This window comes from Saccostrea echinata, unplaced genomic scaffold (genome assembly GCF_033153115.1).
Source record: "Saccostrea echinata isolate AGI-Se365-2 ecotype Australia unplaced genomic scaffold, CSIRO_AGI_Sech_v1 ptg000002l, whole genome shotgun sequence".
Classification (NCBI taxonomy): domain Eukaryota; kingdom Metazoa; phylum Mollusca; class Bivalvia; order Ostreida; family Ostreidae; genus Saccostrea; species Saccostrea echinata.
Window position 1 is genome coordinate 17,968,616 of NW_026889751.1, and position 136,385 is coordinate 18,105,000.

At 33.0% G+C, this 136,385-nt stretch overlaps 9 protein-coding genes and 1 long non-coding RNA gene across 10 annotated transcripts; 4 read left to right on the top strand and 6 right to left on the bottom strand.

Annotated features, from left to right (window-relative positions):
- Positions 1–3,075: 3,075 nt before the first annotated feature.
- Positions 3,076–6,725, bottom strand: LOC133200888 (heme-binding protein 2-like). The gene is made up of 4 exons (XM_061336708.1): positions 6,573–6,725; positions 4,187–4,322; positions 3,816–3,996; positions 3,076–3,353 (listed from the first exon to the last, which is right to left on the bottom strand). The coding sequence occupies exons 1-4, from the start codon at positions 6,723–6,725 to the stop codon at positions 3,182–3,184; spliced, it is 642 nt and encodes a 213-aa protein (XP_061192692.1). The 3' UTR covers positions 3,076–3,181.
- Positions 6,726–9,224: 2,499 nt separating this feature from the next.
- LOC133173812 (heme-binding protein 2-like) lies at positions 9,225–11,016 on the top strand. The gene is made up of 4 exons (XM_061308862.1): positions 9,225–9,341; positions 9,773–9,905; positions 9,987–10,164; positions 10,845–11,016. The coding sequence occupies exons 1-4, from the start codon at positions 9,225–9,227 to the stop codon at positions 11,014–11,016; spliced, it is 600 nt and encodes a 199-aa protein (XP_061164846.1).
- Positions 11,017–12,940: 1,924 nt separating this feature from the next.
- On the bottom strand, positions 12,941–17,947 carry LOC133200900 (methylmalonyl-CoA epimerase, mitochondrial-like). The gene is made up of 6 exons (XM_061336717.1): positions 17,879–17,947; positions 17,556–17,609; positions 15,073–15,180; positions 14,267–14,326; positions 14,096–14,182; positions 12,941–13,679 (listed from the first exon to the last, which is right to left on the bottom strand). The coding sequence occupies exons 1-6, from the start codon at positions 17,924–17,926 to the stop codon at positions 13,527–13,529; spliced, it is 510 nt and encodes a 169-aa protein (XP_061192701.1). The 5' UTR covers positions 17,927–17,947; the 3' UTR covers positions 12,941–13,526.
- Positions 17,948–18,151: 204 nt separating this feature from the next.
- Positions 18,152–25,164, top strand: LOC133200910 (mitochondrial import inner membrane translocase subunit TIM44-like). Its single transcript, XM_061336727.1, has 15 exons — positions 18,152–18,210; positions 18,428–18,544; positions 19,277–19,372; positions 20,092–20,169; positions 20,452–20,532; positions 20,744–20,893; positions 21,230–21,299; positions 21,424–21,490; positions 21,605–21,690; positions 22,240–22,332; positions 22,615–22,739; positions 23,061–23,111; positions 23,402–23,491; positions 23,762–23,872; positions 24,561–25,164. Exons 1-15 carry the CDS (start codon positions 18,154–18,156, stop codon positions 24,678–24,680), a joined length of 1,392 nt encoding a protein of 463 aa, XP_061192711.1. The 5' UTR covers positions 18,152–18,153; the 3' UTR covers positions 24,681–25,164.
- Positions 25,165–28,345: 3,181 nt separating this feature from the next.
- Positions 28,346–35,892, bottom strand: LOC133200920 (uncharacterized). The gene is made up of 4 exons (XM_061336738.1): positions 35,419–35,892; positions 35,200–35,296; positions 34,566–34,709; positions 28,346–28,794 (listed from the first exon to the last, which is right to left on the bottom strand). The coding sequence occupies exons 1-4, from the start codon at positions 35,797–35,799 to the stop codon at positions 28,571–28,573; spliced, it is 846 nt and encodes a 281-aa protein (XP_061192722.1). The 5' UTR covers positions 35,800–35,892; the 3' UTR covers positions 28,346–28,570.
- A 4,109-nt stretch (positions 35,893–40,001) lies between these two features.
- LOC133200931 (protein shisa-5-like) lies at positions 40,002–45,333 on the top strand. Its single transcript, XM_061336749.1, has 7 exons — positions 40,002–40,053; positions 41,020–41,128; positions 41,743–41,897; positions 41,997–42,068; positions 42,177–42,242; positions 42,333–42,389; positions 45,150–45,333. Exons 1-7 carry the CDS (start codon positions 40,002–40,004, stop codon positions 45,215–45,217), a joined length of 579 nt encoding a protein of 192 aa, XP_061192733.1. The 3' UTR covers positions 45,218–45,333.
- Positions 45,334–50,240: 4,907 nt separating this feature from the next.
- Positions 50,241–96,681, bottom strand: LOC133200949 (uncharacterized). Its single transcript, XM_061336766.1, has 6 exons — positions 96,607–96,681; positions 95,126–95,207; positions 90,578–90,732; positions 90,355–90,426; positions 50,960–51,019; positions 50,241–50,864 (listed from the first exon to the last, which is right to left on the bottom strand). The coding sequence occupies exons 1-6, from the start codon at positions 96,650–96,652 to the stop codon at positions 50,713–50,715; spliced, it is 567 nt and encodes a 188-aa protein (XP_061192750.1). The 5' UTR covers positions 96,653–96,681; the 3' UTR covers positions 50,241–50,712.
- LOC133200941 (uncharacterized) lies at positions 63,525–72,851 on the bottom strand. The gene is made up of 6 exons (XR_009723016.1): positions 72,541–72,851; positions 71,618–71,749; positions 70,715–70,842; positions 68,899–69,008; positions 65,723–65,833; positions 63,525–64,090 (listed from the first exon to the last, which is right to left on the bottom strand). It is a non-coding gene; the product is annotated as an uncharacterized LOC133200941 (long non-coding RNA).
- Positions 96,682–104,489: 7,808 nt separating the features above from the next.
- Positions 104,490–110,207, bottom strand: LOC133200961 (uncharacterized protein C9orf85 homolog). The gene is made up of 4 exons (XM_061336776.1): positions 109,946–110,207; positions 107,931–108,044; positions 105,228–105,313; positions 104,490–104,778 (listed from the first exon to the last, which is right to left on the bottom strand). Exons 1-4 carry the CDS (start codon positions 110,155–110,157, stop codon positions 104,573–104,575), a joined length of 618 nt encoding a protein of 205 aa, XP_061192760.1. The 5' UTR covers positions 110,158–110,207; the 3' UTR covers positions 104,490–104,572.
- Positions 110,208–110,643: 436 nt separating this feature from the next.
- LOC133173789 (alpha/beta hydrolase domain-containing protein 17B-like) lies at positions 110,644–117,679 on the top strand. The gene is made up of 2 exons (XM_061308834.1): positions 110,644–111,476; positions 114,708–117,679. The coding sequence occupies exons 1-2, from the start codon at positions 110,830–110,832 to the stop codon at positions 114,925–114,927; spliced, it is 867 nt and encodes a 288-aa protein (XP_061164818.1). The 5' UTR covers positions 110,644–110,829; the 3' UTR covers positions 114,928–117,679.
- Positions 117,680–136,385: the final 18,706 nt, after the last annotated feature.

Consider the following 136,385-nt stretch of genomic DNA (forward strand, 5'->3'; position numbering starts at 1 on the left):
AAACAAAATAATTTTGCAGAAGACCATTAACAAGGTTTATAAATTTACGAGTTCCATTTTTATTGAAAAAGCAGTTGTTCATGATGTCAAAAAGTCTTGGACTTCAATTTAACGTGGGGCGCTGCAATCTCCTACGGGAGGAAATAAAGATAGAATGAATGAATGAAGTTATTCCTTCACTGTTGTTAATATTCTGGTGAAGAGTAAAGAAAGAGGCTTGGTAGAGCATTTACTAGGACCCTCTATGTATCTTTGTTTGCAAGGATTAAGTTTTGAAATCCAGTATAGATATGGTAATTCAAATTCAATTTGATTGTTGTGAGTACTAAAATATTTAAACTAACACATGATTTTTAGATTTTCTTTACGCTACGAGTTTAAGTTGGGTTACCACTTGCAGAAATAAATCCAAGTTCCATTAAAATACAGTTCCTAATCACAGGCGCTTGGGTCCAGGATAATGTATATTTCTATATATAAATGTATTGTCGAGGAAATTCGAACTAAATTCGTAACATTTTTTTAAAGCGCACAGCGATTATTTTTAGTTTTTTTGTAAATCTTTCTGCTTGATATACACTAAACTGCCACAGAAAATGGATATTATGCACGTTTTAAGAATGAAAAATCCCAACTGTATACTAAAAAGAAAGTTTCTTTTCCCAGGTTGTATTCTAGTATCGAAGAATCCAAATCAGGCCCGTAGGAAGCAATTTCAGTTTGGGGGGGCACAGCCAAACATTTTTCAGTTGACAGTTGAGGGGGCACTACCAAAAATTTTCTGACAAGCAAAAAAAAAAAAAAAAAAAAAAAAAAAAAGGTCATCAGGCGGTTTTATTGAGGGGGCACATGCTTATAGTATCTATGTTTACTATAGTAATCTATATATCGGCAAAATTATTGGGGGGGGGCACGGCCCCTCCGTGCCCCCCGGTTCCTACGGCCATGCAAATATGGACTATCCTTGGCCTTTTCAAATAGATCATTTAAAACTTTCAAAGGGACAGAGTAAAGTTTAGTGCAGATGTGATGAAGATCTAATTGTCTAAGAGATACATGTAGTAATGAATCAAAGGAAACATTTCCTATTATATAGGTTTATTGCAAGACCGATGTCCATGGCTAGGCTAACGTCTCTGTGTATTGTTAAAAATCCAGCTTCACTGTGGACTTGAAAGGTTCTCAACACTGTCGACATTGTCACTGCAACCATATGGAGAAGCGGTGCCTAGTTTCCAGTCCAGTAGTCTTTGTACTCAATGATGTTCTTTTAGTATGATGGTAAATCTTTTCTAGAATTCTAACTTTCGTTGACAAAATAGAATGACCAGGTAAATTAAGAGCTATTCTCTGTAACCACTAAAATAAAACTTTTTTTGCCCCGCATGGTCACCACATATATCAAATAAAATTTGGTTGCTAAGTGTCTTGATTGCCATGGTAACAGCCGGATAAGCTTTTAAAAATGAGATTTTCAGCTAATCTATATTGAACCTTAATAAAGACTTCGAAAAACGAACAAACAATTCTCACAAAAACATGACACCTTGTTAACACTTATGCTACAAAGAAACTGTTTACAATACTCAAAGTAGGTGGTAACCATGGGTACATCTAGATTACATTTTACATGGTACAGGTGTTTTCATAACTGAAAGTCAGGGTTAGTTGTTCATAAATATCAACAATAAAAAAAATTGGAATCGACATATAAGGGCACGTATCAAAGGAAACAAAATATTTTTCAGCTTTTTATCATATTTTTTCAGATATGATTTCCATAGCAACGCTCTATTCAAAGAATTTAATTTGAATTTCTTGAAAATTGGAAAATAAGGACCACACCAATGCTCTTAAATATCCAGAGCATAATAATAAGAATAATACTGGACTGTGCGGAAATTCCTATCCAAAAACCTTCAGCGCTAAAAACTCAGCGAGAAACATAGAGTTCATACAAACATCGGAACACTTACAAGGCATTGGTTGGAATTACTCCTGATGGAACCGTGTCCTAAGTGTCAACTTTGTATGGAGGAGCCGCATCAGATAAATTCATTGTTCAAAACTCTGGCATACTTGACCTTATAGAACTGGGTGACAATGTCATGGCCGATAGAGGTTTTGACATTGATGCAGAATTAAATAGAAGAGGTGCTAGTTTAAACATTCCACCATTTCGCAATGGGAATTTTCAGTTGTCAAGCGAACAGGTAGACACAACGCGCCGCATTGCTGAGGTCAGAATCCACATTGCATGAGAGAGCAATTCAGAGAATCAAAACTTTTCATATACAGAGTAACCTATGTAATACACTGTAGTTTATTTCTTACATATTTTTGTCATGCGTTTAAGACATCAGTCCTTCAACTTTTGGAAACAGTTTTTGCTTCTTGTTTGCATTGCTGCAAACGTTCATTAGGGGACTCTGAATATGATTAAAAATGCCATTTTTCAAACTTTAGGGCACGTTGTCATGGTAACTATTTTTTGCCTGATTTGAGTTTACGGTAACAAAGAGTCGCCCGCGTGGCGCAGTGGTTAGAGCATTCGCTCTAGAGTCGCGGGGTAAGGAGATGACCCTTACGTCGCGAGTTCGAATCCCGCTGTGGGACGTGGAGACCGGTCCTTTGGATGAAACCGTATAAACCAAGTTATTCTGGAGTTTCAAAACCTTTTGTCTTCACCTGATAAAAAGATCCATTTACATTATATCTTAATAAATCAGATTGTTTTAAGTTTTGCATGCCCACAAAAGATCCACTAAAATTAACTTTAATAAATATTATAGCTTGTCGCATTTTTTTAAATTCCAATATGCTTTATGTTGTTGAAATAGGACTTTATTTTTGGTTTAATGAAACAAGGCAATAAGAGAGAATGTTTTCTTTTTTTGAATGTTGGTTTGTTTGTTTTGTTCGTTTTGTTTTTATTCTTTGTTTGTTTGTTTTGTTTTTTTTTGCCTAATGGTTGACTTTTTGGGTTCAGTACCATGTCAATCTCGATATCTTCCATGCCATGATGCACTGAACTAAAAATAATTGTTAGTGCATGACGAATCAACTATAAAAAAATGAAGAAAAATATTTATTAATAAACGTGTATAAAACAATAAAAACACCAGGTATATTTGACAAATATTATGACAACTAAAATTGTTCTGTCAGCTCAATTGACGTCTCAAAGTTTCTTTAGCCAAACTTCGTTATGTCGGTCGGTCACTTTGTATGGGCTATCGTATCCGGAGAAAAAGTAGAATGCGTTCTCGAATCTAGCACTGTTACCGATTTGATCAGCCAAAGTCTGAAGTTCGTTCATGTAGTCTTCTGCTTTTGGTCTACCTCCAAATGATCTACAACGTTTAGATTAAAAATACATATGAATATGTATATATAAAATAGATGATTTAAATTTATATATCCATTTATTAATTTATGCTACATGTACATTGGTTTCATTAAAATTCATAAAGTTCATTAATTTCAATTAAAATTTTGACAAATGGAACACTAATATATAATAGCTTGTAGCAGTTTACAAATGAAGGTGCCTTACAAATGGTTGCCGAATTGGAAGATTATATCAATATTTCATGAAATAACCAGGGTTGTACAATGGCCAAATTTTCTTTTTGGGAGGTGCATATTTTCTTTTTACAAAAAATATTATTCACAATCGTATTAAATCTGTAAAAATTCGGGCTAGTAGTTAACCCCCCCCCCCCCCCAAAAAAAAAAAAAACTTTCAGTTGCATTCATAAATTTCGATCTTGTAAGCTTGATGGATTCCAGTAAGAACTCTTATTTGGACTTACCTCACAAAAACCTGCATGGCGGGTAAGTCCCTGAGATACACGCGCGGATCTGTGGGGGTGGGCGTGTTCGCTTGTAAGGAGAAAGGGATCATAAAATGGGTCATGAACGTGCTCTCACAGGCGGGCCCAGGTCCGTGGAGCACTTCACGTAATACTGGGGCGGTCATGGGGATTTTTGAATCTGGAAAAAATATGATATATCTTATTTTTTTAAATTCTGCATGTAAACATGTATAATAGTATCCACTATCCAAATCAAACTCTTAAAGAAGATTCTGTGGTGAATAATAATAACGACTGCGTGATGAAAAAAAAAAAAAAAAAAAAAAAAAAAAAGATCTATTTTAAACGATTTTAGTACATATACTTACGAGCAGAATTATTTCCAGATATATAATAGAAAAGTTTATCAAACATTGTTTTGTCATCGTCATCTGTGAATATCATGGCGGTTAGATTTGTCATCACCCATTTTGATGGTTCGTACTGACGGAGCTCATATCCCTCCTTCAAAAATAATAATAATCTATACTTATAAATTAACAAATTTCGCAAATAAACTCCGAAACAGGTGTACCAGAGTTCTTACTAACTCCTCTAAGAATACACTAGATACAAGTTGATGTCCGTAAACTATATTCAGATTTCACTCCCATAGTAAGTATTGTACATTAAATTAAAAGTCTACTTTCATTTTCTATAAACAGCCATGAAATAGCAAAAACATGAGTACGGTGGCGTTTCCGGTTGGCGGATCTATGTTACTGGCAATTTTTAATGAAACTGACAACAAGCAATCCTTTATTTGTTTCATAAAACGTCATCACTGAATTATTCAATCAAAACTTTATTTAAATGATGTAAAAAAAAAAAAATAAGTTGTGATAACCGATTAAAAAAGGAAATGTGCAAACTATTTTCGTCATTCACCGATCTTAATATTGACGGAAGCTTCTAGAACATCCTAAAGCATCAAGCCCGATGTTAAAAAGGAAAAAAAAAAACGAAAAAAAAAACCAAAAAACGAGGCGATTATAGCTGCATGAAAAGTTTTGTGTGAATGGTCATTGAAATAATGGTAAATCATTGATAACACTATAAGTTCTGAATATATTTATTATTAATTTCAGTTAAGTGTGCCGTTTTGCATTACGTCACAACCTATGACGACAGCTGTGATCAAGGTATATAATACACGCCTCCTAACCGCAAACTTTATGACTGGTAGTTTCTTCTTATCCTTGATTGGTTGCTCGTGCAACAGACTATCTCCGTGTCAATGTTGATAAAATGAGTTGACCAATCAGACAGCGGCGTTGTGAATTGTTTACGCTGGGCGCATCTATCGAAAAAGATCGTGACGTAATGCGAAACGGCACACTTCACTGGAATTGATAATATACATCGAAAGACTATTACATATATGTTGTAGGTTTTCCTAATAAATTTATCGGTAAAATTTGTATATATATTCCTTACTGAGAGGCATCGTGGCAACAAACGCGAAGTACAATTTGTATTTCGTAATAAACTTGCTTACATGAAAAGAGAAAATTAATGAATAAGGTAGTGTTCAAATAAAATTAAAGGTATAAAATTTTGTGCTTTAATCAACACATTTCATTTTTTTTTCTCTGCTATTTCATTGGGCGTTAAAAGCTAATTTTTAAACAGGAACTTGGTTCTTGGTTTATAAATATGTTTGGACCTTAATACTGTTATGTAAAGAAAAGTAAAGTACATATTTTACATATCAATAAGGTACATACATATTTATAAATCAAGACCCAAGTACCTGTGAATCCCCCCCCCCCCCCCAATGAATTTATCAGTAAAATGTGCATATTCGCTACTTTTATCCTTGACGGAAATGGAATAAGAACATCTGAAGTACAATATCCATAACATAGTATACATGTTACAGGTTTCACAATAAACGTCAAATAATGGAATTGTTATTTTTTCAGGCTTTTACAAAAAGGGGTGGGGGGACGTATATCTACTTAGATAATATATAATATTGATATTATCTCTAATATATATATATCTCTAATATATCTCTAATATATATATATATTATATAGAGGGGACGTATATCTGAACAAAGTATTTCTTCCTGCTATACGCCTGTAGGCTGTCAGTAGAAACTACAATATATTTTCTGACTGTAGTGGTATAAATTCAATTCCCCGCGCTTGCGCGGGATTTCATCTAGTAATACATAAATAAGCCATAAGAAAGAAAAGAAAAAAGAAAAAGAAAAGTAATACTAATGAATAAATAAATAACAAGAACACAAGTAAAACATACAATACTTTTTATCACAATTACAGGTAAAGTGTGGATTTATTTTTAGTAGGAAGTGTCGTATCGATACTCTCGTCCATCATTATCAGTGAATTCTGCGGAGTTTTTCTCATTAGAGCCAGTGTGTCACGGGCACTTGTTTCGTATATGGGGTCACCCCCTTCTTTTTCTTTCCAGAAAAAGAAGGGGGTGACCCCATATACGAAACAAGTGCCTGTGCAGATCAGAACAAATCTGGTAGATTTCACAGAATGAAGTCAGTGAAAATAGTTTTTTTTATCAATATGTTAAGCTGGTTTCTTTTCCAGCAACACTTGGAACTCCAAACTCTCGGTATTTAAAAAAAATGTCCCTCTGTGCTTTTATTATTTTAGAATACGAATTCTACAATTTAAATGGCATTTTCTGACATCCCCTGTTCTGATATTATCTAAGAAAATGGTTAATTACTTTGAATGTCTGAAGGACGGAGAATCTTGGACAGTCCAAATGATTGCAGAATGCCGGAAGTGGGGGAGCATCGTGTACATGTGTGTGTGGGTCGTGAAGAACTAACCCGACGGCTAGTGGGAGGAAACAGGAAATAAGGACCTCACGATTCATTCTGAAAATCAAATATAGAAATTTAAATTTATGATAAGATCAAAAGAGTATTTGTATATGAATAAAAAATAGAAACATTATATAGATATTGTCGAACAGAATTTTCTCAAAATTTACAGGGTAATCGTAAAGGTTGCAGGCCTTATGTGCTTAAGGCACGAAGAGGACTAAGTAAGTGCAACCATTAAGGTTCATTGATTCTTTGATTAGAAAGACAATTTTGAATGGGGTGAATTTCTATTATTCCTTTATAAAATTGCCAAGTTTAAAAAATGTCTTTATTGTCCACTTTTGCCCCGCATGCTATGTTAATATGGTTTGTATTTTACTTAAAAATAAATTTCTTTTGGGAAATCATAATTATACGTACATGTAAAGCAACATTTTATATGAGTGAACAGAGGCATAGGTACCTTAAAATAGTCCACCTACCTTAAATTACTGCTTCTTTTTAATTGAATCAAACTGATCACTTGTGTGTTCTATTACTTTATGATGCTCCCAATCAGATTCTTTTTATATTTGAACGAAAATGAGTTATGTCACCGTGTACATACTCACATGACGCACGTGTAAAGCCACGAGGGATGATCCCCCAGAGGAAGATAACCAAGTTAAAACCATATTTATTCAGACATTATGTTGTGTAACCGGCCTTCCTTAGAAAATAGCCGGTTGAAGAACAAATAACTGTTATCTTTCTACAAATACCATTTTGATATCAAAGTTTAGTGGACGAGTCCTGATACACAAAGGTCATAGGAATGACTTGGTCATTTTATAACCGAACACTACCAACAGTTATTTGTAAATGATTCTTTGGGTGAGGTGGGGGCTGGGGGTGACAAATTCTTACCTCGGACTGAAGCAGACAAGAGGATAAATTACAATTTCATGAAGGGTACATTTGCAACACGATGAATACAATATATGCTCTTCATGGTAAAACATGTGAACTCCAAGTACTTCATCTTAATAATTATACATATACCTGCAATGAATTTGATTATAATTTCATTTCGTCGTATGAAAATGCAATTAACATGTATCACAATGCATGATTTTCATATAAAGATGACGTCGTATATATGTAAAAATTTTCAGATAGTATATCTGGTATTTAAAAAAAATAAATAAGTAAAATGGTCATGAAATAACCACAGCAAAACATAATAAAGCACCACCTTCACATGAAATAACCACAGCAAAACATAATAAAGCAACACCTTCACATGAAATAACCACAGCATAACATAATAAAGCACCATCTTCACATGAAATAACCACAGCATAACATAATAAAGCACCATCTTCTCATAAAATAACCACATAAGGCAGCTATGGCATTCCATACCTATCAGTAATTAACTCAGACACGCTGAATTCTTTTCCATATTTTCAAATAATAAAAAGTATAGAAAAAATAAGCATAATTCTTAGTGTTACATAAATTTATAGAACTAATTAAGTAGTTTAACACATTAAGTCAATGCTTTTCCTGAAATAAGATAAATTTCCTTTATATATAACAGTAACATGGATGCATGTAAAGAAGACCTAGAGCTGTGCATCTAAAAACAATACACCTTTAGTACTGAAAAAAATATCAGGTTTTTAAAAATAGTTTTGGTAACACAGGCACTTAACATTTTATTACAGAAACATGTGCCTGTGTTTGGTACAAGTAAGTATTAATAATCATGACACATTTCAAACATACTTCCTTATATCTAGCAGATATAGAAATTGATTCTATGAATCTACTTCTCGAGCTCCATTTTTTTTCTTAGTGTCTTTTTTTTTTTCATTTCTCCCAAGTCATAATCTGCATGCCATAAATGGGACTATAGATAATCTTTCTAAAAGGAGTCAATAATACGGCCTCACACGTGTTGGGCACGTTTGTACGTTATCAAACAAAATTTTCAGGCCCTCGTCAGTCTATAAATACGGAGGTTCAAAAACACCGAAATTATTCAGAATTATACGAGTTGAAAGGTGAATAAATCTGTTGGCATCCAAGGTAAGAAATGGATATACAACTTAAGCAAAATACATCTGTTTCATGTTGTTTTGTCCGAAAAAAACCCCGGTGCAGTTGAGTTTTAATGAGCTTATTACAATTATCTATTTTTAAAAAAAAATATATTTATCTGTTTGTTTCTTCTTCTTTGTTTTTGTTCTGTATTTAATTCTTAAAAATATATAGCTGTTTAAAAAAATCTTAATGCAAGATTATCAATTCTGAAAAAAAGAAGAGATTAACGTTAAAAGCATAAAACTGTTGGTGTGCATGACTTACATGTAATAATCAATAATAAATTAAGGTGAAAAGCAATATAGGCCTATAGGTAATCTAAAACTTGTATATTAACTACAACATTTTCAAAGTCAGTGAAAATTGTACAATGTACTGGATATATTAGAATATTTTTTTGGCTTCTAGAATTCTCCAACAAACAGTATTTTTTGTTTCAGTTGTAGATAGTAGCTGGGATAATGATTCGACTTGCTGTTTTCACATGTATCCTTGCTCTTGCTCTTGCTGTCCCCAATCAACCATGGTTCTGTCACGACTTAGACTGTCCAAAGTATACTGTGCTAAAAAACTTCACAGTAAGTTTTGGGTAGTTTAAATGTGAAGGAATTTTTAGTTCATTTTCTTTTTATAAGTCGTTGTGCTTTTCCAACAACACATCATTCACAAAGTTTATTAACATTACACTGTGAATTCGTGTCTGACCTATTAACAATAATTAGTTCCACTGTACATAGATAAAACCCTCTAGTGCAAAAAATTAACAAATTCGGATTTTACTCAACTCCTTGATTTTCTTGACACTTAAAAGTTGTAAAGGTTTCAATTTAACATATTCGATCATGAATACGTATATTTGAACCTACATGTACATGCATATTCAAATAATACAGTAATTTTGTTTATCTAAACAAATTGAACATTTCATTATATAAATGTGTATCCCGTTTCCAGCATCACCAATTAGACACATTTACACGTTTTTGTTATTCTTTTGTGTACTTTACAGGGCTATGAGTTAAGGAGATATGAAGTTTCACAATGGGTAGCAACAAGAGATATGGTTACAAATTACGATACCCACAAAAATTCACAAATGTTCTTCAAGCTTTTCTACTACATTTCCGGAAATAATACTGCAGGTACTTAATAATAACATTCATGAGATTTTCATTTGTAATATAAAGTAGAAAGAATTTGCATCTTGTAATAACTTTTTCAAGGTATGAAGATTCCCATGACTGCCCCCGTGGTGAATATCTTTACCCCTGGGGTGGGGATGCAGCAAACCGTGTCGGAGATGCACTTTATGATTCCCCATAATATGCAGCCCTACCCTCCCCAGCCAACTGACCCTACCGTGTATATCACAATGCTTCCAACGCTGGACGTCTATGTCAAGTAAGAACGTTAACTCAAAGCTAATTACAAAACTAATCAAAGTAAAGGTTACTTAATTTAATGTACATGTATATCGTTATTGTTCTAAAGTTAACAATATGTCTTTGATCTGGGGCTCAGTCTACAATAATATAAAAATATTGCATGTAGTTGAGTGTAACATTGAAAATTTTCACCCCAAGAAAACCACTGTCAACCGAGGCGCACCCGAGGTTGACAATGGTTTTCGAGGGGTGAAAATTTTCAATGTTACACTCAACTACATGCAATATTTATTATATTATACTGAATGTTTTATACAAATACATTTAACAGTGAACCTTGCGCACATAAATTCTGCGCAGTCAATATTTTTTTGAATATCACCCGTCGTCAAGCAATGTTGACTGTTGCTACGCTGGAGGGCGTGGCTTCATTGTTCAGCGGGTAATAGTGTTTTTAACAAATGATTCTCGACGAATCAGATTCAACTAATTTACATGAAAGTATAATAAAACAAAATAATAGTTAGGTTACAGAAGCGAACTTTCAATAACGGCCAAATTATTCAGTTAAGATTTCATTTATATTTAAAAAGAACATTTCATTGCAAGGTACAAAGTTTGACCGCTCCCTTATAGAGTATACGTGAGTTCGCTGTAAACATTTTTTACTGTATTTATTTATCTACTTTCTTCCAGATCTTTTAGCGGATTTGCGAATCACATGATGAACATTGTAAAAGTAACAGAACTGAAAAATGAAATTAACAACACTAGCCTGCATTATGACGATCATTTCTATACCGCTGGTTATGACGGACCTTACTCAGTCAACAGGCATAATGAAGTTTGGCTCGCTGCCAAAAATTAATTACTGTGATACTTACAATGAATATGTACATATGTAACATACTGGTCATTGTCATCTCATATATAATATGAACAGAATATCTCACATCATATGCAACTTCCATCTGTATAAAGAAAAATCATCATCACTATGTAAATATAATTATTTTGAACTTTGTAAATATTTTTTAAAGAGGTAAATAAATATATTTTAACAACATTCGATATTTTTTTTATATCAGAATTGGAAAAATTCTGAAATATACCTTTTTATGCCCCGTAATCGGAAATTCGAGGGCATATTTAATATTTGGACTGTCCGTCAGTTTGTCCGCAAAAATGTTAACCTTGACCATATAACTTTTGAAGGGTTGGTGCAAGGGCTTTCATATTTCACGTGTATTCCTTGTGGCAAGATCTTATATTGGGTTCTAACATTTTTTATCCCTGACCTTGTTAGTGGGGTACAACAGCTATTTTTGACCCCATGACCTTGACCCTGCAGTTTGACTTACTTTGGAAAATCTTTAACCTTGGTCATAACCTTTGAACGATTGGTGCTACATGACTGCCTAGGGCTTTCATATTTCACATATTTATTCCTCGTGACAAGGCCTTTCTTTTGGGTATACCGACATTTTTTTTACCCCATGGCCTTGACCACAGAGTTTAACCTACTTTTTGAAAAACTTTATTTAATCTTGGCCATGAACCTCGTGAGCATCAATGTTTCACAAACACATCTTGTAATTTTTGGGAATATACATTACAGAGCTATTGGGGTACAAGCAGTTCATCTTCACTACGTCAGAGGTGTTAAGTCCTCTTGGTGATATCAGGACCCCTAACGTCGCGAGGATGCTGGCTTTTACATAAGGCCATTCCAAGTTTTTTTTCTCTGTTTAGCGTCCACCCATCCTTCAAAAAACCTACCTACCTATTCGCAAAAAACAATAAAAATTATTCACAGTTACGAAGTTACAAACGGTAATTAAACAAAAACAATTAATATTTGTTGTCTCATTGCGTTTGATGTGGTAATAAGATCGCAATCTAGGCAAAACACGTTTGTTTCATACTGTTTCCCCAACAAATAATTATTCTCTCTCTCTTTCTCTTTTGTTTGGTTTTGGAGATAAAGTTAAAAGCACACAAATGTCAGTATGCAAGAAAATCACCATCGAATTTAAAGATGAAAAGCAATAATTGTTAAACAGTCTGAAACTTGTATTTATACGCATACTGAAAGGTGTTTAAAAATGTAAACTGTACAAAAAGTTGAGAACTTCAATATCTCGAATACCAGCCGAGGGATATGTCAAAATGATTTGCCAGTCCCAGCCACTTTTTCTTTTTTTTTTTTTTAAACCATGTTACCTCGAATCCTCGGATATCTCGATCTTTTCTCGGTTCCGTCGAGTTTGAAAAAAACTAAGTTTGACTATATTTTCTTATCAGAGGTAGGTGAAGTGGCATAGTCTTCATCAACTGTTCTAAAAAAATAATACTTATGGTTTTGGTATTCAAAATCGTTGATTAAGTTGAAGAAAAAAGGGATAAGAATATTGGCCAATTTTAGTTCACCTGAGTATAATCAGGGCACTCATTGCTACTAATCTCGGCTGAGATTTGACTTGGTTGGATATTTGGACTAGCCTGTTTTGTCCTTTGATAGTTTTATGAAAGTTTTGAACATTTTATCAAAACTGGTCGACTACAGAGATCAGAATATAGATTTTTAGTTCAACTGTTCTTTTCTTACGATTGTTTTTAAGGGTAAAGCTGCATATTATTACAAGTCTTTCTCTATAAAATAATACATGTACATGATTTCCAGCTGAAATTTTATAACTGAAATTAAGTAATATGGCAAGTTTACTAATGGAAAAACATTGCATTTGTTAATAAACCAAGACTTATTCATAAAAAAGACTATAAAACAAAAATTCAAAATAGCACTATTTATTTGTGAATTAAGGGATAAATCATATATAAAACAAACCTAGTCAGCTCTTGATTATTCTGAAAATTTACATAAATACATGTAGTGAAATGTAACAATTTTCACTAATACTTAGAGTATCAGTGACACAACATACCGTAATCTAATCTCAAATACCTAAACTGATATTTAACATGTACATATATAATAAAAAATTCTTTAAATATAAATTGTTCCAAATGTATTCCCTTTTGGAGAATTTTTATTAAGCAAAGTAGTAGTTAAAATTGCAGTTTGTTGCATACATGCATTATTGTCTTTTTTGCAATGCCCACTACATTGTATATTTAAATCTACATGTGCATGTTCATAGTTATATTATATTTAATACTGCATGTGCATGTACTTCGTTATACATAAATATGAAAAATTTTCTGGCCAAAGGATTATAGTGCAAATAATTATACTCATGTACCAAAGCCACAGCACTAAAACATTTATCAAGAAGCAAACATTATGTCTCAAATATATCCGCTGTTCTGTCAACTCAAATCATTAAAACTAAATATCTCATTAATAGCACAATCTCTTCAAACTTGCTCCAGCTCCACTAACACACCATTGCAGTCTTTAGGGTGCAGAAATACCACAGGTTTACCATGGGCTCCTATCTTGGCTTCTTCACTTAAAAGTCGAATACCCTTAGATTTTAGATCCTTCATCGCTTCATTTATATTATCAACCTGCAAAAAATACTAATACATATATTTGCAAGGCTGGTCAAGTATATAGAGTCACTGACAGCAGCTGTGTAGCTAGGGTTTATTTGATAAGGATACAATGTTGAGGCATGGGCCACCTTAAGCCCTAATCACCATAGAGGTCCAGGACAAAGACACTGGGGTGAAGGGAGGGGGGGGTCAAAGCCCACAGAAATTACAAAATATCAAAAACCTAAGCTGTGAATTGCATGTCTAAAATGTAAATATTAAAAATATTTAGGTTTTCGTTGACTGTACCTAAAATGAAGACCATTCCATACAAAAGTTCAGTATAGAAAAGAGAAAATTTAACTCAATAAGTATTTACTTTGTCATAAGTTATCCTTAGTAACTTAGTAAAATGTTTTAAACTGTAGTTGAAATCATTGTACATGTACCTCAATGCAAATATGGTGCATACCACCACTTTTGTTTTTGTCCAGAAAATTCTGAATTGGACTTTTATTTCCCAGTGGGTTTAAGAGCTGCAATTAGAAAAAAATAATATAGTGTAAAAGTGCACTATGGGTTGCTTAACTTTTATTTTCTGATAAAATTTATTTTCCCACCTCTATCTTTGTTTCCCCTAGCTCAACAAATACTGTATATACTCCATGATCTGGTTGAGGCTGAAAAAAAAAATGAGTAGATATCAAGTGAATGAGAGTACATGTACATGTACTAAAGAGGAAAAATCCTTTCTAGGAGAGATACTGTACGTGTACATAAATTGGCGTATTCAAAATTTAGTGCAATCGCTGAGTATTGAGTTGTTAGCGTATTCATGAATTAGCACTACACAAACGTGCCATATATTGTATTTATAAATGATTTATTAATGGTATTCATGAATAAGCGCATCGTTATCTGTGCCAAAGCCGCTAAAATATGAAGCCCGCTATTTTAAGTACACATACAGTAACTCCAACATTTATGCCAATATGTTTCTACATAAAATGTGATTTTTCTAAAATTTTGAAGCTAATCGTATAGACGACTTTCACATTTACAAAAGTAATTTCCCTTTGTGGGGTCAATCTGGAGTCACTCGGTGTAACCCACTGTTTTCCCTCAGTAGTATTACTAACTTTATGAGGCAGAGTCTTACAAAAATCTATATATTATATAAATGTTCATTATGTTGTCTGTGTTGCCCATACCATGGGAATACAGGAATGGTAGAAAATAGTCCTAAACTGTTTGAAGGTTTAAAATATTTCCAGGTAAGAGAGGTGTGCATGTGAGAAAATGAGCATTATGCTGACAAAGAGAGATAACTCTTAAAAATGTGAAAGTCATCTATTCTAAATTTATATTGCATTTTATTTGTATCTTCATTTTCTGTCAAAACACAAGGTGCAGTAATGTAACTTACATGCTTTTCACTGACTTTGGCTCCTAGAACATCTCTAAACATTGAAGCTGCTTTTTCAATATCTGGAGTTGCTATTGCAACATGATTGATCTTGCCAATGTTCCATTTCTGAAACAAAAATTGTAACAAGCAAATTCATGCCTTGTCACAGGTAATGCACATGTTGAATAACAACACCCAATCTCCTCTCATTAAAAAGTTATCACAATTGCTAAATTTTTTTGAAAATTAGGTCAAACTTCAAGGTCAAGTTTACATAGTCAAAAACCATTCCATGTTTGCATACCTATTGTCACAGGTAATGCACATGTCAAATCTTCTCTCATTCAAAAGTATATCACCAATGTTAACAATTTTGAGACTTTGGTCAAACTTCAAGGTCAAATCTCAGGGCTAAAAAAATCATAGTATATTTGGAAAGGTCTTGTCACAGGTAATGTACAAGTGAAATATGAAAGCCCTTATTGTTCTCATTCAAAAGTTATTACCAAGCAAGTTAAAGTAATGTTTAAATTTTTGAATAGTATGTAAAAATTTAAGATCAAGATGATGGGGTCAAAAATCATAGTTTATTTGAAAAGATCTTGTTACAGGTAATGTACAGAGTATATATTTGAAATATGAAAGCTGACATCTTTTCTTAAAAGTCATGATAAAGGATAATTTTTTTGTGACAGACAAATGAGATTAAATGTCCCCTCAAATTCGCAAAAGTGGGGGACAAAAATAGTGAGCCCCCCTCCCCAACATACTACGGGGACATTCTGAACCTTTCTCTTTATTGATTAAAATATCCCCATAATATAAGGAGAAAAATATTCGGGAAGTTTCTAGTATGCCGGTCCCCAGAATCACGCGATTGCGCATGAGCAGTTATTTCCCTTGCCGTTGCTATGCAGAATGTAAACAAACCGCCATTTTCCCCTCGCTTCAACAAAACGCATTCGATCGAGTGATTAGGGTTAGGGTATATTGTTTTAAGATTGGAACTGTTTTATAAATCCACTCTTAAATCTTCCTGACTTTGGGCTAATTCGTGTAATTTTTGCTTACAAAAGGCACTGCCAAGTGCCTTTTGTGACCAAATACTTGCATGAATCAACCTAATGTTGAACAGTGTCGATATACCATCTTATAGGAGTAAAGCATGAAACATGCAAAACTTAAACAGACCGTTAATTAAATATGGCATTGTATGCGATCTACGAATTAGGGTTAGTGTATATATAGCTCGGATATTGTAACTGTTTTATATTCACCCATGCTCGCATCTATACCACTTTGGGCTTATTCATGCAATTTTTGCTTACAAAGAACAGGAAAGTTTTGCGAAACTTGGATGAATTAGCCTTGGTCTAATGTTGAAACATGCCCGATATTGTGCGCTAAGTTTTGGCAAGTAATTGGTAAAAGCGACTTACCGTTTACTTAAGCTCGATATCCTAACCTCCTAATGTCCATATTCAGAATATTTTTTTCTTTCAAATCAATGGTGATGTACAATTCAATCAACCAATTACTAGTAATTAGTTATCACTTGTTAAATCCCTGCATTTCTCACAAAAATCTCGCAATTTTAGTAGCATTTCACTTTGAGTCCTATCAGCTACTTCTTCATCAGTCTTCATTACGTCAAAACACAAGTGACGCATGTCATGAATATTTATGAGATTACGTCAAAAACTGATCATGTGACCACATTCCTAAACAACGCAAAATGGAGTTTTATCTACTAAACAAGTACGTTATTTTACGAAACCTTTTAATTCTCATTTAAAAAACTGTGTTTAAAAACCAGTTTTTTAAACCCAATTTTTCACAAGGAACACGATTTTTGGCTCAATTTTGCGATTTGTGGCCTTTTTTTATCGATTTTGCCGATCGCTCACGCGATCGTATTATATTGTACACCGCCTTCGGCGGCACCTATTTTAGCGCCATATTTATAGGGACCGGTATACTAGAAGTGTTCCAAATATTCTCTTATGCATACTCCCTTTCCTGACCTTTTATGCATACTTCTTAAAGTTAGTTATTTCAGAAGATGGTCCAAAAATAGCTATGTACGTTCGCCAGAATCTTCTGATGATATCGAAGTGAAATCTTTCATGTTACGTGTGGGTGGTCGAGGCCCGGGGGCGGGATTGTGAAAGTACAAGGAGAAAAGCAATAAGCAAAACTCTATCTAGAGAGCAGAAAGGGCAGTGATTGAAGTACTTATTTTATTGAAAATACTAGACATAAAAATATAAAATTACTGCTGTTCCCTTTCTGATATAGCCCACTTTCATCAAGGTCATACTACATATAGAATTATACCATAACCATGATAACCAAACATTGAATTTCACTCAAAATCAAGTTTTAAGTTATAAACAATCAAGTTAAGTAATTAACGATCATGCTTTCTTTGCCTGGACTAATTTTGATTTCCTGCCAAAAATTTTGCATCCGTAAATAACATAAATAGTACATATACTTACTCCAGCTGACAAATTCTGGTGGGTGTGAAACGCTTTGAACGCCGACCCTCGTGTCTGAAAAATTGAATGCAAAGCATGTTTTCCTGTACAAAAAAGTATATTACAGTGTTTTTGCTTCGTGTTTTTACATTTGAATTCCAAAGGCAAAGTTTCCGAAATAAAGTCATTCATCATGTTGACTGAAAACCGAAACATTTCAATTTACTCTCATTTCATACAAGTATCAAAATTGTGTCATTATCACAATTGTGTTATGACACATATTTGAATATTTTTAGAACTATATGCACAGTCAATAATGTTATTAAAGCTTTATAAATTACCACAATTTTTGAAAATTGTTGTAAAGTTCGGGATGACAGATGAGCCATTTTTCTACTTTCTCTTTTCGTTTTGGGAAAGATCGATCCCGATCTATAAAGGAAATATGTATATGCCTGATATACAAATGTATTTCTTGCCCAGAGGTATCTCCAAAATTCATTTATTGAACATGGATATTATAATAAAAGTATCATGTATTCTAAAATAAAGTTTTTATTTAAAGAGGTGAATTACATCGGGATCGAGATAATAAAAATATTATCACCAAACCAACATGTCGACCTTGGGCCACGCTGCTGGTGTTGTTTGTCGTAAAAACTGTGTTTTACAGGTAAATTTTGTTCAAAGTGTGCTGGAATATATGTTAACATTCTAAATATCACATTATGTTTGCTAGTTCATTGCTTTTCTTGATTATATAGTGAAACAATGGCCATTTACATCTATTTTAGCTTACGCAATAAACCAGGGACAACTACGTCTCTGTTTGATATATTTTGTAGGAATATTTTGGTCTTTCAATGTTTTTTTCCATCACTCTATTCAAGCTTATTAAATGTCAGAGATGTTTAATACCACGTCGTCAGAACCATGTTTGGGGAAACGTCAATAACAGAGGATCGAATGTACTAGTGCAAAACTCCACGCAGGCACAATTTAAGCAGGTAATTTGTAAATAAAAGTAATGGAATTGACCTCTAGCACTAGGGCTGTCACGGCTACCCGAAATAACCGAGAACCGCGGTCCAAGTTGTTCGGTTCGGTTTTGGTTCCATTTTACCGGATTTCGGTTCTGGTCTGGTTTATATATTAGAGTCTGTTCAATACAAAAAATGGCATCGAAATCAAAGGAATGATGATGATAACAGTGATAAATAAACATCACAACTGAAGTCTACTTCATTCCATGACAAAACACTTGTCACGGAAGTATTAGATAATTATCAAAACGAGCAGGAATGGTCAGGTTGTGGCTAATAGTAGGCCAAGTAGTTCTACACACCGATGTCTAGACGTTCGCTTGGTTAAGACTTGTTTTCAATGTAAATTTAATGTAACAAATAGATTTTTCAAGTTAAATTCATGAAATTAAGGTTTAAAATAGGTGTAAATAACCAAACTGAAAAACCCGAAACCGAACCGAAAATGTACAGAACCGACCCGACCTGTAAAATTTTGGAACTGTGACAGCCCTATCTAGCACACAGAGTAGATCTGTGATTTATGATTATAAAAAATAATATGTTTTATGGTACAACTGTTTAGGTCAACATAGTTGTATTTACATATATTATATTTCTCTGCGGTTTATGGTTTCAAAGGAGTAGTGATAACAAGGTTATGCGCTGCTTGCTGCAATCGCTATTAAGAAGTTTCTTAACAATTTTTTTTTCCAGGTCAGATTTTACTCGGAAAACCAACAGCCAAGAAATTTCTTTCAAAAACTAATTAGCCAAGTTCAAGAAGATCTGAAAAAGAACAAAGAAATCAAGGTAACTTATAAGAAAATCATACATGTACCAGATCTAGATGTATACAATATGTCACGTATTAGTTTTTAACCCCATTAACTGGATCACGATGGGGCACAAGAATCCACAGGAGAAAAGAATTTGTCCTGTGTTTTGAGTGATGATTCTGTTCAATATTTAGCAGAATTCCACTAATTTGAATCCAAGAATCTGCTATTTACAAGTGCTTTCCAATATTTTGGTACTTTCTATTTTTGCAGCTATTTGTTTTTGTCCTGGTAAAAAATTCACATTGTTTTGTCTGTGTTTTGTTATAGTCTGCATCATTGATACGTTTGCTTTTATCTCCCAAGTAAGGTTATCACAAAAGGAGGGATGATTCAGACTTCCTTGCAATGGTGTGGCACTTAATTCAGCCAGATTAGGATGTAAAAGTTGTTTAACTGTCACACTTCAATTTTTGTAAACCTATTTTTGGCTTGCTATAAAGCCCATATTTTGTCAGCCCCTAAGCCCCCAACCTATTTCAGATATTTTGGCCAATTCACAGAATCATCACAGTGAATTTTTTACCAGAAAATTCTCAGCTCTTTGGACGCTGGAAATTGTGTTTGACTCGAGACTTAACTGTGCTATGATAATGGATAAAGTAAACAAAACAGTGAATTTAATACATTTCTATAAAAAATTAAACCAAGGAAGAAAATTCATTGTCATACATGTGTACTTTATTTTTACAGGAAAATTTAAAGAAATTTCGAGAAGAAAGAAAAAGTCTAGAGGAGTCAGAAGCATTGTTAAAAGCAAGAGAGAAGTTTGTAAGTTAATCTCTTTATCAATGTCTTCTAATTTTTATTTGATATATTGCATTGTTATACCCTAAGAGAAACAATAACATGAAATAATGAAGTGTCAGATCATTACAACCTGACTAGAATTGGCATGCGTTAAATTTGATTAGTCTTTTGTCAACTGTAGAATGTAAAAGACAATTAATTTTGACTGATTTATGTGCATTATATCAAGAACCCCCCCCCCCCCCCCCCCAAAATGAATAAACTTATTAAAATTATAAATCATGATTGTATTTCATTTTTCAGAAAAAGGTACAAGAAGAAACCAAGAAAAGTTCCACTGTCTTTCAGAAAACGTTTGAGGATGTTAAAGAAAAAGTTTCAGAGGTAACTAATCATGTTTTTTTTTCTAGTATTGTATCTTGTGGAAAGATTGTATTTGTCTAAAATGCTCTCTCTCTCTTCATTATGTAAAACCTTAGGAACATAATGACTTCAGTTCACATGCATTTGCTATGTTTACATTTAATTTAAAGATATCAGTTCATAAGATTTAATTAAATAGATATTAAAATTAAAAAAAAACAACCCTTTGTAGACAGTTGATGAAGTCAGTAAATCAGAGTTTGGGAAAAAAAGTAAGGAATTCACAGAAGAACTGGGGAAAACAGCTGGTAAAGCTGCGGAAACAATTTCCAGTGCAGGAGAACAGCTCGCAAAGACCCAGCCGATCAAGAAAGTTGCACAGGTATACCATAATTACAATTGGAGATTTCGAAGCATGAAGCTGTACCGGTATTGAAAGCTCAAGTAATTACATACATTAACTATTTGGCCAACATGACTTTTCTGCAATTTATTAGAATTTGGTTCTAAGGGCAGATCACTCCATCTGCAGAAAAATATCAGAGAATCAGAACTCTTTAGTATGCAGTGTAGAGAGGATTTCTAACATCATGATTTGCTGAGAGTTTTTGAGGAGGGGAGTGGATAAGAAGCATGTGGCTAACAAAGACGTCCCCTTTCCTGAGGTTAAGATAGGTTAAAACCAGTTTTTATGATGGAGTTGTTTTCTTGTTCACAGGGTGTAAAAACAGTATCTGAGGAATTAGATGAACTTGCCTTCTCCAGAAACAGAATTTATAAAGCTCCTGGTCAGTATATGCTAGAAATTAATAAAAGAACATCAAATTGAAAGAAAATGAGTTCATGTGAATTTAGTTTTGCTGCACATGAAGACTATATTGCCCTATTTAATAGCTGTATTTATTCATGCAGAGAAACCACTGAAGAGATCAGAATTCAGGACAATAAAGAAGGAGGAGAAGGAAATCAAAGTGGATGAGTAAGAATTCTGTGTGGTCTTATCAAGTAAACATTTATATAAAAATAATCCTTAATTGTTCATAATTTCTTCAGAGTGATGCCCTTATTTATGGACAATCTGTTTATTTTGTAGTGAAACCACAGGTGTAACATTGCATAAAGACTCCAAGTTCTACCAGAGCTGGCAGAACTTCAAGGAGAATAATGCCTACTTAAATAGTAAGTAAAAAAGTAAGATACATTGTACAAGTAACTGCCTCTGTATTATGAAGGTTAAGACATTATATAATCACAGTGTTTGTTTTAAATAAGTTTAATTCCTGGTGATTTGTATGAAACTGGTAAATGTGAATAGCTTGTAATCTTTATTTATTGAATTTTATTAAAAATGTCTTCTGAATTGTCACAAAGGAATTCTAGTAGTGTTTTGAAATAGGAGGAGGTTGGCCTGATATACTAAACTGCCATGCATAAGATGATTCTTAGATGCTTATTGAAAGGCTTATACTAATGAACTCAAATGTAACTATATGAACCCAATCATAACTGTATGATTAGTTGGTATGAGACTTTGCCTTACTTATTTCAATTAACATTTGTTGAAGATGGCTTCGTAATCTTTGATTACCTAATTTTGTTTATCAAATGGACACCTCATGTGTGATGTTAGGTTGATCCTTATTCTTTATACAAATAAACTGTTCACTTTGTGTTTTGTATTCTTTAGAAAATCTGAGTAAGGTTTTTGAATTAATTTTTTTTTTACAGAAATGTTTGAATTAAAGATGAGATATGATGAAAGTGACAATCCAGCCATTAGAGTAACCAGGGCTGTAACAGATCTGATAGGCAGGGCTCTAGGTAACTGTTGATATTACTTCGTAAGAGACACTCTAATAACTGCATACAATAGTTCTCTTTCTGTTTTGTTTGCATCATCAATATTTGCTTTTAATCACAGATAATGATGTATTTAAATCGTAAACTTCTTTAAACTTAGGAACATGAAATCAACATACATGTACATGTGCATGTATCTTCCCTTCATGCTTTCTGTTAAATGTTGAGTTACTGTTGAAATATGCTATGTAAGCAATTGACATCCAACTAGGTGTCACATTTGTAAACATTTTGTTGTTTTAGGTAGTGTAATGACACCTTCAACTCTAAGTGAGGCGTTGACAGAAATCAACAAATACGACCCATCATTCACTCCAGAAAGTTTTGCATCGTATTGTGAGACTATTGTTGTCCCTCACATCTTAGAGGTACATGTAATATACCAGGTCTTGAGAGCTAAAAATTATAGAACTGATTATTGATGAGATCAGGGGAAAACACTGTCAATTATCATGTTGATAAAATTACAGAAAAAGAAAGAAAGTGGTTTAGGATTTTAAAGATAATTGTATACAAAATATTTAATGTTTATACTGTTGACAACCTATATTTTTCTCTAATTTTGTCCAGACATTCAATTAAAATGTATTATAAGCATACTGTATGAATGCTAACCTTCTACAAAAGTTAAGCACACACATTTAAAAAACTACTAATTTATTCTAACTTTGTCATTTTTTAACTTAAAGGCCATGATTAGAGCTGATTTAGAAGTATTAAGAGATTGGTTACATGAATCCGTAAGTACTACTAAATTTGAATACTTCTTTTGTTGTTGAAAGGTTTTATCCCTTGCATTTTTGGTTACATACAGTGTAGATGATCGTCATTCAGATTTAATGCATTTCATACTTAATTTTGTCCCTTTTGCTCAACAACTTATACATCTGACATTTTTCTGACATTAATACCAGTTTTAACAAACTACATGTGGTATGGGACATCTTTGGATTCAGGGGAGCAAAATTTAGGCACTTACTATCCTGCAGTGGTTTACTTTTTCTATATATAAAATTGTGTCTTTTTCCAGGCATACAATGTTACATCAGCAATACTAAAGCCTTACATAGAAAATAGATACAAACCATGTTCACAGATCATTGATATTGGGCGAGTGGATGTAAGTATTAAAATCTACACAAGATTGAAGTCTGCAATTATCCTATTTCGTCCATGTCAAGAATGATAAATACGCTTTTATTTAGTCTTATTAAGTAGAATTTTATCATTATGTATGAATGAAAAACAGTCATGTTTTTTAAGGAAAAATAAAGAAATAAACCCTGGGAAACATTTTTTTTTGCTTGCTACCATTGAACTGTAAATAATAATATTATTTCGAATGTGGTATATTTATTTATCACTGTGATGTTTCTGTCTTAATTATTAGGTTCTTGGAGGTCAAGTTATGGAGCAGGGTCCAGTTTTACTTATTCAGTTCCACGCTCATCAGATTGAATGTTGGCGAGATTTTAAAAATGAAGTGGTTGTTGGTAGTCCAGTGAGTACAATTGATACAAGCATATAGATCAGTGATATATAATGATCATAATAACAAAGATTTTTACATCTGGCCAACTAGACCTGCTTGTTTACATTTTATGAAAAGGTTTGCAAATTTATTGAGAAACGGAAAGTTATAATTTTAGATTTTATCATATTTTTTTATGCTTGTGTTGTCCAACTTTTAAGTCACTGTATGAAGTAAAATGCATGTACACATCAGTAAAAGAGCAGTGACTTGGCATGGGAAATAAACATGATAAACAAACCCTCTCTCAATAAAATACCGGTATGAAATTATCTTGTCATATAATTACTGTGTTAATGCCTACACCTAGCATTTTGATTTTAATGGATAACTAATTATAATTGAACAAAAGAAGGGAAGTGAAGAAGAATTACAGATTTAAATTTCTTTTTCTGAGGAACTAAGTATTAATTTTGGCATTCCAAAATCATAGTATCCAATTATCTGCGCACTTGTTGGCAAATCTCTTGAATGTGCTATTGAAAGACACTTGTGGAAAAGTATATAAAAACAAACATAATAATTTTTTTGCGCAGTAAAAGAAAGCCAGCTAACAGTCTTTTTTTAGTTGTTTCATTTAAAAAAAAATTCTGTTGCAACATGTATCTGTACCTATGAAAGTAGTATACAATTGTCAATTTTATATTTTTTTTTTCAGGATGATATTTTTAAAATGACCTACACTTGGGCTCTCTGCAGAGATCAAGATGAATTAGACCCAAAGGCTGCTTGGAAACTGTTAGAATTTAGTGCCACAAAAACGAACGTAGTTATATAAACACTTATCAAAAACACTAGGCTTTTAACGTTATATGAATGGTGCCAAAAAACATGAAGGTGGTTCCTTCATGAAATCCTTGTCGTCAGTGTGAAACGTGTGAAGTAATGAAAACATGTGAAGTTATGAAAATGTGAAGGTGTTCCTTTCATTTAATGACATGTACTGTGAAGTGATGACAGAAAAAATTCACACCTGTTTAACATAGGTATCCATGTGAAGACTATCATTCCATGAGTACATTTGTATGTGATGTGGAATTTATGCGGTTACAAAGGTGCATCACATTTTATAAACCATTCATACGCCCATGCTCTTCGATCTGTGTATGATAACTCAAACTTATTTTATGTGAGTTCAATACCATGCTTCAGATGCAGTTCTTATATATTTGATAGGTGTTTGTTACTAATGACATGACTGATAATAGCTACATGTACAATATCAATCAGATTGAACAATAATTTATTTAAATGATTAATAATTTGAACATTGTTTGAATTGAATTATCTGAATCAAATATTTAAATTAGAATGTATAAAGGTCAACTCGACCTTTTCCAATAAAAAAGGAAAGATAAACATCAATCTATTAAATTGTTTTATATTATTAATCAGTTTAATAAGATCTTGTATCCGCTGTCGGATACCCACGAATGATCTCGTCTTTTACTCATCACCCGTGGGCAAACTCGCCTAAATATAATTGTAAATATGCTAATTTGTTGATTATAGAATTGGAACTCTTCAATTTTGCAAATACATACGTAACATAAACTTTAATTTTTTGATTTGCCATTGCGACTCTATAGTCTTAGAGCAGCCAATCAAATGACCCACGCATATTAATTACATACGACGATTTTTCGACCAGTTTGCCCACGGGTGATGAATAAAGACGACATCAGGGTTTTCCGCACTTTTTTTCTAAACGCTTGCAGATATTGAGCTGATTTTTGGTATGTGACTTTACCTTGATGTGTTATAGATCAAGTATGCATTTCATTCCGCTTCATTGATTTTTAGCTCACCTCAATGAAGTTGGGGGAGCTTATGTGATACCTATATTTTCCGGATGAGTGACCAGGTTAAGGTTTTTGGAGCAGATCTCATTTCCAAGTAACTAAAAGCCCTATATTGACCAAACTTGCATGGATGATACATATAAGAATGTACACTAGTGGACTTGCTTCAGATGCTGGATCTGACCTACATTTTCTGGATGAGTAACCAGGTTAAAGTTTTTGGAGCAGATCTCATTTCCAAGTAACTATAAGCCCTATATTGACTAAACTTGCATGGATGATACATCTAAGGATGCACACTACTGGACTTGCTTCGGATGCTGGATCTGACCTATATTTTCTGGATGAGTGATCAGGTTAAAGTTTTTGAAGCAGATGTCATATCCAAGTAACTATAAACCCTATATTGACCAAACTTGCATGGATGATACATCTAAGGATTCACACTACTGGACTTGCTTCGGATGCTGGATCTGACCTACATTTTCCGGATGAGTGACCAGATTAAAGTTTTTGGAGCAGATCTCATTTCCAAGTAACTATAAGGCCTATCTGAACCAAACTTGCACGGATGATGCATCAAGGGACGAACAATCTCAAAACTTGCTTCGGATGCTGGATTTGACTTACATTTTCTGAATGAGTGACTAGTTTTAAGTTTTCAGATAAGTCTATTCCCAAGTAACTGCAAGCCCTATTAGACCAAAATTGCATAAATGTTGCATCTAGGGATGCACACTCCTAGATTATTAGTTTAGTGTGGGACTTTGCCTTACTTAAAGACAACATTCGTTGAGGTGAGCTTTGTAATCTCTGATTACCTATGTTTGACTTAATTATGGCATTTTCAATTTTTAACGGGAACCAGATTACACTTGCCGGTAGGGGACTAGTATTGCTAATGCAATACTCTCAGAATGCTTGTTAATCTATCAAATTAAAATATATAGTTACATGTAATTGCCAGATTTTTTTATTTTCAAAATTAAAGTAATCAAGACTATTTCGATATAATTGTTTATTATGATATTTTTATTTTATTTGTATATATACATGTATATCTGAGCAAGCAAATTGCAGAGTGTCATGTCTCACAGAGGATATATATAGTTGCGGTTGTTTTTTTTTTTAACCCTATAAATAAAACCATAATTATAATTATTTATTGAGTAATTTGATGTGTTATTAGACTGCAGCTTAGTTCATCATTCATTAAAATGATGCAACGAGCAATTTAATTTTCACTCTCAATGTTTGAACAAATTGTGAACATCTCTTAGATCTATAAAATACTTTAATTGACTAGGTACCTTTCCTGAAAAACCCATTTTTAATTTATGTTAATAGTTACTTTCCCAGGAAAATTATGCCTCAAAACATTTTTTTAATGTAATGGTAAACAAAGACCTCATATTTCTTGTAATGAATAGACCTTGAATGAATGCATATAACACCCGAGACAAATAGGTGAAACCTATTACAAAGTAATTTTAAACTACCGGTATGCATTTGTGTCCCATTAAACCTGTTTCAAGTTAGATAATCATTATTAATTTATTTTTGTAAATAGTGTTTTCTTTGCTCATATATTGCTTTGGGAATGAAACCGTACTTAACGAGATTCCCAAACACATAATTTCAATTTCTTTTGAGGCATCTGGCTTCGTGGCCATTAAACTTAGACGAGCTCACTTTTGATCTAATTCTCACTTTTACAAAAGGAATATACTGTACTACAGTATGATGAAACCAGAAGTCTCTGATGAGACTGTAGCTCTACTGGTCTGTACGTATAACAAAGAAAAAGTAGCACTTGGATTTGAAACTTTGCAACATGCAACAACAAATAGAATTATGTATCTTAATGCAGTCTACTTCTGTGCCAAGTTATATTGAAATCAAACGAAAACTGTAGGAGGAGTAGCATTTTGAAAGTATTTCACAGAAATTTCTATTTTTAGTAACCATGACAACACCATTCACTGAAATCAAAAACCGAAATGCATATTATGTATCGTAATGTATTCTAATTGTGTGCCAAATTAGATTGAAATCAGACCAAAACTGTAGGAGGAGTAGAGTTTTAAAGGAATTTCACAGGAATTTCTATTTTTAGTAACCATGGCACCACCTTTCATCGAAATCAAAAACCGATTCATTAAATTATGTTTCTTAGTATAGTCTTCTTGTATGCAAAATTATATTAAAAGCAGACTAAAACTGTAGCATAGCATGAGTAGCGTTTTAAAGTAATTTCACAGAAATTTATATTTTTAGTAACCATGGCAACACCGTTCATTGAAATCAAAAACCAATGCATTAAATTATGTTTCTTAGTGTAGTCTACTTATGTGCCAAGTTATATTGAAATCAGACCAAAACTGTAGGAGAAGTAGCGTTTTGAAAATTTGTTTACATACAGACGGACGGACACCTTACTATCGCATAAGCTCTTCTGGTCTCTGTCAAGTAGAGCTAAAAATGAGACTGGGGTAAAAAATGAGCTTTACTGTTTAGCACAAAAATATTTTGGGAAAAATAATTGAATGAAAAGAAAGCTTGATCAAACGTATAATCTTTAGCATTTAAAAATATTGTATCTCATAAATGCAAGTCCAATGCATAAATATCTAAGATCAACTTCAAGAACATATTCTGCTTTATTATTTTCAAAGGAAAGAAAATGAGTCACGATATGAAATTTTAATACAAAATATGTACTGAATATTTATAACATTTTGAGGATGAGAAGAGAGGCATTGATCGTTTTAAAACATCATGCAATACATTTAAAAAAAGACAATTCATAAATGTTTATGTTCACCATGAAATTCATAACCAAATACAATACATTAATGATAAAATCTCAAAAAATATGAGCATGTGCAAAGACCTCAAGTTTACTGATATGAAAGTGACATCTAGTATTATTATAAGCAGTCATCTGTAGTTGTACGAATTGTCCCACCAGACACCGAGGACAAACAATTATTACGTTTTTGATCTGACTGCCGAAATTACAGTACACCATCTCGGAAACGTTTGTTGTTAAACCAATTCTGACGTCAAAGTTAACACATGGGACTGAATCTGTTCAAAAGAAGAAAATATACATGGATTACTGATCCAAAAATTAGATAATTGATCTGTTGTTGAAAAGTTGATTGGCATTGATACAGCATACATTAAAATTTAGAGAATAGCAATATTCAACAAGGTAGTATTTTGGCCCTATTAAATTATCAAGGAGGTTCGAATTCGACAGTAAGCTTTTGAGCAGATTTTTGTCTGGACCTATAGACTAAAAATTTTGCATCATATATCTTGTTTCCAACAATAAATTTGGATTCTACAGTGTCAATTAAACTATATTCAATCAAAACCTCACATTTAAATTCCATTAAAAATTATTTATGAACTATATTTTGTGTTGGAAGGTGTTCTAAACGAAATATGTTCAATTTTCTATTTTAAAGGATTGACTCCCAGATTTCCGCGCAGACTAAACTTAGAGTTACATATATTTTGAGCAGCGAGATAATGTTGGTTGATCCTGAATTACATAATATATTAACACGCATTCTCTATAAGCCCCAAAAGATCTTGGAAACGACGTTTTGGATTTTGATGAAATTTGTACCACAGTTGTCTCTTGGTACAAAATTATATATCTATTTTCATATATTGGGACATGTAAATTTTAAGGTGTTTGATTCTATAAATAGAAATGGGAACCCCCTTCAAATACAATTAAGGCCTTACAGTAAATGGTTTCTAAAACTTGTCAGTTCCTGTTGTTAAAATATTGTAGATAGCAAATTGTTTGTAAATATTTTAACGAAGCTCTCAGTATGTGGAAAATTTTTATTTTACCTTATTTTACCTACTAAAACCTATCTAAGTTTTTTGTGTGTGTGTGTGTGTGTGCTAAAAATAGAAATGGGAATCCCCTTGAAACATTGTGCATTTCAGTCATTGGTTTCTATATATAGTACTTGTCAGTCACATAATGTTTATAATAGAGAATATTCAAATTTTTAATCCATAATGTCTAAAATAGTGCAAGAATCTCTATTTTCTAAATAACTCACTGCATTTATTTTTAGACAACTATTGCTATAAAAAGAAAAGAGAGTCCATCTTCAATATTGTGTCAATTACTAATTGCCCAAATATTTTTGTTCATGACATATTGTAGACAGCAGTATATTTTGTAAATGTTTTTTCAATGAAGCTTACAACTGGTGGGAAATTGTCATTTTTCCTCATATGCTGAGATGTTTCTATTTATGGGTGTTTGTGCTATAAATAGAAAAGGGAACCCCCTTCAGATAGTGTAAATTTCTGTAAATGGTTTCTAGTACTTGTCAGTCAAACTAGGTTTATAACAGTTAGTCTGCATTTTTTCCATCCAACATTGCCTGAAAAAGTGCAAGAATCTACATTTTCTCGATAATTCGAGGAATATATTTTTAGACCATTGTTGCTATAAAAAGAAACAAGAGTTGATCCTCAATATTGTATCAATTATTGTACAATCACATGTTCTTTTCGAAGGCATATTGTAGAAAGCTTAATATTTGTTAAGACTTTTTCTATGAAGCTTCCAATTAGCATAAAACTGTCATTTTTCCTAATATTCAGAGACATTTCTATATTTAGGTGCTTGATACTATAAATAGAAATGGGAATCCCCTTCGACCATTGTCCACTCCAGCTAGTGGTGTCTAGCTACTACCATTAACATCTTTATATTTACAATATACTTCCTAATTATCCAGCATTGACATCTAAAACTTTGCTATAATTTGAATTTTTACATTTTTCTAAAATATATCTGTTTATAGATACATGTTACTAAAAATAGGAGTAAAAGGCCACCGATATTTTTTTTCATGAGATGACACTACTAATTCTCAAGTATAAAAACTCACATAAGATTTGGAAATTTTCCACGGACAATTTTTCTTATTTAGCCTTGAAGATCTCAAAAAATGCTAAATTCAATTTTTCAAATTTTCAGAAACCATGTCAATTTGCATGACCTTTTTCTTAGATTGGGAATATTTCTAGAATAAATGATTATGTGCCCTGTGTACCTTAAAAGTTCAAATTATCATATGATCCAATGATTTTAGTTTGAGTGTAGTAGATACCGATAAATATCCTTTTACATTTGCTCAATTTTCATGTTTTCATTTGGTCAAAAGGGCCAAAAATGGCCAAATTCAATGGATCCGTCTCCATGGCACTCAAGTGCACGTGTGGAACTTTCGACACCACATTTGCTAGTTTTGTACCAAGACACATCTGTGGTGCAAATTTCATCGAAAGCCGAGACATGTCGTTTCCAAGCCCTATAGTAAATTTGTTGGTGCTTACAGAGAATGCGTGTTAAATATTTCGAAGTCCATAGACATATTGTGAAGAGAAAATTTACATATTGTATTGTGAAGGTCGAGAAAAAACAAGATGTGTTTGTGAAACACTGATGCCCCCGTATGGCAACTTATAGCAAAGGTTAAACTTCCTCAAATGCAAATCAAATATGTTGGTACCCAAAGTAAGGTCTTGTCTCAAGGAATAAAACTGTGAAATATGAAAGCCCTAACAGCATCCATTGAATAGATATGGAAAAGGTTAAAAGTTTTTTTTTTTCAAAAGTGTGTCAAACATCAAGGTCAAGGTCAAATGGTCAAAATAAATTGTCCCTAAGGAAAGGCCTTTTCCCAAGAAATACACAGATGAAATATTAAAGCGGAAGCACCAATTGTTCAAAAGTTATGACCAAGGTTAAAATTTTTCAAAAGTAGGTCAAACTCCAAGGTCAAGGTCAAAGGGTCAAGGTTGTTGCTATCCAAAGAAAGGTCTTGTCACAGGGATTACACATGTGAAGTATGAAAGCCCTAGCACCAACTGTTCAAAAGTTATGGCCAAGGTTAAAGTTTGGTAAAATTTTGCAAAAGTGGGTCAAACTCCAAGGTCAAGGTCAAAAGGTCAAATTTGGTGGTACTCAAAGATAGGTCTTGTCACAAGAAATACACATGTGAAATATGAAAGCCATAGCTCCAACCAATCAAAAGTTATGGGCAAGGTTAAAGTTTTTCCGGACAAACAGACAGACAGAGGGACGGACAGGGTAAAACTATATACCCCTGAATCTTCGATACGGGGGCATAAAAAATAGCCCAAATTTTAGGTTACATTTAACTTTTTGCACTATTTATTGACTTCAATTACATCACAATGGTAATATTCTTACTCATCGCACGGTAGTTCATGGGAACATTTTTCTGATTTGCTAAGAATCGTAAGAAAAAATATTTGGAAATGTAGTAAATATTTGAAAATTAACACGAAAAGAAATTTTTAAAATGTCTTATGAATTTTCTGAATCTACGGCAGACTCAAAGGAGTTTTCAAAAGTAGGTCAAACTCCTAGGTCAAGGTCAAAGGGTCAAAGTGGTTGGTATCAAAAGCAAGGTCTTGTTACAAGGAATAGACAAAGTGTAAACTTTAAAAAAAAAAAGAGATCGTTGAATGACAAATCATCAGAAAAATAATATAAGATATGAATTTAATTTTTGATAATTCATGAAGCACATACATGAACTACAACGCTTCACGCCTGCATATTTATCATGAAGCGCTAATTAACACACTTCCTGAAATATGCAGGCGTGGAGCGTCGAAGGTCTTGTCCTCATGAATTCTCAAAAATTAAATTCATCTCTTAATTAACACAAGAAAAGTTACATTCTCTGTGAGTGCAAAAAGTTCACATGAATGGTTATGCGAAGTAATTTGAAACTCTTTCTTTGTCACAGTTTTCAATATGTTCACTCAACACAAAATAAAACTGTACGAAAAAGTTGAAGATAACAAACAGTGATCTATTTAAAAAAAAAACAAAAACAAAATCTACAATCTATACAAATCTGTGAACAGGGCACATAGTCCGGATCCCCGGAAATTCTAGAGGTGGGATCAGGTGCCTAGGAGCAGTAAGCATCCCCTGTCGACTGGTCACACCCGACATAAGCCCTATGTATTGATCAGATAGACGAACTATTCAGTAGTCAAATTTAATATAAAAACAAAGGCCTAACAACTGGTATGAAATATGTCATTTATAATACGACCCACAGGTTATATTTGCTAACAAGGTATTTGGTTCCATAATTTATTCGAATAAAATTATTACATTTAAACTCAAAAAAGATGTATGTGCAAGGTTTAATTTCAGTGAAGAAATTATTCATTGCACCATAGAATCAAAAAGAAAGCAGATCCCCCCCGGCCGCGCCCCCAGTTAATATTTTTATGCCCCCGGATCGAAAGATCCCGGGGGTATATTGTTTTTGTCCTGTCTGTCTGTTTGTCTGTTTATCTGTTTGTCTGTTTATCTGTTTGTCTCTCTGTCTGTTGTCAACTTTAACCTTGCCCATAACTTTTGATTGGTTGGAGCTATGACTTTCATATTTCACATGTGTATTCCTTGTGACAAGACCTTTCTTTGGGTACCATCATATTGGACCTTTTGACCTTGACCTTGGAGTTTGACCCACTTTTGCAAAATTTTATGAGACTTTAACCTTGGCCATAACTTTTGAACAGTTGGTGCTTGGGGTTTCAAACTTCACATGTGCATTTTTTGTGACAAGGCCTTCCTTTGGATATCAACAACTTTGACCTTTTGACCTTGACCTTGGAGTTTGACCCACTTTTGAAAAACTTTAACTTTGGCCATAACTTTTGAACAGTTGGTGCTTGGGGTTTCAAACTTCACATGTGTATTCTTTGTGATAAGACCTTCCTCTGGATATCAACCTCTTTGACCCTTTGACCTTGACCTAGGAGTTTGACCTACTTTTGAAAAACTTTAAGCTTGGCCATGACTTTTGAACGGTTAGAGCTAGGGCTTTCATACTTCACATATGTAATCCTTGTGACAAGACCTTCCTTTGGATACCAACCACTTTGACCTTCTGACCTTGACCTAGGAGTTTGACCTGCTTTTGAAAAACTTTAACCTTGCCCATAACTTTTGAATGGTTGGTGCTAGGGCTTTCATACTTTACATATGTAATCCTTGTGACAAGACCTTCCTTTGGATACTAACAACTTTGACCTTGACCTTGATGTTTTACTTACTTTTAAAAAACTTTAACCTTCGCCATAACTTTTGAACAGTTGCAGCTAGGGCTTTCAAATTTAATATTTTTTATCTTTTGGCCTGGATTTTGACTTGCATTTGAGAAACTTTAACCTTCGCCATAAGATGCCATACGGGGGCATCAGTGTTTCACAAACACATCTTGTTCGTTTTGATTTTTAATTACATAAGACTTTTGATTACAGGATCCAACCTCCTTCTTCGCAACACACACACACACACCCACACACACACACACACACACATATATATATATATATATATATATATATATATATATATATATATATATATATATATATATATATATATATATATATATATATATATATATATATATATATATATATAATTGTTTTGGTAGTCTAGGTTTTATGATGTCATAAATTGCTTTATTATTCCTATTTACAGATAATTTCTTCTAAATTGGTCAAAATCCAAGGTGTTTTTCAAAATATCAAATAAAGCATAACCAACAATCAAAAAAGTATAAGTATATAATTATAGAAGTGTAACTTCAGTTAATTATTTTTTTGATTGAGTGTATTACTATATATCTTCACTGGTGTAGATAATTTAAGGTTTTAATGACAAAATACAAATACTCAAAACAATGATTAAAATTTTTGATGATGATTATAGCATATAAAATTAAAACATTTTAACTTTAATTCGTAAGCTTTACCGTGAACTTTGTACGTCTTAATTTCATTTATCTCGTAGACCTGTCCTAAGTCTAATAGAAACCATGGTCTGGTATAGGATGTTGCAAGGCCAGCTCCCGTGGATGAATACACAATCTTTCCGAGAGCAACATTCACAGAACTGACTGAAGGAGAATGACGTCATTTGTCATCATACAATCATGCACGAACTTCAACGAAAATGTGTACTGATTCTTAATAATTTTATTAATCGTTTTCAATGTTGTCCTTTTGTATTATCTTTTTTTTAAATTAAGAAGAAATTTCTAATTTAGATTGGAGCGATAACATACATACATGTATGTACTCCATTGTCAATACCCCCCCCCCCCCAATTACTGTTTTGCTGTATGATAACTTACATTTGGGTAGTTTACATCCTAAATCTGATTTCTGTAAATTTTTACTTTATTTACGTTCATGATAGGATTAAACCCAAACCTGAAAAAACTTTACAAAATCAAGAATGTCTCCCAAATTTTAATTGGCATTTCTGATCATCAAGCTTCCTATTCTCCTCCACATTTATTTTATTCAAGACACATTCAGTATATGCAAGGATTAATTACAGGGTCAATGTTAAGTCTAATATGCAAGACTGTACATGTATATTACCTTCTTTGAAATCGTGAAAGGGAAGGCAAATTCTTGCTCCCGAGTGTGTTGTAAAGCATTCCTGGTATTTATTCAGGCATTGTGGTGTCTGAGACATCTATATCGAAAAAGAAATTATAAAAAAAAATAAGAAATACAAAAAATTGTAAATCAAGCCTTTTTGTGGTACATGAGAGAGAGAGAGAGAGAGAAAGAGGGAGCATTTGACTATATACTTACAGATTTTGAAGTAGTGTTCGCCATGTCAATAAGATAATATTGAAAATCGCTGTCCGACTTCAGCATCGATGGATAACCGTCGGCGTCCACAAAATTCAGCTCACATACCAAGAGTTTGCGGCAATAATTTACCGATCTGCATGCTGTGTTGCGGACACAATGTGATATACATGTGTTTTTTCCATATTTGTTTGCGGTGTGAAAAGTTGCGTTGAGTCTTTTTCCTTCCTCTGTTTTCAGAATAAATTGTTTGTAGTTACCACAGTCAGACAAAATTAAATCAGGATACAATAGAACGTTCAATACCAAATATATAATTTTCATGACTGTTTTCATGGCACAATAATTTCGTTCAAGATTTTCATATACAACGTATTTCATAAATCCCGTATTTAGGTATTTCACATCATTGGAGTATGAAACTAAACGGTGTCCCTGTCCTCCGAGAAAATCAACATGCTCTTTGACAGTAAATATTTAATATACATCTCTCGGAGATATGAACAAAGAGAACAGCTAGATTCTCCACCTTTATAAATTAACTTGTGTAACAACTAACCAACCAATCATTTCTTTAGTGAACAACAATAATGTATAGTGATTTTATGTAATTTTTAAAAACTTTTTCTGATTGAGCAATCGATTCAATCTATTGAGTTAATCGAACAGACAAGACTTGTTTATAATTTTAGTATGAATTTTTTCAATCTATTTCTTATAAAAAAAAAGAAAAGAAAAGCAAGCTAAATATTGACAATCAGAATTTTTTACTTTCTAACAAAAGCAGTAAAAAATAAACATGAACGTTTATTTTGCTATATTTATTGCTATCGGAGTTATCCCATATTTTCACTGATATTCACATATTTGTTCCATTGAACCCGCACTTTCTAAAGAAAGTTCGAGTATATTGTTGTCATTGGTCCGTCCATCCGTTGTCAAACTTCCTCTTACAATTTAAGCAGAAACCAATTCTTCTTTGGAGTATGATGGGTGTTGTCCTGTAGTTGTGCAATAAAATTTTGGAATTTTTGTTTTTACACTGGGGGTAAACTTCGGCTCGAAAAATGACTTTTAACAAAAAGAACTCTGATACATTTTGTACAGTAGTAATCATATTCTGCAAGGTGATTAGGGGTTTTCTGTAGGTGGGCAATAGGGTTAAGGAATTTCAATTTTCATTCTTGGGGCCAAATAGGGGTCGAAAACGACGTTTTTACATTGTACAAAAACCTGGCCCCCAAAACTTCGCTTATACATTTTGTATTTGGTACTATTGGTATTATTGTAATATGCATTGAGCCCTCTACCAAAATTATGAAATTCACGGCCCAAGGGTTATGGGTTCTGGATTTAGGGTAGAGATCTAATGATAGTATAGTGAAAATGCATAAATTCTTTTAAAAAAATTCTTCTTTCTCCCTGTATATAAAGCAAATAAACTAGTGCAGGGTAATGATGAGGAAGGATGCGTATTCCAAAATTATGAAACTTGTGACCCTAGGGTCAGGGGTTCAGGTGGATGTGGGTGGGTTTGTTAAACATATACTGAAAATGCAGTATTTCTTTGAAAATCTTATTTTCTGTCCCTGTGTATTTAGCAGACAAACTATAGGCATGGTTATGATGAGCAAGTGAGCCTCTTCCGAAATTGTGAATTTCATGACCTCTTGGTCAGGTGTTCTGATGTTAGGGTGGGGCTATTTTCAATCTACAGTGAAAATTCATTATTTCTCCAAAAATCTGCCCCTGGTCATCTGAATACAAAGTTGTAATAAGCAAGGGTATATTTATAAGATTTTTGAAAGTGTGCATCAGTAAGTCAATTTATTAATTTGTATTCTACTGAAAGAAGTTATTCCTCTTTGCTAAACCGGTGCTAGCCTAGTGGTAGGGTGTTCGCTTATTGATCGGGAAGCCCGGGATCGGTTCTCGTTCGCAGCATCAAACCTAAGACGTGAACATAGGTAGTGACTTCCCTTGCCAAGCTGGCGTTAGAAGTGAAAGTCACGGGTCTTTCGGATGAGACCTCAAAAACTGAGGTCCCTTATCACGGTAGGCATTGGCACGATTAAGAACCCTCACTGCTCAACTGGCGCTGAGTGCCGAGTATAGGTCTAAATTTAAAGCCCTACACCGGCATATGGTGACGTCTCTATATAAGTGAAAAATTCTTAAATGGGACGTCAAACAACATACAATCAAACAATCAATCCTCTTTAATATTCACCAATGATAACAAGCATTCTGAGAGTATTGCATTAACAATACTAGTCCCCTACCGGCAAGTGTAATCTGGTTCCCGTTAAGAATTGAAAATGCCATAATTCTGTCAAAAATTAATGAAGCAGGACGAAATGCAAACTTGATCTATAACTAATCAAGGTAAAGCCACATACCAAAAATCAGCTCAATATCTACAAGCGTTTAGAAGAAAATTGCGGAAAACCCGTAAAAATTGAAAAGGCCGTAATTCCGTCAAAAATCAATGAAGCTGAACGAAATGCAAACTTGATCTGTAACTCATCAAGATACACTCACATACCAAAAATCAGCTCAATATCTGCAAGCGTTTAGGAAAAAGGTGCGGAAAACCAAGTGGGACAGACTGACAGACAGACAGAGGGACAGACAGACAGACGGACGGACGGACAGACAGACGGACGGACAGACTCAGAGGAAACCTATAGTCCCCTCCGGTTTCACCGGTAGGGGACTAATTAACAGTCACTATAAGAAATGTAACTGAAAGGTCAATTGAATTAAAGAATTATACTAGAATTTTAGAAATATTTAATTCAAAAAGTACAATCATAGTTTTTAATGGTCAGGTAGACTTGTAAATAATAAATAAATAAAAAATGGGACCAAAATACAGTCTCTTATATATTAAATGTTCATTAATGACCAATAGAGGCTAATGTCAAAGGGAATGAGATGGGTTTACTAATAGCGCTTAAGAACTATTTTTTTTGTCCGCATGAGGATAGTGACAATTGAAGGGGGTGAGTACAGGCAAGTAAATAGATCAACTTTAAGATTTGTTACTGAGTAGTTAATTAATTTGCTGATCCCTGATCATCTTATTTCTTTTGCTTTTGGGCAACATTACTTCGTTCATCAACTTATTTCGTTTTACATTGTATTTTATACTTCGATCTATGGATCCTTTTCAGTGTTACATTATACTCAGGTTGACGTTAAGACCCTAAATTTGGTCCTGTTTCAAACAGAAAGTGGGTCACTGTGACCTATGTGGCAACGCACTTTGAAAAAATTACGCACTTTGAAATTTTTTTCAAAGTCGTTAAATTTGAGACAAAATCAACGCACTTTGAAAAAATATTTAAAAAAAAAAAATCATGACTTAGATTTTAATACTATAAAGAATCATTTTGCTATATTTCTTTAAAAAAAAACAACAGAGGAATTGATCTACCCTCATCGAGAACCAGGAGAAAACAGGAAGACGGTCCCTCAGCACAACTCTTTATCTTTCCTACCCAAACATATGTATTTACGTGACTGGTATGACATTGATATACTTTCTCTAAATAAATTTGACTTAATGTACAATAGATGAAAAAATTGAGATAAGCTTTTCTGGAAAAAAGAACCCTATTATATTATTATATTAAAGAAGAGAGGCTCAGGGGCCATATCACTTATCTACATGTAAGCAACAACATCCAAATGACTATACTTTCGCCAAAGTAGCTTTTACAAAATCAAATACAATAGAAATAAAGAAAAGGTCATCATACTGTGCGGGAATAAACATTTTTTTCATACTTCTAAATACTTATCAAATAACTTAAAAGACTATCATATTGTGCGGGAAAATTATTTTTAATGGAAAATTCATAATCGCCCCTTTTTCCCTAAGAAAAATGCGACGCTTTAAGTCATTTATCGATTCTTATATCTATACCGAACTTATTACAGACTGGATAAAAAAAGGAAACGAAATTGTGCTATTAAACAATCATTCCACCATTATTTCTAAAAGACCTATTTCCCTTCTATAAAATTTACGAGAACCTTTGGTAACAAGACAGCCACTAAAAATCTAATTCAAGATCGTTAATGACGCGGGCGATTGAAAAAAACTAAAAATACTTATAAATTCCCGGCAACACTAGCGACGAAAATGAAGAACAGAAATGTGGCAGTTGATGCAAATTTAAATATTTCCAAAGTATCTCTATAGAAAACTACATATAAATAATGTGTTCAATTACTTTATCTTGGTCTAATATAATATTAAGAATAATTTAATCTATTTGTATTAAATTGCTTTTTCAGTACATTTCCGTTTGTTCCATTTTACATCAAAGGACAGATCACTGTAACTGCATAAAATGAGCATGGAATTTGAATTTTATAATTATATAAAGTCCACAGTTGTTGGGCATATCCTTATATATGCCAATTTAATATAAAATCCGGTCACATTCTATTTCGTATGGAATGAACTTAATAACTTTCTTTATGCGCATTAACTAACCTTGTAAATTCCTACATTTAACTAAACCAAGCATGACATACAAACAAACATTGAGAAAGAGGAAGTTGATTCCTGTATGACAATGAGGGATCTTCGTAATATTTTGAATTTCTTTTGTTTCCTCGTGGGTACGTTATATTTTAATGGCACCAATTAAGTGTCAATATCATTTTCCTTAACATAGGCTTTCTTTTTATTAACAGTATAAATCCATTTTAGTAAAGTAAAAAAAATGCAAAAAAGGAAGTGATTTTTTTGTGCTTAGGACGATGTGTTTTTCTGTTCGTTTCAAGAGGTGAATGTCTTAAGAACCTTAACTCCATCCCATTTGTACAATTTCTGTACAATAAATATATATTTGTTCAAACTAAGTAAAGAATCCAAACATGTATGTAATCATTTAAATATGATGAAATACAGTATATCCATCAGGAAATTTTTAGGTCGAAATGAATACGACTAACAAATCAAAAACTGAAGCACTACATGTATATTATGCCCTAGAGCTCCTACTGTTTCTAATGTAAAGAAATTTATCATTTCTTCATTCACCACTAAGACGGAAAGTACCCATACAAAATCCCTGTCCTCTTTCGAAGAAAAAAATGAAACGAAAGTATACTAGGCTAAATTTTGGGGTTAAACAGTAACCTTGAGTTACATTTGTAGCAGTTATTGCCCATGTGTAGATGCCAGTAAAGAGAAAAGAAAGATAGGTAAAGAATAAACAATGGTCAACATTTTTACATTTTGGTTTTTACACTTTATAAATTATATCACTCTCTCGGTACCAAAAAACCTGGTCTTTTTCACTCCAAAAGAAAAAAAACCCAAATGATCATTATGCCATTTAAGCTTGTGGAGATGGAAATCTTTACCAAATTTATTTGATAATATTTAATAACACGTATCATGCATTTTTTCCTAATCGTCGTACAATACAGACTGACAATTTTATTTGAAATACGTAACAATATACAAAGGCATACATCAGTGATCAAGAATTATCGATTTATTATTGAGTATTATTAATAATTAAACACGTGTATGATATAGATAACTTACCACTTACATTGTATCTTGATTTGTTGCAGGAATTTTCACCGTAGAAGCACAGGGATATTACAGTAACTATTACTACTCCTACTACAAGTATACTTCTAACTCCACATCTACTAGCTATAGTGCTCAAAATTATAATACGTGAGTAAATAAAAGTAATTATGTATATATGTACTTAAATCTAACAAATTCTACATGTACTTGAACTTTCATGACAAATTTGAGAGAACATGAATGCAATTGTGAAAGAATAAGCACCCTTACAAAAATGTTTTGCAAAAGAATGAAAAGAAGAAAAAAAACTTTTTCCATCATAAAAGATATCTCTTTCCATTTGTGAAAAAGATATATCTCAGGAAAAAATGCCATTCTTTCAATTTTAAAGTGTTTCTCAACAATTATGGAGGAACACGGTATACATTATTTTTGAAAGGTTGGTGGTAGGGCACATGTATTTCTTGAAACTCATTCTTAAAGTTCATTGATACTCTGATAAGAGAGATAACTTTTAATGACATAAATATCTATTATTCCTTTACAAATTTGACAAGTTGAAATGGATTTTTTGTTTAATTTTGCCCTGCAAGCTATGATATACTAGTTAGTATTTTACTTATAAAATACATTTCTTTCGGAAAATCATAAAAGTTAAGGCAACATTTTATCTGAGTGAGTAGAGGGTTTATGAACCTTAAATGGGATTTCATATGGTTGGGACTTACTAAAATGTTTTATTCCTTTCCCACACGATATAGACTAATTTACATCGGAGCTATCATTGGAGGTTTGGTTTGCATTGTTGCCATAGTAATTATTGTTGTTGCCTGCATATGTTGTCGAAGAAAACAAGGAGCAGCGGGCACTGTTATCCACTCAACATCAAATCCTACCAATGTCGTATTTAACACCTGTAAGTTCTCTCTCTCTCTTTCTCGATGATGATGATGATGATGGAGAAGTAATTAAAAATGTCCTTTTCGATTATAATTATTCTTTTTTATCATAACAGCACAATCTGAGCAGCATTTTCATGGATCACATCCACATCAGCCTACGTTCCAGGGACATCAACAGAATACTTGTAGGTGAAAATATTTTATCAAGGGTGTGTTTTCTAGCATTCCTGAATATTCTCTCTTTCTCTCTGGCATTACATGTAATAAGAAACAAACTTATATTTTTCTTTTAGCACAGTTACAGTCCCAGCCTCTTTCCCAAGGATTTCATTCCCAACAGCCACTTCAACTGAGTGCAGGTATGTTAATACAATTCGTTATTTGGTATTTTGAAGCACAAACTCTCAGCGTAATTCATCTTTATTATCTATATGTTATATTTTGGAAAGGAAATATTTCACCATCACCATCCCCCAACGATTCCTTTCCTCCGCCATACTCAAAAGGTGAGTCAAAATAAATCATAACTAATATTGAAATGCACAGGGAGTTTTTTAAAAAATATTTTATAGTATTGTTCAATCTCCTCTCTCTAACTCTCTCTCTCTTCCCAACAGACATTTTGATCAAATATACAGTCCCTGAAACGTTCTACTTTCCCACTTGAACGGTGAGCGAACGCTGAACGAACGGTGAACGAACGCTGAACGAACGCAGAGCGAACGGTGAGTGAACGATGTGTGAACGCTGAACGCAACTTGGTGAACGATGTGTGAACGCTGAACGGTGAGCGAACGCAGAACGCGAACGGAGCGCAAACGCGAGCGCAAAGTGAACGGTGAACGAACGGTGAACGCAAGATAAACGATTTATTCGGAATGCCTCTGATCTTTTCCTTGCATTGAAACTATTCTATTGTATTCTAATGCCTGGTGCTAAAAAAAAATAGATAAATAATAAACAAACCAGTGAAAATTGTCCTAAGAAAGACGATACATGCACATTAAGTAAAATTATTAGTTTAAGTTTCTTACAATATTTTCTGCACATATGTACGATGTTTAAATTCAACTTTTTGATAATACGATTTTTATCGCTGTAAAACATTGTGATTGTTACCGAACGCTGTGTTATAACAGATGAAATTAATCTAGTTGTAAAATAAATATGTTTATTCTTATTTTATATATAAAACCATTACAAATAATGTGGATTTTAGAAGAGAAAACTACGGACTACGAATGAATTACAAAGGTTGTAACAACCATACAAGGCAATTCCGTGTAAAATAATAAGAAAAGAAATATTTTCAAGGTATGTGGACGTATAACGTATTGCATAAATACACTCGTATTTTAAAATTTTAATGCAATAATATATTTATGTGTCAGTTTTATTTTCTATGATGATTTATTAAGCAGACTTCTACATGTATATGTAGACATTTCCTGGCCGTGATTATACTCGGACAAGATGAGACAAAGAGGCAATCATATTATTTGTTATATATTAAATTTTCACAACTTGATATTTAAGTAATATGCTGTCATAGTTTTTATTAAACAGACGAGAGAGAGAGAGAGAGAGTTTTAGCCCCCTTTCCTCAAATGTTTGTACCTATATCAAACAAAAATTCTAATTTTTTTCTAAATATATCAGGCAGTGAAAGTAATCATTTTTTAATCAACAAATCCATTTGTTTTTCAGTCATAATCGGTTTTTATTTTCCTGCTTCAAGTTCACACGAAGTCCACGTGCATGACCTGTCAATCAAAATCATTCGACACTGTGCAGGTGTGAAAGTCTCGTCACACTGAAGGCAAAGTGTTAGTATTTCCAAAAAGTTTTAACATTTTTTCTTATCATTTTAAGATCTGATTCCAACATTTCTAAAAATAAATAAATAAATAAATGAATAAAATACATTGGGAATAAATACATGGAATAATTAAGCCGCTTGAATTTGAAACATACTCCCTGCCAATTTAAAATATCACCGACGGCACATGTATATTTTGAACTAGTTGTTTAATGACTTTGTTTAGATGCATGTTTGTTTGCTACAAAACACATTAACTTCTTTTTAAATGTTAATTAAAATGTACTGGAAATACTAACTAAGTAACCGATTTAGGGGAAGGGGGGGGGGGGAGGGCTCTTAATAATATCGAATGACAAACATTTAAAGTTACGATGAAAAATATAATTACTGGAGAATCACTTTGGTTATATAAATGATAATCATGTTATAAAGGCATCTCTCTCTCTCTCTCTCTCTAATTAAAGACTTTATATATGTAAAGTTGAAAAAAAAACTCTTTAATGTATTGCATTTTAAACAAATATTTTTTTTTAAACCACACTATCAATTTAATTCGCTCTAAAGATATTTAATTAACTGGATATCCGCAGCACTGTTTATCATTCTCAGAAAAAGTTCTAACATGTATTTCTGTATTATTTTTAAAAAATGTGACACAAATAAATATTTTCGTATTTTTTGCTGCAGTTGGTAAATTATTTTCTATCTATTAACGATTTGTCGTCCTTAACAACAGAATGTTGCAGTGCTTGAAGTATCAGTATTTTGCCCGTATTTAAATTTAATTTTTCAGCATCGTTCTACATATGTACATACATGTACTTATAGCAACATTTATTTTCCAGAAAAATTTTATAAATAACCTAACAGCTAAGTTAGAATAATAAAAATTAATTTTGTAGATAATTTTTTTTCCATGAAATAATGATTCTTTAAACACGGTATGTTATTTATTATATTCAAAACCTGTAAATCCTTACTTAAAAAAAGATAAGTCCTTTCACTTCGGAGTTCCGAATGACACTGAAGACTGAACGATAAGTGAACGCAGAACGCAAGGTGAACGCAAAGTGAACGAACGAAGAGCGAACGATGAACGCTTTGTGAACGGTGAACGCGAGCGCACGGTGAACGCTGAACGCAAAACTGTGAACGGAGAGCGAACGGTGAACGCACGGTGAACGAACGGTGAACGCACGCTGAACGAACGGTGAACGAACGGTGAGCGAACGGAAAAATGGGAAAGTAGAACGTTTCAGGGACTGTAATTATGTTAAAGGCAATGTCTAGTCAGAATTTTAATTTATGTATATATAAAACCTTACCTCTCATATAAATTGAAAAACAGCATCTTTAATTATAACATCGTGTTGCTGATGACAGCAGTTAAATTTGATACTGACAAGTTGGAACAGCTAATTATTTACTGAGATGTTTTGTACAGATCCTCCACCACAGATGTTAAACAGGGCCACTCCATCTGCTCCATCTTTACAAGATTTGGACAAGTAGAAGAGAGAGATTTTACAGGATTCTTACTTCCAGACTGCGTGGCAGGATTGGTTATCTCGTTGTTTAGATGCCAAAAGCGCCAAAATATTGTATTCTAAATATGCAATTAAATGAAATAAAAGCAATTACTAAAAAAAATTCACAGTCTATTCCTTTGCAAGACATTTTATTTAAAAAAAAAAAGGTCATAAGATCCATGGATAAAGAAAGCTTTATACAATGCTCTCTGAAAAGTTTCAAGTTCAACTTTCAAGCTTTATTTAAGACAAAGACCCCAACTAGGGAATATGAATAAAAATGAACATAACAGTATAACATAAGCATGAATGAGTGGCACTAATGTTTATTGCTATAATACTTGGGTTTTATATATATATATATATATATATATATATATATATATATATATATATATATATATATATATATATATATATATATATACATTCACATATATATATTAGGGATGTCAATTTTGTCAATAATTCATATTCGAATATTCATTGAAAGTATTCGAATATATTCGAATATTCGATAAAATTAATAAAATATGTTTTATTTTAAGTATGCATGATCCTACCCTCATGAAAGGTTTAATATTGGAAGTAAAATTGTATGAAGACTTTTGTAGATGTACAATAAGAAATTCCAATTGATATTTGTCAATGTTTAAAGTAAATAATTGATTTAAATGTAGAAAAGTATAATTCTAACAAATGAAACATGTGTATTTATAGTAGCTCCAACTGAGGAACCAGTCATCTTACAAAAGGCAGGGTAGTCGTAACGGTATACTGTTCAGATTTCAATATGTGTAATAAATTACAATTATCTGCCTAATAAGAGATGTGATTATCATCTTTGATAAAATGTTTTTAAAATATAAACAAATATTTCCATAGACAATATTCCTAAGTTAAAGTAATTAACTAATTTCCCGATAATGAGTATAAAATTCAGGAGTATGTACAACCCGAGATAATCAAGTAATTTACACATTGATTCTGAAATTAAGCCCTTTACAATATTAATTAGACTGATTCTATCGGACATTCATTCAATGATCAATTAAATTTATTTTGATAAGTATACTCACGCCTATTAGACAATCTAAGATTTCATTTTGTTGTCCTCAAATTCTAGATCCGATCGTATCTAACCAATAAAAACTATGAAAGTACGTTTTGTATTATACATAAAGCATTATTGTACAATTCTTTAACACCTTACTCAAAACAAAATACATGTAATTTAGTAGATCTATAAGATAAGAAAGTAGTGAAAGAAATCAGGCGATCGAAATTGATCGCTAGTAATTTAAACAGGAATAATTTCAGCACTGTTCTAATCAAAATTTATTAATCACAGTACTTCTTTTTGTGAAATCTGAAAAAACGGCGAATATTCGAATCTTAAATTCATATTCGAATATCAACTCATCGAATGAATATTCGAATGTATATATATATCGTAATAGTATCATTAATTTTTTACTCACAATGAAATTTTGCAAAATTTGGCAAGTCCAAAAACGACTTAAGTGTTATTTCAATTCAGTAGGTCATGAAATTTGATAACATTAGGGTTCACATAAAAAAAAAAGAATACTTGGAAGAATTTTTTAAAATTTTTTTTATTTATTTATTTATTATTTCTTTTGTTCTCTTTTGAAAAAAGCACATTCTAAAAGGTAATGAAATTCATACCCTAAATTGCTAGAGGAACAAAGATCACAAATTCTATCATCTCTGTCAACTCCCCCAAAACTGTCTTTCTCAATTGGAAATCATTGATTCATACATCTAAACTTACATAATGCCTTTTTCAAATCCTTTAATATTCCTGTAATATTTTTCAAAATATTTTTCAAAACAATAGTCTAATTTAAATAACCTATAATTGAGGGTTTTAGCACATAAAAAATACTGGTATACTAGATCAATCGATCTAGTTTTTACCAATTTTGACACCAATATTTGTTATGAGAAATACTGTTGCAACCATAACTCCGGGATTCCACAATCATTTAGTGTGTTTTCAAAGTTGATCCATTTAGACTGCATTCATTCATGTTCTCTTTAGAAGCTTTAATAACAATTTTGTCTTGTTAACCACATATAAGTCTATGCCCAACAACTGTGGACTTTATATAATTATAAAGTTCAAATTCCATGCTTGTTTTATGTAGTTACAGTGATCTGTCCTTTGATGTAAAATGGAATAAACGGAAATCTACTGAAAAAGCAATTTAATACAAATAGCTAGATTAAATTATTCTTAATATTATATTTAGACCACATTATTTATATGTAGTTTTCTATAGATATACTTTGGAAATATTTAAATTTGCATCAACTACCACATTTCTGTTCTTCATTTTCGTCGCTAGTGTTGCCGGGAATTCATAAGTATTTTTAGGTTTTTTTCAAACGTCCGCGTCATAAACGATCTTGAATCAGATTTTTGTGGCTGTCTTAATTGTTACCAAAGGTTCTCGTAAATGTTATAGAAGGGAAATAGGTCTTTTAGAAATAATGGTGGAATGATTGTTTAATAGCACAATTTCGTTTTCTTTTTTTATCCAGTCTGTAATAAGTTCGGTATAGATATAGGAATCAATAAATGACTGAAAGCGTCGCATTTTTCCTAGGGAAAAAGGGGCGATTATGAATTTTCCATTAAAAATAATTTTCCCGCACATTATGTTGGTCATTTTGAAATTATTTGATAAGTATTTAGAAGTATGAAAAAAATGTTTATTCTCGTACAATATGATGAACTTTCCTTTATTTGTATTGTATTTGATTTTGTAAAGCTACTTTGGCCAAAGTATAGTCAGTTGGATATTGTTGCTTAGACAAGTGATATGGCCCCTGAGCCTCTCTTCTTTAATATAATAATATAATAAGGTTCTTTTTTCCAGAAAAGCTTATCTCAATTTTTTCATCTATTGTACGTTAACTCAAATTTATTTAGAGAAAGTATATCAATGTCATACCAGTCATGTAAATACATATGTTTGGGTAGGAAAGATAAAGAGTTGTGCTGAGGGACCGTCTTCCTGTTTTCTCCTGGTTCTCGATGAGGGTAGATCAATTCCTCTGTTATTTGAAAGAAATATAACAAAATGATTCTTTTTAGTATTAAAATCTAAGTCAAGATTTTTATTTTTATTTTTTAAAATATTTTTTTTCAAAGTGCGTTGATTTTGTCCCAAATTTAACGCACTTTGAAAAAAATTTCAAAATGCGTATTTTTTTTCAAAGTGCGTTGCCACATAGGTCACAGTGACCCTCTTTTTGTTTGAAACAGGACCAAATTAAGGGGCTTACAATGTAACGACCACCTAAGTATAATGTAACACTGAAAAGGATCCAAAGATCGAAGTATAAAATACAATATAAAACGAAATAAGTTGCTAAACGAAGTAATGTTGCCCAAAAGCAAAAGAAATAAGATGATCAGTGATCAGCAAATTAATCAAGTAACTACTCAGTAACAAGTAACAAATCTTAAAGTTGATTTATTTACTTGCCTGTACTCACCCCCCTCAATTGTCACTATCCTCATGCGGACTAAAAAAAATAGTTCTTGAGCAATATTAGTAAACCCATCTCATACCCTCTGACATTAGCCTCTATTGGTCATTAATGGACATTTAATATATATAAGAGACTGTATTTTTATCCCATTTTTAATTTTAGGTTTTTTTGTTGCTAATCAAATTTATCTCAAAGTTAATTTTTGCTTATCAATTGTATTTTCTGGCTGGCAACCAAATAGTACATGTATTATCCAATGTGTCTCCCGAAATCCGGAAAGGCACCTACAAAGTAGCTAAAAGCACACAGATGAAACAGTAGTTTTTTAACTCGGAAAGATTCGATTGATCAATATGGCTGTTTTAAATGACTTTTTGAGCTTAATTGGTCATTAATGATTTTTAAAATGCCTTCTTGTACATCTGAAATTATTTTAAAAATCACTTTATTGACAGGATCTCTGATTAACATATAGACTTTTTTCATGACTGATGTCTTTATGTTGGGTTGTATCAGGGAGACCAATTGGGGGCCGAATAACGGATTTTTTCTATAAAAATTTAACATTTTAACCAGGTACAGTACCAAGAAGAGAACATACATGTACGTGCGGATATTACTGTTTATGGAAGCATCTAGTATCATTCTGTAGCAATAGGCAGTTTTTAGGAATAATTAAGAATTAATAAATAAATTTATAAATAGAAGTTCTTTTGAATTACAATTTTAGGTAGACGTTTAAAAAAGTCATTACAACTGATACTTATCAAATATTCTCTCTGAACGGAAGATATTAATCTGAGATATTGAATTATTTATGTGTGGAACATTAAGAAATGAACGGACAATTAATTCCTGAATATTAATTGCTGTATCAGTTGATGAATGGGGAGGATCCTCAATTTTATGTTTCATTTTTTTTTCTCTCGAACTATCGATATAATTTATTTTACTAATTAGTAAAATAAATAAATAATGACAGTTAAAGGATGAGAGCATAAAATGCATACCATAGAGACTTGCATGTCCGTTTTCATACTTTTTTATTGGCTCACATGAACTTTATTAAAATGATAATTTGGATGATTTCAATTACTCTACCATCAGCTTAAATGTACCTTTATACATGTATAGCATATTCTATCGCCTGCATAGGAGCATGATCTGAATACAATCAATTAACCGGCTAACAAATAAGAAGCAAATTGGTTACCTCGATGTACAAAATTTATACATATGTTTTAAATTACAATTTATTGGAACATTAATTATCAAAATTGCGTCATTTAAACCAGTTTTTCAGTAATTTTGATACAGTAATGCTGTTTAACAAAAATGGATTTTTTAATACCAACAGATCCTTCTGTTTATCTTAATGACTGAAAAATGGCTAATTACAAATTACAACCTATTTATTGTATTGATAAAATGTACATGTACATATTTGTAGTTCATTACAAAGTTGTAAATGGACCTAAAGCAATCAGATTTAAGTATTTAACATAAGAGTAATACAATATAAAAATAATAAACGAACAATTTACACTGTAATGACTTTTGCGTATATATTATGTTACTATTTAGGGTTTATATACTTTATACAACATAATTATGTATTGAATTGCTGAAATGGTAAGATACATGTATAATTTTGTGCACGAATACTGTCATATAAAATAACGTGAACAAACATAATTAAAAGCTTGTGTCATTCATATGTTATTTGTCAAGTGTTAGCCTTAAATACCTCATATGAGACTAAGAATATTAATTTTGCCGTCACAAGGGTATAAACATGTACAGGCATCGCTTTGCTGTGCTCTTGTTTTGACCATGCTTTCATTTGAACATGTAATTCATGATCAATCACTGTGTCCCTTTTTTTTGAAAAAAAAATTAAATGACTTGCTGACGAATAGATTAAGAAATGTTAAGAAAAATTTGTTTGTCTCATTAAAATACATCTTCACAGCTAGACATCAAGCTATCCATTCCTGTGACTGAGTCTTGAAGTAAGGAGCCAAAGTCTTGTAAGGTACCCAAGTCTTGTAAAGATGGAGCAGACGAAATTGCCCTGTTTAACATGCGCAATGGACGAAGATTTCCTTTCCAAAATAGTACACGATATTAAAAAGATAATTCAAAAAATTAAAGAAATGTACTTTCATATAACATTATAAGTGTCTTAAGATACATGTACCTGTATTTTGTTGGAATGGCTGGTGGGGGTGCAATCCTTGGGAAAGAAGTTGTAATTGTGCTAAAGAGAAAATATAAATAGAGTATATCTATTTAAACATTACACCCTCCCCCCCCCCCCCACACCCTCTCTCTCTCTCTCTCACACACACACACACACACACCCTTACGTGTATGGACTCCGATCTGGGGACTCTGTCATAAAAACTTAAAATGGGGACTAAGCGATTTCATGACATACTTGGTATTGTTTAACTCATTTTACTTCGTAGGTATCCTGGTTTAAGTAGATGGAGTGAGTCTTTGAGATTGAATGATATTTCCATTAATTTAGAAAATGGGGACCCGGAAGTGCCAATCTGAGGACTCTGTGTAAAATTAGGGGACCCATCTTCTCATAAGCAAACAGAATTGGGGACCTAAACTCAGTCCCTAATACACAAACAGAGAAAAATGGGGACCCTAATTTATAAATCAAAATTTGGGTTGGGTAGACTTATGAAACGCACAGTGTTTATTTATTTGGTGTCTGTTTCCGTTCCATATATGGCCATAGATATACATGTTTTTGTTATACACTGAATTTCTGTAATTTGGTTGACTTGTACATACAGGCCTTTTATAACTCCAAATTCGCATCTTGTGGCATAGCTTGGGGTCGATCAATGTGGAAGCATAAAATGGCGGGGGGGGGGGGGGGGAGCATAAGGCCCCGATGGGACCAAGCCGAAGTCCAGGGGACCCTGGGTACGAAGCCCCTGAAAGCTGGTGCATTTTAGATAAGTGACGATAGACTTAAAAAGATTTATAACATTTTAAACCATAAAATGTTAAATGCTAATCAATACTTTTTTTTTTCTAAATACCTTTTGTAGTTATTATTAATGATATATATTGTCATAAGTGCGTTTTCAGCGAGAAAAAAAATCTTGGTTCTCCCTGATGTCCTTATTATTATACTGCATGTTATAGGCCTATATGCATTTTACATGTATTCAATATTATACAGTTTACACTAAGTATGTATTATCCTTTATATACATGTAATGCTTTTGAAATTTCAATCATACATGCATGTTTTCATGAACTCGAGTCTTATAAATTATATATAGAAATGATATTCATAAATTAATATAAATTGAAAAATTAAAACATTAAACAAATAATGCAAAATTGCAATTTCAAACTGAAGGTCGTGGTCACAAAGTAGTAAATATACCTTAAACTTATTAATTTATATATATAAGGATGAGGGCGCATTTGATTGATATTTGGCAGGAATCTGGGCGTATTTGAAAGTCAAAATTTCAGCATTCTTTTTATGTACTAGTATTGAGTTCTTCTGAAAAAGGAAAAGGAAATATTTTCCAAATATTGTTCTGATTTGCTGAAGAAAAACTTGAAAATTGGCTAAATGAGTCATGTGGTTCAAAATGTTACCTTTTAAACTGATTTATGAAAGTTCTAAAATACATGTAGATAAATATGTATAAGTTCAGTAGCACTGAGAGCGAAACCAATTTGAAACTTTGATATACATGCACATGTAGATGAAAATACATTTGACTATACCCTATTATCTTACTGGTGTTATTATGTATTTGCAGTGTTACTATGTTATCGTAATTATTAAGATAAGCGAACATAAATGATAAACTGAAGAGGTATTTTAATGAAAATGCAACTTTTTCCTTATCGTCTCGAGCAACGGTCCGGAGTCGTAGAATTACTGGCCTGGAAGGATTTTCTACGGTCGAAAAATGACCCTTCTTGTCGTAGAATATTGACCTGGGTCATTTTTCTACGTAGAAAAATGACACCCTGGTCAATACTCTACGGGGGTCACTTTTCGTTGTTACACCGGAGTCCGCATTTTGCTCTCTTCTGAAAATGGGAGAGGATTGTAAATTTTGGCTGTGCATTGTTTGCGCCAATGCTTTTTCCTATGTGTGTAACTCTGTAAAGCCTGTCCAGGTGTGGTCAGCCGACCAAATTATGGATATTTTGATTAATTATTTAAATGTTTCATAAACACGATTCCTGTGCATCACATGTCAAATACGCCCATATATAGCACTGTGACGACGAATATTGACCTCTGAGGAAAGATAACTGGGTGTCAATTTCACCAATCGATATTTCTTGCCTTCTCATAAATGTTTCAAAAGAGCTATATGTCCGTGTGATATAATGAGATCACATACTATGGGCTGTGAATCCGTAGTTTTGGTATAAAAAGATATGTTGTTGAACTAAAAAGAGAGAATGTTGACAGTGAAATGTCCAAAGTAACGAGGAATGTGGTTTTCGAATTTATTAACAAGTCCCAGCGATGGCAATGATTAACATGAAACAACAAGTAACCAGTCGGATGCGGCCATTGTCTACAAATTGTTCAGTAGAAATGGTAAGAGCGTAAAGGGGAACGAGGGACAGTAAAATGCTACATGGCTACTACATATTTAAGAAGAACTGAACAGATTTAAAAATGGCATATGGTAATACTGAGTAAAAGTGTTACAGGTAAAGTTATAAAATGTTTTGATGGCATGGACATAAAAAACACAGAAAAATAATGATACTTTTTGGGGGAAAAGTTCTTTAAAAAAGCACTCTCTTTGGACATTACCACTCTGCTCCTTTGTTGTCCGACCAGTGCCACTCAGGAATTAAATGAGGAATAAGTGATTTAACATGAGAAGATTTTCAATACGGAATAATTTCTGAATATTGAATTTCAAATTAAAACAAAAAATAAATAAATAGATAAATAAACACGGCATTTAAACCTCTGAACGAATTAAAAGTGAATCAGTCAATTTCTTGCGGTGATATATCTGTCAAATCTCTCTTAAACACATTCCTTGTTGTACCGGTATGCCCCCCCTCCCCCCTCCCAACCCCCAACCCCCCCCCCCCCCCAAAAAAAAAACAAACAAAGGGGAGGTGGGTTAGATGGGGCATATATGTAGTTTTTTTTTTTAAATTATAAATTTTACAACTTCACTACCAAAACAGGTAAAAAAAAATAGATCAAAAATAAGTTTTGGATATTTTTCTATGTCATATTAAAGCAAATACTCATCTTGATCAACAATATTAATTACAAACTGATATGAATGAAATTTAAAAAAAAATTCTGAGCTCACTAAAACAATGTTCTGAGTCCAAAAAAGTTATATTGATAAATCCAGACGGCAAAAGTGTATTCAAATCCTTCCTGTTAAGGAGCGTTTGACACGGATTATCTTATCTTTATCTATCGGTGTTTGTAAAAACGAGGGCGCTTTTGATTGGCATTCGGCAGGAACATGGGCGCACTTGAAAATTGAAAATTTCCTTGACCTGTCACATGAAATTTTAGCATTGTTTTGATGTATCAAGTTCCTGTAAAATAGGAAAAGGAAATATTTACCCGATAAACTAACTTGAAAATTGACTAGAAGAGTCATTTGGTACAAAATGTTACAGTTTTAAACACGGTTTTCTAAAAATTTTCTATCTCTGGGTCATCGATCTCTCCATGACTTTGAAAAGATATTTGTGTGCATTTTAATTCAATGTAACTAATCCTTCAAAGTCGTAGAAAGATTGTAACTAATTAGTAATGCAGTCGCCTTAATTAGTACTTAAATCGTTCAAACGTCGTATTTTGTGGAATAGACATCGTAGACATGGCGTTCTTGCAGGCCAAAAAAAAAAAAAAATAAAAAATAAAAAAAATCGTGAGTTAAAGTAGAATTAATCGTTAAAGTATGGCCTATATGTAAAGGCAAAGACTCGCATCAAGTGAATTTTCTGAATTTCTGATATATATAGCTCTATATATATCAGTATATCTAGTGTGCATATACCAACATATAGCGAGGAAGTTTGGTACGAGTGATTTGTATTTCTTAGGAATAAACCCGCTAAAAACTTTGACAATTTCAATCGCCTAGAAAATGTACGTCAGATCATCCTTGTAGGTCAGAAGTTGCATCCGAAGAATGTCTGGTGGTGTGCAACCCGTTTCTTCTCATAGCTAGGATACATTCCAATAATTTTTCTATCATGGCCAATTACAACACCAGTAACTGTCATGTGATCAATGTTTATAAAGTCACCCCATTGCAAAATCAATATTCCAATCTATGTATTACTGTATAGTATATAATTATTTCATAATGGGCCAAAGCTTTTTTTAAGTCCACAAATAAAATTGTAAATGTATTGTACAAAATGCTTAAACTGTATAGTGATGAAAAAATTATTAAACCCGTGGTTAGAATTGCATATTTTACAGAAAATCTGTAAATGTGTGTGCTGTCAGACACGTAGTATCGTTTCTGAAAGTTGAGCCTGAAAGGGGTGGGGGTGGGATGACAACCTACCTGAAAAAAATAATGTGACAAGAAAAAAAAACATAAATTGTCCACACTCTAAAATCCTATGTCGTTGGAAAGGGGGGTCACAGTCAAACGTTATCAATACATTACCCATGATTTAAATATACTGGAACAAAAGTGGCGTAACAATCTTTTCTAGGAACATTTTCAACAGTAAAAAGTTAAGTTTGGAAAAAATTGAGGGGCCAACCGTTGTTCAGTGATAACTCCTGAAAAACAAGTTTATAGACTCTTTAAGCAAAGCATGGGATCTGAAAATTACATTGGTAACTTTTCTTTCATTTAGAAAAATACTTTTAAAATTTCATAAATAAAATCGTCGTCTACCAGTAGAAGCCAGACGATAGCATGATATACCACATAGGGAAAAAAAACCCTGTACAGCCTGTAATATTGCCCAAGTTGCTGATGAGTATCACTATATTCTTGAATGTAAAGCTTTTAATATAAGAAACCAGAAGTCTCTGATGAGACTGTAGCTCTACTGGTCTGTTTGTATAACAAAAGAAAAGTAGCACTTGGATTTGAAACATTGCAACATGCAACAATAAATAGAATTATGTATCTTAATGTAGTCTACTTTTGTGACAAGTTATATTGAAATCAAATGAAAACTAGGATTAGTAGCGTTTTGAAAGTATTTCACGGAAATTCCTATTTTTAGTACCGGTAACCATGACAACATTACTCACCCAAATAAAAAAAAACAGAAATACATATTATGTATCGTAGTGTATTCTTACTGTGTGCCAAATTAGATTGAAATCAGACCAAAATTGTAGGAGGAGTAACGTTTTAAAGGAATTTCACAGAAATTTCTATTTTAAGTAACCATGGCAACACTGTTCATCGAATTCAAAAACCAATGCAATAATTATGTATCTTAGTATAGTCTTCTTGTATGCCTAATTATATTAGAAGCAGACTAAAACTGTAGCAGGAGTAGTGTTTTAAAGGAATTTCACAGAAATTTCTATTTTTAGTAACCATGGCAACACCGTCCATCGAAATCAAAAACAGATGCACTAAATTATGTATCTTAGTGTAGTCTACTTGTGTGCCAAGTTATACTGAAATCGGACCAAAACTGTAGGAGGAGTAGCATTTTAAAGGAATTTCACAGAAATTTCTATTTTTAGTAACCATGACAACACCGTCCATCGAAATTAAAAACCGATGCACTAAATTATGTATCTTAGTGTAGTCTACTTGTGTGCCAAGTTATATTGAAATCGGACCAAAACTGTAGGAGGAGTAGCGTTTTTAAGGGATTTCACAGAAATTTCTATTTTTAGTAACCATGGCAACACCGTCCATCGAAATCAAAAACCGATGCACTAAATTATGTATCTTAGTGTAGTCTACTTGTGTGCTAAGTTATATTGAAATCGGACCAAAACTGTAGGAGGAGTAGCGTTTTAAAGGAATTTCACAGAAATTTCTATTTTTAGTAACCATGGCAACACCGTCCATCGAAATCAAAAACCGATGCACTAAATTATGTATTTTAGTGTAGTCTACTTGTGTGCCAAGTTATATTGAAATCGGACTAAAACTGTAGGAGGAGTAGTGTTTTAAAGGAATTTCACAGAAATTTCTATTTTTAGTAACCATGACAACACCGTCCATCGAAATCAAAAACCGATGCACTAAATTATGTATCTTAGTGTAGTCTACTTGTGTGCTAAGTTATATTGAAATCGGACCAAAACTGTAGGAGGAGTAGCGTTTTTAAGGGATTTCACAGAAATTTCTATTTTTAGTAACCATGGCAACACCGTCCATCGAAATCAAAAACCGATGCACTAAATTATGTATCTTAGTGTAGTCTACTTGTGTGCCAAGTTATATTGAAATCGGACCAAAACTGTAGGAGGAGTAGCGTTTTAAAGGAATTTCACAGAAATTTCTATTTTTAGTAACTATGGCAACACCGTCCATCGAAATCAAAAACCGATGCACTAAATTATGTATCTTAGTGTAGTCTACTTGTGTGCCAAGTTATATTGAAATCGGACCAAAACTGTAGGAGGAGTAGCGTTTTGAAAAATTGTTTACAGACAGACGGACAGACAGACAGACAGACAGACAGACAGACAGACAGACAGACGGACGGACGACGGACACCTTACTATTGCATAAGCTCTTCTGGTCTCTGACCAGTAGAGCTAAAAATACATGAATAATATTTATTATTAAATTTATTTTAAAAAGTAGTGTCGAATATAGATGTACATCCAGCCGGAATTCGCGTTGGAGTAAGGAGCAAAAGTGGCGAGGTTACATATCGAGGTCACAGGCACTTGTTTCTGTAATAAATTTTTAACCCATATTATAATAATCATTATGCAAAGGGTTAAAAATTTATTGAAGAAACAAGTGCATGTGCTACATTGTCTCTTTCATTAGTCAGCGGCTTATGTACGTACAGGTTGATTAAAAGTACAAAATAATGCATATACATGCATTAGCTGCAGAACTGAAGCTCTCCGAAAAAAAAATATTGACAGACCGGAGAGCTACAGTGCCACCCATTGAAAAAAGTGGATATTTATTGCGCACAAAAAAGTGCGCTGTTTCTCGATTTATTTTTCCGTGTTTTTCAAACCGCCGTTTCAAAATATTACTAACTGTGTGTTCCTAACATTTTCCTGTACTATTTCCACAGCAATACATTCCTTATAACCCTTGTAAACACAGGCGCCTGAAGTGTGGATCGATACCCCCCCCTCCCTTATTAATTAAAAAAAATGTAAGAGCGTATATCTCAAAAATACATAATTTTTCAGTCCATCACATCTATATGTCGTTCTATGCAAGCAGATTGCACTTTTTCTCACGTTTAGAGAAAGGACGTATACGGTATAATAGTGTATTTTTCTAAAAATGAGTGCAACTTTTTGTGCGCAATAAATATACAGTTTTTTTTCTTAGGGTGGCGCTGTAGCTTTCTGGTCATCCCATTTTTTTCAGACCAGCGAGCTACATATCTGCAGCTTATACATGCATAAGACTAGCTGCAGATCTGTAGCTCGCTGGTCAGAAAAAATTGGGATGGATGACCAGAGACCTACAGTGTCAGGCAAAAAACAAGAAATATTTAAGGCATTTCAGACCTGTTTGCGTTTGAATTTAATAACACATGGACAATTAGTCTTGGTGATTTCTTTTAAAATAAATCACAATGTATTTTGATCATGAACAACCGTCTTCTTTCGATGTATCAGGCTGAGGACCTTAAGGACCTTATACACACGGTTAAAGTTTGGGAACTTACACATAGACACTGAGGACCTCTTACACATGGTAAAAGTTTGGGGACTTACACAAGATAAGGGTATTTATAGAAACTGAGGACATTATACACACAGTAAAAGTTTGGGGACTTACACAAGACAAAGGGTATTTAAAGAAACTGAGGACCTTATACACATTGTAAAAGTTTGGGGACTTACACAAGATAAGGGTATTTATAGAAACTGAGGACCTGATACACATGGTAAAAGTTTGGGGACTTACACAAGATAAGGGTATTTATAGAAACTGAGGACCTTATACACATGGTAAAAGTTTTGGGAATTACACAAGATAAGGGTATGTATAGAAACTGAGGACCTTATACACATGGTAAAAGTTTGGGGGCTTACACAAGACAAAGGACGTTGCGCACGGTGTTGGTACTATAAAATCTGACTCTTTAGATATCGTAAAGAAACTGGCGCTTTCAAGATGATAAAGTTACTAGAAATTAAAAATAAAATTAATTATTTTATCCAAGGTAATAAATTATTCTAAAAATTCTCTTTTTAATAATATAAAAATATCTTAGCTATGATATTGCTTTATTCATTATTGGTTATTGCGACGAAATTCCCGTGTCCAACGTTACATGAATTATTAATCGCGCAACTACAAGATATAAAAAGATCCACTTCCAATCCTCTAAATTAAATAAAATTTAGGAAATACAATAATATGTATGCATTCTTTGTGATATTGCTGAATTTTTAGCATCATTTTCTCAATTTCACGAGTTTGGGCTGTATCTACAGTGCGTAAGTAATATGTCCAACAGGAAAAAATCGTTTCCTAAAGTTGACATTAGCCCGCATGGCGATGTGTACGAGACATAAATGCCACACAAAGATAAATTTTGATGAATAATCTTTAAGTACATATGTTTCTAAAATTAATTATGTTGATACATGTTATATAACTGCTGATACGTTAATATTAGTAAGGCTTTGTTAAGTGTAGCCATTTTGTTATGCACGTACTAGTCGCTGTACTATTACTTAATATGTCTCAGTTACATATCAAATATACATAAATTAATGTCATATATATACCAATCATTACTGTATCTTGAAAGAACATTTCATACTGTATTAGATAATAACATAATTTTTACGGTTATCATCTACATGAAATAAACGCAAGCATTAATATAGATGTAGCCATTTTGTCACAGGTACGAAAAACGTCATTTTACACACTACATATATACGAATGACGTCGGGAGCGTCAAATTGTATCGCCGTGTTCTTTTTTTTTTTTTCAATTTTCTGTAGGTCCGGAGTACCAAGTAGGGTAAAAGGTCCTTCTCCAATTATTTTAGAACAATCTTTTGTTTTAAATATTCTGAAAATTTTCATTCAAAGGCCGATACTCCCTTTTTATTTTGCTGCAGCAATATCTAAACATATCGCGTTATTGTTCTCTCTCTCTCTCTTTGCTAAATGAGAATGAGAGCCCCCCCCCCCCTCCACGAAAAAGTAAAAGGGTTTCTGAATTTTATTTTTTCTGTCTAGTTTTTTTTTTTCAATTTAGTAGGGTTTTTAATAGCGAAACGTCCCCATGCACATGCATCCCTTCTTTTTTGCATGTCAGTAACCCCCCCCCCCCGATTTTTAAAGAGAGCTTAACTACTTGGGCTGAAGAAAAAAGAAAAGAAAAGTTTAATTCAGTATAAGGCCATTTAATTTTTTTTCCAGTTTAGCGATATGTATGCCTGTGACAATTTCATAATAAAAATCTGACAATTTATTAAATATTTATAAGATTATAGGATTTTTAGTGTACATCTTAATATTTTCAACGAAGATTCAAAAATTGAAAAGTTTGTGCTCTGTTATTTTATTTAGATTTAAAAAAATAAATAAATAGAATTCACATTAAACAACTAAAATATGCAATTGACGTTTAAAACGTTGTAACAACGTTATGACATTAATAACGTTATTTTGACGTAACGTCAATGTGTACCAACACCGTGCGCAACGTCAAGGGTATTTATAGAAACTGAGGACTTTATACACATGCAAAGTTTTGGGACTTGCACAAGATAGGGGTATTTATAGAAACTGAGGACTTTATACACATGGTAAAAGTTTGGGGACTTACACAAGACAAAGGGTATTTAAAGAAACTGAGGACCTTATACACATGGTAAAAGTTAAAGGACTTAAATAACATAAGGGTATTTATACAAACTGGGTACTTACACAAGATACAGGTATTTATAGAAACTGAGTACTTTATACACATAGTTAAAGTTATGCATAATAAATGTATAGAAACTGATCACCTTATACACATAATAAAAGTTTGGGAACTTACACATAATGAAAGTATAGAAACTAAGGACCTTACACACATTGTAAAAGTTTAGGGACTTACGCAAGACATGGGTATTTATAGAAACTGAGGACTTTATACACATGCAAAGTTTTGGGACTTACACAAGATAAGGGTATTTATAGACACTGAGGACCTTACACACATGATAAAAGTTTGGGGACTTACACAAGATAAAGGGTATTTAAAGAAACTGAAGACCCTATACACATGGTAAAAGTTTGGGGACTTACACAAGATAAGGGTATTAAAAGAAACTGAGGACCTTATACACACAGTAAAAGTTTGAGGACTTACACAAGATAAAGGGTATTTAAAGAAACCGAGGACCTTATACACATGGTAAAAGTTTGGGGACTTACAAAAGATAAGGGTATTTATAGAAACTGAGGATCTTATACATAAGGTAAAAGTTTAGGGACTTACACAAGATAAGGGTATTTATAGAAACTGAGGACCTTATAAGCATGGTAAAAGTTTGGGGACCTACACAAGATATGGGTATTTATAGAAACTGAGGACTTACACAAGATAATGGTATTTATAGAAATTGAGGACCTTATACACATGATAAAAGTTAAGGGACTTACATAACATAAGGGTATTTATACAAACTGGGTACTTACACAAGATACAGATATTTATAGAAACTGAGTACTTTATACACATAGTTAAAGTTATGCATAATAAATGTATAGAAACTGATCACCTTATACACATAATAAAAGTTTGGGAACTTACACATAATGAAAGTATAGAAACTAAGGACCTTACATACATTGTAAAAGTTTAGGGACTTACACAAGACAAGGGTATTTATAGAAACTGAGGACTTTATACACATGCAAAGTTTTGGGATTTACACAAGATAAGGGTATTTATAGACACTGAGGACCTTATACACATGATAAAAGTTTAGAGACTTACACAAAATAAGGGTATTTATAGAAACTGAGGACCTTATACACATGGTAAAAAATTGGGGACTTACACAAGATAAGGGTATTTATAGAAACTGAGGACCTGATACACATGGTAAAAGTTTGGGGACTTACACAAGATAAGGGTATTATAGAAACTGAGGACCTCATACACATGATAAAAGTTTGGGGGCTTACAAGATAAGGGTATTTATAGAAACCGAGGACCTTATACACATGATAAAAGTTTGGGGACTTACACAAGACAAGGGTATTTATAGAAAATGAGGACCTTATACACATGATAAAAGTTTAGGGACTTACACAAGATAAGGATATTTATAGAAACTGAGGACTTTATACACATGGTAAAAGTTTGGGGACTTACACATAATGAAAGTATAGAAACTGAGGACCTTATACACATGGTAAAAGTTTGGGGACTTACACAAGACAAAGGGTATTTAAAGAAACTGAGGACCTTATACACATGGTAAAAGTTTGGGGACTTACACAAGATAAGGGTATGTATAGAAACCGAGGACCTTATACACATGATAAAAGTTTGGGGGCTTACACAAGATAAGGATATTTATAGAAACCGAGGACCTTATACACAATGGTAAAACTTTGGGGACTTACACAAGATAAGGGTATTTATAGAAACTGAGGAACTGATACACATGGTAAAAGTTTGGGGACTTACACAAGATAGGGGTATGTATAGAAACTGAGGACCTTATACACATGGTAAAAGTTTGGGGGCTTACACAAGACAAGGGTATTTATAGAAACCAAGGACCTTATACACGATGGTAAAACTCTGGGGACTTACACAAGATAATGGTATTTTTAGAAACTAAGGACCTGATACATATGGTAAAAGTTTGTAGACATAAACATTATAAAAAAGCAAGGTTAACTTAGGGCTTTTATGGCCCTTTGAATTGTGAGAAATCAAAACTACTCAGTTTTGGTATCATGTGCATTAAATTATCTTTTGGACCTTTTGGTGACTGTATCTATTAAAAATGATGTAAAGAGCTGGGTTCACTTTATCCATAAAATGGATACATGGATACATTTAACATACCAATTAACTGACAAAGCCCCAGGGTCCTATTTCAAACATCAATATAAAGGAAAGATTTTCTCCACATCCTGAAAATTCCTTCAACAACGGACAAAAGTTTTAGCATTTTTCAAAAATATTTCATATAGAGTGCAATCTCTAATCCATGCAGAGGATATTAAATAATTAAGGATCTGTTTCTGAAAAACATGTTTTATATTCTGGGTTGAGGAGTAAGCTTGTATTTAGTTTTCTTTCAAATAAGCCTGTTTTCTGCAAAAGTTCAAGAACTTTGCAATTTTACAAAGCTTGTTTAATTTCCAATCTCTGGACTCTTTAAGAAACTTTGTTAAAGGAATGAAAGGCACTCTCAGCTTTATTTGGATGTTAGAAATGGGACAGAGGGTGATGGACAATTAACTGATATAAGGACAGGGCTATCTTATGCATAAAGTGAACCCAACTCTTTATATTCAATTCAACTCACTTAAAAGTACATTTCACTGTGGATTTCATAAACAATACCATAGTGGATAAATAAAAAAAGAATTTCTGCATATAACTTTATTTGGAGACTTGATCAAACTTAACTGGGACATGCACATTTTTTTCACTTTCAGAAAGGTCATGCGATACTTGAAAACATGTTCACGAAAAAAAAAAGGAAAAAATTTCCTTCTGCACAGAATATTTAATACATGTACTTCAAAATCATTTGCTACACACATCATGTAGTTTCTTCTGCACTCTTCAGTCATGCAAGTATCATGGTCCATGCTGGTTTCATAATGATAAAACTGATAAAACAATTTAACCCCCAATACTGCTAATTGTGGCTCCAAAACACAGTGTTTATCATTTTTCTCAAAAATATATCAATTGAAATTAGTGTGTAAATCAAGATTTTCTCTGTTTTTTTTTTTTAAACTAGATTATATACTTGGTCTTTAACAGTTATCTAAGTTCTTATTACATTTTTGTAATCTTTTCTGAAATGTTTTTTGATTAAAATAATTTCACATGATGTCCATGGGATTTTTTGTATCTTCTGTCACTTGCATGCAGAATCTTCCATTTCTGTTGTGGATCTGTGATCAGAAAGTGGCTTCCTTTTCCTTAAAATCAAATTTTCAGAATATAATTTTTCTTCTGTTTATACTTTTGTCTGTATAAAAATAAAGCAAATAGCTCTGAAAGTGGCTTATCATGACTGGCTAAGTATTTTGTGAAAAGTGAAGAACTTTTCGGCATCTGAAATACAATTTGGTAGGAGAATGATTGCTCACTAATATATATGTATTAAATAGGTACATTCATTATTTGAATGATCTGTAAACTTGTGTGCTTGGCTACTTAAATTTACATTCAGTTTTAGATCAATATTTTGTTCTATCTGGAATTTAATCTCACTCTTCCATCTCCATTCAGAAGACATCTGTGTGAAATGCGATGACTCTCATATTGGTAAAGTTCCACCAACGCAAATAACTTATTTCAGAATATACCTTGCTCTACCCTTGAATATATAACCACTCTTTTTGTCACTTATACTGAAGCTCTTCTGTTCATACTCAATATCCAGTATTGAGAACTATACATTTTTCATGCATGTAGACCACGCAGCACTGTTAAGGCATACTATGAAGAAATCAGTGGAAAATAGGCATGTACAAATAGATAACTTTTTAATGCTGATTTATTTTTGTAAAGCTATTATATTCCCAGATGACTTAAAAATTAATAAAAATAATATTGTAGGCCTATACCCCACTCTATATTGAATCTAGTTTGGTAACCTTATTTGGAAGTCACGTGATAATTGCATATAATGTGTACTACATGTAGGTCATACACAAATTTCAATATCGCAAGGGCATATCCTAGTTCCATTAAAAAATCTAAGTTATAAATTATTTCTATATACCTTGTACTTTCTAAAAAGTTCTGCTGCTTTAGAGTTTGCATTTTATAAGGAAAAATTCATGTTATGTAGCTCCATTTGAAATATGTGTGACCTTTACAAAGTGTTTTATGCATTTATTAAATAATGCTCTCGATTTTGGGAAAGCAGCAGTACTTTTCAAGTTAAGGAAAATAATTATCCTTTATTTACATTCGAAAAACGGTTAAGATCTATTAAGTGAATGCCCTTGCGAAAAAACGATTTAATTAGGCACCTCGATGTTAAACATGGGTCCGGAACCTTGTACATAAAAACACAGAAGAATTTATTAAATACATTTTCTGTATAATTATTGGATAATCGCACTAAACAAAGGTTTTACATTTGTATCACTTGCCTGTCTGAAATCTGTAAATAATATTCTGTTTAATAATAAAATACATTTTTCACTGTAAAAAAAATCTTCGTTCTGTCTCTCACAGCACATGAAATATGTCATTTTTACCAAAATGATGTCATGTCGACAAGTTCACTGCAATCAGTAATTTGTTAATAACCTGCTCTGTGGGATTTAACTAGCAACAAAAACTAATGCATTGGTAATTTTCATGTTGTTTATTATGATAAGATAGTTTAAAATTGCAAATTATTTCATTTTCTGGTATTATGAGGAATAACTATTTTTGTGTGATGTCACAGTAAACTTTTCCGGTAAAAATTAGGCCCCACCTCCTTTATGCAGCCTTAACAATGCTGTGCATTCAGGGCTTCTGCTTATAATAACAAGAAAAGGAAGTTATTGCTTAAAGATGGGTAATGCAGTAATGTAGTGTGTATACAGTACCTGGAGTTAAAGTGTGGAAATCATGATTGTCTTGACTGTCATCCATTTCCTCCTCACTCTGATTCTCATCACCAACACAAGAAACATCACCATCGATTTCCTTTACTGCCTCTGAAAAAAATGCAACTTAATTGTAACAAGCATTCTGAGAGTATTGCAATAGCAATACTAGTCCCCTACCGGCAAGTGTAATCTGGTTCCCGTTAAAAATTGAAAATGCCATAATTTCTTCAAAAATCAATGAAGTGGAATGAAATGCATACTTGATCTATAACTCATCAAGGTAAAGTCACATACTAAAAATCAGCTCAATATCTGCAAGCGTTTAGAAGAAAATTGCGGAAAACCCTTAGAAATTGAAGAGGTCATAATTCCGTCAAAAATCAATGAAGCGGAACGAAATGCAAACTTGATCTGTAACTCATCAAGATACACTCAATACCAAAAATCAGCTCAATATCTGCAAGCGTTTAGGAAAAAAGTGCGGAAAACCAAGTGGGACAGACTGACAGACAGACAGAGGGACAGCTAGACAGACGGACAGACAGACTCAGAGGAAACCTATAGTCCCCTCCGGTTTCACTGGTAGGGGACTAAAAACACAAACATTTCAACCAGAACAAGCATTCTGAGAGTTTTGCCATTGCATTGCTAGTCCCCAACCAGCAAGTGTAATCTTGTTCCCATTTAAAATTGAAAATGCCATAATTCCGTCAAAAAATCATAATGCAAACTTAATCTATAACTCATCAAGTTAGATTCACATACCAAAGAACATCTCAATATCTGCAAGCGTTTAGAAAAAAAGTGTGGTAAACCAAGTGGGACAGACTGATAGACATACAGATGGACAGACAGAGAGATGTACAGAGAGACGCACAGACACGGTGAAACCTATTGTCACCTCTGGTTTCACAGGTGGGGGACTAATAATAATTCTAATAGTTTTTGCAAAGATTAAAAAATGCTGTGGACATAATTCTACATTAAATCACAGTTATCAAAAGCATAAAAGGTATACAATTCATATTAAAATTTTAACTGGTGGAATAAATACTTGTACAGTTAGTCAGAAAAACAAGCCTATATCAAAGTGCTAGGGACAGACAATTTTGCTTTGTTAAAAACTTAAGGTAAATCATTATTCATGTATACATTGAGTTGTAATATGTTTAAAAAAAAACAGAATAAAAATCACTTTCTATTAGCTTTAATTCATTATAAGCTAAAGCCTGTTTTACTGTATATGTATAAGAAAATAATGATACCATATCACTTCTTCTGCCAGTCTAAACACTGTGTACTACCTTCTTTTGTTCATCATGACCTCATGTAAACAGAATATTTTAACAGAACCCCCCAGCATAACTTGTAAATAAAATGTCATCTTAAAAAATTATCAACAGTGTGTCTTTATCTTTGTTAAAGCTACAATTTATGTGAAACAAGATGTGTTTGTGAAACACTGATGCCCCCGTAGGGCGAGGGTTGAAGTTTCTCAAATACATGTCAAACTCTAAGGTCAAGGTGAAAACGTCAAACTGTTGGTATCCAAAAGAAGGTGTTGTCACAAGGAATACCTGTGAAATATGAAAGCCCTTGTGCTAACCGTTGAAAATTATAGCCAAGGTTAAAGTTTTCAAAAAGTGGGTCAAACTCTAAGATCAAGGTCAAAAGGTCAAAAATATTTATGCCCATTAAAAGGTCTTACCACAATGAATATACAAGTGAAGGATGAAAGCCCTAGCACAACCGTTCAAATGTTATTGCAAAGGTTAAAATTTGGTAATTTTTTGTGTAAGTGGGTCAAATTCCAAGGTAAAGAGGTCAAATTAAGTGATACCCAAAGAAAGGTATTGTCACAAGTGACCTGTGAAATATGAATGCCATAGTTCCATCTACTAAACAAGAGGCCCATGGGCCACATCGCTCACCTGAGCACACTGGCTAGGAAAAAAAGCAAAAATCAGTTCAGTATTGAAAAGTTAATGGGGGAGAGAGAGGGGGGGGGGATGGGGGATTTTAAACTACCAATGCTTTCATATCAATATAACAAATAACTTTGCTGTTCTTGAGCAGAAGATTTTTCCCATATATTCATTTGTAAAAATTTGATCCCCCATTGTGGCCCCACCCTACCCCCGGGGGTGCTCATTTGAACAATCATTTGAATGATGCTTCCATAAGTTTTTTTCAATATACTCTTATGAAAAACTTTGACCCCCCCCATTGTGGCCCCACCCTACCCCCGGGGGTCATGATTTGAACAAACTTGAATCTACACTACCTGAGGATGCTTTCATATAAATATGACCAATCATGGCTTTGCTGTTCTTAAGAAGAAGATTTTTAAAGATATTTTCCTATATATTTCTATGTAAAACTTTGATCCCCCATTGTGGCCCCACCCTACCCCTGGGGGTCATGATTTGAACAAACTTGAATCTACACTACCTGAGGATGTTTCTACATAAGTTTTATCTTTCCTGGCCCAGTGGTTCTTGAGAAGAAGATTTTTAAATGATGTCATTATTTTTTCACTAATTCCTAATTATCTCCCCTTGAAAGAGGGCGTGGCCCTTCATACTTGAATCCCCTTCACCCAAGGATACTTTGTGGCAAGTTTGGTTGAATTTGGCCCAGTGGTTCTTGAGAAGAAGATGAAAATGTGAAAAGTTTACAACAACAACGCCAACGCCTACGCCAACGACAACGCCGACAACGACAACAACGACGACAGACAACGGACAAATTTTGATCAGAAAAGCTCACTTGAGCCTTTGGCTCAGGTGAGCTAAAAAGTTATGGGCAAGGTTAAATTTTTGGAGACAAACAAGATCGATAAGCAGGGCAAAAACTACATACCCCTAATACTGACTAAGGGGTTAATTAATTCTTAAAAAGAAGATTCTATGACAGAAGCAATACCTGATGCCACTTTATTCCTAACCAACATTTTTCACTCCTGGAACCTTGAGCAGAGCAGATGCTTGACTGGAACCTACATGTAGGATATCAGTGTTATAGGCACCTGGGAAACCAGCATGGTAACACTTTCATCAATGAGACTTACAGGCTTCTCAAGAGATGTGACCGTGAACCAACCAAATTCATTTCCTAGTGAATTTTTAACACTAGCTGTTATTTATTTCTTAAATTCCTAAAAAAATTTTTACCTGTAACACACTAATGATGAGGCTTTCTGACATTCTCCTAGCCATGGAACCTGGTACATTTCCATCATTAGGTCTTGCATTAACTAATTCTCTAGCATTATTTGCTGAATCTGTTGATAAACAAACAATATTTACTGTTAACTTTTAACTTAAAAAATATGACACATAATAGGTGAATCTTGATGATTTCTTAATGTAAATATTGAACAAACAAGAGACCCATGGGCCATAATGCTCACCTGATTAACTATGGCCCTTCTGTTCTCCGTCAGCAGATTCTTTCTTCTCCTATTTATTCTTGGGTAAAACTGATCACATATTATAGCCCCACCCTACCATAGGGGGTCATGATATGAATACATGTAACCTTCAATCTATTCTACCTGAGAATGCTTCCATATAAATATGACTTCATATGAATTTTCCTCTTCTTAAGAAGAAGATTTTTAAAGACATTTTCCATATGTATTCCATTATAAAACTTTTACTGCCTATTGTGGTCCCACCTTAACCAACCCCTTCTCCCCAGGCATGATTTTAGCAAATTTGTGTCTACAATACCTTTAAAGTTTCTAAAAAAAAATATGAAATTATGGCTTTGTTGTTCTTGAGAAGAAGATTTTTAAAAAATATTTTCTATATATTCCAATGCATTACCCTGATCCCCTGTTGTGGCCCCATGCTAGTCCCGGAGGTTATGATTTAAACAAATTTGAATCTTCACTACCTGAGGATGCCTCTGTATAAAAAATGACTACTAATGGCTTTGCTGTTTTTAGGAGGAAGATTTTTGAGGATAATTCCTACATATTCCTATGTAATTCTCTGATTCCTTCTTATGATCCCATCCTACCCCTGGGAGTCATAATTTGAACAAACTTTAATAGAAGCTTTCACATAAATTTCATCATTTCTGGTCAAGTGGTTATTGAGCAGAAAATTTTTAAAATTCAAATTTTCATGAGTTCCTTATTATCTCCCCTTGAAAGGGGGCATGGCACTTCCTCTAAACAATCTTAAATTCCTTTCACCCAAGAATGCTTTGAGGTAAGTTTTGTTGAAATTGGCCCAGTGGTTCTGAAGAAGAAGTTGAAAATGTAAAAATTAAGTTTACAGACAACATGACAGAAAGCTGCTGATCTGTAACTTGCTGGTTTGAAAAAATAGGGATAGATGACCAGAGAGCTACAGTGCCACCCATAGAAAAAAAGTGTATATTTATTGCACACAAAAAGTTGCGCTTGGTTCTGAATTAATTTCTCTAAATTTTTACCTCAACTGCACAAAACCTGGATTTCAAAATTTTCCTTAGACCTCTATCAACTACTCTTGTAGTTGACATCTGCAAGAAGCGCGTTGGACCGAATTACCTTGCCACCCAAGATCGCAGAATAAATAGACAAAATTTTCGATGGTTTCAATTTCAGGCCCAGGAGGGCTATTGATATGATTAACAATGGTTGTAAAGAATGTTTTGTTATGGAAAAAGTGCAAAAATATGTTAGAGACACAGGGTTAATAGTATTTTTAGATTGCAGTTGATAACAGAGAAATAAATCGAGATTCAGCTTACTTTTTTTGGCGCAGTAAATATACACATTTTTTAATGGGTGGCACTGTAGCTCTCCGGTCTGACAATATATTTTTTTTTTGGAGAGCTACAGTTCTGCAGCAACATGACAGACAGATGGACAGAAGGTTGACGGACAGCTAGATAGGCAGACATAGGACACTTTTTGATCAGAAAAGCTCACTTGAGTCTTCTGCTTGAGTGAGATAAAATCTCTTTTGGAAGATTGAATTATTTTATTATTACCTGGGAGGCTGTAACAAATTTCCTTACATCTTTTTTACTCATCATGGTTTGACAGCTTTGTACCTGTATTAAAAGAGAATTCTCTAATTAAAAGCTGTTCTTTATTTCTTCAAGGGATCTCTGTATACCTAAACTGGAAAAGAAAAACTTCATAAAAGTCATAATTAAGCTTTGGCAATCAAGTATGAAAATAAGAGGATGAAAATGATATTTTTACCCCTGAAGGTTTTACTACAACTTCTGCAGGTACTTTGGCAACACTAAGCACTTGAATTCTTATGTTGCATCGTTAACCACCAAATTGTATAATATAGAGTATATCAATTGACATGTCTAATCTCTACAGTTCAGAGGGGGAAATACAGAAATCTTTTTAAAGTGTAGGCTATTAAAATTACCATAAATTACTTTTCATTTTTTAATTTCTTTTCGTTTCTTTGAAAACAATATGCTTTAGAAGCTTATAACTACTACACCAAAAGACCATTCACAGTAGCTCAGTTGGTAGAGCGCTCACTCTGTGATCAGGAGGTTGTGAGTTCGAATCTCAGCCGCGACTGACCTAAGTCGATAAAAAATGGGTAGCAACTGTTTCTTCGCCATGCGCTCGGCACTTTGAAGTGAAAGTTGCGGGTTCTTTGGATGAGACCTTAAAAACCGAGGCCCCGTGTCACGGCAGGCGTTGGCACGATAAAGATCCCTCACTGTTCAATGGCCCCGAGTGCCGAGTAAAGGTCAAAATTTGAAGCCCTTCACCGGTATATGGTGACATCTCTATATGAGTGAAAAATTCTCGAACGGGACGTAGAACAACATACATACATACATACTACACCATAAAAAGCAATACAGGACATTAAATGTTGAATGATACAACAAATTCAGTTTGAAATATTTCATTACCTTAAAAATAAGCAAATATTTATGGTTGAGTTTAAATGTAGCACCTAATAATCCAGCTTTGATAATGCATGTAACTGTGCTGTCTCCATGTTCAGGGGGGATTCCATGCATCTTCTGTTTGCCTCAAACATTCTAACAAAAAAATTTCATAAATTTAATTCTGAATTTATTTATTCATAGATTTGCTAACATTTTTGACCAATCAAAGTGCATGTTTTTAAAACGTGTCGTTTTAAATGTTAAGTAAACATGCTAGATGCAGAGACACTAAGCTAATTTCTTAGTAAATAGTTGAGTATCTGTTGTTCAATATTTTTTTTCCACTTTTAAACATTTGTTAAGCTGATCAATTACAATTATAATGTGTTAAGTTACACTATGCATTATATCATGAGTGTTTATATTTGTTGGAGACAAGAACTAAAGTGTCAAAAATGTAGTAAATTCCAGATCTTTTGTTAAAACGGCTCTTGACTTTTGAACAGCTTTCGGTCTCAGTCAACTAGGTCTGTATAGTAATGAGTAGACCTCATCAAAAGTCAATAATTGTACATGAATTCAATAATATTCATCTGGAAGATAACATGCAGGTGAATACTGTAAATGTATTCTATTTAGCGTGTACATGTACGATATTTGAGGGAAATTAACTTTTGAGCAAGTTAGCTTAGATTTGATTTAGCACGTTTCTTAATGTTCTTAATCATGAATAATTATGTGCTGCAAGACATTTAGCATTGTACTTGAATTAACAGAAGATTCTTTCAGCCAAAGGCACTAAAAAAAATACACATCCAAATGTAATACGTCTACAGTATAACATTTTTTGACTGCTAAAATGTTGGCTATCAGACAATCAAAAACCTGAGAATTATTCAATCATAAAATGTTAATCGTGCGACCGTAAGGGCAAGCGCAGATACCTTTTCAGTGTACTGTTTATCATTGTATTTAGGCCTGTCTCTATAAACCGCACGTGACATTTGGTGCGTCTAGACTCTGACGGCACATGATGTGGTATGTAAGTTTCATTACCATTAAACTGAAGAAAGAAAAGTGCTTATTTTAATGAAGAATGTTTTATTGACTATTTATCTGCAATTTATCCAATAAATAAAGGCGAGTTTATTATTTGTTGAACTTTTATTGTTATTCTTGTGAGAAGGTAATTTAACAAGCAATGCATTGTGGGTCCAGAAGTTACTGTGGAAAAAAAATTTGTTTGGATCAATGTGCAATGTCCAAATTTTCTCTTCACCCACGCGTTGTATTAAGAGCTCCCAGTGATGAGCGGGGCTTTGCGCCACTGCCCACTCCCTGTACTCGCAATGATTATTGTTATCATAACTGTTTACTTACAATTTACATCGAAAAGGGTCTCAGTTTGTAGGATTTAAAGGGAACAAACAAAAATATTCTTTAACAAATCCTCAATGATTATTGCACACAACTTGATGAAAAAGTCAATACTTGATTTTGCATATACTTAACTTAGCAGAACTCTTTTGCGGTGGAGGTAGGAAATGCCTGTTGGATTGGGGCAAATGTGCTATTGAATGCAATGCAAGATCGATCATTGTGGAATTAAGAAAGAAATCCTGGTGAAATATCTTGCTAAACATATGCTGAACCAGCCTAATAAATCTGAGAGAGGAGCTAATCCTCAAATGTTATATTTTTAGCGATACTTTTCACTAAGTGGACTCTTCTCATGAAATTCTCATTGAAAATCGTTACTTTTTATAGTTCATAAAATACTTTAAACTTTCCTTATTTGACAAAATAGCTACTATTTCGAGTTCAATCCTTGGCAATACACTTTCTGCATACTCATCACTGCTTATTGTTCAAATCATTTGATTGTCACTGCTGTAAACAATGTTATGCCCCAGAAATCTTGCGAGATTTAGAGCTTCCTCTACTCTCCCACAAAAGAGCAGTAGTAAGATAACTGCAAGGTACTCGTGATTCTATGTATTGTTCTGTTAGTTCAATATTCGATATTGGTATACCGACCTTACAAATTTATTACCAGTCTTACAGAAAACAGAAAACTGTTATAATTAATGTACAATGTGGAAACCTAATTTCCCCAACCAAAATATTGCCTAACTTAACCCAAATATTAATCTATTGTGATGGTTTGAAGTGTATTTATTATGTGTGTATATATTTATTTATCTGTATGTGACATATTTCATTCATATTTCCCCTATTTGTCTTAACTTGTTATATGGAGTTATTCCCCTTTGTTTATAACCCATCCGGATTAGGCACGCCCAGGTCTATAGTACCCGGCCGGGATTTATTGTTGTCATATTATACATGCATTTGTGTATAATCAGCAGCAGTCGATAATATTATTGATTATTGATCAGACATATTTCGAGGATCGAGGCTAAATTTCTATCTACAATAATGGTAATTATCACACTCTTGGATCGTAGGTGATATTGTTTCATATGTTTTACGTTTGATTTACATGATTGTTATTTTAACAGAATATAGAATCTAATTCTTCAGTCTTTAAACACTGAAATTCTTGTTTTCTTTCATCCTTCTGAACTCGGATTATGTACGGGACTGACCCCTAGACAGTCATGTTACACTATACACAATGCTCTGACCTTATTTATGGGCGACACCATGTTTTGATCACATGACTTGACGCCATAAAGGTGATGACAACGTCATAATTCGGTCATACTCAATGCAGTAATTTTTCCCCTTTAATCATTATTTTATTAGCATAATACTAATACAAACACTCGTTTATATGAAGTTAAAGTTAACTGATTCATTTTTGTTTGTTTTGGTCTGTTTTTTTTTTTTATTTATTTTTTTTTCTTGATTGTTCGTATAATGATGTATTTTTAATGTATATTTTTTATAAATATAACGCCGGGGTTTCTTTGAAATAAATTTTAAGATTAAAAGGTAAAAACTGATATTAGTAAGAATGTAATATCTTTCACAGAGAGAGAGAGAGAGAGAGAGATAAGGGGGGTATAGAGTAAAATTATAACAGGCAATTTGTAAAGCCGTTTGGGAAAATAAGCATGGGCAGATCTAGACAAACCAATGTTGTACGACTGGAACTTTGACAATTCATGCTTTAATTTTAATTTTTGCGATGATTTTTTCCCAGTTCATTCATACGATGTACGAAACAAAACTTTTTGTAAACAAAATTTATAAGTGTCGACAAATTCTTTTCCCCTGCCTCATCTACATCTATCACTGTGAATATTTTTTTTTCTAAATTCCTTCAGAAATGCATGTGCATGGTTTCAATATTAATACAGGTTGGTCAAGCAGATCATTATTTTTTTTAAGTACCAACCTCCCCGGCCTTGTTTCCTTTTCTATTTCAAGTTGCTTCCGACGCCTATGATATTAAGATAAATCCAGAACTAATGAATAAATTACTTTATATTTCTCCGTTTTTTCTCGATTCTTTCTTTTTGCATGTGTACCCAGGACTTTGAGTGAAACGTGATGGAAGTTTTAAATTACTTAAGCACGTATATATACTTTAAATATATATTCCAGTGTGATATAATTATGCTTCTTTTTTTTTTAATTATTCAGTTTTTTTTTTTTTTATTAAAAAAAGGTTGAAGATGTTTTTCATAAAAGAAAGATTGATTTTGAAGAGCATACAACAAGTCAGTTTAATGCACCCGCAATGCTATCAACTTTCCATTTTTAAAGTATTTTTTCCCAATAATCCTAAGTGATCTCACATGTGTGAGATCATTACATAAAACGATAATGAAAATAATTTATGTATTAGTTTACCCTTCGTCTTTATTAAATTCGTGTTTAATATTACAGAACACTCTAATATATATCAAATATAAAGATTTTTATTCAAATATTTTCCTACTCAAATGTTATAAATGTAATACATGTAAGTCATGTTTTAAAAAAAGGCGTAAAATGATTTTCTCTGCAGGCGTGCTGTTCATATACATAAACATGTATACAGGCAAATGTGAATTGTAATTAAAATCAGATAAAGACCCAAAGAAAGTCATAAAAAAATTATAACACTATGTAGAGTATAAAATGATGCATAAAGGAAAATCGAATAAATAACACGACGGGCATAAATCAATTTTTTAATGTAAAAAACGAAATCTCTCTCTCTCTCTCTCTCTATACAGTTGTATATATATTAAAGTTTTGTTTTAATTTATTAAGGTCTTCCGTTTCCAACGGAAGACCTTCTACTGATTGTGATGATTAAGATTATTCTTTTTTTTTTTTTTTCCTAGACGCCAACTTTGACGCTTCATATCTTCCTCATTTTTAAACAGATTTTGTTCAAATTTTCAGAGCTTTTAGACTTTACAAAACACTGTCAGAATATTGTAATACAATTCGGAAATTACCTTCTGTTCACGAGTTATTCCCCTTTGATTGAATTTTGCATGCCTCCGATTTCCAGACAAAGGCTCAGAAATGGTTATAATTGGAGCACAAAACCCTTTGAAATTGAAAAGAGGAAGCATTGAAGTTGTGCACATCGGTTTTTGTTTTTTGATTTTTGCATTAAAAATGGCGCTAGAGAGGGGTCAAAAGTTAGAACGCGGAAAACAGCAAAAAAATTGACATATTTTCCTTTATATCTTGAAAACTAGAAATATTTTGTTAAGACATGTAGAACAAAAGTTGTGCATAATTGCAAGGGCTTTCATATTATACTATTTAAAAGGGGCTGGCCCCTATGACTAGGGATCTTGGGCCCTTAAAAGTTATTGCTTTATAACTCAAAAACGGTAAATATTTCGATCTGGATCTTGGGAACAAAATTGTTCTTTTACACCTTTTTGATCTAATGAAAATGTTGTTTTGTTCGAGTATACCATGGGTATTGCGTAATACGTATTAGAAAGCTGGCCAGGTAAACAGGTAACGTTTTTCATTCGGCAAGGAAATCAGACCTCTTCATGTGTATAACTTAAACAGACTTGCTATCAATAATATACCCTGCGGTATTTAATGTTAATTTTCTTTTTAATAAGGTTTAAAACGTGGTTTATGGTTCACTATTAAATTATTTATTACAACTAGTCTTTCTTTTCTTCTTTTTTAAATTAGATTAATAGTGTTCAAAAGCGGAGAATATTAAATCTATCTTTCTACGTTTATTATTACAACAAACTTTGTAAGTGATTTTAAACTGTATGCATTGAATAATTCACGATCATTAGCTGTATGCATATTACGGTCTCCATGTTCAGCTCGATGTTTAGTTATGTAACCCAACGCGCGAATCCCACGCCTTTGATCGAGGTCACCAGTGTACTAGCCACCTGTGGCCATAAACAAAGCTAGTATTTGTGATCGCGTATAATGTCAATTTTGTACAAAGAGCTATTAATTAATGGAAAGTTATGTTTTTAATTATATCGAATCAGTAAGATTACTTTACCGATTTTTTATAATCTTAATTCCAAACACTGGTGCATAAAAATCATTTTGAATTTTAATCGCTGTTTTTGTCTGTTCACGCAACAATACATTTACATCGAAATATTTCGAAAAAGCTGCCGTAATTAAAGTTGTTAGTTAACATCTTACTGATCTCAAGAAAACGTTATTTTGTTTGAGTCTTGTGTTCTAAATGAGCTAGAAGCATAACACATATACAGGTAAGCGTTTTCATTCAGCAAGTAAACAAGAGCTCTTCATGCGTGTAATTAAAATAAACTTACTATAAATAATAAACCTAGCTACATTAGATGCTAATATTCTTTAGAATCGGGTTCTTGAAGTGTTCTGAGCTTTATTTCTAAATTATTTACTGACAACTTTCCCTTTTATTTCGTTTGTTTTCAAATTTGGATAAACCAGTCTACTTAACAGGGAAAAAAGATAACCTTTTCTTCTTATCATATAAAAACAAACAATAAAGTTAGAAAATAAAACAAAACTTTAAACATAGACCATTCACAGCCATTAAGTACACGCCTTTTACATTCACCTTGTGTGTTTACAATTATGTAACCCCTCTCTCGATAGCGCGTGGTAAAGAAGGTCACCGGCGTGTGATCCAGCGACCTAAGGTCATACACAAAACAAACCATAGAATGGCCTTTACAAATACATTTTGTAAACAAAGTGATGAGTGGATAAATATGTTGAATCTTTCAGATTATTTTATAATATCTTTGATTAAGTCGCTAGTACATTTCAATTTATATTTTATTCGCTGAATTACAAGAAAGTTGCATATTAATTTTATTTTTATAAACATTGTATTTCTCGATATCGAGATAATTGCGCTTTGTGAAAAATTACTTTAAAATCATTCAGAATCTTTCATATTAATTCGTCTAACTGTTTATCACTCGCTCGTTTTAATCAACTAGTCTTAACTGACTTCAAATTCAATGCATTTCGAATGCCGAAAAGACCACTTTGTTTGCGTATAAAAGAAACAGTTTATTTATCTCTCTAATGTTATTATTTAACGAGTTGCTATTTCTTTCATGAACATTAAACAGCATGTATATACTTATCACGATAATTGTACGTAGAGGTCACATTTTTAATTGTCAGGAAAATCGAAAATAAAATTAACTACTTTTGAGTTTGTATTATTTTCTTCCTAACTTACAATATTATTGCATACAAAATACTAGGTCGGACGCAAGTAACTTAAATATTTCACTTGTATTTGAAAATTCTATCGAGCGTCGAATGAATTTTACCCGTTAAAAAGTGTACAAAAAAACCTTCCTATGCAGTTTTCTTTGGGAATCAATTGGCTTAGATAGTCTACTCCGACATGTGTTGACAAAACTCACGCAATGAGAAGCCATACATTTCAAACTTGTGACCTCTTGGTCAGTGCATGTGAAGATAACGCACGACAATTAGTGTCTGGAAAACGAAGTATGTTTTATAAATGATTCGACAGGTTAAGATTTGTTCTCATTCCAAATTAAATACAAGTTTACACAATCCCGTTATTTCTTTGTTATTTTATACCGTCAGTTATATTAGAGATTGTTTTAAAAACGTGTTGTTTAGGAAGATTAACCTTATGCATTTGTTTTATTTCATCTAATAAACTGAATTTTCCCATGATACGAATTACTGGTACATGCATGTAAGTACGCGTAAATGCGGTCTTATTTGTTTATGTGGAAGAGCGCCCAAAATAAATACACTTCGAACTCTGGAATTTCCCTATTTTACTGTTTAAATCATAGGTCCGCTCAGCTGACGAGTTGTTTTAATAACGGTTATAAATTATATTCAAAAAAGTCCTGGCCAGCGATCGTTACGCTTGGTTACATTGCAATTAAACAGGTATATACTAATAAGATAATAAGATACTATCGGTATATATATTTTCACCTAATATGTTTTCATTGAGTGTTTTCATAAAAATAAATTGCTGGAGAATATCATGTTCTCCCTGATCATATCGATAGCGCGTAGAAACAGCGGTATATGAACACACGCTTTTGTGTACAAAGCAAACGTGTAAATCAAAAGGATGGGGAAAAACGATGAAATAAAAACATTTCTCTATTAACTGAAATTATTGTCTTTAGACAGATAAAAATAAATGAATATTCGCCTGAGAACATGTGAAAATTATACCCAAATACAATGTAACGAAGGATTTTCGGTTTAATTCGAGTACACAATTATAGCAATGTTGTGTACATGTACATGCAGAATACCTCTTTTTTATCCTTCGCCCATGTGTTCCTCCTTAACGGAAAAAATTATCAGTAAATTATATTATACCGAACGAGGTTGAAAAATGACGAACTTTATTTCTTAAAATTAACAGCAATCATCAGACTTTTCTCATATCACTGTAAAAATGCCCTAAAAACTAAAACCGTCTGGTTTGACTTTGTCAACGCGTTTTAGATCGGGTTCGAGATTTTTATTAAATATCTGGAGTATTTCGCTTATTCTGCAAGTCTTTATAACGAGATTAGCTTTTTAAAAAAAAACTGAGAGTCAGCCACTGGAATACAGAAAGTTTCTTTCTTGGTTTGTGATGGTATATGATTTGTTTTATCCATCATGTTGTGTTCATTAAAAGTCATTGTCGTCTAAGTTAAAATTCGCCCAGTCGTTTTCTTATTTGTAACATAATTCTGTACATAATAAATAATAAAGCATAGAATAAATTTTAGTTAAACTACATCGTGATCATTATGATGACCTCCAATTAATTTCTCTTGGGCGCGGACATCAGATAAAGTTCGTCTCAGAAATGAACAAAGCCACTATGATCCCAATCATTGAACGTGTAAGAATGTATACATTTTCATTTTTACTGTTAAATTCTATAAATAATATAGATTATGATGCTGAAAAGGAAGGTAGACCTTGGGTTAGATTGTGTTAATTATTATTAGATAAAAGTTTTTTAATCGTGCAGGTTCGAGGCAATGCATGATAGGGGAAGGGGGAGGGTGCATACTGTATGTATATTTAATTCAATTTCTAAATTTAAGCATCCATTTTAGTGTTATTAGGAAAGAAAAGAATTGCTTCCAAAATAAAGTAATAAACTGGAGATTCAAAATATTTTATACACACAGTACGTATACCCTAAAATGATACTGGATTCCATCTCGCTCTCTCTCTCTAATTGGGGGGGGGGGGGCTGTCTATAAATTCGCGCAGTTTCTCTCAACTATCGCAGTTCTACTGTGGTCAGTTTCTCACCTGTGGGCGCGTTCACGTGCACAAGCGGCACTTACATGTACATGTCCATCATCGTGTAAATTATAAGAATTTACACATCTTAAGTGATATTCTGACGTTTTCATAACTTTCATCATTAAAGTAAAGAGATTCTTTTTTTTCACTGTCTTGGGACCTTTGTGCAAGTGGATTATTGTGTGAATTCCGACCCGTACCTGTCTTATGCAAGGTATTGATCGAGGGAGTCTTGCATCAGGCATTCAGAGGAATACACACAAATCCTTGAACTTGCAACGGCGATTGAGGGTATATATCAAGTGTTAAATGTGCTCTGCATATAATTAAACTTCTCATCTTCTATAAGAAGCACTGAAATATTTTCATAGTATCATATTTCCCACTTAGAACAATCTCTTCTTTAATTTTTCGTCGAGAACGACGAAGAACAATGCAGTCTATAAATAGATCGAGGTCGCGTCTTTGTTTAGAGGTGTTTGTGAAGAATCACGCCCTTTAGTCAGCTCTGTTGGTTGGAGCAAATAGTACGAGTTTCTTTAGAACAAGTCGTGTACATCTTTTTCCCAGAATTCCAAATTATGCAAGCGTACTTGCAGTTTTATCCCACCGTAACTAGTCAGCCCGCGGGCTGACTAATGAAAAAAAAAAACACTGGCAGATTTAGAGGAGGTTCAGGGGGCCTGCAAGCCCCCTTTTTGTATCCAAAATATACACAAGATTTAATAAATCAATTTTTATGTGGCTTTGGGCCCCTACCCCGACCCAAAACTGGTCGGGCCCCCTTTTCTAGATTCCTTTATCCGCCACTGAAAAAAAGAATGTGTTGTTCTCTTGGATGTCGATATCTGAATTATATTTTAATTAAACATCCTGTCTAATATATCATGGGCGCCCATAATAGGACGATTATTTGTTTTTTAAAATAAAGTGGTTCTTACGAATGTTAAAAAAAAACTTACAAACGGCTAAGTAATTATTTAATTCATCTAGAACAAAAGTTAGTTTAGTTATTTGCTTACATAATCTAACTTTTATAAATTAACACGAAAGTCGTGCGATCGTATACAAATACTCAGAAGCAATCTTCATATTTAATGAACGTATAGGTGAATAAATTGCCTCTCATCGCTATACGTATACCCCCATCCCCGAAATAAATAGAATGTTTTCCTTCGCAGCCGGTTATGTAAGTACAAGCGAGGATGGAGCTTTACAGAAGCAGGCGATGAATTCCGAGAGAAAGGCACTGCCTATTTTATATACATGTACATTCCTAGGGACCTGGATTTCTGAACCGATGTCACTGTTATTCAAAGACCTAGCTAGAAATTCTCTCTCTCTCTCTCTTTGAAATGCAGGCCCGTCGATCGTAAAAAAAATGACAAAATAATTTCAATTTTTATTATTTACATTTGCAAATATTTTTCTTAGGTGAACCTATTGAAGAGAAAATATGTTCAATTCTGTACAAACTTATTAGGGGGTCAGAGGTCATGGCGTGACCGTATCACACAGCGAGATGATATCTTGTCTACATATTTCTGTCCCGGTGACACTGGTTTCGGAACTTCTAAGCCGTTAAAGCGATGAAAAAAATAAAATTATTGAAACATATATGTTTTTTTTCGTTCAACACATGATCATTAGTTCTTTCTTCGGTGTGAAGAATGTTTTTAATTAGCCTAAAATCACGCTTACCTTTTTAACCCGAAATTCCTTTGAAGGTATGTAAACTGAAGACGATATCACCGCTTTTGACTTCATATAAAGAACTCATACAATAATAGTAAGATCATTCTCAGTAGCGATCATTGTTTTTTTTTTATTATGAATAGATATACCCTGAACTGGACTGCTGAACAGCAATATAAGTATTCAAATGTTGGAGCGAGGCGAACTCTCAAGACCAAACAGCTTCTAGGTCACTTCGCGTCACAACATAGCATGAATACGGCGGGCCGTTCGTGTGATAAATGCAGTTCTTTTCAGAAAATTCGTCTCAAATGTAAACAAGAAAACATTGATGTAACCATCAATTGTCGCCCGGGAAATGAATAAAGTAAACAATGGAAATGAGTCTTGATCATCAAACCGCTTCGATATGTGTGAAAAAGGCATGCGTCTAAATGATGGAGACGATAGTCGAGAATATTTTGAAAACTTATAGTCGGATGAAAATCGAACAAAAACGATACCCTTTTAAACTTTATCAATTCCTCAAGTAAATGTTGCCTGCATAAAATATAATTTGAAACCAGACACATGCATCACCTATTTTCAAAAATGTCTTTCATTTAAAGAATATAAAACACGAACTGTGTAAAGTACTTGTTTACGTATTTATGCGATAAATAAAATTCGATGTTCTAAAAAAAGGAACCTGTCGTTTTTTCGATGGTAAATGATAAGCAACTTTATATATTAAATATGAAAAACATATATATTTTTACAGATTCACTTTATGGAAGTAAATATATTGTGTATCTCGTAATTTATAAAAGGAAAGAACATTCTGATTAACAATCTTTTTAATGTTTAGAAAACCTTTAATTCTGAATAACTTCTCCCACCTCAATCCCCATATACCAACACTTAAACTTATATGTATAGAGCAGCCCGGTCCTCCGGGCTGCAATAAAAGTAATAAACAACAATGTTAAAAAGTTCTCTGGGAAATGAACTTGGTTGGTACCTGATCAAATCTGAGAAGCCCTTAGGGCTTCAAAGGATTTGATCACGTGACCAACCAAGTTCATTTCCCAGAGAACTTTTTAACATTGTTGTTTATTTCTTAAATAAGTATCTCATCTCCAAAGCCCAAAGGCCCAAAGTAAGCTTTTCTGTTCATAATTCTTCAGCTTTGTTTGCTTTCTTGGCGTATATAAGCGTTATCGTCGTTGTCGTTCTAAAGTTACTTGTAAAATTTTCTCATTTTTATCTTATCAAGAACCACTGGGCCATAACAACGAAAATTAACATAGAATATTTTTGGTAAAGTTTTGTTCAAATGAAGGGTCACATCCTCTTTTAACGGATACATGTAGTAAAAATTAGATGGGGTCCAGGCGCGGATCAAGGAATTTTTTTTCCACGGGGGGGGGGGGGGGGGGGGGGTCCCAATAAAAAAATATTTCAACCCAGAAATTTCTTGACGAGCCAAAAAAAAAAAGAAATTCTTTTCACAAACGTGAAAAACCTATTTCGTGTGTGTGTTTGTGTGCGTGTGTGTGTGTGTGGGAGGGGGGGGGGAGTTCGTTGACTTTTAAAGCTTGATACCTAAGACTTTTCATACCATTTTAACACAGATCCGCGTTATCGAGGAAGGGTCTGCGTTTTCTGGGGGGGGGGGGGGTGGTTACTTTTACTTGCTTTAGTATATACATTTAACTGCCCCAACCCCCTCTAGATCCGCGCATGGGGTCATTTGAAAATAGTATTCTCAAGAACCCCTGGACTAGAATGAGAAAATTTCCAACATAGCATACATTCATTTTATTTTTCAAATCTTGATTCCAGGGAGAAGGTTTGGGCCGGAAAGAGTGTTCATAATTTAACATAGGAATTTATATATCCCCCCAAATGAAGTGTGTTGGTTTGGGGTGGGGGTGTTTTGAGTCTTGGAATCACACTGTCCGTCTGCCTAGCTGTCCGTCTGTACTTGATAGTTTGCCCAGGATATAACTTTGTTATGAAGAAACTGGAAGGTCATACTTGGTACAAAGATTACTAATGATCCGAGGGTGTGTCATGGTTTTGATCCAACATCATTCCGGCAAGTTCAAGGTCACTTAAAAAAAAAAATAGCAAAGTTTTGTCCGACTCATTTATCTGTAATAGAGAGTCACCGGAAGCTCACTGGATACAGGAATTGCTTATGACAAAAAGGGTTTGCCACGACCTTCATTCAAGGTCATTCCTGTAAGTTCAAGGTCACTGACAGAAAAGTGTAAGATTACTGTATGTGCTATAATTTTGGAAGCTCATACTAGGAACAAAGATTGCTTATGATCCACCGGTTTGAGATAACATAGTACTAGATTGGCAGAAGAAGTGGCAAAACTCGTGCCTGGATAATAAATTTATAAGGGGTGGGAGGAACACAGGAAACTTTTTCTCAGATTGCTTGAGATGGGTTTGTCCTGACCTTGAATAGAGGTTTTTCCCGCAAGTTCAAGGTCACTGGCAGATAAATATTATTTTTTTTCCATGCTATAACTTTGTAATATAAAATCACTGGAAGCTATTACTTGATACAGAGATTGCTTATGATCCAAGGATGTGTTTTGACCTTGATCCAAGGTCTTTCTGGTAAGTTCAAGGTCACTGACAGAAAAGTGCAATATTCTTTTTCAGGAATATCTTGGTCATTGAGTATCACTGGAAGCTCATCATTAGTTCAAAGGTTGTTTTTGACCTTAAAATAGGTCATTTAGGCAAGTTCAAGGTCACTGATATAATAAGTGTAAAATTCAAAAAGGCCTAGTCGCCCACGTGGCGCAGTGGTAAGAGTGTCTCCTCTAGAGTCGTGGATTAAGGAGTTGATCCTTATGTCGCAGGTTGGAATCCCACTATGGGACGCAGAGACCGATCCTTCAGATGAGACCGTATAAACTGAAGTCCCGTCTGACAGTAGGTGCTGGCACGAAAAAGATTCTTCACTGTTCAATGGCCATGAGTGCCAAGTATAGGTCAAAATTTGCAGATCTCCATCGGCAAATATGGTGGCGTCTCCACATGATTGAAAAATTCTCGAGAGGGACGTTAAACAACATACACACAAACAAACAAACAAAAAGGTCTTTAATTTTGTAATAGAAAAAATTGCATGCATTTGCATTTCACTGAAAAGATGATAAATATATCATCCAAAGTGTGTAATGGCCTTGACTTAAATTCGATGTCACTTAGAATATGATGTTTTGGATGAATAGTCTGAAAGAATACGTGACTGTGAATTTTTTTTGTCGATGACATACAGATGGTGTTTGCTCTTAACCAGCTGCAGAATGTGTCCTGGCTTGACGCACGATTATTTGGACAAGTTCAAGTTCACTGACAGGGGAATTTTACATTCTTTTACTGTCTTTCTACTGTTGAAACATTGGAAGTTGATGCCCCTTACAGGATTGTTTATAACCTTAAAATGTTGCATGACCTTGACTCAAGGTCGCTATGTTCTGTCCGGAGCTCCGACGGAAGACCTATTCGTTGCATTGCAACGAGCTCGGCTCTAGTTTGTTATTTATTATTTTTATTTATTTGTTCTAGTATAACAGTACATGGTGTATAAAAAATATATACAAAACGTCAAATAAAAAGGTATTGGGTAACTAGCGGTACGGGCATATAGCCATAGGCGAACTAATGAAATGAAATTGATAAATTAAAAAAAAGATAAAGCACATGAGGATCTTTTCGGCAGGTTTATTTACTACTAACATACTTTTGCAGTCGTATTTCAGCACGTTCGACTTTGGAAAACAAAGACAACACTGTGTTTGTCACCTATTTATTCGTAGGGCATACTGTCACTCTTGTCACACTGTCAGCACCGTAATGACGATCGACGACAACGCCTCGGTGTGACAAAGAGCGATTACTCTGTATAACTTGTGAAAAGGAATCGAGTATAAAAGCAATATAAACAGACAAACAAGAAAATGATTCCAGTATATGAAGAGTGTAGCTAGCAAAGTCAGCTGTCTCCCTCCCCAATGATCTGATAGCTAGCTGCATAGCTTTATATGGAAATGAGAACAAAAGGAACTGTCAAAGAACTTACTGGACAAAAGTGGGCGTTTCCACATATAAGATAAATAATTTACATCGGGATCGAAATAAAAAGATTTAAGAAAACGTAAATAAACTACATCTGCCACAATACATGTCAAATGTCTGATTGAAAAGATTAGGATACAAAAATTAAATACATTGCACCCGGCCTGCTTTAAAAAGAATCATATCATATGATATGCAATTATAATGAACTTTGCAGAACTTAATTTAAAAATTGTTCGTATATAAACAAACACACCAAACATGCTAAACAGCTGAAATAAGAAACCTAGGCAATTCGGAAAGTCTTATCTGTCGTAATAACAGCTATAAAACATTCGACAAGAAATTGCGCAGATGTAGTGTGTCTTTAGAAAGACTTCAAGTCTGCGGAACATAATTACACATTCATTTCAAGGAATCAAACAAGAATGCGATTTTTTCTTGCCCAAAATTATGCCTTACCTGAGTAAGCTGTTTACATCGGATGTGTATAATGCCCTTATAGTACAATGTCCTGACTGATTGTAATAAATAGTTTTTAGGTGCACAAACAATATCATTTTTATTGGAAATAATAATAAAATTATTATTCTCTATAAGAATCATGGCGAAATGCAAAATAAAATATATAAAATTTTTATTGGGCATAATAAAAATGACAGGAGTACATGTATAATGTCCTGATTTGGGGTATAATGACCTGATTTGATATGTCCTTCATAACAATTTAAATTGGTATTTATATTTATATTCTGTTTTTTTTTTTTTTTTTTTTTTTTTTTTTTTCTTCATAAGATTTAATAAGATTGAAATTAATGTGTTCACATAAAAATTGGGATAAATATAAATTTATTCTTGGGAATTTCATTTTTCATCTTTTTGTACTGGATGTCAGTAGAGATATATAAGGCTCACAATTTGGAGAAAATGACAAATAAGGCTGGTTTGACAGTGAAAATGTGATAAATGTTTATCATTAATAAATTTTGTACAAGATGTTTTCATCCATATTATCTTTTTGAATGAAAATTTTTATTCCTAACACATGACCTTAGAGAGACCATGCAATGTGATTTTTTAAGGAATGCTGTAAAATGATAATAATTAAGGAAAAATGTGGAAAACATAATTGTCACTTAATGAATTGAACTGTCATATCAGTAATGTGGTAGCTTTTTTAATCAATGGATGCTTCACCCTGAGTTTCTTTTATATATATAAACAATTATGAAAACAATAACTTAATATTCAATATTTTGCTCTTTAACACTAGATAATAAGTGCATTTTGAGTAACATTGAGGTAGGTCATTATTGTATTAAGTAAATTCCTTTTGCTATATGTCTAATGCCCCGTTCACACAGAGAGTTTAATTCGCAGTAAATTAATGCGAAGTGAAATAACGTGAATTAAAATAATGTGAATAAGAATGCATTCGGATAACAGCAAAAGCGAAGTAAGCTGATGCGAATTAAAATTTTGTTTCTAGGCTACGATAGCTTTTCAGTAAGGCTATTATGACATCATTTGTAAATCATGTCATGTATGCAGAGCAGATCATTTGACATAACATATATAATCATAGTGACTGTATACATTTTAGTGATTTACATTACTTTCCTTTTTTTTCAACCAAAAATAGCACAGATACATAAATCTAACCACCGACATGTGGCCTGTGACTTAATTCTGGCCTACGCATGCGTCAAAATTTAATTCGAATTAGCTTTGCTTAGCGTTCACATGGAGCTAATGCAATGTAATTTAATGCGCAGTAAATTAATTCGAATTAAACTAATTCACACTAAATTCTCCATGTGAATGCGCTTCAAATTTAATTCACAGTAACTTGTGTTTAATTCAAATCAAACTCTCCTTGTGAACAGGGCATCATTATATGCCCTGTTCACATGGAGAGTTTAATTCAAATTAAACGTAAGTTAATTTACTGCACATTAAATTACTTCGCATTAGCTCTGCGTGAACGCTTCAAGCTAATCTAATTCGAATTAAATTTTGATGCATGTGTTTGTTTGTTTGTATGTTGTTTAACGTTCCTCTTGAGAATTTTTCACTCATATGGAGACAACGCGTGGTGCAGTGGTTAGAGCATCTGCTCTAGAGTCGCGAAGTAAGGAGTTGATCCTTATGTTGTGGGTTTGAATCCCACTGTGGGACGTGGAGACCGGTCCTTCGGATGAGACTGTATAGACTGAGGTCCCATGTCGCAGTAGGTGCTGGCACGAAAAAGATCCCTCACTGCTCAATGGCCGTAAGTGCCGAGTATAGGACAAAATTTGCAGCTCCCCACCGGCAAGTGGCGGCGTCTCCATATGAGTGAAAAATTCTTGAGAGGGATGTTAAACAACATACAAACAAACAAACATATTGAGACACCGCCACTTGCTGGTGGAGAGCTGCAAATTTTGTCATATACTTGGTACTTACGGTACTTACTACTGTGTCACGGGACCTCGGTTTATAAGGTCTCATCCAAAGGACCGGTCTCCATGTCCCACAGTTGGATTCGAACCCGCGACGTAAGGATCAACTCCTTACTCCATGACTCTAGAGCAGAAGCCACATGGGCGACTTGATGCATCACAGTGTAATGGCAAATGTAAGGTAAATGCACATGTGGGTGGTCAGCTATTATAGATACTTGTGCTATTTTTTAGTGAAAAACAAAGGAAAATTATGTGAATGAAATGTGTACAGGTATTAGCCTATTACATTCTGTCAAATGGATCTTCTTTGCATAAGGTGACGTGATTTGAAAATAATGTCATAATAGTCTGACTGAATAGCCTTACTTGTAGAAATTAAATTTTAATTCGCTTTAGTTTAGTTCACATTAGCTGTCATTTGAATGCAATTTAATTTGCATTAGTTTAATTGTATTAGTTTAATTCGCATTATTTTGCTGCAAATAAAACTTTCCATGTGAACAGGGCATTAGAGCAGATCAGAATATATTCAAGCTGGCTCCACGAATATCCTCCTTAAGGCTTTAAGCTAAATTTAATGAGTTATGAAACCATTAATATTCAATTAAAAACAATTGAAATGATGTCTATATATTATAGGCATAAGTTAAATTTAAGTTAAATTGATAATCATATTATATTCTAAGCATAACACGAAATAAGAGGAAGTAATTGATTGCAGCTCTCAAGAAGAAGGGGGGGGGGGTGTGTGTGTTTACAATCAGATCTCACTTTTGGCTAAAAAATAAAAAAAACAAAAACAAAAAAAAGAAATAGGTTGCTGAGCTAAAAAAGAAGGGGGATGGGGGGGGGTGATGATTACAATCCGATCTCACGTTTGGCTAAAAAACCAAGTAAGAGGTTACAGATTTCAAGAAGAAAAGGGGGGGGGTTACAATCTGATCTCACTATTGGCTAAAAAAGCATATATGTGAACTACGTTTCCAAAATCTCCAATTAACACGGACCAAATTTAGTTAAGTTAAATCTTACAAAAATAAGTGAAGTTCATTTCATGTTGAAATGACACACACAACACATTCGATTATACCTTTCATTTGATGAATTTTAAATCATTGTGAAATGAATAGCATACATTGTGTACTATTCCAAGAAAGAAAATTATCACATAAATACGAACTGTCTTTTCATTTCAACAGAGTACCCGATATGCAGCAATCGTCACTGACCCCCCCCCCCTTACACTTTGATGTAAGTTTCTATACACCATATTTCATCGAACAAGTAATAAAACATACCGTTTTCCAGCGTTTCTTTAACATAGAATCCATCCTCATCAAAAGAATCTAGGATTCTCTGCCCAGGCTTTCCTCTGCGTCTTTTTTCGACATGTTTATTATGTCCCGCTTCAAAACAATTGGACTTCCGCTCTCTTTACACACGCGCATGCGCATTCTAGATGTGTGTAACGTCAGAGGTGTGTAAGTGAAGATGGCAACTTCAATCCGCACGATATCTGTGTAATCATTTGTTCGATGAAACCCCGAAACTGGGACACGTTAATTTTTTTACTTTTTTAGGATTAACACATGTCAATTTTTCCTTTTAAACGATAAAAAAGTTTGGGGACTTGATTCAAGTCCCCAATGTTTTTTATGTCCCCAATTTACGACTTGCGTATCTGTCGAAGGTCCCCAATATGGCCTTCCCACACACACACATACACACACACACACACACACACACACACAGAAAGAGAGAGAGAGAGAGAGAGTACATTACATCTCCATGTGTAACACCTACAAGTATTCTGTTGAGTTTGGTAGAATGTAGGCTGCTGAGCAAGTATACCTGGAAGATGTTGCCCAGGTTGTGCTATTGAAATAAAATGAAATAGCTATATTAAAAAAAAAGAAAATATAATTAACATGTTCACATCGATCGACCGAGAGAGAGAGAGAGAGAGAGAGAGAGAGAGAGAGAGAGAGAGAGAGAGAGAGAGAATAAGTGACATTTGAAAACATACATGTGCTAAATACGACTTGAGTAGGATTTGATGTTGAGTGGATGACAGCACCAGTTGCCCCACGTTGTCGTCGACAACATATGCATGCAACAACAGTAATCGCTATAGCAGCAATGAAGACCACGCCCCCAACGATAGCTCCTACGTAAACCAGTCTGTCTTGTGAGAAAATGATAAAAATTTGATAAATTGGGAAGAATTTTTAAATAAAAAACTACGTCATCATTCAGCAGTTTTGTTGTTACATAAAAATGTAGGTCGGTTCTCAAAAACTTTAGAGGAAGGTTATGTTGAAACTTTTGGTTGTCTAACGATACATGTAAGATAAAAATTATTCAATCTGAGGACCAGTTTTAATGAAATTTTGAGGAGTATGTGTCCTACATGACCACATTCTCTCTTTAAGTATTCAAAAAGAGGCTGGAAGACAATCGGTTTCCGCCGTGATTTTAGACATCCCATTTTTTTTAGGTAACCTGATTCACTTTGTTGACCTATTGGTATCAGTTTCGTCCGTAGTCGTGCGTTGCTAGTCGTCCGTCGGTTTTAAACTTTTTAACATTTTCATCTTTTTCTCAAAAATCTCTGAACCAATGTCAAACAATTAAAAGGCACAGGATAAATGGATAATCTTCAAAACTCTTTTCATTACTAGTAATTGGACATTAAGCAGTCAAACTGTTTGGTATGATTATAATGAATATTGAGACCTCTACCGAAATTGACGAATTCATAGCCGCAGTGCTAGGGGTTTTGATGTAAGGGTTAGGCTCTATTAATCAAATAATGAAAATTTATGAATTCTTTAATAATATTCTTATCTGCACTTTTTAATTCACAGAAAAAATTAGTAGTAAATGCATGGTTGAAGTGAAAATGCATAAATTATTTGAAAAACTACTCTACTTCTAGGTATTTTGCAGACAAAAGAAGTGCAAGCTTTGATGAGCAAGGGTGCATGCGTCTTTCATTATTGTGAAATTCACGGCCCCTGGGTCAGGGGTTCTGAGGTTAGGGCAGGAAAGGAGGGGTTATAGTGAAAATGAAAAAAAATTGTTGAAAACCTTACTCTGTTTATGGGCGTCTAGCAGGCACACCAAGTACAAAGTTGTAATGAGCAGGGGAGTTTTGACCAGATTTGTGAAATTCATGAACACTAAATGATTAGTTCTGGTGCTAAGGTTAAGGCTCCATTGATCATATGTGGAAAATTTTCTCTACTTTCAGAGAAGATATCCCCCTTTGATTATTCACCTATGATAATCATGCAGACTGAGTAATCATTGTTGTTTTGTAATTGATAGGACACTTGAATAGAAGGAATCATAAAACATTCTAATGTATAATACAAAAAAGTACTTAAAATCTATAGTTTTATGGTCATGTAGATCAGGCTTATAAATTAAAAAAAAATAAATTTGTTCTTTAAAATTTAATGTTATTCAGGAGAGGCCAATTGAAAGGAAATGATTACTTTCATGCTGAAGCTCTGTTTTTAAATTCGGTGATAGTAACAATTGGGAGAATAGTTAGCACTGGCATTTCAGGTACATGTAAAATGATCTAGCCTCCGAGTTGCACGCTGTCCTAGATATTTTCTTGTTTACCTTCCATTTCACTGCTGTAACATATACCGTCTTCTTTATGTCGAGATCTAACTTGCCTGCTGTCACGGCTTTCATTGCATACTTACACATCTAGTTTTATCCATGTGTCATGCATAGGAACACGATGATCAATTTAACAGTGCACTGGACAGTGATCTGAGGGTCAAAATCCCCCACCCAATAATATCTTAAGTGACATATTCAACCCCCCTTCAATGATATCTTAAATGGCATAAAATATTTTGAAACGTTACAAATTACCATATAAACTATTTTATTGATCCTTGATCACCTTATTTCTCTTTTTAAAGTGAAATATAATTATAAAATATGAAGATAACGAACAGTATTCAATCTCGAAAGTCCAATGAAACGATACAAATTTGGAGCAGAGCAAATACGGACCTCAAAATTTAGAGGTGGGATCAGGTGCCATGGAGGAGTTAGCATCCCCTGCCGACCGGTCACATCCGCCGTGTGCTCCTTGTCATGATCGAAAAAAAAACCGGAAAAATCCGTAGACAGTTGAGTGTTTAAGTAATGGCCTAACAATTAGTATGAAAAACATTAGTCAGCATTTGACTTAATGATAGGTTGTATGTGCAGACAAGGTCATTGTATCGACCGTAAAACTTGCGAAATAATGACTTCAAACAAGACTGTTGATATCCTTGTTTCATCAACTTGTTTGTCAATAGTTTGCCTCGTTTTAGAAATTGTCCTTACGTAGAGCATGCTCTTGCGTATCGAATCAACTGAGAGACATAAATCCCATATTCAGGTGATAAGGGCATATTGCTACATTAGTTAAGTAAGTCGATGATTGAAAAGTTGAAGTCATCACGTTTATCATAAAGCTTTGTTGTTAGGTTACCATTAACGTCTTTTTCTAGTAAAATATCTAAATATGAAACAGATGTGTCAGAATCTGTGGTATCTTTTATTTTCAAGCTCACTGGGATATATTGAGTCGACATGTGAACGAAAGTAATTATTGTTAATTGATAATACGTCGTCGATATAACGAAATGGCCACAGAAAGTATTTTCTTCTTCTCATGTAGAAGTTTTTGAATAAATTCTGCTTCATATGAATACAAAAATAGGTCTGCTAATAGGGTCTCAATTGGTACCCATGGGAATTCCAACAGATTGTTGGAAGACGTTATCTCCAAAAACTACATAGATATTGTCAATCAGAAACTCAAGCATCTTTTTAAAATCAACTTTAGAGTATTTGTGTATACAATCAGACTGCTTTTTATCAAAACAATTTTGCAAATGGCCAATGGCAAGGTAAGTATATTTACGAGTTCCATTTTTATTGAAAAAGCAGCTGTCTATAATGTCAAAAAGCCTGGACTTCAATTTATCGTGGGGAATGGTTGTAAAATTTTGTGATTTCCAATTTTTTTTTTTTTTTTTTTTTGCATATGGGATACTGTATGTCTGACGTCACATTAGTATATCACTACCCATGTACATGTATTATTACTCCGACAGTAATGCACCACTTGAGGAACCCCTCTTCATTCTTTGAAAGTAGTATATTTGATTAGTATATTTGAAAAAAAAAATTCATTTCATCTTCATTTTTTGCGGAGGAAAATTAAACATTTGTATATTTGAAAAAATTAAGCAACATTTCAGCTTCATTTCCTTTTCTACCAGTTTATCTTGCTTTACTATATGGAGAATAATACAAACTCTTTTCCATATTACACGCTGTATCAATCCGAGACAGTAATATCAGCACGGGGCTGGAAGCCCGAAGGGGCTGATACCAGTTGATCGAGGGCATATCAATATGGGGTGTGATAAGTAAAAGTGTATGTTTAAATTTATTATATTTATTACATCTTTAGTAATAATATACAAATACTTTAAATAATTTAAGTAGAATATAATTTTACATGTATATTCGTTAACAATTTCTGAGAACACTTCTTACAACAAATTTAATTTAATAGACAAAAGGAAAATTAGCACTATAGTTTTTTCCCATAAAAAGTAAAGCTAAACCATAATTCAACATATTTTGTCATTTTCTTATCAGCATTAGTATATTTGAAAAAAAAATTAAGAAACATTTCATCTTCATTTTTTGCGGAGGAAAATTAAACGTATGTACATGTATAAATACATAGTAATGGAAAACTAAAACAAAAGTAAAATGTTTCAATTCAAATTTTAGGTCATTGGAATAAAGGAATAGGACAATTCGTATAAAAAACATCCATTTATTTTGATGTTCATTAGTTTAGTCTTAAAGATAAATAAATGTACTCTGGTGAAAAAAAAAAAAAAAAAAAAAAAAAAAAAAAAAAAAAAAACTTTCAAAGGATTAAGAAGACTTCCTCAAGAGATGTATTACGGTCGGAGTAATAATATATGTACATGGGTAGTAATATACTAATGTGACGTCAGACATATCGCCTATGCAAAAAACAAAACCAAAAAAAAAAAAAAAAATCAAAACAAAACAAAATAAACCAAACAAACAAACAAACAAACAAAAAACCTTTATTTATTGCTAAGTATGTAATAATGATTATTCAACTGCTATTCTATGGATCCTTTACAAGGTTGTAATATTTAGATATCTGTTAATTAAGGCCCTTGGGCCTCTTATTTCTTTAATAGATAAACCTTTTCATGATATGTCTCTAAATTGAAAAAAGGTATAGTACACAACTTTTGAAAATATAATGAGATATTTTGTAAAAATATAAACATTCTATATATCTAATTTATAAATTGAAGAAGCAGCTTAATTAGGCAAAACTGTATGTAGCGTAAATGTAAATTGTATGTAGCGATAGGTTTACTTTCAGATCTGACATTGAAAAGAAAATTAATGAACGAAAAGAGATAATTACGCAAAAATCAAAATGCGATAGGAAACTGTGTATGTAACTTTACATTAGTACTTATTTACTTACGTATCGTTATAGGTCGAGTAAGAAGTATAGTAACTGTATGAGTTGTATCGATAGTAGCTCTGTGCTTCTACTGTTAAAAATCCTGGAAAAAAAATCAAAGTAAGTTATCAGCTTCATGTATCTAGGTGACACACGAGTACAATTTAATACTCTTATCCCTCAATTATTAAAAAAAATCAAAGAACTTTCCATTGAGTGTTAATTACAAGTTTGTGCATACGAAATCACATTTTTAAAATGTAAGATACCTGTTGATAGAAAAGACGTCATATAAACTACAACAAAACTACACATATAAGTAATCAAGTAAGGAAATATACAACAATATTTTAAAATATGTACCTCAATAATGCAATTTTTGCGCTTTAACTTCAATAAAAACATTACCGGGTTAGTTTGAAAGGTTCGTTTCTGTTTAGGTAAATGAAAGACAAAATGGAAAAACCCCGAAAATCTGTGGTGTGGTTGTCATTTTTCACAAAAAAAATTAAAACTCAATTTTTCTTTAGAGTAAAAACTGTTAAGAATAGGGTGGCACTAGTAATTAATTATATCAACAAGATATTTTCTTTTGTATTTCAATATACATCGCCATTCTGTCCTTCATTGTAATTAGAAGAAAGACGCATGACCTGTATACATGTAACTCATTTATATTTACATGTATAATCAATTCTAGATGTTGCATTTAGACTTTTGCAACTTTTTAAGAAGGGACTCCCGCTCCACAAGCTTAAAAGCGCTTAATTTCTCTTCCTTTTTTCTATTAAAACAGAAAATTCACGCACTGGGAGCTAGAGTATGCCATATCAAAGTGTGTCGAATTGCAGGATGATCTTAAAGTTATTTTACAGTGTAGCATAAAATAGACCATTGTTTAATATACAAAGTTATGTAAATTTCACTCTGTTTTTCCCTTTTTTTTTCTTCATCAGTATCTTAAAAAATCTGCGCGTGAGCATCAATGAACCACAACAATACGTAACATCAACACAAAATGCAACCTAGTAAATTTCATTTCATATTCCTTTCCAAACAAGAGAATGCATTGGTTAAAGGTATCCGCCATCTTAATTTTAATGAATAAAGACGTTATTTTTGCAACATGGTATATGTTTAACACAGTGTTCCAGTCCTTGGTTATATGGTAATAGAGTTCACTTAATCAAAAAAAAAAAAAAAAGAAAAAATCCTGATGTCAATGTAATGTATAATTTCATAATCAGTATGATTATAAGTAAGACTCCCTTATTTGGTTTCTACATATTTTATTGTGTAGAAATTATACAAATGGGAACAACATTACTTTCCCCTCTTCCTTAAACAAACATATCACTAATGCACTATATTTGGGAAAACCGACAAAAAACACATTTTTAATTTACTGAAATGTTTAAAGCTAAATTGTTAAATAAATGCAAAAAGCCTAATTAAACAGAATGATGTTTTACAATAAATTCATTGCTATCATAATAACGTACCAACAATGGAGCCAAAAACAATCAAGAGGTTACGAAGATCCCTCATTGTCAAACTCTTTTCTCTCAATGTATACCTACATGTATCCCTAATTTGTGTCATGCTTTGTTTGTTTTTACTTTGTAATAAAAACTTCAAGTAGGATTTTAAAAGGTAACGCACATAATCAGAGTTATGCAATCTATCAGAAACAGACTGTGACTTGGTTTAAATTACAATCAGGATCAGTAAAATTAACATCCTTGTATCATCCATATACACATGAATATGCATCATTCATTACAAGCACAGTTGGGCAGGTAACTTCGGAATGGACATTTTCCAGTTTCGCATTTTAAAATTTTAATTTTTTTTTAATTTTTTTTTTTTTTTTTTTTTTTTTTGTTTTAAGATATTTTATGTCAAAGAAAAGCTTCCCACGGAAAAAAAAAAAAACTTTTATTCATTCTTACCTCATCTTCCGTTGCGTTCTTGTTTTGCATTGTCATATGAAACATTTGGTTTGAATTTTGTTTCGATAGCAATTACCATGATTACTGTTTTCTTTTTTTGGGGGGGGGGGGGTACTGCTTTGTATTCATTAAATGAAATTTATTTTCATAGGTTATCTCTCCACATCTGTTAGATTGTCTGACAAAGATTAAAGTTTGTTGTCCCCGATTCTAATATATCCGACTGTGTTACAATTTAAGACGGGAATTTGTACACAAGGTATCAATTCAAAATCTCAGAAAAACCTTTCTCTGTCAAGATATATCACTTAGCCTTTAACACGTCACTAAATATTCATTCATCCATGCTATCCTTCTCAGAATATTGCCAAAAATTTGATTTTTCGGACATTTTTTCCCTTTAAAAGCACAACTCGGAATGAATTAATCTAGTAGATTTCTTTTCAGAAAGTAGTGAAACATATCGGCGGATCAAAGTTTATATATGAGAGAGATAATTCCGTCACTGTGCCAATTAAATTCATGATGATTATCTTTTTTTAAGCATGCTGACCTCCCCCCCCCCCTTCGAATATTCATTCGATTCTAAACTCACATCAGACATCAACTCATCGAATGAATATTCGAATATTCGTTGAGATCGACATACTATAATAATTAAGGAGGCTGTGTTGTTAACAAGTTAGACCTATCTACATGTAACAGATGCACTTTATGACTTAAATTATAAAAAAAATATGATTTTTTCTAGCCACAAACTATTATTTTTAAAAATAAAAATAAGAATAATAATAGTAATCTAGCTGTTATATATATATTTTTTAAAAATTCCATTCTCTATATTTTTAAACAGAACTCTTCTCTTCACTTAAAACGGCCATGATCACCCGGTTCTCTCAGTATTTTAATTATGCATTTTCCTGTTTGTAATCATTTAAAAATGAAAGCAAACAGGGAGAGCCTCTTTTTCAGTTGATATGTCACTGCAATTTTTTTCACAATGCACAATGTGTAATCCAATTACCGAAGCGTGATGTCACGTAAATGAATGCATTCTCCTATACATTTGCAAGCTGGTTACTTTCTAGTGCATCAATTACCATTTTCTTCTTGCGCAAGATATACATGTATGTAATTTATATAGTCAAATATCTCAAACGTGAAGATATCTTTTAAGATCTACGAGATAACCCTCAGCCTATACGAGATGACATCATTACTAGAGGAAATATAAGGAGAGATATCTCCCTTTGCATTTTAGAAATCGAAACATTATACTTCTGTACCATGAATTGTTTAATTGTGGATAAATAGGCTAAGATCATATATGCGCCCCTTCATATTTTCATTCGTGTACTCAATATTTTATGGAGTCCACCAAATTCTTTTTAAAATATTCATTTTTACTCATAATTTAACCATAGATACCCAAGTGCAATTTTTATACTTGACTTACTTACCACATTGAGATATTCGTACTTGCATTTTGATTTTTTACTTGAGTCCAGCTGTTCTTTAAATTAATTTAAAGATTTTTCCCCATCTCCTCCTAATTAGAAGTTCGATCTCACTCTATGCCTCGCCCTAGTACACGGGGCTTACCAACATATTGGGGGGAAAAAATTGGTAAATATGTATTTATCTCTCAACACAATCTGATTTTTTTTTCATTTAATTTAAGATAAAGACAGAAAAAAATTGAATGTGTGCATTTGACGGGGACAAACTGTGCTGTACGTGTTTTTTTTTTGTTTCTTGTTTTTTTTTTGTAACTAACAATTGCAAGATGTCGATGTTCGATTTTTTTTAGGCTAAATAAGATTTTGTTTTGAATAGTTCTGTTAAATAATATATTCTTAATATTTGAAAACAAATTTTGCTTGGTCACAAAGTGGCCAGGGTTCAAGGCAAAAGCATGACTTTTGTTTAGCACTATTGAGTGCCACGTTTTCAGTTTACCTTTTGTTGTTACTCTAATGTTAATTCGCTTTGTCATTGTCACAGACATTGCACGATAGCCGAACGACTTTCTTCTTGATGTTAAAACTCTATTAAAGAAGTACAAAACAATATATGGACATTTTGAATTCTTTTCTTAAGAGGACAATTTTGCTTAAGCATACAACACAGTATTCACATACATGTATTGCATACTATTGGCCTCATTTGGACTTTAAATGATATTTAATGTACATATATTTGATAATTTTGTTTCTTTTTTCAGCTTTGATTTAAAAAGTCTAGCAAAATATTAAAAACTAAGAAAGTGCTTTATTTAAATTCATGTATATTAAAAATTCTTGTGTTACTCTTAATTTATTACTGCAAGTGGCAATCCAACTTAAATCCATAGCTCCCTTTCTAAGGAATAAATTCAAAATCATATGTCAGTTTTTAATATTTATAATACAATCAAATCAAAAGGAATTTGAATTACAATACCTATACTGGATTCCTAAACTTCATAAAAAGATACATAGTGGGTTCCAGTTAATGTTCTACCAAGCCTCTGTCTTTACTCCTCACTAAAATATGAACAGCAGTGAAGGAGAAACTTCAAGAGTACTGTACAAGAATATATTCGATAAGTGGTGTAAATCAGATGTGGATACTTAACAATTCCAAGGAACTTTCAGAAAATTGGAAATCACAAAATTTTACCAAAATCAATTGCATCGAAGCGTAAGTCTTTTCAACACTTCATACAACAATTTCCCGCGACAAGTTATAGAGTCCAGGATTTTTGATATCATTGACAGCTGCTTTTTCAATAAAAATGGAACTCGTAAATCAACTTACCATGTCTTTGGTCATTTGCAAAGTTATTTTGTTAAAAAAACATTCTGATTGTATCTAAATCTGTAGTTTTTATTGGAGATCGGGTCTTCAAATAATCTGTCAGAATTCCCATGAGAACCAATTGCTTCCCGTTATTAGCAGACCTATTTTTGTATTCATATGAAACTTAATTTATTCAAAAACTTTTACATGAGAAGACGAAGACACTTGCTGTGGCATTCAACTTCACATTTAGATATATTAACGGCGTATTATCATTTAACAATAGTTACTTCCATTCATATATCGACTCGATATCCCAGTGAACTTGAACAGAGTTCATTCGGTGCCCCTGGGATAATCCTCGGGGATATTAAACATATGTCATATGTGCAGTCTTCAGATTCCCAGTTTTGGTATAGAATCAATAATTCATACAAAAAAAAAATTGAAAGAATGTAAAGTTTCTGTTAGCGATATATTTGAAGATTCCTATTCCGATCCCATGTCTTCTATTTCAAAATGTTCTGTGAAAAACTGTAAAACCTGTGACATTTTGAAAACTTACACTTCTTTTACTAGTAATCTTACTGGACAAAACTTCTGTACCAAAACTTGGGAAAATCTGAACTGCAAACCTTCTAATGTTGTCAACGGAATATAATGTAATCTTTATGGACTTGTTTATGTTGGTGAAAACCTGAGACATTTTGATAACTAAAACTTCTTTTACTACATTGTAGTAATGTTACTCGACAGAGCTTCTATATTAGATACCAAAACTTGGGAAAGTCTGAACTGCAAATCTTCTACTGTTGTCTACGGAATATAATGTAATCTTTGTGGACTTGTTTGCGTTGGTGAAACCAAGGGTTCATGCACTTAAGAAAAGAATATCAGGACACAGATTCCAAATTAACAATGGGGGCCAGCAGCTTCTAAACAAGCATTTTAATTTACCTGATCATTCTATTTTGTCAATGAAAGTTAGAATTCTAGAAAAGATTTACAATCATACAAACAGTCCATCACTGAGTACACCTTTCCGTAGACAACGAATAGAATATTGGATTAGAAAGCTAGGCACGGCCTTTCCCTATGGATGCAATGACAATGTCGATAGTGTTGGGAATCTTTCCAGTCCACAGTGTAACAATGTAAATGTGATGGGACTTTTTGACCGTACACAGAGACGTAAGCGTAGTCCTGGGCATCGGTCTTACAATAAACCTTTAATAATTGATGTCTCTTTTGATTCATTACTACCTTATGTAAATCAACAGTTAGGTCTTCATCACATTCGCATCAAACTGTACTCTGTCCCCTTGAAACTTTTAAATAGTCTACTTGAAAAAGTCAAGGAAAGTCCATTTTTGATTCCTCGACACCAAAATACAGACTCGTATCTGTGGTTATGGTTATTGCAAATCATCGGTTTTTTAAACCGCCACGTTTTACAGAAGAAAATGCAGCTAAAACAACCCGTTTTTTCCCTTAAACTCCAACATGCCAACAAAGGAATTGACACGGTTAATATAAGTAATATTCTTAATCACAAAAGGGTCCTGTCTTGTATTCCACCATATTTCAAGTTGAAGACTACACCTTGTATTTCCTACAAAAATACATCGACTATTGCTTCCAAACTTTTTAATTACAAGAAAACTTTACAGAGCCTGGATAATGAGAATCTGATACATAGTCCTCCTTCCTGTTCATGTTCTTCTTCACCTTACAACTAAAGTCCTGCTGGACACGTTATTACTGGTGACGTAAATATAGTAAATAATGATGATCTTAAATCATTAAAATAACTGGCGTCAAAATGTCATAAATATTATGGATTCTGTGGAAGATTACGCCAGGCGATGGGCCAGACATGAAAAATAAGACCCTGACACGTGGTCAAAATGGATTAAATGTATCGGATGTATGTTAAAATCTCGCATTAAGCGATTAAAATGAAAACCAACTATCCTTCTGTGTTCAATAATTCAGAAGTGAAAAAAGAATTAAATACTAGATTACACGATCAGTATGTACTGGTCCCTGCTGACAAAGCAGGTAACAACATTGTATTTATTTGTAAGGCTCATTATTTAAATTGTATTTTAGAGGAACTGGGATTTATTTCAACCAGTGTTAATCCAACTTATACCCATAGCTCCCTTTCTAAAGAGGAAATTCTTCAAAATCATTTGTCAGTTTTTAAAGTTTTTAATATTCCAAACAACCAACACGAATTTGAATTACCATATCTATATTGGATTCCAAAACTTCATAAAAATCCTTACAAACAGATACAGAGTGTGTTCCAGTAAATGTTCATTTACTCCTCACTAAAATATTAACAGTAGTGAAGGAGAAACTTCAGGAGTACTGTGCAATATTATATATATTCGAGAAGTGGTGTAAATCAGATGTGGATACTTATTTGAAATCACAAAGATTTACCAAAATCAACATAAAAAATTACGACTTTTCAACTTTATATACAACCATTCCCGACGATAAATTAAAATCCAGGCTTTTTTGATACCATTGACAGCTGCTTTTTCAATAAAAATGGATCTCGTAAATTCACTTGCCTTGTCACTGGTCATTTGCAAAATTATTTTGTTAAAAAACATTCTGATTGTACACACAAGTACTCTGAAGTTGATATTAAAAAAATGCTTGAGTATCTGATTGACAATATCTATGCGGTTTTTGGAGACCAGGTCTTTCAACAATCTATTGGAATCCCAATCGGTACCAGTCTGACACATCTGTTTCATATATGGATATTTTACTAGAAAAAGACGTTAATGATAATTTAACAACCAAGCTTTATGATAAACGTGATGACCTTAACTTTTCAATGGTCAACTTCCCTTACTTATGCAGCAATATACCTTCATCACCTGCATACGGCGTTTATATCTCTCGGTTGATTCGATACGCAAGAGCATGGTCTACTTATGAACAATTTCTATAACGCGGTAACTAAAGTTATTGACAAACAAATTGATGAAACAAGAAAGCAGCAGTCTCATTTTAAGTCGTCATTTCGTAAGTTCTATGGTCGATACAATGACCTTGTCAGCAAATACAATTTATCATATATCATATATATATCAAGTCAAATGCTGACTGACGTTTTTCATACTAATTGTTAGCCATTATTTACACACTGAATTGTCGACGGATTTTTACGTTATTACCCGATCCTGACAAGGAGCACATGGCGGGTGTGACCGGTCGGTAGGGTATGCTCACTCCTCCATGGCACCTGATCCCACCTCCGATGTTTTAGAGGTCCGTGTTTGCTCTGCTCCAAAATTTGAGCTTGAATACTGTTCTTTATCTCCATACATTTTATTATCAATAACATAGTTTATAACCATTAATTATCATTAAAGTATAATAAAGGAGAATAAATTAGTAAACATTTCAATATGTGTTATAATACCCCCCCTTTTCCAGAACTCCTGACTCAACCAGGAGCGTAAATTTCACTATTTTGGAAAAAAGGCACATTTGCTCAAAATAACCATGCACTTAGCTTGTCTGCTACATTCCCATGGACGGATATTAAGAAGATTTTCAAAGAATTAATGCATAATGGATATATGATTAATAGAACCTTGCCTAAACACCAGAACCCCTTATCCAGCTAGGGCTCATTAATTTCACAATTTTAGAAGATGCACAGAAAACGAACAGTAATCAAGCTCAAAAGGCCAATGAAACGATACGAATCAGGAGCAGAGCAAACACGGGCCTCTAAAACATCAGGATGGGATCAGGTGCCATGGAGGAGTGAGCATCCCCTGCCAATCGGTCACTCCCGTCGTGTGTTCCTGGTTATGATCTGGAAAACAGAAAAATTTCGTAGAAATAATGGTCTAACAATTTGTAGGAAAATAGTCAATCAGCATTCGACTTAATGATTGATTGTATTTGCTGAGAAGCTAGGTCATTATATCAACCATGGAATTTGCGAAATGATTACTTTAAACAAAACTGATTATATTTTTGTTTCATATATTTACTGCACAAATATCGACAGTTTGATTGTCATGTTACTATTTGTAAAGTCTCGAGTTGAAATGGGGTAAAAATGCATGGTCCTGTGTAAGTTTTCTCAAACTCTGATCAATTAATGGTTCTAGGCATTTTGGGACGTTGAGTCTAGGCATTTAGGGAAATCCTTGAGTAATAAAGAACAATGACGTCATAACATGACGTCGTAATATAAAATATAATTACCCGTTAAGGCGCCATGATAAATATGTCTGCAGAACTAATATTGTTCATTACACCCTGTTCACTGATGATGTGATGTTGTGAAGAATGTCAGAGGAAATCCTAATTTGGATAAGGGCAGCTTGTCCTCATTAAAAAATATCTAATGACAATAAAATCTGCAGACCTGATTAATCCATCTTATTTCCAGAAAATCACAAACAAAAGAGAATGTTTATATGACGATTTAAACTTAAGCAAGTTTAAAAAACTCATTTAAAGACTTGAAATCGATCTTGAAATAGATACCGAAATTCCGTCTGAACTTAAAATACCCGCGGGTAAAGAGTCATCGTCCTATGTAATGTAACTGTACATGTATGTAGATGAATATGTAGCTGCTCTTTTTTATTGAGAAAGTTTTATTATACAATAAATAACATTGATCAAAATTTTATGCATGTATTAAAAACATTCTTATTCATCTTAAGTTATAACACTATTTTTTTTCTTAGTTAGTCTCATCGCTTTTTTTTTCTTTGCTAGTCTCATCGCTTTCATTACAAAAGTCCTCGTGACATTCCTCATCATCAGGATCTGTGTCTTCTGTAGGTAAGTCATCAGAATCATTCAAAAACTCATCATCAACATCTCCACATGCTTCTTCTAATTGTTCGCTCGATAACTTTCCTTGCTGTTGTACACGGAAAATGGTTCCTGGAAAAAAATGAAAAAAAGAACTTTAACAAAATTTTCAACTATAATTTCTTGTAGAATGAAAAGTTCAGCATAATATGGTAAAGAAATTGCTTCAAATTTACAGTAGTATTGGATCATTTAATGAAATTACATGAAAAAATATGGTTAGATCTTGTTCATATACAAATAGTTCAGTACTAAATTTCTTGTACAGGAAGAAAAGACATCAGTATTTTAAGAGTTATCTTATTTCATTCTTTTTCACTTTACAGGAATAGGGACTCTCATTGTAAAAAAAAAGTTTGTTAAAATGCAATTCTGACTGTGTAATGGCATTTCTGTACATGAATGAGGATCAGCCACACATTGTTACACTCTAATGCATTCCTCAATGATAAAGAATAACAAAAAAAGACAACTGAAATAAATCAGTGAATTTGAACCAATTAAAGAATTACATAACTTACTTCTTTTTCTCTCTGGTAACATTTTCAGTTCTGCTTCTAGCTGTGCTTCATTTGACATTTGTTCTGCAGGAGTGCGTGTCTCTGCCCTAAATGTGTACATAATAGCTAAATAAAGGCCCAAGGACCTTAAAGGTCACCTGAGTATAATTCAACATTGTAAAGGATCCATAGAAGTATAAAATAAAACAAAATAAACTTATAGATGAACCTATGTTGCCCAAAAGCAAGAATAATAGGATGATCAGGGATAAACAAAATAATTAGTCTAGTACTTGGTAACATATCTTAAAACTAGATCTATTAACTGTATGTGTAATTAGAAAAGCAGGCTTTATATTTTAATGGCTTTGGTGTGGACAACAATGCACTAATTCATGAATACTGTTAATAAATCATTATTGAATACAATGCAAGGTGCAGATATGCGTATTGCTAATTCATGATCGCTCCAACAACTCAAAACCCAGTGATTGTTCTAAATTTTGAATACGTCAATGTATGTACATGTACATGTATAGTAATTGCCTGTACTTGGACCCATTTATCACTATCATCATTCAGACAAAACAAAACAATAGAGCTAAACCAATCTCATTCCCTCTCACTTTGACCTCTCTTATTCCTTGAGGAACATTTAATGTACAAAGATAATGTATATTTATCTATTATTTACATCTCTACCTGACCATTAAAAACTATGAAATATGTATTATAAAAATTCTTGTATAATTTTCTCATTCAATTGTCCTTTCAGTTACATTATTTACAGTGATGAATTATCAAAGATGAATAGCAAATGGTAATTTCCTTCTCTCAGTAGACTACAAATTAATAAAGGCCTGCCCAGCACCAGAGCATTTGACCAAGTAGTCCAGAATTTCAAAATCTGGTAAAAATACCCTTGCATATTATAACTTTGTACTCTGTTCACCTCCTAGATGCCCAAGAGCAATGAAAAAGATTTTCAAAGACTAATGCAATTTCACAAAAATTCAACACAGCCCAGTTTTAACAATATAACCCCTTACCCTGGGACCAACAAATTCATAATTTTGGGAGAGGCACACTTGCTCATCATAAACATATACTGACTTTGTTCACTAAATACCCAGGAGCGAAGAAGATGATTTTTGAAGAAATAAAGTATTTTCACTACATTATTAATAGAGCCCCATGCTAGCACCAGAGGCCCTAGTCTCAGGGGCCAAGAAATTCACAATTTTGAAAGAGGCACCCTTGCTCATCATAACCATGCACTAAGTATGTTTGCTTAATACCCAGATGCAAAGGAGAAGATATTCAAAGAAATAATACATTTTCATGATAACATACAACAAAGCCCTGTCCTAACACCAAAATCCCTGACCCCCGAGTAATGAATTTCATAATTTTGAAGAGGCATCCTTGCTCATTATAACCATATGCATGGAACTAGTTTGTCTGCTAAATACCCAGGGGCAGAGAAGAAGATATGTAAATAATTTATGCATTTTTGTTTTCAATATCTGTTTTATAAAGCCCTGTCTTAACACCAGATCCCCTGACCCAGGGGCCATGAAATTCATAATTTTGGAAGAGGCACCTTTGCTCATCATAACTATGCACTTTGTTTAATATCCCGGAGCAGAGAAGAAGTTCAAAGAAATACTGCATTTTCACTACATAATCAATAGACTCACCCCCCCCCCCCCCCCTTCAAACACCAGAACCCTGACCCTAGGGTAAAAAAATTCACTGTTTTGGAAGAAGCACCCTTGCTCATCATATAATTTCTGCTAAATACGTAGGAGCAGGGGAAAACATTTTCAAAAACTAAATGTATTTTCACTATATTATCAACAGAGCCCAACCCTAACACCAGAACCCCTGACCAAGAAGCCATGAAATTTACAATTTTGTATAGGCATCCTTGGTCATTATAACTATGCACTTTGTTTGCTTAATATACAGGAACAAGAGAATAAGATTTTCAAAGAATTAATGTATTTTCACTACACATATCATCATTAGAGTCCCGCCTCAACTACAGAACCCCTGACACTGGGGCTACAATTTTCACCAGTTTGATAGAGGGCTCAATGCTTATTATAATCAAGCCAAATAGTATTTCTGCTTGATGTCTAGGAGTGAAGAAGAAGATTTTAAAGATATATGTAGCACTAATCTTGATGGTTTTAGCCCCATCCCTCAGGCACCAGGGGGACAGGGACCTAGAAATTCATAATATTTGTACCTCTTCAACACTAATGTTATATGCTAAAATTGGATAAAAAAGGTTCAGCAGTTTAAGGAAAGAAACTGAAAATGCTCAAAAATTAACTACTGACGCATGATGATGGACAAACAGATAGCTAAGGGTCACCTGAGTGACTCAGACAACATAAAAACTTATTATAAAATATTGCCTGAAGACTCCTGTCGTGATAAGAGAATGTTTTGGACATGTGACCATTTATCTATTTAGGAAAAATCAAAATATTGTCATTCTGATTCAGTCATTACTTTTAGACATAGAAAAAAAATATGTGTATATTTAAAGTGTGTATTATTCAGGAATTGAATTTTTGAAGCATATTTTAATCTTTATTTTTAAACCGAAGCAAACATTATAATTGCTATAATTATACATATATCTGTCATAAAATGATTAATATTTCAAAACAATTTATTAAAGCATGAAAATTAATGATCAGTCTGACTCACTCTTCCACAATTTCTGATTTTTCTCCACATTTAGCACAGATGTTTCTTTCTTTAGCACACTGAATACAGATAGTATAGTATGCTTGCTTTATCCTTTTTTGGAGACACTTTGTGCTGCAAAATAAATTGATTTTTTTAAAATTTATTCTATCAATATGAATAAATAAAATTTTTACCTCTAAGGTGGCCCTATCCTAGCCAAAGTTCACAACTGAAACAAATTTGAATCCAAACTGTATGAAGATGCTCACATATCAACATAACTAATAGAAGACCAGCTGTTGTTTAGAAGGAGAAAATAACACATATCCTTATAAAAATTTTACATCATATTGCAGTCCCCTCCTAACCCTAGGATGATGATTTTATTAAAGTTGAATCACACTATAAGATGCTTGCAATTTATATGACAAATTAGGCCCTGTTGCTCTTGCTAAGAATATTTCAACAAAATTTTCATGGCCGTAGGAACCATGAGGCTTGCAGAGGCCATGACCAGGGGTGGGTGTAATAATTTTGCCGATATATATTATACTATAGAAAATATTAATAGCTAATTAATGCTTGTGCCCCCTTAATAATGACTCTGATGCCCCCTTTATTGCTTGTCAAGGAATCTTTGCTTGATAGTGCTCCCCCAAACTTCAAATATTTGGTTGTGCCCCCCATCCCCACCCAAACTAAGATTGCTTCCCACAGCCCTGATTTTCTTGACCTTCTATTGTGGCTCTACCCTTGCCCCACTCCTGTATGGAAGTGCAACTGACTGAATGATGTCTTGTGTGACGTCACATTCTATTTTCTGTGGAAGCTTACCATTTAATGTAGCATAATTTATGGAGAGTCTGATTATGGACTCCTGATACATACAGATTTTCTGAAAGACATTGATGTACAATACCTCAAGTCTGATGAGTCATTTTATACATCAGACCAGAATATCCGATGACTCAGTGTCCAGGTTTGAGTTTTACTTTTTAAATTGGAGTCATAAAAACTTTTGTTTCAAGAAAAAAAATATTGCACAAATCCAAGTACATAGATGAGCTTAAAACCTCATGGACCGAAGATTTCCTTGGTTTTGCATTTTCACGTTTCACTTTCTTACATAAGTTTTTCTCCCATCTGACAAAATTTGCTTTGATCATGTGTATTCCTTGAGTACACAGGGCCAAATGCCCTGTGTGATCAAAAAAAAAAAAAATTAGCATAGACTGTATTAGTCCGAAATATCTGAGGTTTTCCTGGCTCTTTTACTATTTTTATATTTTATGTGGCAGGAAAGCGTCAGAACTGGTGCCATTACGAATACTGGGAATTTGCCACCTCCAACCAGAGGCGGCATTCTAGTTTATTTTCGTTACTTGCGAACCGAATGAAATGTCAAACTCAAAATTTATTAATAGTACAATACTTTTAGTACTCACAGACATTGTTTTTGTGGTTTGTTTATAAAATATACAATCCGATGAAAACATTTTATCTGACTGTCGAGGTTTGTTTGCATTTTAAATCTTTCAAGTCATGTACCGAAATGTGGAATGATGTTTTCTTTTCATCAATATTGGTGCGTACTAGAAACATAGTGCTATTGATAAAATGTGAATTCAGCATTTAGTTCGGTTCCCGGGTATTGAAAATCAACTCCAATTGGAGATCCATATGGCGAAATTTCCAGTTTTCATAATGGCACCGGTTCTGACGTTTTCCTGGCACGTAAAATATCAAAATCGTGAAAAAGCCTGGAAAACGTCAGATATTTCAGACTAAGACTGTATATAATCATTTTTAAATGGCCCTCACTTCAACATGTATATGACTGCACATTAACCCATGGTCAAACTGTCTCACAATTTTAGTTATACTGATAAACATAGGTATAAATAGTCTCATTTTAAATAATATGTGATCAATGTACATGTAAATCCACATCGCTCATGGTCACCCACCTTCAAATACTTACATGTACTGATGTACATGTATCAAAACAGTTTAAACAGTTTTGTTTGACCTACCACTTTTTAGGAACCGTTAGTGGTTTGTATTTCTTGTACTTTATTTTCCAGTCAATGACATCTTTACATCGTCTGCAGACACCTCCCAGTACCACACTGTTCATCAGCTTTACTCTTGGGGTTGTGTCATGAAGATTGTTTTTAAAAGCTGATTTATTCTGATATTTTTGGGGACCAGATTTACGAACATTTCCCTTCTGAGTACTCATCATAACAAGACAAAACTGTTTGAATTGACTAAATACTTAGCATCGAATAAACACGTTGTCTAGAATTCATGCAGGAACTTAAAAGGACTCCATAAATGCAAAATAAAATGCACAAGAAATCTTATTCCGGGATAATGCAACAAAAGCAGGTAATTTTATCAAGCATCTTTTTAAGCATTTTATATTAAATCGTGTTTAATAGTTATTAAAATGTATTGAACATCAGTGATCGTTTGATTTTTGTTTGGGCATTTTCCATAGATTTCTTCGGATTCTTTTAATTAAAGTAAAGTTTGGTTCTAACGTTTATAAGAAAAGTACGAAACTAAAAGAATGTTTGCATATAATCACCTCAAGAATAAACCTACGAATTTTAACATTATTTTGTCTTAATTCTAAACGAGAGAAAGCTTGTTAGCTCGAAGAAAACTTTACGAAAAACAATCATATTCGAAACTTTTAATCAAATGATCTTCCGGTGACTAGCAGAGTGACGTCACCGTATTATTTTTTTTCGAGGAAAGGAAATCTTGAATGAAAATTGAATATACACTAAATTTATGAGAGATACGCCATTTCATTGCCATCACACTATGCGAAAGTGATAATAGCACGGTAAATTTTTGTAGAATTTGTGAGAGACCACTCCCAACAGCATCACGATCATCTGACACCATGAATAGCTTATCGTTTAGTGAGCTTTGTGGATTGTTCTGTTGCCCGCCTTGTCCATCAAGAATAGCAGCCAAATTAGCCTTTCTCCCACCCGAACCAACTTATTCCCTTATATCCGACGATACTGGGTCCAAATACAGCCTACATCTGACAGAACGAGCGGAATGGCAGTACACACAAAGGGAATTGGACTGCATAGAGGTTTTCATGACTAGAACCTCCAAAGGAAACAGGATAGCATGCATGTTTGTCAGATGCTCACCCAATGCTAAATATACTATGTTGTTTAGTCATGGAAATGCTGTTGACCTTGGGCAAATGAGCAGTTTTTATATAGGTCTAGGGTCTCGCATTAACTGTAACATTTTTAGTTTTGACTATTCAGGATATGGAAGCAGCTCAGGAAAACCATCAGAAAAGAATTTGTATGCAGATATTGATGCCGCATGGCAAGCTCTGCGTAGTAGATATGGCATTAGTCCTCAAAATGTAGTGTTGTATGGGCAGAGTATTGGCACAGTACCCACCATTGACCTGGCGTCTAGATATGAGGTTGGAGCAGCTATTCTTCATTCTCCACTAATGTCTGGCATGAGAGTGGCATTCCCAGAGACCAAGAGAACTTGGTTTTTTGATGCCTTTCCAAGGTTAGTTTTATTGTGACTAAGAACAATTTTTACAATCTGGTGAACTTTAATATACATGTTATAGGTATGATAGTGATAAACAGATGCATTCTTGACAGGAGAAAAATAACATTTTTAGTTCTATTGGTCAAAGACTGGAAGGGTTAATACAATGGTAAGATGTTTGTCAACCAAAGGACTGTCTGTGTGTCTTGGAACATTTTTAAAAAATATGACTCCTCCTATAATTTTGGTTGACATGGTTGAAGTTAATTAATAAAATTTGGTACACAAGTAGACTACTCTACGATACATAATTCTAAACAATGGTTTTTGATTTTGATGAATAATATTGACATAGTTACTGAAAATAGAAATTTTTGTAAAACTCTTTCAGAAATCTATAGATTTGTTCTGATTTCAATTAAACAGAGAACACAGGTGCACTACACTATTGTACACATTAAAATTTCAATGAATAATGATGCAGCAGATAATAGTAATAAACATAGTCTGGGTCTGACTCAGATTTCAATAAAACCTGGAACACTTACACAAGCTTACTTAACTAAGTCACATAAATTCTAGTTATCAATGTTCCCATTAAAAAAGAAAACATGTATGTGAAATGTTTCAAAATGCTACTCTCCCTATGTACAGTTTTGATTTGAAATTGAATGCAATAAAACTTGGTTTAAATTTAGTAAAAACTGAATACATAGTTCTATCAACGCAAAGCTAAAAACAATATTCAATCTGCACACAAGTGTTCCTTGTAAAGACTAGTTAGCTCACCTGAGCCGAAGGCTCAAGTGAGCTATTCTGATCACATTTTGTCTGGCGTCCATCTGTCTGTCTGTCTGTCTGTCCGTCTGTCTGTAAACTTTTCACATTTTTGACTTCTTCTCAAGAACCACTGGGCCTAATTCAACCAAACTTGCCACAAAGTATCCTTAGGTGAAGGGGATTCAAGTTTGTTCAAATGAAGGGCCACGCCCTCTTTCAAGGGGAGATAATTAGGAATAAGTGAAAAAATAATGGCATCATTTAAAAATCTTCTTCTCAAGAACCACTGGGCCAGGAAAGATGAAACTTATGTGGAAACATCCTCAGGTAGTGTAGATTCAAGTTTGTTCAAATCATGACCCCCGGGGGTAGGGTGGGGCCACAATGGGGGATCAAAGTTTTGCATAGAAATATATAGGAAAATATCTTTAAAAATCTTCTTCTTAAGAGCAGCAAAGCCATGATTGGTCATATTTATATGGAAGCATCCTCAGGTAGTGAAGATTCAAGTTTGTTCAAATCATGACCCCCGGGGATAGGGTGGGGCCACAATGGGGGATCAAAGTTTTACATAGAAATATATAGGAAAATATCTTTAAAAATCTTCTTCTTAAGAACAGCAAAGCCATGATTGGTCATATTTATATGGAAGCATCCGGAGGTAGTGTAGATTCAACTTTGTTCAAATCATGACCCCCGGGGGTAGGGTGGGGCCACAATGGGGGATCATCCTCAGGTAGTGTAGATTCAAGTTTGTTCAACTCATGACCCCCGGAGGTAGGGTGGGGCCACAATGGGGGATCAAAGTTTTGCATAGAAATATATAGGAAAATATCTTTAAAAATCTTCTTCTTAAGAACAGCAAAGCCATGATTGGTCATATTTATATGGAAGCATCCTCAGGTAGTGAAGATTCAAGTTTGTTCAAATCATGACCCCCGGGGGTAGGGTGGGGTCACAATGGGGGATCAAACTTTTACACAGAAATATATAGGAAAATATCTTTAAAAACCTTCTTCTCAAGATCAGCGGAGCCATGATTGGTCATATTTATATGGAAGCATCCAGAGGTAGTGTTGATTCAAGTTTGTTCAAATCATGAGCCCCGGAGGTAGGGTGGGGCCACAATGGGTGATCAAAGTTTACAGAGGAATATATAGGAAAAAATCTTCTCAAGAACAGAAAAGCCATGATTAGTAAACTTGATATGGAGGGTAATGTAGAATGAAATTTGTTCAAATGAGGGCCCCCGGGGGTAGGGTGGGGCCACAATGGGGGATAAAAATTTAAAAATGAAAATATGGGGAAAAATCTTCTGCTCAAGAACAGCAAAGCCATTTGTTATATTGATATAAAAGCATCATCAGGTAGTTTACACCCCCCCCCCCCCCCTAAACTTTTCAATACTGAACTGATTTTTGCTTTTTTTTCCTAGCCAATATGCTCAGGTGAGCGATGTGGCCCATGGGCCTCTTGTTTTAAATATGAGTTTCACGAGTGCTGAATACCATGTTACTTTAAACATGCATAACGAAAGGTGTAAAGCATATAGGGAAAAGGGAATGTAGATGCATGCTTTTTATCACTGTAACTTACCAGGCATACCAGAAACTGGACAATTTAACATGTTGTTATACACTGGAAATAATTAAGACTGTTATATCCCATGTACCAAGACATCTTCATGCCAGGGCAGCCAGGCTCTAAAAACTAAAAATCTTTGGTTGTATTTATATCAAATTTATCACTATCATACCTATATAAGTTAAACTTTAAAGTAACCTCATAGTGGCAGATTTTAATTAATCCCACTTAGAATTTATTCTAAACTTTCAAGTTGTGTTTGTTCAGGGTAAAATTGTTTTATGGGATGTATTACTCCTAAATGTGCACTAAGTTTACAAAAAGTTTGTTCTAAAAAATCTTTTGAGCAAAACAAAGTTTTGGATGTGTAAATGCTGTTATTCAATTCATTAGAAGGATTAGCACCTTGTTTATTCTGTGTATTGATAGCAATTTACAGTTATAATTCTTGACTTCCACATATGGAAATTGTCCAGCTCTGATGTAAGTTATATATAGCTACTGTTAAGGAAAATCTGTCACAGTGTAAACATTGAATAAAGGTTATCAGCATCATTTTGGATACAATGCATCCAGCTTGAACAAAAGGAGATAAAATTTATGTATTTATACTCCTGACATACATGTACATTTATGGGGTATGGAGGAGGTTCATTTTATGATCACTCTGATATTTAGGTATTGTTGACTGTAATGAAAAAAAAAACCTTCAATAATATGACAGTGCTTGTAATATACATAACCAGTACAGATATTGTATCTACACTATCACATTGTTCACTGAAAAAGACAATCTACATTGAAATTTTTACAAGTTATCATGGTTATGAAAGTAGAACATATCTAGTTCTTGAGATTAATCCAATTGTTCTTTCATTTCAGCATAGACAAAGTACCGAAAATTACCTGTCCTGTGTTGGTGATTCATGGAACAGAAGATGAGGTGATAGACTTTTCTCACGGTCTCGCCATTTATGAGAAATGTCCCCGGGCAGTAGAACCTCTGTGGGTAGAGGGGGCAGGACATAATGATGTAGAGCTTTATGGACAGTACTTAGAGCGTCTCAAACAGTTTATAAACATTGAACTATCGGTCAATTGACAACTACTGCAACTTAGGGGGGAGGATGTAAATGCCACGAGTGCAGACTTCTGTGTTCAGGACTTCGGTAACTCTCTGTCTGCAATTGTGGCGGACACTAATACTTCAGATGACGGCAGTGCATTTAAAGTAAGGAAAGGCACTGGAAGGCGGATGAAGAAACACCGAGTTAAGTTAAAGTCAGACGCTGACAAAAAAACAAAGGGTGATTTATCTAGTGTTCCTAGTGGACCAGTGCAGTCTGATGATGAGCATATCAAAGAAAACGCTCAGGAAGGAGAGACAGAGGTCGTAGTTCATTCTGTTAGAGAAACAGCTATTGATGAACCATCTTTGGATCATGATACAGTGGATTCATCTGCCCAGCCTACAAACTCATCAAATGAAGTACATGCCAGTGTGGAAAAAGAGTCTCATTCTGAGCTCGTGGAGAGTCATAAGAAGAACGGACAAGTGAAGTGTGATCTGGAATGCCCTTCAGAGGAAGGAGATTGCCATGATGTGAAAAAGACTGAAAACTCATCTCCAGCTGAAAGCCATGTTTCTTGTGATGTTCATATAAAGGATATCATAGTAGAGGTCAACAATATTCCTATCAGGAATTCTGATGATGATGAGAATGATTTTGTTGAATCTACAGATCTGTAAATCTTAAAATTCGGCAGCAGCTGCATGTAGCTTCTATTCTAGCAATAAATTAATTTATTATAAGATACAGTAGAGCAAATACAAAGTCTGTTGATTTTTCTTCCTCTCCAAAATTTAATTTTTTCCTTCTCAAGTGACTGGTGAAGTTGGAATATTGTACTTATAAGCTTAACAGTTGTTCATCCTGGTTGAAAATCATATACATGTATATGGATATTCACCATGGTATTGAACATTGAGGTTAAAATTTTTTTTGAGAATATGAAACACCCACGCTGTCAACAATTTTCATTATATGGGGAAGAGTTGTCTTTCTTTAGCCAAAATGGATAATTGTAAACAGTCTGCTTTTGTGGACCAGCTTTATTTATGTTATTGATATCTGTAGCTCAAATGTGTATCAACTATATTTCTCAACTTTTTGTGACAACATTTTACATGTTAAATTCTTCATAAACAATATTTAAGAAGAAAACACCCTCAAAGGAGAAGCACATTTTTGCTTAATGTGATTTGAAAGGCAGTTGGTTTTGTAATATAAATTTTTAATGTGTTGTAGATCTTGTTACTATAATGTTTAATGATACAGTGTATGTATGAGCATGTATGTTACAAATAAGAGGATACTGGAAACAAATTGAGTCACTTAGTACAAGTATATATGAATTATATCTCTTAAATTGCTATATGTACATTAATTAGTTGTATTAGCCATATGATTATTGTGAAACATGTATCATTACACTCAATTTTACAGCTGTGCTTGTTCTTTCAAGTTAAGTATTTGTTTGCAAAAGTCTTTTAAGTTGGGCTCGTAATGATTTCAGAGCAGACAAGGGATGAATTGATCTTGATAAAAATAAAAATATCATTTTTCTGTTTTCATAAAACTAAATGTTTTGTGACATTGTTCCTTTGGTGAAATTATTTGGCACATTTTAGAGTATCAAGAAATGTAATTTGTTGGTATATTCTGTATAAATGTATTATGTTTTATTTAAACATGAAACATAGGGATGTTCCCAATCACTGACATCGCAATCCTTTAGTTCTCTAGTGACACTGTATATACTAATATCATTATAAAATATGACCTGTTACTGTCCAGCACAATAAGATCTCTTATTTCTTGTAGTATTGCGGCCATATCTTGTGTTCTTTGTGAATGAATCATTTCATATGCATGTTTATATATTACAGATGCTTTTATAAATGACAAAAAGGATATTAATTGTATTTTTCAATTCAAAAGAAAGTTTGAAAACTGTGATATTTTTACATAGCAGTCATAATAACTGTATTTGAATGTTATTTGATTCACCAAAATCTGTGACAGATGCTACCTGATCATATCTTCAATTTATATAGGTAAGAAAAGTCAAACGAAAAACACAATTTGGTGATCACAAACATGTTTACTTCGTATTCATTCAAAATATTATTATATGATCAAAACAATAAATCTGTACGCGTTGACACAGCATCATAATGACAGTAATAATAATTATTTGATTAGGGAGGAATTTACACATCATTTTAAGAACATATGCCACAAATCATTGTTAAGTATCAAGTACACATATGGAGGTGAGATGAGAATTTCAATTACATGATTGGTACATCTTTTGAATAATTCTGAAATAAAAGAGATTTTTTTTTTTGGTGTCAAAATTACTTTTAATATTTCAAAGTTTCTGATACCAAAATTCTTGTATAAAAATTTCTCCATACTTTCCATCAGTGTAGATTAACATTTGTGAAACCTCCTTAATCTGCAAGAAAATGAGATACCTGGGACAAATGATGCTATGACCAGAGGATGTGACTTGACCTTGAAATAAGGTCAGATTGAGAAAATGAAGGTAGTTAAATTCTAAAGTGTAAATTTTTTATCAAGTAATAATTTTGTAATGCAAAAATGGTAGAACTTCATAATATAGTTTACTAGTCATGACCTTAAGCTAAGGCAATTTGTCAAGGTTACAGGAGTTGGAAGGGAAACATTTTTTCTAGCTCACAGCAGTGGTATTCAGAGATTGCAGAAGAATCACTCCAGAAGTTGCTTATAATTATAGGGTACACCATAGCTGTCAAGCAAATTGAAAGTGGGGGGGGGGGGGGGGGGGGGGCTAAACAAACAAACAAACAAATAAACAAAAAAACCGTTTGTGGGGCTAAGCCCCAATTTTCAATGCCTATACTACATGTATGTCTATCTTTGCTAAAAAAAAAAAAGGGGGGGGGGGCTAAGCTAAGTTAACACTGAATGTTAACTTTATGATGCATTGAATGTACAATACACTTGAAAAAAGTTCAAGGCTGCATAATATGGTAGTGGAATTTTATTTTCATTTCCAGAGTTCTTATGTGCTAATTAATTTTCAGTTTAAAAATCACATTGATTGTGCCCTCTGGTTGGTGTAAGTCCCGTTTGGACAGATTACAGTAGCTAAGGAACTTTGAACAATTGAAGTATTTTAGGTGTTCAATACTTACTGATGTCATAATTACCTCAATGAATGTTTAAGTTAATATTTATTTTAAATAGGCAATTCTTGTTTTACACAAATGTTGTCAGCTATCTTGTAGAGGCAGTGTTACATTAGAATATGGCAAGGATATAATTTTTCTTCATAAGAATATTATATTCTAATTTTTCAAAATGCTTTGAATGTTTTTGGTAAATGAGTGAAAAAGAGATAGAAATTTTCAATTTGACTGGTTGATCAGTGAAACTTGGTTTTTATTGCATTTTTATTGATCTTTAACATAGTCTATTTTCCTAAGCATACAGACAAAAATTACAATTTCTCTGTTTGCATAATTACAAAACTTAAAAAAAGTTATGAAATAACTCCTCAATACAGGACTCAAAAATATATTTTCATGAAACAGGATTAAAAAAATATTGGATATTAATGAAAGCAAATGAAGTGTGGCCATTCTATGGTAAATTCTAGTGGACAGTAATGTTGGACAATCATATGAAGGGCAGAATGTTTTTACCTTTATCATAGCATTTTAGTGCTCCAAGCATTTGATGTTTGAATAACTGCATTTTTGCCCTTGTCATTTCATTTTCTGTTTGACTAAGAGCTTATAGAACACCAATCTATTGTAAAAAATAACAATGCAATGTCATTAATTAGTAATCAGAATTTGAGGCCATTTTTGTTGGGAATTTGAATGTCCATGTCACCAAATGTAATAAAGTTTGTACAGGTCTTGAAAGACAAATTAGGAAAATAAAAAATGCATGCACTGTCATTTATTAACTGGTATATATGTATTTGGTTCCTTGTACATATTTGTAGCATGTGAAACAGAAAAAAAAATATCATACAGACAATATACATGTTCTGTATTTCAGGAGATTGAATGTATGTCTGAACAATTTTTAAAATAAAATCATGGAACATCATCCATAAAATGTGTATTTCTATTGAACAAATCATTGAAAGCTTCAATTGCATATTTTGGGGATACAAAGATTACATAATTATACTTTGTATTGGATGAGAAATTTGTCCAATGAAACTAAAGAGCATTTGAACCTCTAGTTATTTTCTTGTATCACAGTATGGCCCAGAATTGAATAATTAAAACTCGTACTAGGCACAAAGATCGCTAAATAAATGCTATGGCTGCATGACCCCTCCTATTCTTGGTCTGATTTCAATAAAAAAAAATGGTACACTAGTAGACTAGCTTAATTCTGTATATCGGTTTGTGATTTTGTCAAACAGTATTGCCATGGTTACTTAAAATTAGAGATTTATGTTGTTTTTTCTTTAATGCTACGCCCCCTTCAATCAAGGTCAGATTTCACTGAAACCTGAGACACATGTCAGAAGATTGTTCTGCGTATGATCAATTTTTAAACACGGTAGGCTACTGAAAAAGTAAGTTGATAATATGGGGGCTTCAACTGTTCTGTTTAAAGTTAGATTTTTAAAAAATTCTTTGACTGTTATCATGACCTTGTATGCAAAATACAACCTAGGGACAACTTTTGACTCACATGTTTCATACCAATTTTAAGCTCTTTTTTCATACTACATATACGTATTTTTATTGTTACTATGCACTATTGACCTGATCAATACTTAGGGCCATTGAGCAGTGAGGGTTCTTTATCGTGCCAACGTCTACTGTGACTCGGGACCTCGTTTTTTAAGGTGTCATCCGAAAGACCTATGACTTTCACTTCTCATTCCGGGCGCTTGGCGAAGGAACAGTCACTACCTAGGTTTGAAGCGGCGCGGCGAACGAGAATCGAATCCGGACCACCTGGCTACCGTGACCGCATCGTCGCAAGCCACGGGTTTTGTGTCCATTCTATTTCCACAAACTAGAATGGACACAAAACCCGTGGCTTGCGACGATGCCGTGACCGATATGCTAGTATTGAATAGAGCCGAAGACATGCAAAGCTTCAATCGCATCTTCTAGGGCCTTTTTAGGGCAAGCTCGGAAAAAAAACATCTTGAATGTATTCACATCATCATTGAATGTTATTTTTTATACGATGGACTCACTCCCTATTTATTAAAGTGTTAGATGATTCGATAGATAGAGTTGAATGTCTCTCCTGTATAGTATATTTTCTGTAATATCTTTACATTCAATGAAGTTACCCTTCAAACTCTACAGATAAGAGGTCTCCCTACTTTTATTTCAATGTTTTTAAGAAGGGGGTTGTCATGGACGCCTTCTTAGCCAGGCCCGTAGGAAGCAATTTCAGCTTGGGGGAGGGGGCACAACCAAACATTTTCAGTTGGGGGGGGGGGGGGCGCAACCAAACATTTTCAGTTTGGGTTGACACTACAAAAAATTCAAAAATTCCTTGAAAAGCAAAATAAAAAAAAGATCATCAGCTGTTAATTACAAGTGTATTATTGAGGGGGCACAAGAATATAATACCTATACTTTTATCTAAAGAATCTGGGGGGATAAAACGAGCCATGTGCCCATGCCCATTTTTCGGCTTTGCAAGAACATTTATTGGAAAAAATCTCTCAATTGTTCGAATTTACTTAAGCATTTTAATGTTTACCGTAGTTTTCAAAATGATATTTATATTCTAAACAAGCTAAACAGTTGACTTTCATTTACCGTCACAAATGTCTAACATGGGTAAGGACTTCTATTAATTAATCTGCATACTGAGTGTTTACACTTATTGTGGAGATATTATAAAAATGTTAACATCGTATATAATGATAATGGTGATCTAGAAGCGCTTTTATTTAAAATAAATAAAAACGGGAATAAAAGTATTCAAATATCTATTATAATTTTTATCCGGCATTTTAAATAATTTACTGTAAATAAGTTCATTACTACATGTATATATTTTATTTCCAGTGAAAAATATGTTATTCCTATAGACATTTTTTATAAAGTAAAACAAAATTACCCCCCCCCCTCCAAAAAAAAAAAAAAATAAAAAAAAATCAAAAAATCAGAGTATGACTCGAACACTTTCCTCAATAAACGTCCCTTTAAATAGCTCCTCGCTAACCAATAGACAACGGAGTCACACTTACACGTACATGTCTATTTACATAGCATACAGTTCTCTATATTTAGCAAGCGTTTTTGGACTTAGAATTTTTTAAGACCACGGTGAAAATTTAAGTAAGTTAAGTTACTTTTTATGTAGAGTGGGTCTTCATACCAAATTTTTGCAAGTGTAAAAAGCAACAACTTTCCATTGCCTTTCATTAATCGTTCTCAAAAAAATGGTACGATGACCCACTCTATTTAAAAAATGTAGTTATATCATCCAATTTATGTCAGTTTCTGTGAAAATAGAGCGTGATGCCATTTTGTGGTGTTAATCAGAATCATTTTCGCTGTTACAGTATTCAGGTTTTGTCAAATTTATATGCAAATGGTAATAAGCATTACATTAATTCAACAAAAAGTGAAATTTTTGTGAAATGAATTTATTGATTTTTTATCGATCGTTATGTAGGCACGTGGCTCGGCTTATCCCCCCAGTTTCTTTAGTGTTGTGTTTCACAGTTTGTGTAATGTATGTACAGGTTATTGTAATGTTTTTATTCGTAGGTTTAATATTAATAAAATATTAATATTCTGTTAAAATTCTATTTTTACCTACATGGTTAACATTAAATTAACCCTTAAAAATCCGGAAGTGCAAATGAAAAAAAAAATTGTCGGAAATGAAAAATCAAAAATGTCGGAAATGTAGCGACTTTGTGACAGATCTTGTAGTTAATTATTTTTATGTAGATTTAATTTCTTGAAAAGTTTAATATCGTGATGTATATACGTTTAAATATCAAGTTTGAAAGAACAAAAAATAAATTACAAGACTTAATCATATTACTCTGGATACAGGACTTGCGGAAAACAGTGTTGTTATTGAAATATAAAGTACAGAAAAGAAAATTAAGAATTATTTTTATGTAGATTTAATTTCTTGAAAAGTTTAATATTGTGATGTCTAGGTTTAAATAACAAGTTTGAAAGAACAGAAAATAAATTGCAAGACTTAATCATATTACTCTGGATACAGGACTTGCGAAAAACAGTGTTGTTATTGAAATATAAAGTACAGAAAAGAAAATTAAGAATAATATAAACATGTTTACAATTTTCTGTATTAAAATATTAATCACATGACTTCTTAGCATAACAAATTAATGTCTATTCATTTAAACTGACTTAACTTAAAAAGGGTGTAATAGGTTTGACTTTTAAGAGTAAAATCTCAGTAAATACTAATTAAAGTATTTTATCAAAATAGTATGAAAGGGCATAGGTTACTCAAAAACAAAGATTCATGATTCCCGCCTGCATATTTCACACTCACTGTCAGTGTTAGATTTGTTAGGCATAATGTAAACGTACTTTTTCCTACGGGCTCATACTTCCGCGGAATCAGAATTTCTGTTCAATCAGCGGGTAGACACTGCAAATTTTTAATTTTCGGTACCTCAGGGAGACAGCAGCATGGTTTAACAGACAACTACGTTGTATACGTTTATAGTCTGTCATATTTATTTCTGATGTTAAAAAGATATGTTTTGTACATATAAGTTATGCGTCACTTGTACATCGCTCCTGTCAGCAACCTTGTTCTTACCTTTGTGCATCGCTCAACCTTGTTCTTACCTTTGTGCATCGCTCAACCTTGTTATTACCTTTGTGCATCCCTCCTGTCAGGAACCTTGTTCTTACCTTTGTGCATCGCTCAACCTTGTTCTTACATTTGTACATCGCTCCTGTCAGCAACCTTGTTCTTACCTTTGTGCATCGCTCAACCTTGTTATTACCTTTGTGCATCCCTCCTGTCAGCAACCTTGTTCTTACCTTTGTGCATCGCTCAACCTTGTTCTTACCTTTGTGCATCGCTCCTGTCAGCAACCTTGTTCTTACCTTTGTGCATCGCTCAACCTTGTTCTTACATTTGTACATCGCTCCTGTCAGCAACCTTGTTCTTACCTTTGTGCATCGCTCAACCTTGTTCTAACATTTGTACATCGCTCCTGTCAGCAACCTTGTTCTTACCTTTGTGCATCGCTCAACCTTGTTCTTACCTTTGTGCATCGCTCCTGTCAGCAACCTTGTTCTTACCTGTTGTAATTTAATGTACATATAATTTTCTTCTTTTTTTTTCTCCCATTATGACGATATGTATTTATATATATTTATTTATTTGTAATGTTCCTATAATTTGATGTATTCATATTCATGCAATCTTCTATTGGAGGAAATAAAGATAGAATGAATGAATGAATGAATGAATGCACTTCAATTACGCCTTGACAATTTTTGCAGAAAATTTGTGATCCCGTATATAAATCCCACGCAGAAAGATATACGTCTACAGTGCTTGAAACTTTTTTGAATACAAATTAGACTTAATAAGTAATTTATTAATGGCTCTAATACCAGTGTTAATTAATCAATTGTTAAACACAACTTTTTCTAATAAAGAAATGTAATGGGGGGGGGGGGGCATTGAAATCAGAAACCGGATTTAGAAATTTTGATGGATGTGGAAAAATGACGTCTTGATCAATTTATGTAAAATTAGTTATATATCTTATTCATTTAGTAAAAGTATATAGTTGTATAACATTTGTAAATGGTTTCAATATGGCCATATCATTTTCTGTAAATTTTGGTCTATAAACATATGTTCCCCTGTGAAACAACTAAAGCTTTGGGTTTTTTGATAAATAACAATTCGTCATACCTGTAAAAGAACTTTTGGTTTCATGGGGAATATTCAAAAAATATTCTCCGTTTCCCATTGATTTCTATAGCAAAATTTTTTAGGTGTACCAAAAAAAAAAAAAAAAAAAAAAAAAAAAAAATAAATAAATAAATCAAAGATATCTCTCTTTCATTTGATAGATAAATCAAATTTATAAAAATTGATAAGAATATCTTTATATTTTCAAAAGTAATAGAAATGTAATAGCTTTTTGAACTTGGAGATAGGCGGCGAAACAATACTATAGATCGCGGTCCTTTGTTATAGAATTTTGTAAATAGTTTTTCCATGCTTTTTTCATGGCTAAAACACATGAAATCAGCAAATTCCAATCATTTTGAGCATATAAGTATATAAGTACAAGATATAAACACATAGGTTCTGATCCCCCCCCCCCCCCAAAAAAAAAAAAACCATAATAGGTCACAAACAGGTTTTAGTTATGACTAGATCAAAAACAAACTTTTATTAACAATGACAAACTGTTTACAAAAAAAGCAAAAAGATGGCGACAAATATGGTCAAAGATATGATTATCTGACCATATCCCGCGCCTTATTTGCATACCTTATCACTTAGCATTATTTGATACCAGTATCATAAATAACGTATTTATATATTCTATTTGTTTGATTTTAATCAGAAGTAATAAGAAATAGATCGCTTTTTTAAAGATCTGACATGTGAATTGCATACATGTATTTTAAAACCAAATGAATGATTGAGCAAAATAACCGGCGGTCCCTTAGAAGAAAAGGATTGAAAAAACAACAACTATGATTCAGATGTTTTCTTAAAAGGTTTTACCAGGTTTCAGCAGTTTATGTATTTTGAATTAAGTCGAATGTTGAATGACTTTTTTTTAAAACAAATTGTTAGGCCATTATTTTCACATTGAGTTGATGTTTTTCCAGTTGCCTGATCATGACAAGAAGCACACGGCGGGTGTGATCGGTCTACTCCCCCATGGCACCTGATCCCACCTCCGATGTTTTGAGAGGTCCATGTTTGCTCTGTTCCCAATTTTTATTGTTCCAATGGACTTCTGAAATGTTCGTTATCTTCATATTTCATTTGGGTAATCGAGTTTGCTAACTTTTTTTAATTAAAAAAAAAGAAAGTTTCTCCTCCCCTCACCCCAAAAAACAGAGGTTGTTTTTTTATGGTTTACATCTAATTAAGTTTGACCAAACAGCATTTTTGGGCAAAGTTAACTAGATGGAACGTAGCCTTCTCTCCTGTCGCCAGATGACAATAAACACACACAAACACACCCTCTCTCACCCTCACACACACATGCACCCTCTCTCTCTCTCTCTCTCACACACACACACACACCCTCACACACACACACACACAGAGGATGACGTTATTTTCAATGGCTTTTTTATTCTATTGTCCTTTACGTAAAAATGTGTATTTCATTATTCTCAAATTAGATGTTGTACTAATTAACATTAGATTAAATCTAGGGGTAAGACTACTAAGGAGTGGATGTGGGGGGAGAGAACAACTCTACGACTAGTTGACTAGAGAGAGACTTCTCTGGGGACTTTTCCCTGCAAACATCTGTTTATCAACATTGTACAAATTTATTTTGTATACCTTTAATTACATAACGCTTTATAAGCATTATAACAAATAATTCCTAGATATGTAACAATCTTCTGTATGGTGTATTTTTATGTCGGATTTTTGCCATCTACATTTGGACTTTCTTCTGCGTCCTCAAGGGCCCAGAATTGGTCTCAACAAATCTTACCTATCTCAATGCTAATCTTATTTAGCATTGTCTTTCCAAGCCTAGGGATGTACATACCGGTAATTATTGAGAAAAGTTATGCACCTTATAATTAAATGTAACTGTAAATGAATAGTGATAATTATAAAGCGGTGAAAACTATTTCATAGCGATAATTTCCAAGCAAATGACATTGTTTCATTTTTCTCATTGTTGAACATTATAGTTATTTTCACTATGATAATCCTGTATGGTAAAGAACAATCAAGCTGTCCTCAATTGTTGTGAAAGCCATACTAGTACCGGGTATATGTATTTTCACTGTCCTCAATTGTTGTGAAAGCCATACTAGTACCGGGTATATGTATTTTCACTGTCCTCAATTGTTGTGAAAGCCATACTAGTACCGGGTATATGTATTTTCACTGTCCTCAATTGTTGTGAAAGCCATACTAGTACCGGGTATATGTATTTTCACTGTGAAAAAGGTGAAGATAAATATAACTAAAAGTGATTATAAAAAAACCCACAAACATTACAAATCTGTAAACAGGGCATTAAACATGGATCCCCGGAAATTCCAGAGGTTGTCTAGAAGAAGTAAGCATCCCATGTCGACCAGTGACACCCGCCCTGATGACCCTTATGTATTGATTAGGTAGACGGAATATTCCTTAATCAAATGAAGTTTAAAAACAAAAGGCTAACAATTGGTATTAAATATGTCAGTCAAAATATGGCAGTGAAAGTTATTGACAACAAGGTCATTATAACGACCATAGAATTCAAGAAATGCTGACTCTAAACGAGGTTGTTGAAATTCATGTAAGATCAACTTATCTGACAGTAGTCTGAAAAGTAATCGAACTCGGCATGCTCTTGAGAATCTAATAAGCTGGGAGACATTAAAACCATATGTAGGTGATAGCTGGATATTACTTCATAAATAAGGAAAATTGCCAATGGAAAAGCTGAAGTCATCATGTTTGTCAATAAATTTAGTTGTTAAATGACCCTTACCGTCTATAGTCACTGCAACATCCAAATAAGAAACAGAGGTGGCATACTTTGTTATGTCTTTTATTTCGAGTTCATCTGGATATATCGAGTCGAAAAATGAATGGAACATGTTGAAATAACAATTGATAAGAGATAAAACATCGTCAATATATCTGAATGTCGAGTTGAAGGCTACAGCAAGTGTTTTCTTCTGATGTAAAGTTTTAAGATAATTTCTGTTTCACAAGATTATAAAAACAGACCGCCTAATAAAGGAGCATAACTAATGCCATTCGGAATTCCAACAGTTTGTTAGAAGACTTGGTCTCCAAAGACTACAGAGATATTATCAATGAGGAACTCCAGCATCCTTTTAAAATCAACTTAGTTAGAGTCCTTGTGTGTAGAACCGGATTGGTTTTTATCAAAGTAATTTTGTTGATAATCAATCACAAGATATGAGAATTTCCGAGTTTTATTTTTATTAAAGAAGCCATGTCTATGAAATCAAAACGCCTAGTTTTTAATTTTTCGAGAGGAATGGGTTGTATAAATTGTAGAAAAGTCACAGGTTTTGATGTTATGGAAAAAATGATATTTTTTGTGAGTAGTATATGGATAGGAGTTTGGTGGAGCAGACAATGCATCTTTGTAAAAATTTTTATGAAGTTTAGGAATCGTATGTGTAGGGAAGATTGAACACATCTACGATGACTTGAATGTTTTTAGACTGAAATGTGATTTTGAAGAATTTCATCCTAAGAATTAATTAAAGTTTACTTTGGGTGTAAGTTGTATTTAAAGAATTAAAAGCAAGTTCTTCTAAAAAGTTAAAATAATAAGCCCTACAAACACATACGATTTTGTTACAAGCCTTGTCAGCTGGATCCATAACTTATTGTTCATATAGTCTTTCTGGTTTTGGTTAATCACCTCCGATTTAGTGAAAACAGAAGGATAGATGATTTGCATATGGCCGTTTAACTTTCTAATAAGAATCATTGATATATGTCTAAAACGCTTGATCCATATTGACAAAAGGTTAAGGTCTACCCTTTCATATTTCGCCCAACGTCTGGCATAATCTTCGACAGAATTCATAATGGAAATGAAGTTCCGTTGCCAATTGAAAGACCAGGGCTCCCTTATTTAAAACCTTTTAAATGATTGCGTTGAGGTTGTCATTTCCATCACCTGTAACTACACTGTACGTGTCCACCAGAAATATAGCTGAAAGAAGAGTAAGAGAAAGAACACGTAAGAGAATTTTGTTTTAGGTGTCGAATATCTAAATCCTGTAAGGTATGTTAAGAGGGCTGGGTGGTTGTGACCATTTTCAGACTATATTGATCTCCTTTAGAAGAAGAGCTCCATATAAAGATATGCAAAAATGATCAAATTTTAAAACTAAAATGTATGAAATTTTTGTTTGCCAAATGATAGTTGACAGCTTAAGATATCATATCTAAAAAAATTAAGTTATATCTGATGGTTATTTTGTTGACCCCCAGCCCCCTTAATATTTGAAAAAAAAGGACTACATGTACTTCATTGAAAATATACACAGCGGTGGCGTACTTCAATATTTGAATGATATTGTTCCACACGAGTCTGAAAATACATGAATATCAAAATACAATATACCAAATGAAGAACAATTCATTGTTCCAAGATGCAGATTAGAGTTATCTAAAAAGGCTTTTATACCAGATGCCAAGAAATAATAAAATTTATAAAAGATAGAAACGAGAGCATCTATATCACTCAATGCATTTTATAAATACTTAACTAGAATCCCCCAATAAAAAATCCCCCTATCTTTTTTTTTCATTTGATAAACGCTATACAAACATAAACCGTACTTAACTTAGACACAATTGTATACTTAACTACATGTATGATCTGCATAAAAGAAACATTATCAATAGTCTTTTTGAAGATGTTGATCATTTCTTTTTCACTTGTAGACACTATTCAAATGCTAGAAATAATCTTTCTAACCGCCTGATTATGTTTGATGACTTGGTCCCAATTAACACAAATCTGTTATTATGGGGAGTTGTAAATTAATAACATTATTTTTGCTGCTGTCCACAAATTTATTGATGAAACCTGTAGATTTTAATTTGCAATGTTATGTTACTGTGTGATTATTCATAGTATTTCAGTACATCTATATAAAAAAATATTTATATTTTTTCATCAATGCAATAAATTCTCTCATTGTAAAAATAAAAATCCTTTAAAATAAATTTTTAACTATTATCTTAATTTTCTTTGGATCTTTTTTTTTTTTTATATTACTTGCATTTTCCCCTTAAAACTTCACACCCTTGATTACTTTTTTTTTTTTTACATTAAAGATGTTAGAAGTACTATGTGTATGTTGATTTATGTTATGTTCGAGTTCGGGTCAACCTGGTAAATTCAAAATTTAGAACATGACAATGTTATAAATATATCGCTTATAATTCAAATTTGATCGTTTTTATTTTAAATTCAATTTAGCACATTCTGAATGTCCGATGCAAGATGCACTCTGTCCAATCCATGGTTAGAATGCTGGATTCTCTATTTTTCCATATAGTTTGAGAACACTTGAGATATATCCATTAAAGTAAGTTGAATTTCAAAGTTTTCTTTGAAATATTTTGTCTTATCATCACAAGAATAACCACTGTGTTAATTAAGTACGACGCTATTATTTGCATGCAACATAAATTTACCAAAAGCTTGGCTAATGTAAAGCTAATACATGATTCCAGTTGCATGTTTTACTTCTACATTGACTTAACTTGCAAAATGCATTGCATCTTAAATTTCATATAGGCCTAAGTAACGATATACTTTGGATTCTGCAAGCGTCCTATATTTTAAAGCTGAATACCAGTTAACAATTTTAACATGAAATGAATTCCGAAATAATTGACGAAACTGAAAATGAAACATGGTACATATACATAAGGGGATATTAAAATTTTTAAATCGCATGTGACTAACATTTTCCAGTCGTAGGAAGGTTGAAACCTTATAAGCTGAACATTATCTGCTTCATTCAAACAATAAGAAATCTTACTTAATCCTTCTTTAAATCTGGCGATATGGCATCTTTCATTTGCGAAGTGAATATGCAAAGTGAAGAGGAGTACTGGTTTATAATTGTTATTTTCATAGAACCTACTTGTTTTTGTTGTAGGATTAAAAACCTGACATGCCCATTAACACATGTGCTTGTAAAAGTCATTCTGGTAGTCAATATGAAGAACTTATTTTGTTTTCAACGTACATATTATTGACATCTTATCAGTAGGATCGGAAGAAATTTCTTTCAACTTACTATTTCTTCTTCTTATATATAAAACAAATGTTTGTCTCGAAAATAATTGAAAAAAAATTACATATAATATAATATAATTAACACTTTTTTGAATCTACAGTATTCATTAATGCTTTGAGAAAAGCTGACAAATTTCAGCTTTAACACCACGGAAAGGTTTTCTTTGCCCAAAAGTAAGCATTCATCTATGCTGTCTAAATCAAGTCTACTAAGAACTACACATTCAAGTAGGTTTGTATTTGAATAAAATAGCCCTTTCCTTTCCATATTAATTAATCATTAACAATAAATCAAATTTTCATACATTAATAAATCAGATACTCCATGTTTTCATCACTTGTAATTGGGTCTTTTTTCCTGAAAGCTTACATATTGTAGAACATGCATTGAAAAAAATTTATCACAGAAAACTAGTACATTCGAGTTCATTCAACAGAAAAAAAAATAAATTTAAGCACAACTTTGATTTAAAAAAAAGAAGAAGCATACAACCAAAGAAAGAAAAAAGTATTATACAAACATTATAACAGTTCTAACAATGTATACCTATAATTATTGCTCTATTATATTAAAACATAATCACCATTGGGTATACAAATGATACTTAACGCGTTGCCCACTAAAAAAAGTGTTTTAAAATGTTTTAGAATTTTACCGGGCCTAATTACGCCATTGGTGAGCCTTTGTCAATTTATACATTAACATAAAAAAGCTTATTTGATGACGATATTTATAATACCTGTAGGTAGAGGTTCAGAGCCCCAAGAAACTGATGCATTTCAACATTTCTGACAGCTAAATGTGAATGTCCAGAAATGAAATATATGGAGATAACGAACAATATTCAAGCTCAAATGTCCATTAAACAGTACAAATTAGGAACAGATCTCTAAAATGGCAGAGGTGGGATCAGGTGTCATGGAGGAGTGAGCATCCCCTGTCGACCGGTCACACCCGCCCTGTGCTCCTTGTCATGATCGGGAATAACGGAAAAATCCGTCGACAATTCAGTGTGTAAAATGGTCTAACAATTAGTATAAAAAACGTCAGTCAGCATTTGACTTACTAACAGATTGTATTTGCTGACAAGGTCATTGTATCGACCATAGAACTTATGAAATGATGACTTTAAACAAGACTGTTGATGTTCTTGTTTCATCAACTTGTTTGTCAATAAATTACCTCGTTTTAGAAATTGTTCATACGTAGAGCATGCTCTTGCGTATCGAATCAACTGACAAATATAAACCCCGTATGCAGGTGATAATGGCATATTATAAGGGAAGTTGAGGATTGAAAATTTAGTCATCATGTTTCTCATAAAGCTTTGTTATTAGATTTTCTATTAAAATATCCAAATATGAAACAGATGTGTCAGAATTTGTGGTATTTTTTACTTCAAGATCACCGGGATATGTCGACATAAGAATAGAAATAGCCATTGTTAATTGACAATACATCGTCGATGTACCTATGTCGAGTTGAAGGCCACAGCAAGGGTTTTTTCTTTACGTATATTTTGAACAAATTCTGCTTCATATGAATACAAAAATATGTCTGCTAAGAACGGGGCGCAATCGGTACCTATGGGAACTCCAAAGAAAAGGAGACTCATTGTTAATTCATCTGAATTTCAACGTTTTGATATACATTGATTTGGCTCTAGCTGCAGAAATGTAGCTCTGCTTGAGAAAATTCGGACAGGTTTATCAGGTGTAGCAGAGAGCTACAGTTCTGCAGCTATTATTGGCTCTGGAGGAACAAGTAATTCGTCCAAATATTTTAATCATACTAGTATCTATCGAATTTCTGTTTTTATGCAAAAGTTTGATAAAAGTTTTCAAATGCTTTTTTCTAAATGCATTCCTATTTGCGTGGATCTTACATGCATCACTTGATTCAGAATTAGTGTCTAAGAGAAACGCTATACACGTAACGATGTTGGTGCATTCTTACCGTGCGGCGATAGACGCGATCCAAAGTTGTGTTTATTTTAATAACTTATAAGGTATTGCATATATCTAAATGAAGTTATAGGACAAAAATCAATATATACAGATGTATTAGTATATAAAGCTGTGTTGAAATCTTTCATTATCAAAGATTAATAGAAGTTGTGACATTACTATTGAATCAATCCTCGTAATATGCTTACCTAGGTAATATATGTATTTTCTGTAAAGATGCCAGAAGAAAATACTTACTGTCCTAACTGCAAAACAAAGGAGTGTGTGTTCCTTGAGAACTGAACAAATAACAATCCATTCAATAATATACTTTCAATTTTATTAAGGTGTATCAAAACAAGAAATTGATTGTTTTCACTTATTCTGTTTACAAAATTATTTCTATGCATGAGATATTTTATCAAAATGAATGTTCATTAGTCATTCTCGTATTAGGGTCTCTAAGTAATTTCAATGAGACACTTAACGACTATCTGTTAACATTCACTGTGTTCTTCAAATCAAAGATTTTAATCAATAGCATTATCATTTCACGAGATTATGTGGACGATTGAGCGTGTTTATCGCACGTGCTTAATTATCACACGCAAACTACGAACACAGTGTGACAAAGTTGTAGAAAGACAGCTTGCTAGGCAGCTAATCGTTTTTACCGGTATTGTTCCCGGATGAAATCAATCCGCGGTGTGATTTGTCTCCTACCGGAAGTATTAACGACTCTGAGTGAAAACCTTGCACGGAGATGTTTGCCGGTCACTTATTATCTTTAATGGACATATTCATGACAAACCAAGTGTGATTAAATTCTGATTTCAATATTAAGAGAGGAAGAAGAAACAGATACATGGTTGCACGGTAGCGCTTTCCTTTGTGTTGACTCTTAACATATCCATGAAATAGTTCATTAAAGACTTCTAAGTATATCACGGGCAAAAATATTAGATGAAATTGATTTATTTTAACTTTATTTAAATTTCTAAGAAGATGGTATTTTTACGTTAAGAATAAATAACATAAACATTTTTTCTTCTAAAATTCAAATCTTTGGTTTGTGCCATTCTCACTAAAGAAGTAATACATGTATCTGTTAAGTTGACAACTTTATGTGTAGCCAAGCCACATTATTTGGTGAAGAGTGGAAAATTCAACTTTACAGTTCATCATAAATTTCGTAAAGTTTTGAAATATCAATTGAAGTTTTGCCACTGCATGCAAAGTTTCTTGAACATTTTCAAGAGTTTATTTTTACACAAAACTTCCTAATAAGATTTCCATTGAAGGAAATATTGAAAATACCACAACATAATTCTTCTGTGTGGGAGATAAGAAAATTTGTTAATGATTCGCTCATAATTTCCTTTTCTGTAAATATATACTAAAAAGGCTTGTATATGTATCTACCAGGGATGGGGTCAATTACTTTAAAAAGTAATTAATTAAATTACAATTACTTTGACTTTTTCTTCAATTAAATTACAATTAAATTACAGGCTTTCTAAGATGTGTAATTAATTAAATTACAATTACTTTGCAAAAGTAATTAATTAAATTACAAATTACATTTTTTAATTTTTTTGAAATTTTTTTATAATCCTTGTCAATGAATATACAGAACATCATTCATCTGTATATAAGCTCAGCCTCTGCACAAACAATACAAGAAATAATATGCTATATAGGCGCTGTGTATTTTGTGGTTTAATTTATAATTTTTATTTACTAAACGATAGAGAACTATCTGAGATCAGTTTGATGCGCAAAACCTACATGTACTTAAATTGCATGGCTTATGATATTTGATTAAAAGTGGGTATTTTAATAGAGTAAAATGAGTCGCAACTGTAACCTCTCTAAATAATATTTCCTTTGAAAGTAACCTGAACATCCTAAATTGCTATTTATGGTGAACATTTTTACTTCAAAAATAATAATAGTACAGAACATAACTTTTTCAGATACAAAATTTATTCAGTGAAAATCTTGTTTAGATGTTAAAATAATTATCAAATTGAAAGATTTTCTTTTCTAAAGCTAGCGGGGCATTTTTAATTGAAATTATTATCTCCATTGGCTTTGTCTTCTAAATCATGGAATGAATACCTCTTTAGAGGAGTTGATTTGTTTTGATTGCAATTTACAACAGTGATTTGGAGGGCAATTATCTCTTTCCAACAAGAGAGAACTTAATTAATGACACACACAATCATTTTCTTTATTATTGACCAACAACAAAGATTGAAATATAATAAATGTATGTTTCATGACTGAAAAGCTGGCCTAAGAAGGGTGGTACAAAATTTTGATAAACATAAAAAAAAACCCATCAAATTTTACATAATGATTAGAAAGAAACTAGATTATTACATGTGTATTATGAAGCCCATCATTTATTTGCTCGTAAACATTAACCTAAGACTTTGTATAATTGAAGGATTGAAGATATGTCTTACAGTAAAATAAAAGACAGTAAGATGGGGAGGTAGTGGTGACAATATATCATGTACGTGTATTATATAAAGTAATTGAATGTAATTGTAAAAGTAATTGAAATTACATGGTATTTTTTCGGTGTAATTAATTAAATTACAATTACAAGTAATTGAAAAAATGTTCAATTACAAATTACTTCCACTTACTTCAAAAAATGTAATTAATTACGGTCAATTACAATTACTTTTCTCAATTACCCCATCCCTGGTATCTACATGTATAGGTGTTACGTAAAAGGTACTTTACTATCAATATTGGCAATATTGGCATTTTCGTCGTGTATAATATAAATTATTTTATGCCCTCCATTTATCTTATGCCAGACAAATGCCTGTACAGTAAAGAATGAGTGGAAACTAGTTCCATCTTGGTCCCGCAGCTTTGTTAATTTTTACTTGGCATTTTCGTCGTGTATAATATAAATTATTTAGTTTTAAATTTATTATGTTATGTGGGTATTATCTAGCGGCATGTGGGAGGATTATGACGTCATAGTTATGTCATTTAACATAAAATCTCTGTCTCAGGGTGTGTTTATGAAAAAAATAAAGTATATACACTGAACTAGAAACAAGACTGATACACGATGGTCTTTTGGTCTACTTTGGCCTGAAATTTACATGTTGGTATTTCTTATAAAACTTGTCAAGAAATTAATACATAGTTTTTTTCTAGTTATATCTAGTTTCTAGTTACATAGTTATTATCTGCTAAGGTTTGAGATCATCAAATTTTATCGCTTTTCAATTAAAGTTTTGAAAAACACCCTGTGTTGGATGATGAATAAAATAGGGAAGAGAAGCAGGATCCGAATATTTTCCTTCATTTGACCACTTGACGTCATTTTGTATTGTGTTTTTAACCAGAAAGGACCTTAAAAAATTTATCATTAATAAACTGACAAATGTCATAACATTTATTATAGAAGATATATAATTTATTGAAAATTATTTTTTTCTTGTAATCATGGTTACGCAAAATCTATTTTCTAATAAATCAATATATTTTCTAGCTTTTTTTATTTTGTGCGTGAAGGTAAAACTTTTCTGATATTTGGATAATTTTTAGATAACTTATTTTTCAAAACAATTTTTCAATATATTTATAAATTTTCAGCAAAACAGACCAACACGTTAAATTTTTACATTGCTCTAATTAAATTTCATACTGATTGTTCAATCACTGGTTTGTATGATGGGCTATACGAAAAAAAGATAGATTCCAATTTCACAAAACAAGACTTGCTGATTTATTCAAAATGTATCTGTAAGGTCAGGAGTTAGTGTTCATAAATTTGAAAAATTATTTTTTTTAAAGTAGACTTTACCAGCTGTGCCTATATCATGCCTTTGAAATATTCCATAATATTTCTCCAGATTATATATATATATATATATATATATATATATATATATATATATATATATATATATATATATATATATATATATATATATATATATATATATATATATCTCCAAAATTGAAATAAAGTCTCAGTAATCGGATTACAATTATATTAAACAAATATAAAAAGAAAACACAAGAATTCTCCGTAAAGCTTTAGCGCTTTCATTAAAAATCTTCAGAAGCTTTACATTACAAAAATGTATACATTTTTGTAATGTAAAGCTTCTGAAGATTTTTAATGAAAGCGCTAAAGCTTTACGGAGAATTCTTGTGATTTCTTTTTATATTTGTTTAATATATATATATATATATATATATATATATATATATATATATATATATATATATATATATATATATATATATATATATATATATATATATGCTCCCTATTTGTTTTGTGTCTTTTGAGCTTGAATACTGTTCGTTGTCTCCATATTTCATGTACATGTATATGTGAAAAAATCGATCCCCTATCGTAGCCCCATCCTACTGTCTTTCTGACATTTTTTTTTATTTATCAATAAAAAATCTGCATTATGACTAAAAGTAGTCATAATGCAGATTTTTATTGATAAATAGAAAATATGTCAGAAAGACACTACCCTGGAA

What these genes read in the sequence shown, in the direction of transcription:
- LOC133200888 (XM_061336708.1), bottom strand. Translation starts at nt 6,725, where the DNA reads ATGAATCGTGAGGTCCTTATTTCCTGTTTCCTCCCACTAGCCGTCGGG. An exon ending in CCGTCCTTCAGACATTCAAA is followed by an intron (nt 4,323 to 6,572) that starts GTAATTAACCAT and finishes TTATTTTTGAAG; the next exon opens with GAGGGATATGAGCTCCGTCA. An exon ending in GCCATGCAGGTTTTTGTGAG is followed by an intron (nt 3,354 to 3,815) that starts GTAAGTCCAAAT and finishes TAAACGTTGTAG; the next exon opens with ATCATTTGGAGGTAGACCAA.
- LOC133173812 (XM_061308862.1), top strand. Translation starts at nt 9,225, where the DNA reads ATGATTCGACTTGCTGTTTTCACATGTATCCTTGCTCTTGCTCTTGCT. An exon ending in CTGTGCTAAAAAACTTCACA is followed by an intron (nt 9,342 to 9,772) that starts GTAAGTTTTGGG and finishes TGTACTTTACAG; the next exon opens with GGCTATGAGTTAAGGAGATA. An exon ending in TTCCGGAAATAATACTGCAG is followed by an intron (nt 9,906 to 9,986) that starts GTACTTAATAAT and finishes AACTTTTTCAAG; the next exon opens with GTATGAAGATTCCCATGACT.
- LOC133200900 (XM_061336717.1), bottom strand. Translation starts at nt 17,926, where the DNA reads ATGGCTCATCTGTCATCCCGAACTTTACAACAATTTTCAAAAATTGTG. An exon ending in TAGGGGAAACAAAGATAGAG is followed by an intron (nt 14,183 to 14,266) that starts GTGGGAAAATAA and finishes TTCTAATTGCAG; the next exon opens with CTCTTAAACCCACTGGGAAA. An exon ending in TGCACCATATTTGCATTGAG is followed by an intron (nt 13,680 to 14,095) that starts GTACATGTACAA and finishes TATTTTTTGCAG; the next exon opens with GTTGATAATATAAATGAAGC.
- LOC133200910 (XM_061336727.1), top strand. Translation starts at nt 18,154, where the DNA reads ATGTCGACCTTGGGCCACGCTGCTGGTGTTGTTTGTCGTAAAAACTGT. An exon ending in TTAAAGAAAAAGTTTCAGAG is followed by an intron (nt 20,533 to 20,743) that starts GTAACTAATCAT and finishes AACCCTTTGTAG; the next exon opens with ACAGTTGATGAAGTCAGTAA. An exon ending in CAGAATTTATAAAGCTCCTG is followed by an intron (nt 21,300 to 21,423) that starts GTCAGTATATGC and finishes TTATTCATGCAG; the next exon opens with AGAAACCACTGAAGAGATCA.
- LOC133200920 (XM_061336738.1), bottom strand. Translation starts at nt 35,799, where the DNA reads ATGAAATACGTTGTATATGAAAATCTTGAACGAAATTATTGTGCCATG. An exon ending in CGAACACTACTTCAAAATCT is followed by an intron (nt 35,297 to 35,418) that starts GTAAGTATATAG and finishes TTTTCGATATAG; the next exon opens with ATGTCTCAGACACCACAATG. An exon ending in CTTTCACGATTTCAAAGAAG is followed by an intron (nt 34,710 to 35,199) that starts GTAATATACATG and finishes ATTCTCCTTCAG; the next exon opens with TCAGTTCTGTGAATGTTGCT.
- LOC133200931 (XM_061336749.1), top strand. Translation starts at nt 40,002, where the DNA reads ATGACAATGAGGGATCTTCGTAATATTTTGAATTTCTTTTGTTTCCTC. An exon ending in CAATGTCGTATTTAACACCT is followed by an intron (nt 41,898 to 41,996) that starts GTAAGTTCTCTC and finishes TTATCATAACAG; the next exon opens with CACAATCTGAGCAGCATTTT. An exon ending in GCCACTTCAACTGAGTGCAG is followed by an intron (nt 42,243 to 42,332) that starts GTATGTTAATAC and finishes TATTTTGGAAAG; the next exon opens with GAAATATTTCACCATCACCA.
- LOC133200949 (XM_061336766.1), bottom strand. Translation starts at nt 96,652, where the DNA reads ATGAGGGATCTTCGTAACCTCTTGATTGTTTTTGGCTCCATTGTTG. An exon ending in TCAAGTCGTATTTAGCACAT is followed by an intron (nt 90,427 to 90,577) that starts GTATGTTTTCAA and finishes TTATTTCAATAG; the next exon opens with CACAACCTGGGCAACATCTT. An exon ending in CCAAACTCAACAGAATACTT is followed by an intron (nt 51,020 to 90,354) that starts GTAGGTGTTACA and finishes TTTTCTCTTTAG; the next exon opens with CACAATTACAACTTCTTTCC.
- LOC133200961 (XM_061336776.1), bottom strand. Translation starts at nt 110,157, where the DNA reads ATGATGAGTACTCAGAAGGGAAATGTTCGTAAATCTGGTCCCCAAAAA. An exon ending in CTAACGGTTCCTAAAAAGTG is followed by an intron (nt 108,045 to 109,945) that starts GTAGGTCAAACA and finishes TTTATTTTGCAG; the next exon opens with CACAAAGTGTCTCCAAAAAA. An exon ending in GTTACCAGAGAGAAAAAGAA is followed by an intron (nt 104,779 to 105,227) that starts GTAAGTTATGTA and finishes ATTTTTTTCCAG; the next exon opens with GAACCATTTTCCGTGTACAA.
- LOC133173789 (XM_061308834.1), top strand. Translation starts at nt 110,830, where the DNA reads ATGAATAGCTTATCGTTTAGTGAGCTTTGTGGATTGTTCTGTTGCCCG. An exon ending in TTTTTTGATGCCTTTCCAAG is followed by an intron (nt 111,477 to 114,707) that starts GTTAGTTTTATT and finishes CTTTCATTTCAG; the next exon opens with CATAGACAAAGTACCGAAAA.